This window comes from Amblyomma mixtum, chromosome 1 (assembly GCF_055824585.1).
Source record: "Amblyomma mixtum isolate Tamu chromosome 1, ASM5582458v1, whole genome shotgun sequence".
Taxonomy (NCBI): domain Eukaryota; kingdom Metazoa; phylum Arthropoda; class Arachnida; order Ixodida; family Ixodidae; genus Amblyomma; species Amblyomma mixtum.
In genome coordinates, this window is record NC_143012.1 from 172,201,215 (window position 1) to 172,345,393 (window position 144,179).

General features: G+C 46.6%; 1 long non-coding RNA gene and 3 pseudogenes across 1 annotated transcript; 1 reads left to right on the forward strand and 3 right to left on the reverse strand.

Moving 5' to 3' along the window:
- Window positions 1–4,587: 4,587 nt before the first annotated feature.
- On the reverse strand, window positions 4,588–57,477 carry LOC149369815 (uncharacterized; annotated as a pseudogene).
- LOC149369816 (uncharacterized) lies at window positions 32,347–33,573 on the forward strand (annotated as a pseudogene).
- A 2,425-nt stretch (window positions 57,478–59,902) lies between the features above and the next one.
- Window positions 59,903–71,177, reverse strand: LOC149369817 (uncharacterized). The gene is made up of 3 exons (XR_016290072.1): window positions 70,568–71,177; window positions 69,413–69,486; window positions 59,903–60,027 (listed from the first exon to the last, which is right to left on the reverse strand). It is a non-coding gene; the product is annotated as an uncharacterized LOC149369817 (long non-coding RNA).
- A 64,781-nt stretch (window positions 71,178–135,958) lies between these two features.
- Window positions 135,959–137,490, reverse strand: LOC149369818 (uncharacterized; annotated as a pseudogene).
- Window positions 137,491–144,179: the final 6,689 nt, after the last annotated feature.

Sequence of the window (144,179 nt, forward strand, 5' to 3'; positions counted from 1 at the left end):
ACGCGGCCGGTGATCGCTCGGCAGCGAGAGCTATTGCGACTTCCTCCGCTCGTGTTGAATTTGGGGCCCGAAAAGGTAGCCCATCGACATTCATTCCCTGGTGGACTACGGCAGCCGTGAAGAATCCCGCGGGCGACGGCCCTGTGATGTCCACGTAATAGACGCCCTCTTTATAACCATATTGCCTCTCAAGCGTGCGAACCCGCGCTTGTCGTCTGCCTTCATGTGAAGCCATGTCCATGTTACGCGGGAGCGGAGCGACCAAGAGCATGTGGCGCCACAGCACCGGGATGTTCTCCGTCCCCTCTGGTATGCATGTGTGTTGGATGTGTAAGCGGTTTAGCAGGCGGCGCCCAGGCACCGTCTGCGATAGCCGCGTATATTGGTTCACGAGGTGGGCCTCCCGCAACTCCTGATAGGAGTTTACCACTCCCAACGCCTTCAGTTTGGCGTCGTTGGGAGTCAAGGCATGAGCGAATGTACTTTCGGAGAAAGGTGTACATACCGCGCCAGTAGTGCCGGTGACGAAGTCGCGTGTATGTTTTTAAGAGACCAGCATGAGCGTTCTGGGGCTCGGCATGAAAAGATGCGCAGACTTCAGTGCGTAAGTGGCGAGGCATGACAAGTAACCACCTTCTACCATCTGGCATGTCATACCGGCGATAAAGAAGACCGTCTTGCAAAGTGAAGTAGCGGGCTTGACGACGAAGTGAGCGGGAGGGCGCTGGTGTAGTGCGGCCGGAAAGGAGATGTACGAGAGAGGTTATCCAGGCGTCTTTGCGTTGCTCCAGATGGATGTTTGGACGCCGTAACGAAGAGAGCACGGAGTCACTGCTAGACAGGGTCGCATCGCTGGCAAGTAGCGGTGACCGGGAGAGCGCGTCGGCGTCAGAGTGCTTGCGTCGGGAACGGTAGATGACTCGAATGTCGTACTCCTCAAGTCGCAGTGCCCAACGACCAAGTCGGCCGGATGGATCCGTCAAGGACGACAGCCAGCATAAAGCATGGTGGTCGGTGACTACGTCGAAGGGGCGGCCGTAGAGATATGGTCGAAATTTGGTTATTAAGGCGGAAGCCTTTCATGTCTCATCGTTGTAAGCAGCAGTTGTCGACAGAAAATGTCACGCTTTTCAATTGGTGGAAACGGTCGTGACGTCACAGTGCGCGAATTTCAAACGGGGCCAATTGTACTTTGGCTAGTAACCATGCAACCAATTACAGGGATCGTATAGTGATGCTCCAATTAAGTGGGACTGAGCTTAGTTAATTGCTTAATTACCAAATTAGCCTAATTAGCTTTACTAGTCAGGTCATATAAATAAATAAAACCGATTAAGAAATTGGTCGAGCTCAGGAATCGAACCCCGGTCTTCGGCGTGAGAGACGAGCATGCTATCCACTCCGCCATGCCAGCTCGATGGTTTGGAATGAACAAAGGCACGTCTAGTGAATACGGTGTCTTCACTCACTCTCATCCTCCTCCATTCTCTTCCCGCGAGGTTTAGGTGTCCACCGACAAATGAGAGACACATACATTTCCTTTCCTCAAAAACCAATTTACTGACGAGCGAGGCGTAGAACCGAATGGGCGATGGCGTTCTATGGACTCCTTGGCAGCGTTGCAAGACGCTGTCGCGTTCCACTCTTAGGGGCATCAGTGACCACACTTTAGGTCAAAAAAGTGCCCCCCTGAATTTTGTGAGACAGTTACTGCGTAATTTCCTTTCCTCAAATACAATTTTCATTTTCTTCATTACGGCTCCTCTTTATCTATCTTCTTTCACTCCCACTTCCTCTCTTCCTCTACGGTGCGGTTCAGGTGTCCACCGAGATGACAGAGAATTACTGCGCCATTTCCTTTCCTCAAAAAGCGTTGCGGTCAAAGGGCAAGGCATCGCGCTGAACGGGTGGTGTTCCGTGGACTCCCTGGCAGCGCTACAACGCGCTGTCGCGTTCCACTCCTAAACGCGAAGCTTAAGCGTCATTAATCAGCAGTTAATTAGTATTCAGACATTAATCAGTAATTAACCATTAATTAGTGATTTGTCATCACTTGGTAATTAGTACTCAATTATATGTGACGCCACCGGTGCCACAGAAACAGCGAAGGTGGTGCGGAAAACGCTTCCGCCTCTACCCTCTTTAGACAGTCAAAGTGCCCCCTGAATTTTTGCCCACAGAATGGCCAAACATAAATTTTCGGACACGGCGTAATTGATCTCGGCTTTAGACAGTGTGCGGCTGGCATAGGCGACGACATATTCATGAAAACCGGGCTTCTGTTGTGCAAGCACAGCACCAATGCCAATGCCACTATGCCAGTAGCATCCGTGTGGATCTCGGTTGGAGCGTTTGGGTCGTAATGGCGAAGTATGGGTGGTGAAGTAACGAGCCGGTGCATTGTAGCGAAAGCATCATCACATTTGGAGCACCACGACGACAAGGAATTTTTGGCTTGAAGTCGCGTCAAAGGTGAAATGATGGTAGCGAAATTCCGGATGAAGCGATGAAAATATGAGCATAGGCCGATGAAACTGCGCAGTTCTTTGGGTGTGGACGGCTTCGGAAATTCGGCAACTGCACGAAGTTTTGCGGGATGCGGAAGGATGCCGTGTTTAGAGACGACGTAAACAGAGGATGGCCAGTTGGCGAGCTCCGAAATGGCATTTTTCAAATTTAATTGCTGGCCTGCGGTTGTGAGACAAGTGAGCACTTGGCGCAGATGAGTCTGATGTGTCGAAAAGTCGACCGAAAACACGACGACGTCGTCAAGGAAGCAGAGGCACGTCTTCCAGCGTAGGCCACGCAGGACATTGTCCATCATTCTTTTGAATGTAGCAGGGGCATTGCAAAGCCCAAATGGCATTACGTTAAACTCATATAACCCATCAGGCGTGACGAATGCTGTTTTTGCGCGATCATCTTCGGCCATGGGTATTTGCCAATAACCAGATCTCAGATCGAGTGACGAAAAAAATTCTGCTCCTTCTAGGCAATCGAGGGCGTCATCTATGCGTGGCCGAGGATAAACGTCTTTCCGGGTTACAGTGTTCAGCCGTCGATAATACACGCAAAATCGGATAGAGCCGTCTTTCTTTCGAACGAGAACGACAGGGGAAGACCATGGGCTCTTCGAGGGCTGTATAATCCAGCGCTCTAGCATGTCGTTCACTTGCTCGGTGATGACAAGACGCGCCGGAGCTGACACGCGATATGGTCGCTGGCGCATAGGAGGATGGGTGCCAGTATCGATGATATGAGTGAAAGCGGAAGTACGGCCGAGTGGAGTTTGGCACGCACCAAAAGACGAACGAAATTCGCACAAAAGGGTGAGCAGCTGGTCACGGCCCGCCTAATAAAGGTCTCCATCGATAGCACTGTACAGGATATCAGAGGGTGGTAGGTGACAGGGAGCCGGGGTGAGAGCATCGAGCGACGGTGTAGGATCGGCCTCGACGTCGTCAACGACTTGTAGGAGTTCAGCCGATGCTACGTACCCAATGCATTCACCACGAAGCAAAGTCAAAGGAAGTCATACTGGTGTGGCACCACAGGGACAGGGACAGAGACAGAGCCAACTCGCCCAATTTTCAACCCTTTTGTCAAAGGAAGGTCAGATGATTGCTGATGAGCATGGTTGCTCTTCCGGAGGTCATCGTGAGGACAGCGAAGGGAAGCGGTTGGTTCCTGCGGCGAACGAGCAATTCCGAGGGATTAAAGAGTACAGGTGTGGCGGGTGGGCCGGCTGGAGAGATACAGGACAGGAAGACTACAACGAAAGAGGAAGCAGGAAGTTCGACATCATGGGAAAGGAGAAGTTTCTCCGGATACTCAGCGGTTTCGGCAGTGGAGTCGTCGGGTAGGACAGGGCGTGTGACTTCAGCTCGAGCGCAGTCTATGACAGCAGAGTGTTCCGGCAAAGTCCCACCCAAGAATGACATCATGCGAGCAGGAGGAGAGCACCACCAACTCAATTGCGTAGATGACGGCTTGGATAGCAATTCGTGCAGTGCAAGCGGCGAGCGGCTGAATTTGCTGGGCGTCAGCAATACGCATAAAATACCAGGGAATGCCGTAAGAACTTTCTTGATGCGGCGGCTAAATTTCGCGTCCATAACTGATACGGCTGCTCCGGTGTCAGTCAAGGCGCACGTCGCAACACCGTCTACTACTACATCAACGACATTGGCGGGGGACGTCAGAGGCCTTGTAAAGTTCACCGAAGGCGCAGCTCTTGCCTCAGGAACTGCGCTCACTAGTTTTCCGGTTCACTGGGGCTGACGCGGTGGCCCATCGGGGAGATGGAACGGCGCCGCGGAGAATGGGAGCGGCGCGGCGTAGCGGACTGGTTGTGAACGAAGATGGCGGCGAACTAGGCTGCATGCGGTAGTGCTGCGTGTAAGCTCCGTATGCTGATGGCGTCATGACGTCAGTAGGCGAATAGGTATGATTGCGGCAGTAGCGAGCGTCATGTCCGACAACGCCACAGCCAAAACAAATGGGCCTGCTGTCGCGAGTGCGCCATGGGCGACCGTAGGGAAGGGGGGCCGGCGCCACATGCGGCAATGATGGTGGGGCGGGAACCCGTTAAGACCGAACAGGTCGCGGTGCCAAAGGCGGTGGAGCTGCTGTTGCGCCGGAGAAATTTCCCGCGGGATGTGGAGCCGGACGGGACATGACGGTGGCGTAGGTAAGCGAGGCAGCCACTGCCTGCTGAGGGACGGGTGGCATGGCATCCGCGATCTGCAGGGCGTCTGCGACCTGTGCCTGGATGGTCTGCTGAAAGGCCGGCAGAAGTGCTGGTGACGGAGCTGGAGGCGCATGCACGAGCGCCAGTTGACGTGCAACTTCTTCACGGATAAACCGTTTGACCTCCTGCATAAACTGGGGCTCTCCAGCGACCACGGCATCCGCGGATAGTACCTCGGCCTGTTGCAACAGGCGACGAGCGAGGACGCGTTGCTTGCGGAGCTCCTCGTAGCTCTGGCACAACCTGATGACGGAGGCAACGGTGCCCGGCTGCATGGCAAGAAGCATTTGAAAGGCGTCCTCGGCGATGCCTTTCATAATGTGTCGGATCTTATCGGCGTCAGACATCTCAGAATTCACGCGTTTGCACAGGTCTACGACCACGTAGCTGGTGAACACCTCACTCGGTTGCTGCACCCGCACACGGGAGCGCTGTTCAGCGCGGATTTCGCGCACACGAGGACGGCCAAATACCTCGGCAAAGGTCGTTTTGAAAGCCGACCAGGTGGTTATGTCTGCTTCATGGGTGCGGAACCAGAGGCTGGCGATGTCACCAAGGTAGAAAATAACGTTGTTAAGCTTCATCGTATCGTCCCAGCGGTTGTGCGTGCTTACCCACTCGTTGGACGCCAGCCAATCTTCAACATCACTGTCACCTGTGCCGCTGATGACAGCTGGATCCCGCTGCCGAGGCATGCCAGCGCAGATAACAGGTGCTGGCGGTACCGATGGCTGCGGCGGTGGCGGCGGGGCTGTGTCTCTAAGCATTTGGGTGGTAACGGTGTCGTTTCTCAGCTCCAGGACGGGATCAGAGTCCACCTGCACCACTTGTAATGGGTTTTTCGGGCACAAAGCACAAAGCAGAGCATGGCACAAAGGACACGGCGCGGAACGGCGTTCACCGAACAGGAAGCACGCCCTCGCTGAGAGCAGTTCCGATGATGGTGATAATGTCCTCAGGCTGAATGGCACATACCCACGGCGGGGGATTGGCCAGGGTGCATGCCGCGCGGGCACTTTTTCGTCATCAGAGAATGAATGTTTTTTCTTTTGCACATAGATGTACTTACTCCAGCATGATTATTTGTACAACCATGCTGACCGTACCATGAATTCTGTTTTATTTAATATTATTTTATTTTAAAAAAACTGCGCACACTGATCCGAAACAGGGTGGGCGAGCAAGTCAATCAAACAATAAAAACGCAACACTTCAAACAAACAACACAATATAGCAATAATTGGTCAAAACTCATGGGACAATGGCTTAATTAGCTGATTCCAATCTGCTATTGCGCGTGGAAAGAACGAAAATTTGTAAGCGTCTGTTCTAGCGAATATAGGGGTTACTGAACTGGGATGATCTCGACGAGTTTGTATGGTTGGTGCCGGCGTTATGTATAATGAGGGATCCAAACCAAGGTTGTTATGTAATAAGAGAAATAAATTATAACCAAACTTTCTTCTACGATGTTCAAGTAGTTCAATTTTATTAACCTCTATCAACGTGGTTGGGGAGTCAGTCCGAGCATATTTATTATAAACCTGACAGCCCTTCTCTGTATTCTTTCCAGATTTTTTTACGTCAGATTTAGTATACGGGTCCCACACTATGCATGCATATTCGAGTTTAGGTCTAATTATTGAAGAATAATAGAGTAGCTTGATGTTAGGAGGGGCATTTTTCAGTTTATGTCTTAAGCAACACAATTCTGGAAATGCAGCAGAGCAGATATTTTTTATGTGCAAGTTCCATGATAGGTTGCTACTAATGGCTACTCCTACGCATTTGTAGTTGGATACTTGTTAGGTAGAGAGCCTAATTTGGTTTGGTTTATTCGTTTATTGGGGTTTAACGTCCCAAAGCATCTCAGGCTATGAGGGACGCCGTAGTGAAGGGCTCCGGAAATTTCGACCAACTGGGGTTCTGTAACGTGCACTGACATCGCACAGTACACGGGCCTCTAGAATTTCGGCTTCATCGAAATTCGGCCGCCGCGGCCGGGATTGAACCCTCGTCTTGCGGGTCAGCAGCCGAGCGCCGAAACCACTCAGGCACCGCGGCGGGGAGAGAGCCTAATTTATATCTGTAGCTATGACGTATGGTTTTTCGGGGTATCGGCATATGAACACTTTTATCAGCATTCAAAATCATGCCCCATCGGTCGTACCATTAGAACATGTTGTTCAAAGCAGTGTCCAGGTCCCTTTGATCTTCATTATTTGTAACTTCTCGGTACAGAATGCAATCGTCAGCGAACAATCGAATATGCACTGGTGGGTTAACAACTTGAACAATATCGCTGAAATACGAAAGGAAAAGCAGAAGGCCCAAAACAATTCCTTGGGGAACATCGGATGAAACTGGAAGAGAGCCCGAACGTTGTCTATCCACTTCAACAGACTGTTTGCGGTTGTTTAAGTATGCAGTAATCCAAGATACTATAATATCAGGAATGCCAATTTCTTTCATTTAAAAAAATAGTTCACCATGAGGAACTTCGTCATATCCTCTGCTCAAATCCAAAAACTATTGCACCGATTTGGCCATTATTGTGTATACAGGAAGCAGATGAATTTGCTACTTTAATTAGCTGTGTTACCGTCGAGAATCTTTTTATGAACCCGAACTGGAAGCTAGTTAGCACGATATTTTTTTTTCTAAAATTTCGTTCAAACAGTATGCAGCTAATACCTTACAGCACGGGGACGTCAATGATATGGGACGGTAGTTCTGCAAAAGAAGACGGCCTCCTTTTTTATAAACGGGAACTATTCGGGCTGTCCTTTAGTCATCAGGTATTTTACCTGTTAACATTGAAGCGCGATAAATTACCACAAGGAATTGAGCCACAGTTTCCGCATAGCGTCGCAGAAGTGCTTTTGGAATGTTGGCAGGGCCACAGGACGTTTTGGTTTTCATGTTCAGAAACATGGAAAAGACACCAGGGTAAGTAATAAAATTCATTTCTACGAGATAATACACTCGGCTGTTGTTGGTACGTGTTCTCGGGGCAGAAAATACGCTTTTAAAATAAATATTAAAATGCTGAGCAATAGCCTTTGGATCACACACCGTAGTGTTGTTCACTAAAATTTGTGACTGCTCTTTTTTCACTAATATAATTCCAAAACTTACTTGGCTCGGTTTTTATAAAGTTTTGAAGAGATGTGTTGAAGAAATAATTTTCTGAATCAAGTAAGGCACGTGCTAGATTGTCCAGTAATTCCTCGAGCACATCAGGATCGGCGAGTTTCTTCGTGTGCAGTTTTACCTTCGGCCTCATTTGAATTATATTTCGCGTCATCCATGGGTTTTTTTTTTCTTTCGTTTTTGTGCCTGTTTGGCACAAAGGTATTGATACAATACAAACAGATTTTTTTGAAACTGCGCAGTGTGCGCAGGCATCGGCATCATCGAAATCAACAAGGCAGCTTTCTTGATGTTCAATGACAAATGCGTGATTGGCACGGGAATAGTCTTTAAAGTAACGTGGCGATGAGTGTTTCCTTTTTGTTTACCGTACTAGAGGAAACAAAGTTCTAACCAAGTGGTGGTCAGACAGGCCTAGTTCCACAGAAATAGCAAAAGTCACAATGTCGCGAGGGACAAACAGCAAACCTAACAACGAATTCGTGGAACCGATATTACGGGTTGGTTCTTGAACTATTTGCGTCAGGTTGTGGGTAAGCAATATTTTAAACAAGACATTGGCTTCCTTTGCACGGGTTCAAACACTACTGTAAGCGGTCCTTCGTTCCGAAGAGAAAACTTCAGAGTATAACAGCTGACCAGACAGTCCGGTTTTTTCGGCTGTCTAACTTGCGAGAAGATCGATAAGCGTATTAATTCTCTGTTACTATTAAAGGTCAGAAAACCACAAACCACTTTTTCTTTCAATTTGCTCCACCCAATTATGACTATTTCCACAAAACTTCTTCCTTGAGGAATCAGTAAATTTTCGCACATCAGCCACTGTGACAATTGAAGACAGCTTGTCCGTAAATACAACCTATGTCTATGATTTGGCCACGAGCGAGCAAGCAGTTTGCGCATACAATTTCTTTGGAGGCTCCTACGGACACATGCATACTCGGAACAAGGCGAAACTACGGCAACCGTTGGAGGGCTTCTCTCATGATCCGTATTTGTTTTAGCACTGAAATCGCACAGCTCACGGCCTTGTAGTATTTCGCTTCCGATCGCTGTGGCCGGGATCGAACCAGCCTGCCCCAGGTCTACAGCCGAGTACAATAGCCACTGAGCCACCGCCAATGAAATGAAGTTTTAAGGCGGAAGCTTTTAATGCCTCATCGTTGTAAGCAGGAGCTGTCGACAGAAATGTCACGCTTTTCAGTTGGTCGAAACGGTCGTAACGTCACAGTGCGAGAATTTCAAACGGGGCCAATTGTACTTTGGCTACTAACCATGCAACCAATTAAAGGGATCGATACTCCAAGTAAGTTGGAGTTTGGTTAATTGCATACTTAACCAATTAGTCCAATTAACCTTTCTAGTCAGACCAGACAAATAAATAAAACCGAGTAAGAAATTGCCCGAGCTTGGGAATCGAACCCCGGTCTCCGGAGTGCGAGTCGAGCACGCTACCACTCCGCCATGCCAGCTTTTTTTTTTTCTTTATTGCCTGTCTTTGGCTCATGACATTGCACAACAAAAATACACATAACGCTATATACATACGACACTGTCGTGGTCAGCCAGCACGAGACTGGCTTCGTCAGCTTAAAATTCCCGCAACATACACAACGGCTCTAGTCTTGAGAGCCACTCGGGAGGCTCTGCAGCTGCTTTTTGGATTGCAAGAAACCAGTCCATGCTTTACCGAAAATAAATTCGGGCCGGTCGTGCGTCTTTGTCACAATGGTAGCCTGCCATTCTGGAGCGCCATATACAGTGGAGGCCCAAGAGCATAATGAGATCAAAAGGTGCCCCATCCTCATTACCAGTGCTTAAATAGCGAATTCCGTGCGCGTCAAGTGGTAGCTCTTTCTTTATGGTCCTTTGTAACACGTCCCAAAAATAAACCCCTTCCCAGCAGTGCAAAAAAACATGGTCTATTGTTTCAGGCTGTTTACAAATTAAGCAGTTCGTTCCCAACGGTAAAAAGAAATCCTTTCCCTCTAGAAACTTTTTAACTGGTAACGTCCCGGTGTGTAACTTAAAAAAGAAAGTCTTTACTCCTGGTGGCACCTGCATTTTCTTCACCCTTTTTAAAACATCCCCTCCCGGGCCTCCACCCGTCAAACTTCGCGCGTGGTGACATCACGACAATTTGGACCAATCTGAAACGCGGACAAATACGCCTTGCTCGTCAGTAAATTGGTTTTTGAGGAAAGGAAATGTATCTGTCTCGCATATCTCGGTGCACACCTGAACCTCGCCGTAACGGGAAGGGAGGAAGATGGGAGTGAACGAAGACACCGTATTCACTAGACGCACCTTTGCTCATTCCAAACCATCGAGCTGGCATGGCGCCGGGGCCTCCTCCGCCATGCCAGCTCGATGGTTTGGAATGAGCAAAGGTGCGTCTAGTGAATACGGTGTCTTCGTTCACTCCCATCTTCCTCCCTTCCCGTTACGGCGAGGTTCAGGTGTGCACCGAGATATGCGAGACAGATACATTTCCTTTCCTCAAAAACCAATTTACTGACGAGCAAGGCGTATTTGTCCGCGTTTCAGATTGGTCCAAATTGTCGTGATGTCACCACGCGCGAAGTTTGACGGGTGTCCACCGAAATATGTGAGACAGTTACTGCGCAACTTTCTTTCGTGAAATACAATCTTCGTCTAGTGTCTACTGAGATATGCGAGACAGTTAATGCGCAATTTCCTTTCCTCAAATACAATTTTAATTTTCTTCACTACGGCCCCTCTTTCTTCTTTCACTCCACTTCCTCTATTCCTGTACAGTGGGGCTCAGGTGTCCAGCGAGACGACAGAGAATTAGTGCGCCATTTCCTTTCCTTAAAAAGCGTTGCGTTCAAAGGGCAAGGCATCGCGCCGAACGGGTGGTGGCGTTCAATGGACTCTGTGGCAGCGCTACAACACGCTGTCGCGTTCCACTCCTAAAGGCGAAGCTTAAGCGTCATTAATAGGCAGTTAATTAATGCACCAAAAAAATGTGAAGTGAACAATCGCGTAGCAGAATGCAGCACTCAGGCTTTCGCCTTTCAGCACTTTAGCCGCTAAAGTTCCTCGTAATTTTTTGTTTGTTGGTTTAGTTTATGAGGTTGAATGTCCAAAACAAACTCAGGCTATGAGAGGTGCCGTAGTGAAACTCTCCGGAAATTTCGACCACCTGGGTTTCTTTAACTCTAGGTGTCGAAATTTCTGGGGCCCTTCTTTACGGAAAGGAAGTGGCCATGCATTGTTGGTAACATAAATTAAACCCTGCAATATCTTTTCGTTACGTAATGGTGGCCTGATCGTTGAGCTACTGCTCACAATTGTGGGCAGTGTTGCAGGTGCTTTAGCAGAGCGACAAATTTAAGTGGCCAACCGGCCGGGTAGCAGAGTCGCCTTGTGACGCGCCGCAGGATAAAGCCGCTACTCGCATGCAAGCCCTCGCTGCACAGATAATTACCTTTTTATGATTTTTTTCCGAACAAGTTGCCCGAAAGGTTGAAGGGTTAGACACGTTAGGAAAATAGAAATGCTTGACTGACATCGCGTAGCGCTAAACTTTTCGTCCGACGGGCACTGAAGCTAACGACTTGCACTCACCTGTATTTACGTCGCAGTCATGTTAAAGCGAAAACAAACCTTCGGAGCAAAAAACCAACTACGCATGAAAATGCAGCGCCGGATAGCGGCAGCAGGGGCAATCCACACAAGCCGCGGCCCGCACCAAAACAGGACGCCATGATTGCCCCCTGCGCCACCGGTGTTTGCAGTACTTTACACTAAACTGCAGTAAAAAAAAGCGGCTTTTGTATGATATATTTTCAGGGCTACAAAATTTTTACTTTAATCTCTTTTGCGACGTAGCGATAACGAAATGTCTGGCGCGATGCTCTGACGGTAGTCGCAGAGAAAAACAGAAAGGCGCTTGAATTCAGTGCCCTTACCTTTTTTTTTCTGTGAGCGTGCTTGTACCCCTCCTGTGTAGTGCACGGCACGGAACAATATGTGGGCATCCTGAGGAAGAAGAAACTCGAGTGCTCCCGACGTGCGTACAAATATGCGTGTTACCGTTTCTGAGGCTATCTTACAACATGGCGGATTGCGCGCGATGGCCGCTAGAGGACAGCGCATTTATCATAAGGCCTATAACACACAAAAATGTTTCGCAACAATAATTTTCTGGCTGCTTCTCCATTTCGTCATATTTCCCATTTATTTTTTGGTGATATTTTTCAAACCAGCCTACCACAGCTTCTTTTTCTTTGGCCGAAATATTTCTTTAAAATAATTAGCAGCGGTTCTTCTATTATTTTTGGCTGTTTCTTACCTCTGGCTTGACTTGTAGCTAGCGGCTGATGACCCGGGTGAAATTTTTAGATTGCCATCGTGATGTCCATAGTCAAATTAGCCTCAGCTTCGATTTTGGTCCAAACTGAGAAAGTCAAATTTTGAGGCCAAATTTTGGGACTGACCCGGGTCAAATTTGGAGACTATCATCGCATTAAGGACATTTAAATTAGGCTGAAGATAGATTTTAGTCTAAGTCGAAGATTTAATTTCGAGGGTGGGCCAAAATCGGGAGTGGCCCGGGTCAAATCTGAAGACTACCATCGTATCAAGAACATTCAAACTTGGCTGGAAATAAATTTTGTTCCCAATCGACGAAGCTCAAATTTTGCGAGTGGGGCGGCCAAAGAGACTCAGGGTATCAGAGAAGCCGTAGTGAAGGGCTCCGGAGATTTCGACCACCTGAGGTTTTTTCACGTGCACTGGCATCGCACAGTACGCGGGCCTCTAGAATTTCGCCTCCATAGAAATTGAGCCGTCTCGGCCGGAATCCAACCCGCGTCTTTGGGGTCAGCAAGCGAGCATCATAACCACTGAGCCACCGCGGCGGCCATTGTGCGAATGATACAGGACTTTAAGAGTCCAGAAGCAAGACACGCTTCTGCAGTACTGAAAGCATGGTTATGCTTGCTGCTGTTGGGGCAGACCACACTACAGACGCGTAGGTTAATGAGGAAAATAGCTAATTATGAGTTGTTTTCTGTATGGACGCCGCCACGGTGGCTCAGTGGTTATGGCGCTCGGCTGCTGACCCGAAACACGAGGGTTCGATCCCGGCCGCGGCAGTCGCATTTCGATGCAGGTGAAATGCTAGAGGCCTGTGTATTGTGCGATGTCAGTGCACGTTAAAGAACTCCAGGCAGTCGAAATTTCCGGAACTCTTCACTACGGCGTCCCTAATAGCGTGAGTCGCTTTGAGGCGTTAAAAATCCCTTAAACCAAACCAACTTTTGTGAGCTAACTCAGGCGGGGTGATAACAGAGGCGTAGTGTGATGTCTGTAGCCCTAGTCCACTTACTAACCATGAATTCCACATGTTGATCCCTTAGAAGGGTCAGGATTCAGGCTAGTGGGTAGTCAAGATGAGGATCTCTAGCGCACAAAATTTAAGGGACACAACACAAGCGCTAACTTCCACTGATACAACATGCGAAGTTGGTTAGAAGAGTAGTAGTAAAAACATACCTGTCGAATGCAGTAAATAAGTCATGCACATACATAATGACAACAAGTTTCAGTAATCAGATTGATCGCCTTGAGGAAGCGGGTTAGCCGAGGTACCTCGTAGTAGCAGTAACAGAAAGCATGCACAGACAAAGAAAAAGCACAAGGTTGACAGATAAATAAGGAAGGTCCCAACATAATTGAAGTAATGCCGTTTATTCACAGGCTATCCCACGGGCTCAAAAAGATTGGAGAGAAAATTGGAGTTAGAGTTTGCATGCCAGCCCCAGAAAAGTTATACCGCATGTGTAAGGACATATGTCGCGATGAACAGGAGAGGAACGTCTGCTCTGTACGGCACCAGAAGCCCTTTGTAAATAGCACCGATAACGTTGTTTACAGGATTTCCAATTTCATGTGGCAAGTTGTATATTGGACAGACAGGCCTGTGCCTGAATAAGCGACTCAGCGAGCACTACTGAAACGTTAGAAATGAGGGGCCAGGTAATTTGGCTCGTCACTTCCGCGGTCACAAGTGCGCGCCTAATTTCGGGGAGTGTTCAGTGGAAAGAAAAAAATAGTGATCAAAAAACGAGGGAGATAATTGAATCTGCGGCGATAGAAAAGAGAGGGATTGGAAAATTGCGTTTTGTCCTCCAATCGATACAGAGTGAGGTCGATGTTGCCAATAGGATGAGATTAATTTCTCTGCTGTCTGTCTAATGCCGCAATAATCAACCTTTTCAATGTTGATGTTATGGTTAATGATATCAACGTCTTTTGAGAAGTTCAAAAAAGCCCAAGCATCCTGCTTTAGCGTTCGAAAATCTCCATAATGAATCATTCTTCAGCTAAGAGATCGGGTTGTGTCGACCTGTTCTTGCGAAAGCCATACTGGGCTGAACAAGAGGTTATGCCGGTAAGTAAACGAGGAAAGACGTTTTAGAACTATTTTCTCTAGGCCTTTAGAAACAAAAGGGGGTAGAACTGATATAGGACAATAAATTAACATATTTCTATCGCCTTCCTTGAATATAATCGCCACCTTTGCCGTCTGCACACTACACGAGAAAGTTCCAGCTGACAAAGATAAATTCAAAATACGGGCAATGAAAAGTGCTGTAACATTAATTACGTTGTAATGGCAACGACCGGCATCCGTTCACGCGGTGCGACGAAGAGGTGAACGAAGTGCTGTGCTGGTTCCGGGGTGACTCTGGGTGTGTGCCTGCCGTAACGCGTCTTCGATCAACGGCCTCCGACCTGCGCTTCGAAGACGCACCTGTACAACGTATTGTACAGGATGTCTATGGCATCGGATGCTTTGCTGTTAGTCGCCAAAAACGTTGCAACGACTTCACTTTTCGAAACTGGTTCTAAAGATATGGTTTTCTCATTTCAGACATTCAGTAAAGTTAAATACGGAGCGTCGTCTATAACGCCCCCAAGCGACAGAAAAGAAACTCTTGAAGGTTAAGTTCAGGTTCATAACTGTGCTCCGTCTTGCTTGATATATTTAGTGTTTCTGACTAAGTTGCAGTTAAAGTGATGAATGCTTTCCAAACATTCCCTGTGCGCCTTCTTGTTGAGCCGTACAGGTTAGTATACTGTAGTACTGTTTTTTAAGCACGAAGGCGTTTGGTGACAAAGTTTCTGTACGTCTTCGATGTTTTGAGGGCTTCTGAAGCCTTACTGCGTATGTATGTTTTGTATAATTGGCCTCGTTTTTCTTAGGCTTTAACAACTCTTATCTGTGGTTTTCGACTTCCTGTTCAATGTTCTAAATGTCTTGACAGCTAAGCACGCGTGGTATATGTCAGAAAACGTTCATAGAAATCCGTCGTAGGCTACATCCGGGTCACTTGCCGTGAACGCACCGTTCCAATAGAGTGCGGCTGGACGACTTCTAAATTTGTTAACTGTTAGAAAACTGATAAGTTGGTAAGAAAATTTGAATTGTAGTTGTTTTACTCGGTTAATGAGCTGATTCAACATCATAGGTATTGGCAGGTGGTCACTATCATTATGAAGTAAAGTACCAGCTCTAACTAGGGATAGATCAAATTTGGTTACAAAGAGATCTAAAAGTGTTGTAGATTGTGGAGTGATTCGTATCGATGAAGTTATGAAAATTTGAGAGCAATGACTGTTTGAGAACAATTCTATCCCAAACTTTACTCTCCTATCAACTAGTATATGTTTATCTTGAAGTCACCACCAAGAATTCAATGACATCTCTTGCATTCACAAACTCTAAAAAGAATCAAGAAAAGAAAAAAACTGGGCATTGGTTTGAAGGCGGAGGTAGCATACTGACAATACTGCAATGCCAAGCGTTTTATAAAAGGGAGTAATACAGCAAAATAGTGACAGCAGTTCAGAATCAGCTGAGTTCAAGACGAGCATTGCTACACCACCACCACTTTCACACAACGGTTCGTTTAATATGATACGCGGGATAGGCCAGTTTTTGGATACGACCCCGTTCTAATTCGGAGACACTATCACTTTGGACATTGTCAATGTGTGCTGCGGCATCTGACTTTAGACGGTTTCAGTGAAATTGCTAGATCAGAAAGTGACTTCAACGCCAAACAAGCACAGGGATCGAAAGTCGAGCTTTGCTAGTAGTACAGCTATCGTTCTGAAAAAGTATATTTTCCGATGACGCAACTGCCAGAAAATTTGTTCCACACTTTGTTCTCCTGTGCGCATAACTTATGTGCAGACGCAGATTTCGCCTACCTCTCGCAACGTAATTTTGAAAAAAATATTTAAAGCTTTAATTTCTGATCGCCCTTTATAGTCTTAAACCAAAATCCTCCGTAAATTGCTCACATCTATTAATTTTAAAAAAATATTTACCATAAACTCCACCGAGGATGTCAAGAAGAATGCGTGGCATCTTTTCATCGCCATCTGTCACCCCAAATACTTTGTTACGCAAGCAGCCGTTAAACTGAAGCACAAATGCTGGCGGGACCTGCACAGCTGTGCTATGTTACGAAACCAAGTCTACCAAAAAAATTGCACTCCAAGCACGCTGATCTCATCTGCATTTCTTCCATGCGCAAGAACGAGGTATAATGCCTTAATCGACGGGGCAATCGGGCGATCATAGGTGTTTTGTGTATGTTTATGCTATTATAAATGAAAACTACTACGACGGCTTTTGTATTTTGGATGAGGACGAGTTTGTCGGAATGATACAAGTTGTGCTTGAGTTCGGTCTCACGGTTGTAAAGAAGGAAAGCGTCTCTCTCATTCCAAATACTCTACAATACAAGTATAGCATACAAGTCGTGCAAGAATGCTAGGCCAAATATTTTGTTTGGCGCAAGAGAACGCATTTCTTCTCGCCTATTTTCTATGACAGACCGCTGTTCAAGTCGCGAGGTTGCTGGATACATACGTAGTCTTCATTTCAAAAAAAGATGTCACTCTTTTATTTATCGCTTTTTAGCTTTGTTCAACGGTAATGCAATGCATTTTTATGCGTAATTGGGTCGCTTGTTTCAAAGCCTCTGCGTGCATTTCTGCGTAGGAAATAGGCACTACTAACAAGGTCTCTACGCGCAATGTGAACAGTCGGTTGTCTATCCCCTTGAGGCTTTGGCAGCTGCAATACAGTTTACGTTGTCGCCTGTTTTTGAATAGCTGCTTTTGAAGAATGCGTTGATATTCTGGAGCAAATAAAGCCTTTCATAGGATGATCCCACGCCTATTTCCCTGCAGACTCCCCCGCCAGAGTCGCGGTCGATGTCATAGGCTCCGATGCTGAACTCCAGGGAGATGGCGTTCTTTTTGACGACACAAGTCTGGAAGTAGAACAGGAAAGCAGCGAGATTACAAGGTCAGAAAGAATTGCATAACGATGCCCTCTGAGCTTTAATTTAATTTATTTTTCTGCCCACACTTATCTCTGTATCTCAGGCCCAAGCGGTGCGGCCCGGGCGCTTTGTTTTTATTTGTTTTTATACTTCGCAAACTAATCTCTGTGTCTGAGGCCTGCATCAGGCCAGGCTATTTATTGTTCTTTTTTATGTCCCCCACAGTTCTGCGCTGTTCAAGGAAGAGATCATTTACACAGCTCTAATTCCGACCTACATACGTCTTACCACAGTTAATTGGTACATTATAGACTACTTGTTCATCAGGTTTTACGAACTTGTCCCTGTCGTTCTCCTTCCACCCAAGCTTGTGGTAATGGCCGGGATTTGTCAGTCTGCAGATTTTGCAGAGCTTGTCTGGAGCGGACAAAACATGCTTAACATTCGCTCTTTGCCCAATCCTTTTCAGTCGATGTGACAAGCTGTGAATGTACGGAATGACCGCGATTTTCTGCTGTCTAGCAGAAGAGTGGAAGGCGTCAGGCGGTTTTTTGATGAATTACTTCTTAATATGACTTTACACTCGCTCAGGCATGAGTGGGGCACCCAAAGCAGTCAGCCGGAGGATCTGTTCATTAAAGCCATGCCATCCGCAATGCAAGATTCAGAAGTCGGAATGGCTCCATTCGAGTTGACTGCACAGGAAACCTCTAGCTGTGCAGCTAGCTGCCACATTGGTCCCGTCTACAGCCAGAAGACACCGTCGTGAGTTTTCGATTTTCGTTGACCGAGCAGCCGAGGTTTTGTGGCAGCTTCATTTGAAGCAACTTCGTCGTTGCCTGCCTGAGAAGTATCAAATGTCCAGAAACTCCACCCAACTCCTCGAACAAATCAGCCTACCGCAAGATGTGCCACAGGTGCTGTCTCGAGGACCAATGTTCGCAGTCGAGAAGAGGGGGACTCCTACTGAAGTGCTGGCTCTCATCTGGGAACTTTCTCGGCGTGTCACGGGGGAGGACACTGCCCGATATGTGTCGAAGAACGTGGACGTTTTAAACCATTGCAAGGCTTTAGTACCTAAGGTACCGGGGAAACGCATTGTGACATTTTTCAAAGACAACTAGCCTTGTGTTTCGTCAGGAGTCAAGGGGGGGGGGGGGGCATCGCTGTTATGTCCCACGGCGTGTTCAACAAACGAGGCTTACATACGGTGTTGAATGTTTTTACCCCACGAAACAACGCGCCCGTAACAAGAGCAAAATCTGAAGCAAAAAAAAGAACAAACTGTGCAGTAGGCTGGACCTAGCAGGGGTTCTTAACGGCAGAGAAGCAAATAAGCTGAATTGCCCTGAGGCACATTTTGGCGTCATGATCCACAAAATTGGCGCCACCTTCAACAAAATCTACAGCGGCTGGAAACTCGCCACGAGATCACCGAAGGAAATTAAATGCTCCGCTGCCACGGCATGTCGCATCTAGTGTGTCTCTGTAGATGCTTCTTCAAAAAGTGGCTTCCTTCACACAGAAACAGAGAGCCCAGACCGCCATTAGTAGCTTCAATTATTTCATTTGCTAACCTCGTAATCTCCAGAATTTTAAGCCCGAGGATACCTTAACGACCAGAAAGCTCGATTACTGAGCCGGAGAAGTAGGGTTGAATGCCAGTTGCGGCGGCCGCGAAACAACGCAAAAGGTTCCCGTGTGCTGTGTCATGTCAAGAATGCGATGTGGTCTAAATTTGGAGCCCTTCAATCCGGCATCCATTAATACCCATGTGTCGCTTCCGGAAGTTGAATGGAACAGTTGGCATTATTTGTTCAATTGAGGCCTGAATAGCCATTCAGTGCAACGAACAAATTTATTACTACAAGTATGTCCTTTCTGAGAGATATGATTGCGTATTTGCTCTACATTATGCACAAAACACAATTACAACTTGCTGAGCTACTTTTGTGTAGTCTAGGGGCAAGACTGTGACAGCAATCTTGATCACAGCAACCGTCTATTTGGACGATGCACTGAGTCATGGAACCTTCACCATCTAGGATGAACTCAGCTTGGCATGTTTCTTCTTTTCCTTAGACTGCTTCATCATGATTGAATTCATGGGCTTGCAATGCTGCCTCGTACGGATGCTGACGCAATAGCGGCGAACATGTTCGATTGCTTCTTCGTTGTGATCAGTAAATGGGAAAGTCTGCATATTAAACAAAATCGGCTTTGTTTACTTCAGAAGATAAAATATGTTCAAGTTAGGATGAGTAAGACCTCCTCTGGGCTTCACATTTCTGAGAGCTATTTCAGTAAAAGAGTTATTTTTTGCGCTGAAGGCCGATATGCAAAGAGACAACTGGTTACTTTTCGCATTTTTTTACATAAAAAATCGGTGACATATTAAAAAGTGTAATCCGTAACTTGCCCTCCATCCAATTTAGAACAGAAAACACTACGAAAAAAACCTAAAACGGCATCAAAAGCCGTGCACGCCGCTCAGCCTCGTCGGCCGCTCCTCAAGCGAATGGACTCTGCTACGCAGCGCCCCCGCGCCGCTGCGGTCGGCGCATGTCCTAGAGGGCCAACAAGATCTGTGCGCGCTCTCTACCGCGGCAGGCGGTCAGTGTCAACACCTAAATTAATCTTCCACCCTGTACAGTTCACACGCAGTTTTCTCTGTTTTGCGACTAGAGTTCCTCTAGGCGTATAATATAGAAAATTCGCCCTCAATTTAATGAAGAAGCGACCACAAGAAGTCGGAATTGTGCAAAATTCTTGTTCGCTGTCAAATTGCACGCGAGTGCATGTAGATTACTTCCCAATATTTCTTGACTATAGCTCAGACTATTTTTAATCCTAGCCAATAACACACTATCCTTCGTAAGTACAGGCTTATCGCTGCTAGAAATAACTTACGAAATGCCCTCAGATGACAGCATTAGATTTCATGATATTAGACTTTCATTTTAGGACGCAAAGTTTTACTGGAAGTACGGACCGCGGGCTAAGAAGTCACTGCTTCAGTATGCTTCTGCTCACTCTGCTCATTCCAAAGTTGTTAAAAGGTGCATTGCAAAGTTGTTTTCTAATGCCTTACACAAGTATTTCGCGGAACTAATGGCTGCAATCTTTAATGAATAGATCCTCCAGCTGAATTATGGTGGGTACCCCACTCATGTCTTTGTTAGCGCCTGTAAAGGCATCCTAAGACGAAAGTGATCAGAACAGCTTGACGCCTTCCAGGCTTCAGTTAGAAAGCATAAAATCATGGTTATTCCATACATTCTCAGCTTTTCACATCGACTGAAAAAGACTGGGCAAATGGCGAATGATATAGTTCTTTTTTCCGCTCCAAACAAACTCCTAAAACTCTGCAGGTCGAAAAATCTCTGTGCCGCTCACAAGCTTGCATGGAAGATAGACCAGAGGAAGAAGTTTGTCAAATGTGCTAATTAATCTTCTATTATGTATCGATTTCCTGCGGTATGATATATACAGGTCGGAGTGGGAAGTATGTAAATGACTGCTGGCATGAACACCGCAGAACTGTGGGGTAAAGTTGCGGGGGTTCCTAGATGCGCGCTGCGGGAATTGTGACTGAAATCAAGTTCCAAGTGTAGTACCCAGTTCTTGTCCAATGAAGCCGCCGTGGTGGCTGAGAGGTTATTGCGCTCGGCTGCTGGCTGACATGAAAGACGCGGGTTCGATCTCGGCCGTGATGGTCAAATCGCGATGAAGGGGAAATTTTAGAAGGGGCTGTGCTGTGCGATGTCAGTTCATGAAGAAACCCAGGTGGTCGAAATTTCAGGAGTCCTTCACTACGGCGTCGCTCATACCTGAGTCGCTTTACGACCACCAGAAAACAAACCACTTCTGGCCCAAGAGAATACCCCAGTACGACGTTGAACTGTTCACCAATCTGTCAGTGTCACCGGTCATCACAACCAATTTCCTACTGACACGATAAATCATCGGTACAGAGCTGATTTGCCATTTGAGGGATACCTCTGTGTCCAAGCCGTCTCTCGCTCAGTGTTTGAATGAATTGTAATATTGCGTTGTAACTGATTATTTTTTTTCATGCACGTGCGCGATGTAAGGCCACGACTTACCTACATAATCTGCTCTGCGCTCCGTAATAAATTGTTGGAAGTTATCGCTCGTGTGTATCTGTCCTCCTCCATCGTAATCGTCTGGTTGTGTGCCGAAACTTTCATGTCACCTACATTTCTTCGCTCAAATAAAATCATGCCAATAATATCAAGTGTTCCTCTGGCATAGTTTACAAAGACGGGATTTTTCACCGGGGGATGACACTACCTCTATTTTAGCATGCCTCTAGCTACATGCAGGATACAGGATACCCTTTTACATGAGTCGTAATTCTGTGAAATTATAGCCCAGTACATGAATATACCAGTCGCAGACAAGCAGGCTGTTACGTAGCTGCACTTCAGTAAACGACGTTGCTTTTTCTGCGACAGTAAAAAAATTAGCTGTAGGAGCACTTTTCAAATAGTTCTATTTTAAGGTATGGTAAGCATATGATTTGCGAAGCACTGGCACAACGACATACTATATTTTCATGAGTGTGTTCCATTTCAGATACAGGACACTATCTGTCTGGTCACACGCATGTGGCGTGCCTTGAGCTAGTGTGAGTTGATGCAGTTAGTGAAAAATTCTCCACAGTAATTCCTTTTGCGCACTTGTCGCACGTTAAATTTGTCCTGCTTCACAAGGGAAGGACAGGCCTTATGTTTATTATACCCCTGTACTGGAACCGGACACATTGCTAGAGTTTCTCGACGCTGATATAGTAAGTAGAGCCACACACGTCCGAGGATTTAAAATGCAGCGCAATGGTGTAGCACCTGCTCAGAAGCATGCTGTTAATGAATATTATATTACAGAATTTAATAGTGGAAGCCTAGTTGATGAATCAGCTAGTGAAAAGCAGCAAGCTAGCTTGTCTTTCTGATGCCAAAAAGGGCGTCGCCACTTGTCGCCTTACGTAAGGTGTTTCTTAGGCGGCAACGGGGTGATGAAATAAACACAATATTGCCAGTTCCTTAGCCCTTCGTCCACACTTCTCACGTATGAGGTTTCATATTGCAGTGCATCAGAAACGCAGCAATGATTTAATGATTTCCTATGCATTCGTATTTCTTCCACACGAAGCGCATAGAGAATTGGTTTGGCTCAGTGGGGTTTCACATCCTAAAGCGACAAAGGCTATGAGGGACGCCGTAGTTAAGGGCTACGGAAATTGCGACCACCTGGGGTTCTTTAACAAGCGCTGACACTGCACCGTACACAGGCCTCTAGAATTTCGCCTCCATCAAAATTCCACCGCTCTGGCCGGGGTCAAACCCGGGTACACCTGCTTAGCAGACGAGCGCCTTAACCACTGAGCCATCGCGGCGGGAAGAACTGTCAGGATGAACAGCGTACTCACTGCTTCAAAGCCCAAGAAATGAAGTTTAGCGGCAGTACCTTACGGTACCTAGAATTAAGAAATCAAGTGCAATAAATCTGGAAACAAACCTTGTCTGTCAAAGTGTCATCGTTGTCAAAAGTGGCCGTTTTCCTTGCGTTCTTGTCGTACGATTGGACAGAGAGGAGGCCGCTGTCATAGACGAGCTTCGCTCCCAGACCATACGGGGAGAATCCGCCACAGAGCTGCAGGAAGTGATGACAGGGGCATGTGGCATCCCGGATTGATAAAAATGATTTCAAGAGCCCACAGACTCCGTACTTTGCCCATGGTGCGTTAAGTGGTTATGCGACACTACTGATGTTCTTTAAATATTCTAGCTTCACTTGACTAGAACAGTTAGTCACAAACGACTGCCGATCGCCCAATGGTCTTCGGCTCGTGTGCCCCGACATGCGCCGTGGCTCTTTTAAGAACCTGTAATCAAACCCATTCCTCTTTTTGATGATAGAAGCCTTTTGTTCACACAATCTTGGTCTCAGGTGATGTGGCAAAAGGCAATACACTTTTGCGTGACAAGGCCCTGTCACCCATTACATTGCTCAGCAGGATGACAACAACACATGCTAAATCAACATTTAGAGTCGATACTCTTGACTGCGTTCTTGTGACACTCCGCCCCCTTTATACGACACATATCTCATCCATTTAGGTCTCACGCCATTACGCTGCATTTGGTGTGAGGTGCGGGTATCATTTTGATTCTGGTTGTGAAGCTTCGAAGTCCTGCGTCTGCTGTGGCCGTCGGGCATGTGGTAGTTGTACCACACAGCCCTTTTTTGTCTCTTATTGGGAAACTTCTTGAGGTTGCACTTTCTACGCAGTCTGCTATAGCGGTAATGGTTCGCACCGCCCGTCTGTGCCCAGCCCGCCAGACCAGAACCGACCTCACTGTTAACCCCAGCCCCGTCCCTTGCCCTGACCAGAAGACAGGAGTACGAACTGACGAGACCGCAGCGACCAGGCCCTATGACCTCACCGACCCGAGAAGACATCTAGATGCTGTTCGGTGCGTTCATGTGCCTCGGCCTTCGGATCCAGGGGACGTGTGGCCCAGAAGCTTAGTGAGCCAGCGCTCCTCCAACCATCCTTTAATTCCCCGTGGCGGCAAGCCCCTCACCTTCTTGCTTTCTGCTGTGAAATATTCCTTCACGCCCATTGTCCTGTCGTGCTTAACATCCTCAACGCCCTTCCAGTTCGCGATCGTTACGATCACTCGGTTGCCCTGGATCATATCACAGGCGAGTAGATGACGAAGCGGACAGCGGCGCGGAGAGGTGATTGAAGGTTAGACCACAGCGCATATCCTTACTCATCGCTGGAAATAATCTGCTCTTCTGAATCAGCAGCGAGCAGTGTGCAATATTTTGTGAAAAAAAGCCTAAAGCATTGTCTTTATGCCATCGAACTTGCAGCCTCATGTAGCAATAAGGAACGGATACATATATAACTTGTGCCAAATAAAAAACGGGATAGGTCTTGGGTTCTTAATGAAACGATTCTGTTATTTGTACAATCGCTCTCTTACCGTGTCGTCACAAGCCCATTTGATTAAAGCGACCACTTAATGTGGAAAAACAATTTTGAAAGCTTGAAACTCGGACAGTGATGCTGTCTTGTCAGCGCAATCCGGATACTTATGGAGTCGTTGAGAAAACGTGCGTGTTGGAAGTTCAGGTTATCCCAACAATCCAGCTCGTAAACCTGTAAAGTTGCTCCAACTACTCGTGAAAAAAAGCAAGGTATGTAATGCAAAAGAGCCCTAACCAGTCCATTCAAGACTGACATTGGAAGTAATAGCTGCTCGTTTACGAAACCCGTAGTGTGATCGAGATTTACGCAGGATCTAGATATATAGTCTCCAAGTAGATACATAAAGGAGTGGATCGAGACAATGACGCGGAAATAGGCGCGCACACGCGCGCCGTATAGGAGCTCAGCCGAGTTGGTGGTTGTTCATGCTTAAAACAATACGAAAAGACACAAGGACGCATAAACAGATGCACACGTGGACGCTGTTCCTCTGCCCTTTTCTAGTTTACACAGTTTTCTGTATGTACAGTCAGGAACTCACCCAAGCTTCTCCACATCCAAGCGTACTATGCTGAAAAGGCCTGCGCTGGCATGCGTCCTGGTTATCAGCTCTATGTGTTGCGGATACAGTAGAGTTTCCTTTTATTGTGAGCTTTTTTAGCTGTGCAAGGGACATCTGGCATCTTCTACATGAATATCTACTTAGTTGTTCTCGAAGGAGGGAGAAGTTCCATGAAACATGTGCTAAAACCCACGTGAAAATGCAGACTGCCTGCGTTTCCAACATTCTTTTTAACACCTTGTGTAATCCAGCCATTTATCGAACAATTCATAGTAAGGACGCATTTAACTTCAGTAATTTTCAAAAATGTACGAAATAGAAACTTTAACAACCTTGGAAGCGTATACAAAGAAATATCGCAACTTGATAATTCGCACACTTAACGTCTAGAAAAGCCAAATGTTCGGCCAGATTTTTCTTACATGTTGGAGAGTCACTATCCTTGTTCTGTTGCACGGGCTGAAAAATCCGAATGTGCCGATGTATGGGTTTCCGTCGTCCGGGCGTCTCACCACGTATTCGCGCCCGTGTAGGCTCACCGAGAGCACGAGTGCCGGGTGGCGCGGCAGGCGGCTCATATAAAACAGCAGTTCGATGGCGGATCCCTGCAGGACAGCAGCGCAGTGCAGGTGCACACCCCATGTTACAGTCGCCGCCTTTGTAACTGCTGTCTACTGTTTGGGGTAGTGAGGATGGATTAGAGGAAAAATTTATCTCCCGCTAAGGCACATTCAACACTTCGTACACAGACTTGATAAGGTCTGCCTTGAATTACCACCTAATCTCGAAGACTGTAGTACTAAGCTTTCATTTCCTGCTAACGTCTTAATCACTGGCGACAAAGTTGCTGGCCGGCCTTTCCATGGCACACTACTTTGATCGTGCACTGGATTGAGACAGCTGAAAGGTAACACAACTTCGGAGTCCGTTGATAGTGGTGGGACGTTGTATACACTTGGAGGCCAATAAGAAGGGTTGACAATAAATTGAAAACAATGCACTGCTACAGGGTTATGTCCTCAATCTCTGGTTCTTTATACAGAATGATATCGCTCAGCGGCGATTGTGCATTTCAGCCACTTTTAAGTGCAACCACGCAAGCTAAGACTCGATGACGCGAAATCAGTGTCAGCTTCGAAACGCATAAGTGTTTCTTTCTAAACCAGGTAGCACCAAACAGCTCCTGTGAGCATATACTATACGAATCACTTGCCGCAAGTATAAAGCCTGCATGAACCGCTTCACCGTTTCGTAATCCACGGCTCTATTAGCGCCTCGTATATGCCGCCACGGCCTTTTCTGTGACGCTTAAAGCCGACAATGCTCAGCGCACGTACATTCCGTAACGGAGACCGGAAAGTCAGAGCTGGAAAATATTTGCCGTCAACCATCATCAGCATCATCATCAGCGTGACTACGCGCACTGCAGGGCAAAGGCCACAATAATGTCTCCCCAGTTAACCCTGTCCTTTGCCAGCTGCGGCCTCAGTACCCGCGCAAACGTCTTACTCTCATCCGCCTACCTAATTTTCTTCCGCCCCCGGCTACGCTTTCCTCCTCTTGGAATCCTCTCCGTTACCCTTAAGGACCAGCGCTTATCTTGCCTTCGCATTACATGCACTTGTTGAGCCCATTTCGTTGTCTTGATTTTGACTAGAATATCATAAATCCGCGTTTTTTCCCTCACCCACTCTGCCCTCTTCCGGTCTCTTAAAGTTACACTTATCAGTTTTCGCTCCATAGTTCGCTACGCTGTCTTAACTCAAGCTGGACCTTTTTCATTACACTCAACGTTTCTGACCCATAGGTGAGTGCAGGTAATATACAGCTGTCGTATACTTTCCCCCTTGGTGATATTGGCAAACTGCCATTGATGATCTTAGACAACCTGTCATATGCGCTCCACCCCAATCTCATTATTTAAATTATTTCTCTCCCATGATCGGGACCAGCAGTCACAACTTGCCCTAAGTGGACGTGTTCCCTTACCACTTACAGCTCCTCGCTACCGATTGTAAACTGCTTTTCCGTTGCGAGACTGTTGAACGTTAGTTTGGTTTTCTGCATGTTAATTTTGAGACCTACCGCTCTGCTCTGCCTGTCTAACTCATTCATCATGCTTCGGAGCTCATCGCATGACTGACTTAGCAAGAAAATATCATCAGCGAATCGCAAACTCCTCAGGTATTCTCCTTGACCACTGGTCCCAACTCTTCCCAATCCAGGCCTCGGAAAACCGCCTGTAAACAGGCGGTGAATAGCATTGGCCAGATCGTGTATCCCTGCCCGACCCTCTTCCTTACTGGAATTTTATTCCTGACTTTATGGAGCACTATAGTAGCTGTCAACTGGTTATAGATGTCTTCCAATACATTCGCATAAAACTCTTCGACACCCTGATTCCGCAATGCCTGCATGAGTGCTGAGGATTCTACGGAGTCAAATGCTTATTCGTAATAGGTGACGGCTATATAAAGGTGGTTGTTATATTCTGCGCATTTCTTTGTCCCCTGATCGTCAATAAGGGTATAGTTCACTATCGAGTATCTCATACGAAAACCGTCTAATCATTTCATTGAGTGATTTTTAAGGTTCTCCTAGTACTACTACGATTACTTGATTAAATGCATTTTGGCAATGGACAGTAAGCTGATGCCTTTGTGATGTTTGCAGACGTTGGCGTCTCCTGTCTTATGAACTAAGATAATGTTGGCTTTCTTCCGAGCCTCTGGTAAGCTGGGGGTCATAAGGCAGTGCGTATATAGGGTGGCTAGTTTTTCTAGCACAATTCACCTCCCCGCCCCGTCGTTCAACAGATCTCCTGTTACCTGATTATCACCAGCTGCTTTCCCCTTTGGGTCGCTTCTAAGGCTTTTCTTTGTCTTTCGTTACTGAGCGGATGAAAAATTGCTCTGCGCTACTTCTTCTCTCCCGTTAACATTCTGATTGCAGTGACTACTGTATAGATTTGTGTAGAACGGTTCGGCTACTTTAACTATCTCATTCATAATGCCAATAATATTTGCAACCTCTTTGTCTCATAACGTAGACATCCGTTTTGTAGATATGCCTAGTTTTCTCTTTCCAGCTTTTAGGCTACCTCTGTTCTTTAGAGCATGCCCAATTCTCCCCCCAATAGCTTCCTTATGTCGGCTACCTTGCGCCTATTTATTAACTGTGATGGCTCTACTAGTTCTAATCTGTTTGAATGGTTAGACATTGTCATGCTTTGCCGTTTCTTAATAAGATCTTTTGTCTCCCGAGATAGATTAACGGTATCCTGTCGAACCATCCTGACGCTACTACTCCGCACACCGTAATGATAGCTCTGAGATTATCGTTCATTGTTGCAACATTAAGATCACCTTACTGACTTAAAGGCGAATCTGTTCTGCAGTGATATCTCGAATTCCTATACTTTCCCTCTCATCGCTAACTCCTTAACGGGCTTCTGCTTGAATAGTTTCTTCCGTTCCCTCTTGAAGTATAAGCTAATTCGAGACCTTACCAATCTGTGGTCGCTACAGCGCACATTCCCGGGGCCCTCCATATGTGCACGGTGCTAGGTTTGCCACATATCATGAAGTATATTTCAGTTTTAGTCCCACCACTAGGGCTTTTCCAGGTACGCTTTCTGTTCTTTCGTTTCCGGGAAAAAGTACTCATGGTCAGTTAAATATTTCTCTCTGCGAACTGCACTATTAAGTCGCCTCTGCTATTCCTTGAGTCTACGCCAAAGTCACCTACCGCCAGGTCTCCAGTCTGCCTCTCGCCTATTTTCGCATCACCCAATCTTGCTGGCCCCATAAAGAAGATATGAACCCTGCCACATTAATAAATCGCGTCGTGCCACCAATCCTGCTTGCCGCCCAGTCTGATCCCGGTCGCATGCTTAACGGCGTCGGAGCAGTCCGTGCATCTTACACAGTCGCAAAAGAATATTTTTTGAACATTATACACACTTAGTCAATTTATTTAAAAATCATCTAGAACTTGAATGCATGCTCTATTGGTTTTGAATAATTAGAAAATATACATTTAATTTTTTCAGCGAATATCACAGGAAGATATTCGATTTCCTATACCTAAGATTCGAATACTCGCACATCCATAGCAGTATAGCTGCTTCCCTAGCGCATCACAATCAAAGACGTTGTCTTCAAAGATGATATGTGCACTAAGTTTCGTAATTCTGCCAGGCTCACTGAGTACGCCACATTCCTACCTGCTGATTGCAAGAAACAAAAACTTGACTCTATGATCTCCAGCAAGCGTCTTTGAAGAGCGACATTTACTCACTGCTTTAAACTGGCACTTAAAATACTCGACGCCTTCCTTTTGTCGCCCTGCCTCTTTTATTTAATTTTGATACAGCACCAACGATATAGACAGACAACAGTTGTTCGGCAACCAACAGCTGTCTTACAAACGATTGTGAACTACTAGAATACGGAATGCGTTAAGAGCAAACTGAGAACGCTGCTGTGATTACAGGAGTCAAAGTAATAAGGCGCCGTCGCTTGAGGTCTCGCGATGCCCTTCTTATCTCTCCTCGACACTTCATACTAGGAGAGGGTTGTAGTGCAAGCGGCTTGGCGTGACAACAGGTGCAATTCATTTTGTGGCTAGTGCGGCTGCCCTAAGCGCCTCAGCTTAAAGCCACGTGAACACAATCCGCTCTTAAAAGTACTGCGAACGGCAGGGTGTTAATATATGAGAAACTTACCATGGTGTGGCCATATGTGACATTAAACCTGCTGGGAAATGCGTACACATTCGGGGGGGGTGATGATGCAGTCTGGCCTGAGGTCATCAGAGTAGGAGATATGCCCGATTGCAACGAAGATCTGCGGTGAGAATACTTGTCTGAAATCCAAGATGAGTGGACAGGGAAAAAAGTGAAAAGACTCGCATAGGTGATCTAAGAATACGTAAAGAATGTTACACGGCTTCCGGTAGCAACGTTTAATGTTTCGCTTTTGTGCGTATATGCTGCATCTTCCTGTGCGTGTCAGTATCGCATTACCAGCCGTGTAGTTTCCATTATTTTTTTGGCCATTGCCTATTCTTCAAGTTTGTTGAATTGCCCTTTCAATCCCTTCACCTCGAAACGGGCTTGAAAGGCTGGAATCAGCCGCCTTAGCGCTGTTGGTAGAGCACTGCACCCGACTTAGCGAGCGCCGCGGTTTTGGCAGTCTAGATTGCATACGTAGCATAAGAGGCTTCTCGCAGAGCTGCAGAGCGAGCTGTGTAATGAGGCTGCACGTAGCACTTGCGGTATCAGAAGGTGCCACGTCAGCCGCTATGGTCCCAGGTTGCGCTGGAGAAGACACTCAAAGCTAGGTTACACGGAGCATAAACCAAATCCTGAGTAGAAGGGTGAAAAGGTGCCGCCGTAGATTAGTTGGTGGAGCACCGACCAAAAGATGCAGATGTCGTGGTTTTGGACCACAGAAGCGGCAATCCGCAGTTGTGTTTCGGTTAAAAATGACTGCACAATTAATTCCCGACGATCAAGACAAAAACACAACATTCTCTTACCCTTTACTTGACATGAATCACTGTTGGCTTATTCTATGTCTATCGTTTCGCTAACTTTGTTTGCTCCGTCTCTAGTCTGCTAGTCTGCTAGCTAGCTAGTCTCTCCTCACGCACTAGTACATTGCAGAAAAAGGACGACAACAAGGAGAAAAAATAACGACAACTCACGGTCATTCTTTTATATGTGCGTATTTTTGATTATTTTCCGTGGCTCACGAGATGCACAAGTTTGCCTTCAGATAAACTATTTCTTTTTTTCCCGTATCCAGCAGAAGGGTCACTGATACACAGACCACCTGTCGACTTCGTATGTAGTCTTTGTGCACAGCATTCCACTTGTGGCAAACGTGATATAGGCCACAGCGGGCGATGTATCATTGAACGTTGAACGTCTACAAAAGCATCTCTGGTAGTTGATTCCCCATTTGGTGGAGGTCATTTAACCACTTTCGCCGTTGCTAGCACAAACCAGCATGCCACGTGTTGTTGAAACGAGCAGGGATGCTGTGCAAGTTCAGCACTTAAACGTCACAGAAGTTTTGAAGCCTTCCGCATTCACAATCATAAAGATAAATGTATCAGTTTGGTTTGGTTTATGGGATTTAACGTCCCAAAGCAGCTAAGGCTATGAGAGACGCCGTAGTGAAGGGCTCCGGAAATTTCCTGGGGTTTAAATCTTTAACGTGCTCTTATATCGCACAGTACACGGGCCTCTAGAATTTCTCCTCAAAAAAAAATTCAACCGCTGCGGCCGGGATCGAACCCGCGTCTTCTGGGTCAGCAGCCGAGCACCATAACCACTGAGCCACGGCGGCGGCGGAAATGTATCAGTGATCCTTCTCCTGCACTTGGGAATAAAGAAACAGGTTATATGAAGGAAACTTGTCCATCGCGTCAGCCACGTAAACAGAAGGAAAAATTCGCAGACGTAAAGTAACGAACGTGAGTTGTCGGAAACTCAACTTTTTGTGTTTTCTCTTTGATTATCAACCTTTTTTTCCTGGAAAGTACTGGCGCGCTAGGCATTACTAGCGCCTCGTATTGCGTATAAATGCCATTTTTTGCCCAATAAAATCTTTCAAAAGCCCAGCTTCCGTTGTATGTACTCTCCCCCTGTCCGTGTCTTCTATTTGAGCTGGTGATATCAGTCGCAGTGTTTCAAACTAACTACTCGACCAGCTGTCTACTCTTAAGGCTGCAAGTATGTGCACGATCTAGCGGCCGTGGTATGTCTCCCACGCGGTATGCTGACAGTGGCAATACTAACGAATGGGGCGGTTAGTAACTCAGCTTCAGGAAAAGAAATCGCAGCAAATACCTGAGCAGAAGATATCAACAGCATTGTTAGAGTTAGGAAAAAAAACGAAAGGGAAGGTTTGGTAGGCCAGGGCTAGAAAACTACTCTATTTGGGGGAAAGAGGTGAATGGACTGAAAGAGATAAAGCCAGATTTTGATTGGAAGTTGACCAAAAACTTTGGTTTTCCCGCCAGAACAAAAAAGAATCGGAATGCTCACTCCATGAGGTCGACGAAGGAGCTGTACTGCATGGGGTTGAGTGGAGCCACGCCCAGGGCCATGTAGGTGTGGCGCGTGCGGCTCTGCTTCGACCAAAAGTTGCTATCGATTATCTGAAGAGCGAAAAAGGACAAGAGAAGGGCAAGTGAAGTGCAAACGTTAGTTTTCCTGCAATCACTGTATTTTAACACAGCTGGAATGGCTACCTATACTTAGGCTTCGTCTGATGACGCGTCGCTCCGCGCAACTTCCGGGCTCGCAACATTGAATGCTTGCGCCCTGTGCCTCTTCTGCCGCAGCCGCAGTCTACGCTTGCAACCACCTTGACAGCGACGAAACCAATTATTTCACAAAAAAATGTGAACAACACCGCGCATGTGCAGCTGCCTCAAAAATCTTTCGCAAACTTCGTGCCCGGAGACCTACGTTGCTCATGCGCATGAAGTTAGATTGAAAGACTGTGGGCTCGGTGACTGCACCTCAGCGCAGCCATCTAATCCACGAATCTTTGCGATGCAGACGATCAACCAGCTGTTCTTCAGCCTACTGTTGCCGACCTTGGCAAGCATTCTTTTGGGTGCGTCGTTTGACTGCGCACCACCATGATCCAGTGACGAGCCGGGACGCTACCGCTTACCGCTCGTCAGCTGGCCGTCCCGGATGACTGCTGCCACAACAGAGGAACAGTGGCTGCCGGCGCCGAAGGAATATTGGACGGCCGTACCATCACGGACATCAACAGCTTCGCCCCATATAAAAGCACCCCCGCCACTGGCACCGTTCTGTGGGCTCGGTGACTGCCCCTCAGCGCAGCCATCTAATCCGCTAATCTTTGCGATGCAGGTTAGTAAATCATATGCCTTATTTGCCAAAAGATCAAGCAATTATGTTTTGGTGCAGTTCCCGAGCCCACAGTGCTGTGTTGCCATTGCCGCCGAGTGTGCCACTGTTGTTCATTCTTTGCTATTGTAATCAGGAGATATCGAAACTAACCCTGGTCCTAACGACAACAGTGCAGTACTCACCGAACTCCAGAAACTAACCGCAGGCCAAACCCAACTAATAGTCGAAGTACAAGGACTGAAATCTCAGCTCACTACTACGGATAAAACCATAACCGATTTAAGCAATCGTATGGCCGACCTGGAAACACACTACCAAGCAGTACTTCCCCTTCGAAACGACATTGAAAAGATGCAGGCTGACACAAGCAACATGGCGCGTATAATCCAGGAACTAGAAACCCGCAAAGATGACGCTGAAAACAGGTCACGCCGTAACAGTCTCATCTTCTGTGGTATCCCTGACACTACTGATAGCGAAACGTGGGAAGAATCTAAAAAACTAATCATTGATGTTTGCCGTAATAACCTTCAAATAACTGTGGAACCTCACGAAATAGAAAGAGCTCATCGCCTCGGTCGTCACTCACAAGATAAAAATCGTCCCATAATCGTGAAATTCACAAGTAGCAAAACTAAAGAATCCCTCCTATCAAATGGGCGAAATCTGAAAGACACAGTTTATAGTATTGGAGAGGACTTCTCGCATGCCGTTCGTCACGCGCGAAAACAACTTGTTGCATTTGCTAAAGCCAGGTCTGCCAAATTTTCCTTGCGATTTAAAACACTTCACATCGGCTCGAACCGTTATATTTTTGTCACTTCATCTAACACCGTAAAGCAACTCGCGTAGCAATCGTCCCTTCACCCTACACCAATAAAACGCCGGCGCGCGACACCCTTAAATGTTCCCTCAAATGTTCTCTCGTTTTCCGTGATATTCACTAACATCCGCAGCTTCCTCCCAAAGCGTGAACTCATATCCAACGTAATTTCGTCATCCAGGAGCAATATACTTATACTAACTGAAACTTGGTTAAACAGTAACGTGTTCGACGCTGAAGTTTTAACTGATTTACCCGAATTCAACGTCTACCGAAATGATCGAAAAGACTCACGGGAGGGCGGTGTTCTTGTTGCAATTCACCGAGGTATATCATGCTCTATTGCACACGTCACATCTGATATGGAATCATTATGGCTAATTATTCGCACTCCCCCTGTAACAGTACTTCTTGGCATTTGTTATAGGCCCCCGCAGTCAAATTCAAACTTCTGTCGACATCTGAATGATACTATAAATCATCTTGTTGTTAAATACCCAAATGCGCGCATTCTCCTTTTCGGGGACTTCAATTATCCGGACATTGATTGGCAGTCTTTAGGCACTTCCTCATTAACATGCAATACAGAGGCCAAGAACTTCACTGATGTATGTATAAATTTTACCCTCACACAGTTAGTCTCGGAACCTACTCACGTCACGCATGCAACCGCAAACATCCTTGACCTAATACTAACTAATAGCCCTGAGTACCTATTATCCATTAGTTATGTTGCAGAAATCAGCGACCATAAAATCTTACATGCTCTATTTTCATTTACCCCAGCTCAGAAGCACCCATCCAGAAAAACAATAAATCTTTACGATAAAGGGAATTACGATGCAATAACTGAAGACCTTAACATGTTTTTTTCAGAGTACCAATCCACATTGCACACTCACTCTGTTCACGAAAACTGGTTGGTATTCAAAAATAAGTTAAATACGCTCTCTAATATGTTTATCCCCAGGGTATCTTTCCAAAATAACCGCAATAAGCCATGGTTTACTAAGCATCTAAAACGTCTAGAAAACAAGAAGAAACGCATGTTTCGTACAGCCAAACACACTGATAATCAAGCCACTTGGGAAAAATGCCTTGCATCTGAGAAATCATACTTACTTGCAGTTCGTAGCGCCAGGCGCTCATTTTATCACACTGACTTACCGAAGCTACTAATCAGCAATCCTAGACAATCCTGGCAGGTTTTAAATCCTAAGCACACTCATAATAATACACTCATTAACGACTTGCACTAAGCGGTTACTGACCATGAATGCGCAGAACTATTTAATAACACATTTGCATCTGTTTTAACGAGTGAATTTGACATGCCTTCACAGTTACCATCGCTCAACACAGAAGCCATCATGCCAGCTATCACATTCTTCGCAGATGGTATCGCTTCCATAATTGATAACATGAAACTCTCATCATCAGCTGGTATGGACATGATTAATACAAAAGTGCTCAAAAATGTGAAATCAACATGTGCAGCCTACTTATCTTTGATTTTTTCGCAATCGCTCTCTTCAGGGATCATTCCAGATGACTGGAAAACGAGGACGGTCGTTCCAGTCCACAAATCAGGTAACAGAGATTCCCCCATGAATTATCGCCCCATTTCATTAACTAGCGTACCCTGCAAAATCATGGAACATGTCATCTACTCTCAAATTATAAATTTCTTAGACTCAAATGATTTCTTCCATTCTTCACAACATGGGTTTCGTAAAGGCCTCTCCTCTGAAACCCAATTAGCGTTGTTCCTTCACGACTTGCACACTAATCTTGACCGTAACAAACAGACTGATTCCATATTTCTAGATTTTGCGAAAGCTTTTGATAAAATTCCCCACCGTCGTTTATTAGTAAAACTTGCACAGCTGAACTTACATCCTAACATACTACAGTGGATTGAGAAGTTTCTCACTAATCGTTCTCAATCAGTGTTTGCTAACGGCCACCTGTCTAACAGCCTCCCGGGTACATCAGGCGTTCCGCAAGGATCTGTACTCAGTCCATTACTCTTTTTAATATATATATTAATGATTTACCTGACCACGTTTCCTGCAGTATTCGAATGTTTGCTGACGACTCAGTTATTTACCGCACTATTAATAACTCTCGTGATCAACTTAGTCTTGAAACCGATCTTAACAGCGTACTTAATTGGTGTAACAACTGGCTCATGTCCCTAAATCCTAATAAATGCAAACTCTTATCCTTCTCTCGTCGCCATAGCCCGCATCGTTTCCAATATTCCATTTCTAACACCTCGATTGATTCAGTATCATAAGTATCTAGGAGTCACCTTGTCTTGTGATTTATCTTGGCGCACCCATATTGGCAACATCATTTCAGCATCGAATAACACACTTGGTTCTCTCAAGCGCATCTCCGCCTTGCCCCTCAACACGTAAAATTACTCGCATATAAATCGCTCATCAGACCAAAATTAGAATATGCCTCTGCCATATGGAGCCCACACCAAACTGATTTAATTAATGCATTAGAAGCTGTCCAAAACCGTGCCACTCGATTCATCCACTCTTCATACTCATATGACGTCAGTATTTCTTCATTGAAAGCATTATCAGGACTACCGCCCCTTTTGTTCCGTCGTCGCATTTCGAGTCTCACCCTTTATCACAAAATATTTCATTCTTCCCTCAATCGGTCACCGTATATCACAGCTGCCGCACGCATATCTCACCGCACCAGTCATCCCCTACAAGTTGCCCGGCCACCATCGCATACTGCCACCTTTTCAGCTTCATTTTTCTTTCGAGCAGCAACGGACTGGAACGGCCTACCCCGTGACATCGTCAACATCGCTTCATCCCCTACTTTTCAAGAACATGTAACCGATCACCTTCAGTGCTAAATAATATTCGCTGTTTTGTTTGCTCATTTCATTAAAATACCACCCCTTATGCAATACCCCCTATACAAGGGGGCCTTTAACGTAAATAAACTGAACTGAACTGAAAAAAAAAAAAAGGTTCTGCTGTGAGTGTGCTCATGTGTTTCGGGAGAATGTCAGGCAGGAAACTGAGTTTATTTCATATTTCATGTGATCTATTGGTGCAAGCTGCCCAAATTCGCCTTTCCTGCAGAAGCAGACACGATAGATGCGTACAGGGTAGATTATACAATCACGTGTATGGTCTGCTGCGCATAGCCAAATATATAAACTGTGTAAGCTATCGTCATTTCATTAATTGTCCTTTATTTAACCTGTATCACGCAGATTATGATGTGTCCACCTCGCTTTAAAGTTCAAGTGCGCTCATCACACCGACGCATCTCTCACTGTTCTTAAAACAAAAATCCTAAACGTTAAAAAATCTCCCTTAATCTTTATTATACGAGTGAAGTGCATATTAATGCGAAACAATTACTAGTTTCATTACGAGATAAGCCGGTGGTGCGTGCGTGTGAGTATGTATGTGTACACGCGGAGATTACAGAAAATCCCAGCGATGGAAACAAAAATAGGGTGTTACCATCAAGCCGCCGCATGTTGCACAAGGCAACCCGAGAACCCCCACTTGAGACAATCCTGCGTACATCGTTACTCGGCGTACACTCAACACTGGCCTATCTCTAAGAGGCGCCAGTTTTTCCGACAACATTCATACCTGAACTGTGACGCAACTGTTTGTCGTACAGCATTACGGGTGGTGTCATATGATTTCGATTTCCATATAGCGTGCATGTGCTAGTCAAGTTGGACGCTAGCTTGCCATAAGGATTAGAACCGCCGACATATGTATCTTAAGTTGTATGCCTTCTGAGGCTATTTACCCCTTTTCTGAAGGCGCGGCTCAGGTGTATACCGAGATGTCAGGCAGTCACTGAGCCATTTCGTTTCCACAATACCAGTTTTGGTATCAAAATAGTGATGCAACTGCTCTTTGTACAGCTTTCCGGGTTTTCTCTTGTGCGTGCGAGTGTGTGTGGGTGTTGCGTGAGTGGTTTGGTGGGTCGCGATGCACCCTGGGACAGCAATGCTTTCACATTCCCAAGCATAAGCTGTCTGAAGTGTCGCTGCCAAATTTTTGTTTTCGTTGCTCATACTCTAGAATGTAAGAAAAATTACCCAGAAATCGCTGCCAATTTTTTGTTTTCATTGCTCATACTCTAGAATGTAAGAAAAATTGCCCAGAAATCGCTGCCAAATTTTTGTTTTCGTTGCTCATACTCTAGAATGTCAGAAAAATTACCCAGAAATAAGTTAGCTCCGACATGTCGTCATCCTTTGTTAACACCACACAAACTGAGCCGCCTGCATGGCTGCGAAAACAGCAGATGCATTTCGCTGGCACTCAGGCATTTTGCATGTACCTTCATCACACTCAGCGCCTTCCTGACGTGCGGGGTCGTGGCATAGTGGAGGTACGCGTTGAGGAACCCGAAGTGCGTTATTCCCTGTGCCCAGAGGGAGTCCAGACCCGTGGCGAAAGGCGCCGTCGAGCACTCCCGCTCGATGGTGTTGTCCCTGAAAAGAACAAGAAATTTATATGCACCACTTTAATGACAACGATCCGCTTTGGAATAAGAGCTACTTGAAAACTGGCCGTTTCCAAGCTCAGTATCCATGCCTCTGGTTTTTGTGATTGGCGCTGACGAAAGGCAGTATCGTCATTCAAGTTCGATTTCGTTGCTCCGCTTTAAACGAATTGCTGTGTTAGAAAATACGTTCTTAGTTCTCGTGCGGTATACTCTTCTGTAAGTGCGCCCATTCGTCGTGTCGAACCCAGTGTTTCATGCGATTCTGATATGTATGACACCCACTTTTATTTCATGACAAGTTTATTTCGGGTGAGAGCATGTTGTAATCAGAGAGATAAACAAAATTCCTCAAAAACAGTATTGAAAATTTGGCTTTGATCTATAACGCATGCAAACAAATCTTTTTCTTCATTAAAGGTATCACTTCAATTTCTACATATGGCTCTTCGCTTAGTGGCTTTATTTTTTCCAGAATTAGGAGAGAAAAACTGTGTGATATTTTTCAGTTCAGATTTCGGTAGAAATCGGGTTATTGTGAGAAGATTTCAACAATTCGGATGTTTTGAAGTCGTTCTTTTTTTCTTGCAGCTCAAGACTGTTTACTATGCTCGTTTTTGCGCGGGACACAAAATGCCGCTATTTTTTCCTGGATATTTCACAAACAGCATGGAGATGACTCCAACTACTACAAAGTACATCGCATGCATGCAAAACCGGCCTCTCTTGTACACTGCGAAAGCCGTCATTAAGCATTAGTACGATTTTAATCGGGCAAGTGCTCTGAAGCAGGACGTCATTAGCACGGACTTCGCTTCATACGATGGCGAATAAACGCTTGGTCAGTACCCATCTTCGAGCCTCTGTCCACTAAAAATTACTTTTTTTAGAGGACAGGCGTTTAGCGCCACACGTCACGTGGTTGCAGCCGAACAAACTAAAGGCATTTTTCTGGCCGCTTTACATTTCCGTGAAGGAATAGGAAAATTAGGTGGACTGATTTGACTTGTTATGTTCTTCTTGAAATTTCCCTGACTCTTCGCGTATTTTACGGATTTTATGGTTATATTTAGGTCCTATGCGTTATATACACAAAAAAACGAAGATAATATGATTGCAAAGACGTTCTCTTTTAGAATCCGATAGATGGGCGTAGGCACATGTTTACATTGTCTTCCTTTTCCATACTGCATTGCAGCATATTGAAGACCGAATCGTTTGAGGGTTCTCGCTTCCTGTAGTCGATGTTTGTTTCCCTTATCGTTTAACTGCACAGCGTAGACCGAGGAAACGAAGAAATTCGAGGCGCCTGATAATGCCTACTCGATGGCCTAGAAAAAAACAGAAGTAGAAATGATTTCATCAAACTGTTCATTCATACTCTAGAATGTTCAGAAGCGAAAACACACGGGGCTGTGTTTTGCAATTGCCTTGCCTTACACTGCATTATTATTCCAGCAGTTGCAAGTGCCGTCTCCCAACAGATGCCGTTTCTAGTTATGTGGTACAACTAACGACCTCAAAGGCGCGAATTACTTTTCAGTCATTACGCATCTTAAGTCCCTCGTTATCGCATTATACTTTCACGGCGGTCGCTATAATCATGAAACCAAATTTTATTCCTGTCTTTAGGTTTTCTTCTCTTCAACGCGATGGCTTTAAGGATTCTGCTCAGCGGAGGAACGGCGAGAAAATGCTGGGTGGTGTAAAAGGTAGGAACGCCACACGTGAGGCGGCGGATAATATTGTGAATAGGTCGGCACATGACTGAAATGTCATTATTACATGAAGTACTGTCGCCGTTATCTTTATCAGCCTGCCTGCGCCCTCTGCTCGATAAACGTTTCTCCCATATCTCTCCAAATAACCTTGTCCTTTCCCAGCTGCAGCTTTCCCATCTTAATATCATCCGCTCGCCTTACTTTCTGCCACCCCGGCTACAACTGCCTTCTCTTGGAATGAAGAAATGTAAAGCCAATTAACTACACTGAAGAGAACATTGGGATGGGATGGGATTCGAACCCAGCCTGCTTGGATACCTAGTCGGACACACTAGTGCTAGGCCAGAAAGGCACGTTCATTCGACTTGGAGAAAGGGAGGAATTGTGTGTTTTCTTCGATAGTGCCCATGTCTGCGAAGTGATATGCGAAGGGGACCCCAAGCCACTGAAGGGAGCCATTAAGGATATCGTCTATAATATCGAATACCGGATTTCTTCTTCCGAGTAAAGGCTCACGAATGTGCTTGTATTTTAGCATTTGCAGAAGGTGATGGTTGGTTTAAAGTTTATTGGGTTTGAAGTACAAACGCGACTTAGGCTATCAGAGACGCTGCAAAGGAGGGCTCCTGATAGTTCTGACCCCCGGGAATCTTTAACGTCCACTGACAGTGAACAGTAGACGGCTCTGTAGCATTTTGCCTTCATCCAAAAGGCGACCGCAATGGTCGGGGTAAAACCAGCGGCTTTCGGATGAGCAGCCGGGCATCATAACCACCGGGTTACCGAGGGGGCCAAGGTGATGGTATTTCAAGAACACTTACAGTTGCATTGTTTAAGTTCCCTTAATTTCTGAATCGTTCATTATAGACCAGAGCATTTTTTATGCTTGCGGTTATAAACACTTGCCGTGATGCCTTCATGTACTGTGTTAGCAACACAGCCTGAAGCTGCCTTATGAGTAACAGCATCAATAAATAAAAATAAATAAAGAGGTAGATGTCAGGAGGAAAGGTTGCAACTTGCGGCCATGAGATTTTGGGACTGTGTTTCAAAAGTTATTTTAGCCTTATTTTGAAAATCTCTGCGAAAGCTATTTCCGATCGCATTCTGCTGTAAATGGTGCCGGAAAAGTATATGTTTCGAAAGGAATTTTCAGCGTTTGACAATAAGCATTTGAGGATGACATCGACTCTGACGTGAAGCACAAAGCGCTATGTTTCTTTTCGTGGTGACGGGAAGGGAGGAGGAGGTGAAGTGTCTTGAACGCTTAATGTTCTCCTTTCTTAACCATGGGGTAAGCGAGGTTTGAAATTTTTCGTGTGCTTTTTTTTAGCGCTCGTTTCGCCTGTCCAAGATCGCGATCGGAAGTGCCTTTAAAGCTGCAGACTGGAAATCCATGTGGCGCGCACAGTCTGCTACTAAAGCCGCAGTTGGACAATCGTACATTACTAGTAAATTTCCACTGATGTGCATGCAATCGATGTGCATAGTTCCAGCTAATCAGACCGCCTTGAAAGAGGGAATTCTTGTAACGCAGCATTTTAGATTACGGTGAATAAGTCGTTCATCATGTGGAGATATTTTTAACACTAGTTTTATTAGCTCACGTTGTTGGCCGGCGTTCGCGAAAACACTGCACAGCTCTTGGAGACGAACGCTCCGACGACTTCCTTGTACGAAACGAGTACTAACACGTTACGCCGTGTAAGTGTTCTAGTAAGCACTGCCTTCTTCGAAAGACGCACACTCCGTTTAGACTTTAGGCTGTAACGGTGCCCAAGCTAGAGCACCTCTTTGTGCGGGCTTCTGCGCCTGGAATTTAGGCCGACGTCAAATATGCAGACAACCATTTTCCACATGTGAGTAAAGCTCAAATACCAAGAGTGGCACCGTCCTGCGCTTCGTTTTGTACCTTATCACGTTTTCATTCTGCACCTAACCGGTACCTCGAGAAGTATGAGTAATATACGGCGAAGCGATAAATGACCCATACGCCTACTCGCTCTTCCTACATCTACACCACAAAAGTGGTTCATCACAAACAATTGAAACCAAATGGCCGAATAGTTTAGCACTTAATCGCTCTGTCCATCATATTAAATGTCTAGCCTGCTGTTTGAACCGCTCCGTGTTTTCGAGAAGACCATTACCAAGGCTTCGGGGCGTACGAGTGATTGGCGGAGGAGCAGTGTCATTTTACGGGCGCACTAATTGCGTAACTTCCATTGCGTTGCCAGCTAAGTGTGTAGGAGTATAGGAAGATGCTATTGGCGTCAAATGAAATGCGAACAGTGGTGCACGTGGCCAAAGGTACAGTTTGCGGCGTATATCAATCGTCATCAGAGAGAGGCGCGCTCAACCGGTTTGCCATGGTTTATAGGTTCTGTTTTAATGAATGTTCGTTTTCTCTATTTCCTCTAGAGCGCCACATGCCTTCTTTCCACCGATCACGAATTCCGAAGGGAGTTAGCGCTGGCAGCTGCAGCTGTGGCCCGTGTGAGTGTGGTTAGTGCTCTTTACTCCCTGCTCTGAAGCGCTTTGATTTTGCCCTGAGAATCGCCGTGTGATCAGCGCCTGGTTGTGATGTGAAGAAAGAAAGAATTGATCGGGCTGCGGTCGTTTCTAATGTGGCCTTTCATGAAACGGGTTTTTCTGGCAGTGACAGTGCGTAGCGCACGGCCCGAAGGCAGAGCACGAGTAGTTTTTCATTACTCTCACGATGGGTAGCAGCGTGTCGCTGCAAAGGTTACAGGTCGCCCACATTCTTCATATAACCTAATCTTCCAGGCATTACGTGATGAGGGAAGGCCCGGAATCTTACCGCGCGCACATACAGCGGGCGACAGGCATGGATCAAGTCGCAGCAAACACAGCCAACATTATACGGCTCATAAGATAAAGTACACTTTTCAGTCGTGCGGAAAGACATCTCCTATTCGACGCTGCCTACACGAAGCTACTCTGCGAAGTCGGCTACCGTCGCTGGAGCAGGCGGTCGCAGAAGCAAATAGGAACCCAAGACCTATGTTTGCATGAGACTGCGCATGATGGTCTACGGAGGTCTGGCGCTATGTGATGTTGTCCAACGAGTCAACGTCTTCGACACGTTGGGAGTAGCGTCAGCGAACTTAAACATCCGACAATGCCAGGTGTGTTTTTCCTGCCATGTGCAAATGTCGAGACTGCAATATTGAAGGAAGGGTTAATTTTATTCAATGGCCGTCATATTTAGTATTGCTACGTGAAATAAAGCCCTTCTTTAAGTTCGGTATGATTTCTATAAGCACTCGGCCCATAACTGTTTTTTGTTCACTGTTTTCCCCATTTAACCGTCTGTGGTGCTCGCAAAATTATATTGTATGCCACGAAATTATCGTTTCTTGCGGCTCCCAAGATGCTCTATGGGCCGCTATATACAAGCTAGGTGAGAGAGCCTACGCGCTTCGGACTTTTCTGCCCCACTTTACGACTACATTCCTCGGCCAGTGGCAGCTGTTGTGGCCTCTGGAGGCGATTTCATCAAGTGCTGAAGCAAGATGGCGAGTTGTACATCTGGAGGCCGTCAGGATTACCCTTTCGTTTTGCGATCAGCAAGAGCACTGATGGTTCGCCAAGCACGTGCGCATTTCGACTTCACTGACACCTAGAAAAGGCCTCCCTGAGCGTCAACCAGAAGTGTGGTGCGGAGGTTTTGCAAATCACTGTCGTTACCATGAACAAAATCTTTTTTTTTTAATTCTACATACGGAGAAAGTAACTGGTTCGGCGCACATTTGGTTTCAGGTATAATAATGCAGACGGGAACGCCGTTGTGTTATAGAAAGGCTTTTCTTAATTTATGCAATCAGGTCCCCCTGTCTTCGTTGATATCGCAAACCAGACGCTGGTAACACGCAGATTTTGGAATCAAAATAAAAGCTCTACAGGGCGGGTGGCTAAGAGCGCACGCTTCGTGCACGGGGGCAACTGCCGCTACCTTAAGCGATAGCGCGATGCGCCAGTTGAGGTCGGTGTAATGTGACGCTCCAATGGCAAAGCAAGAAAAGGAACGTCAAATAAAGTAGAAGCGAAACTTTCGCAAACCGAATCCGGGCGCGGGTCTCTTATGGCGACAGCTAGAACGCAAAACTTCACTCAGAGGTACTTTTCGCCATCCGCACCGCTGTTCGCATTTCATTGCATGCCGATAGTATGCAACAGCAAGCAACGATGTTAAGCGTAGTAGCGTTTGTTATGGATTTCGCTTTAACTAAGCACAAGGAGTCGCATCACCCAAGCACAGCGGATCATCCCACACTGCCATCCACGAGCGCGAATCTGTATTGCGCTTCAGATATTTTGAGATTTTTGTGATGTTTGCAATATCGTCACACAAATAAGCTTAGGGTGATGAAATAAGTGTTCAAACCGGAAGTAAATAGTTGCAGGTAAATATATTCATCCAATCTTTTTGTTCTCAAGCCACTACCGCAACTAAGCTCCGTGAACAATGACCTATTCGAAAATATTTTAGGAAATCTACCTTGTGTAGTGTGCCAACTGTGACAGGTTCCGCTACCGCCATGCGCCGACACTGCGCTGCGCCTGACGACGACGAAGTTATGCGCCGACACTACGCTGCGCCTGACGACGACGAAGTTCCCCCGCTCTCTTCTCTCTTGGTGCTGGCTACGCCCGTCGACGCTGTCAGACCCTGCACAGCGGTTCGGTCTCTTGAGGACGCCTAATAAACGCACCCCTACAATTGGTGCAGGTGCTGGGTTCGTCCCCTACCAACCTGGAACTCCGGAGCCGTACGCTGCCGCCTGTGTCAACCATGCCAAATGAGACTGCCCCAACACCGGCGGCCAGTTCAACCACCGTCATTTGTTCTGGCGCCATCCGGCAGCGTGACCCTGCCCTCTTCAGTGGCACTGCCGACCAAGATGTTGACGACTGGTTGTCATCGTATGAGCGAGTGAGCAGCTACAACAAATGGGATGACACTATCAAGCTGAGTAACGTCATCTTTTATCTCACGGACGTGGCGAACCTCTGGTTTCGAAACCATGAGGCGGACCTACCCACTTGGCCCGTATTTAAGAAGAGTTTTGCGGAAGTATTCGGCCGCCCTGCGGTGCGCAAGCTCCGTGCCGAACAGCGCTTACGGGACCGCGCTCAACACACCGACGAGACCTTCACAAGTTACATTGAGGACATCGTTGACCTCTGCAAACGTGTCAACGCCGCCATGCCAGAAGCGGACAAGATCCACCACATCCTCAAAGGCATCGCTGACGACGCATTTCAGACGCTCCTCGCGAAAAATCCTACCACCGTCAGTGAGGTTATTAAGCTTTGCCAGAGCTACGACGAGCTCCGCAAGCAGCGCGCTTCCACACGGCGTGCCGGTGTCTGCGACGAGGCCCTCTCTACACTGGCCCTGGGCGGTACTTCTCCTGAAGACTCCCCTCTTCTCAACCAAATCAAAGCCTTCGTTCGTGAAGAGGTCGCTCGCCAGCTGTCCCTCATATCACATTTTCAAGACCCCGCCCGCCAAGTTCCTGACTCGACCCCGTCTTTGGCTCCTACCATTCGCCGTGTCGTGCAAGACCAAGTCGCTGACCTGCTACCGTCAAGCCCTGTGCTCCCGCCTGTGACAGCCCCTCTGACCTACGCCCAAGCAGTGGCCAGGCCACGACATACGCCGGCACCCGATTCCTACCAGGCCGCCCCTTCTTTCCGTCCGCCGCCGCCGTCTGAGCCCCCGTCTCAAGCTCCGTTCTCAAGAGTTCGCCCACATCCTACGAATCCCTGGCGTACTGCGGACAACCGACCCATCTGTTACGCCTGTGGTCGGCCCGGCCATGTCGCGCGGCTTTGCCGCCAGCGCCTTCCGCGTTCTCGACCTGATCTGCGCTCCTACCCGTACGATGCCGAACTATCCTCGCCGAGAAGTCCACCTGGTCCCCCCTTTGTTTCCCCTGATCGCCAAATTTACACCACTCGCCGATCGCCTTCCCCTCGACGCCGTTCCCCTTCTCCGATGCTGCGACGTTCTAGCTCCGCACTTGAGGGAAACTAACAGCCGCAGTTCCGGTGGCAAGAACTGCGCTTGTTTCGAACTCCTCAAGTCCTCCGTGTCGTCCCGCTAATGTAATCGTAGTGTTCGTGGAAGGTGCCAAGGTTCTCGCCCTCGTCGACACGGGCGCTGCAGTATCTGTTATAAGTGAAGCTCTATGCCGCCGACTCCGCAAAGTGACTACCCCACTTTCTGACTTTTCGCTTCGCACCGCCTCATCACAGCGCACTCATCCCTCAGCCGCATGTACGGCCCGTGTCCTCATTCAAGATGTTTTGTACACCATCGAGTTTATTGTGCTGTCTCACTGCTCACACGACATCATCCTGGGATGTGACTTCCTTTCGACCCATCGTGCCGTTATTGACTGCGCTCGAGCTGAAATCGCCTTTTCTCCGCTGTGTGACGCTCCCTTTTGCGACGTACCTACGCAGTCTGCCAAACTTGTGGTCGCGACTGATACCGACATTCCTCCGTTTTCTGCTGCCCACGTACCCCTCTCCTGTGCCGGCGTCACTCATTCAACTGTTTTCTTCACGCCTTCCGAAACCGCTTCCCGCCATCCCTGCCTCCTGCTTCCCTTTGCTGTTCGGACGATCGACCATGGACAAAGTGCAATTTACGTCTCGAACCCATCTTCGTGCCCGTCAGCAGTGCTTCGAGGTGAATGCCTCGGGCGTATTGAAGAACTTGATTCCTGCCTTCCCTACCCTATACTTGATACCACCGCTTCCTTCGATGTCGATGTGCTCAGCTCCTGTGATGTTAAGAATGATCCACCGCCCTCCGACGTCTTCCACCGTGCCATTGACGCTGACCTTCCACCCGCGCTACGTTATCAACTCGTCGCCCTCCTCCAGCGCTTCAGGTCTTCTTTCGATCTTCCTCAGACTGCCTTGGGCCGTACGTCTGTCGTTGCGCACACCATCGACACCGGTACACACGCCCCTCTTCGCCAGCGCCCCTATCGTGTCTCGGCTTCTGAGCGCCGCGTCATTTCTGATCACGTGGACGACATGCTCCGTCGGGGTGTCATACAGCCCTCTCACAGTCCCTGGGCGTCTCCTGTTGTGTTGGTAAAAAAGAAAGATGGTTCCATCAGGTTCTGTGTTGATTACCGCCGGCTCAACAACATCACACGCAAGGACGTCTATCCCCTGCCACGAATCGATGACGCCCTGGACTGCTTGCAAGGAGCTCAGTATTTCTCCTCGCTGGATTTGAGGTCAGGTTACTGGCAGGTGCCTATGGCTGACACTGATCGCTCAAAAACTGCCTTCATAACACCTGACGGCTTATATGAGTTCAACGTCATGCCGTTTGGCCTTTGCAACGCCCCGGCAACTTTCGAACGCCTGATGGACACCATCCTTAGTGGACTCAAGTGGGAGAGTTGTCTTTGCTATCTCGATGACATCGTCGTCTTTTCTGCGGACTTTTCTTCTCATCTCATCCGCCTGGAGCGCGTTCTGACTTGTCTTACTGACGCTGGGCTCCAGATGAATTTGAAAAAGTGCCGCTTTGCTGCCCGACAACTCACCATTTTAGGACATGTAGTCTCTAAAGACGGCATTCTTCCGGACCCCGCCAAACTTCGTGCAGTTGCCGAATTTCCGAAGCCCACCTCACTGAAGCAGCTCCGTAGCTTCGTTGGCCTTTGCTCGTACTTCCGTCGCTTCATCTTAAATTTCGCCTCGATCATCGCTCCTCTGACCCAGCTACTCGCAGGCAGCTCCAACCTCTCCGCTTGGACGCCTGCTTGCGATGACGCCTTCGACACCTTGTGCCACCTTTTGGTTTCGCCTCCTATCCTGCGCCACTTTGACCCGACTGCGCCTACTGAGATCCACACTGACGCCAGCGGTATTGGACTGGGTGCCGTTCTCACCCAACGCAAACCTGGCTTCCGTGAATGTGTGGTCGCCCACGCCAGTCGGACCTTGAGCAAAGCGGAGGCCAACTATTCTGTTACCGAACGAGAATGTTTGGCCATCATTTGGGCCATTGGAAAATTTCGTCCCTATGTCTACGGTCGCCCGTTCTGTATAGTAACCGACCACCATGCCCTGTGCTGGCTGGCCTCTCTCAAAGACCCGTCAGGCCGCCTAGCTCGCTGGGCTCTGCGACTGCAGGAGTATGACATTCATGTCATTTACCGCTCCGGCCTCTAGCATAATGACGCGGACGCTCTTTCCCGCTCGCCGCTACCTAGTGCTTCATCGCCTGCTCCTGTGTCTGCTTACGACTTGTCCTCGCTTGCCACTGCCGACATGTCAACCGAGCAGAAGAAAGACCCTTGGATCGCCAGTCTTATTAACTTCCTTTCGAGTCCTACGAATGATAATTCGTCCCGTTCTCTCTCACGTCAAGCCCGTCACTTTTCTATTCGGGACGGTCTCCTCTACCGTCGCAATTACCTGTTCGACGGACGCAAATGGCTCCTAGTGATCCCCCGCCATCTACGCACCGACATTTGCGCCGCTTTTCATGCGGACCCACAGTGTGCCCACGCCGGCTTGTTGAAAACCTACACGCGTCTGCGTCTTCGATTCTACTGGCGTGGCATGTACCGCTTTGTTCGCCACTTTGTGCGATCTTGCCCATCCTGTCAACGGCGTAAATGTCCGCCTCACACCTCGCCTGCTCCACTGCAGCCGTTACCCTGCCCTGCCCGCCCCGTTTGACCGCGTTGGCATAGACCTCTACGGCCCCCTCCCTCCCACTCCCGCTGGTCACCGCTGGATTATCGTGGCCGTGGATCATCTCACACGTTATGCTGAAACGTGTCCATTACCATCTGCCTCCGCCCGCGACGTGGCTTCCTTTCTTCTAAAGAACCTGATTCTTCGCCATGGTGCTCCTCAAGAACTGCTCAGCGACCGTGGACGCGTATTCCTGTCTGACGCTCTTGAGGCCCTCCTCAAGGAATGCCGCATTATACATCGAACCGCTTCGTCTTACCACCCTCAGACCAACGGCCTGACCGAGCGTTTCAACCGAACCCTCAGTGACATGCTGTCTATGTACGTCGACGCCAACCACTCCAACTGGGACCAAGTTCTTCCCTTGGTCACCTACGCATATAACACTGCGACACAAACCACCACTGGATTCTCTCCCTTCTTTCTTTTGTACGGCCGCGAGCCCCCCTGCACAATGGATACTCTTCTTCGCTACCGACCCGACATTTCCGAGTCCACGCCACTGTCCGACGCTGCCAGGTACGCCGAAGAATGCCGCCAGCTTGCTCGCTCGTTTACCACGCAGACCCAGTGGCAGCAAAAACATAACCGCGACACTTCCGCGGCCTCTACCTCCTACCCTGCCGACTCCCTTGTGTGGCTCTGGGTGCCTCCCACAACTCCCGGCCTTTCGCGGAAACTGCTGCATCGGTATCATGGTCCCTACCGGGTTCTCAAGCAAACATCTCCGGTCAATTATATTGTTGAGCCTGTTGCACCCGCTGCGGACTTGCGCCGCCGTGGCCGCGAAACCGTCCACGTCGACCGACTGAAGCCGTACTACGACCCCTCTGTTCTTCCTTCCCCTTAAGACGCCAGGATGGCTCCTTTTCACCCGGGGGAAACTGTAGTGTGCCAACTGTGACAGGTTCCGCTACCGCCATGCGCCGACACTGCGCTGCGCCTGACGACGACGAAGTTATGCGCCGACACTACGCTGCGCCTGACGACGACGAAGTTCCCCCGCTCTCTTCTCTCTTGGTGCTGGCTACGCCCGTCGACGCTGCCAGACCCTGCACAGCGGTTCGGTCTCTTGAGGACGCCTAATAAACGCACCCCTACACTAGAAAGAAATGAAGCCTTGTCGTACAAAGCCAGCTTCTTTATCTATCCACTACTAGGGATCCCTTTCCTTGATCATAATTCTGTCACTCTTGATTTCTTATGGGGTTTTCCTAGCTACACACTCTACGCGAAAACGAAAACAGAGTAAACCAGTTTTCGATGGGATGCGTCACCTTTTGTGGTATAGAATGCAGCGACAGCTTACAGATAAAAGAATACCATTACCCTCTCTTCAACTAAGCACGTTCGGATCATTACTTTCTTAGCCCTAAATGAATGATCGGAAATCGGCTTTCTAAAAAAACGAATATTTTTTCGCCGCAAATGTTAAACGAAATGGCGTAAGACACGAAGGCTGGGCTTAAAGGCAACCATTGCTAAATACTGGGCCAGACAAGCTTCCAAAAGACGCGCTGTTCAAAGTGCCTTGTTATGATTTACTCTTTGCAAACTGACTACCCTCTGCTGTTCTATACAGTTAGTCCATACTGCGTATATAGGAAAGCGAAACTGTCATTCCTCATCACGAGACGCTCACTCGATGGCAAAGGACACGCCGAACTCGGTGATACCGCCAGCGCTCGCCCAGTTCAGGAAGGCTCTGGCGTTGGCCTCCAAGCTGCCGGCCCCCCATGTGAGCCGGTTGCTGCCTTCCGCGTAGAGTGAGTCGAAGAAAACAATCGTGCACACACCGTCGGTGGGCAGCCGAGTGTTGAAATCGAGCGACAATCCGACAGTGCACACCAGTGGGTGCACCGGTAAAGGACGCTCCGCTGTGAAAAAAAACAATGTGGCGTTCAGTGCGACAAGAACTTAGAGCTTACTCAGCAATATGTATAACCTCTCAGGCTCTACTCGCCGCTCCTCTCGAAGTTCTGTTGCCTAATGAAAGATAGAGATGCACCTAGCTGGCATCAAACAGTTTAGATTATCGACAGGCTGAACTGAGACGTGACTGATGGGCAAAGGGCGCACGACAGTAGGAGCACCAATAAATGCGCAGTAGCTGTATTCCATCGCGGAAGACTATTTTCCCGTCCTCAGGTGAACGGGCCAAGTGTTGTTTCCCTACAACGACACCATAGTGGCGCAGAAATTCAGCTTTACCAGCCAATTCATTCTATCCTATATGTACGAGCAATTTCCGATTGCACAGTGTCAAACACACATTAAGCTCAGGGACCCGCACTACCGATAAGGACAATATGTTCACAATTTCTTTTGCATTATTTCTCTGACCTTTCGTTGTGCAACATTTGTCACTCACTTAACTGTTCACAGGAAAAAAATCTCACGGCCTTGCTTACTTGGCTTCGCCGCAGCCAGCCACGTTTTTCTTCGTTCTACCTTTCCGATGCCTTTATTTTTACTGTCTAGTGCAGGCACATGCACAATATTGTATATGCTGCGTGCAATACGAGAGTATCTTCTACAGGGTTGTCTAGCCACGTGCCGCAGGTGGTATAGAAACAGTTGCTGACGAATTCCAGGCCGAGTAATCGTTTCTATGTCCCTTTGTGGCATATGTCGACTCTAAAAGAACCTAGCAGCGTTGAGGAAATATCAGCTTATGTTTGCAAACATTGGCGGGCAAATATTGGCTGAGCATTAGACACAAACTAAGCCGCACTTCTGCAACAGAAACTGTGCTGTTTACAAGCGCCCTGAAAATGTACATTTATGATCGACACAAGTGATCACAGGATAAGAAAACAGCTTGGTCACCAGACGAAAGAAGAAGCTACATAAAACGGGCCGCTCTTTCGCCTATCTTAATCTTGTGCTTACAAAATATTTTCTAATCGTAATCTCTGCCTAGCACCAAAATAACCTGCCTACATTCTGTAGAAAAGCGCAGGTTAGTACTGTATGTGAAATATTTTCGATATAGAGATAAATGCAGTGGTGCGTAGGATTTGTGTCTTCTGCAGGTAACGAAAAAGGCACGTAACAAAAAACAAGAGTGCCAAAGATACGTATCAGTACCGAAAGAAGCTCTGGGATTTAACAGAACGTTGACGAAACCCAGAAAGCCCAAAAGTTAGCAGAATGCAAGAGGTGAAAAAATGTAAAAGCTTAGGCATACAGAATAAACATTGAAACACCGTGATAAGCAGTTGAAATAATTAACAGAACCGATAAATAAAACCGACAAACAGAAGATGTAAGGTTAAAATGTTAGCAGAAAAACATGTCACTAAAAAGTTTTAAAAATTCGGGAAATATCATTATGATCACTTCAATCGCAATACCAAAGTGCCTCCGGTTTTAGCCAACAGTCGTTCTAGGTATGAATTATACGGTGAAAAGAGAAGTGGGGAAGGCAGCGGGTTTCACTTGAAAAGGGTGATCTCTACGGAGAATATTGCAGTGGGTGATGGAAAGAACCGTCTTGAAGGGAATAGATGTTGAAATATTATGAGATTTGTAAATCGAGCATGTTTTGTGACGATGGGAAATGTTATCTCATTCAGCGCGAACATCTTACGCCATGACGCTTGTTGAACGCAATTAATCTTAAAAAATGAAGCGAACATCGTGGTTTGGGCATCAGGAGTATGATGGCTTCCATAATGTAAGGTTGACACGGGTGCCAAATGGCTGAAATGTCGTTAATCTTGGGAAACATTAGCTTGACGTAAGACACTTTCGGAAGCTGCTCAGCGCGATTTCAAGATTTGCTTTAGGATGCCTGGAGTGTGGTTATAAGATGTTCCAGGTGAAGTCACATTGAACAGAAACACCCAAGCACTTGTAAATAGTACTTGTCTCTGCTTTTTTGTGTATAAGGAAGTAGTTGGCTCGGGCGCGGCAGCTTTCTTTTAGAGTTGATTAACGCCTTAGTCAAGATGAACACAAAGTGTTAATTGAATCGAAACCATTTTTAAAGTTTGACGGCCGGAGTCGCATTAATATTGCACATAGCTCAATCTGGGACGAAATGTAATTGAGTACATCAATAAATATTAGAAACAGCACGGAACCAAGTGCAGTGCTTTGTGGTTTACGTGTGCGATGAAAGAGTTAGTATCATTGACAGAGAACTGCATGCCGAATGACAGGATGTCTTATGCCCTTTACAAGGCGCACCCTGTATGCATGGCTCGCATGCACAGAATTGGCAAAGTTACTCTCATATTGACTGTAGAAACTGAGTTACAGCACTTTTCATCCGTTTCGGTCAGTGGTTTTACTGAAAAAGAGGTGCTATTTTGTACCAGTGACTTCGTGAAGACCTCAGATCAAATGCGTATTAGTACCTCAGTCTTATCGACATATAAGGAAACTTCCCATAAAATTAAAAATTACTTTACGCAGTACTGTGTAGTAGTTCACACAAGGAAAAGGCTAAAAGCGAAGGAATTTTTAAAACCAAAATTTTCGGCAAGAATTGGTCCCATCACCTTACCCCGCGCTTGTAACACACTGAAACAGCAAGAAGGCGTATGAGCTAAATACGAAAACTCGCTAATTATTAAGGCGGAAGCCTTTAATCCCTCATCGTTGTAAGCAGGCGTTGCGACAAAAATGTCATGCTTTTCAATTGGTCAAAACGGTCGTGACCTCAGAGTGCGCGAATTTCAAATGGGGCCAATTGTACTTTGGCTAGTAACCACCCAACCAATTAAAGGGATCGTATAGTGATGCTCCAAGTTAGCGGGACTGAGTTAATTGGTTACTTGAACAATTAGCCTAATTAACCTTTCTAGTCAGACCAGATAAATAAATAAAACCGAGTAGGAAATTGGCCGAGCTCGGGAATCGAACCCCGGTCTCGGGAATGCGAGACGAGCACGCTACCACTCCGCCATGCCAGCTCAATGGTTTGGAATGAATAAAGGCTCGTCTAGTGATTACGGTGTCTTCGTTCATTCCCATCTTCCTCCCATCCCGTTACGACGAGGTTTAGGTGTCCACCAAGATATGAGAGAAAGATACATTTCCTTTCCTAAAAAATCAATTTACCGACGAGCAAGGCATAGAGCCGAACGGGTGATGGCGTTCAATGGACTCCCTGGCAGCGTTGCAAGACGGTGTAGCGTTTAGCTCTTAGAGGCGAAGCTTAACACCTTAACCACACATCAGTGACACAAGCAGCAACGCCACGCTTAAGGCTTTCGCCTCACCGCATTTTAGGTCAACAAAGTGCCCCCTGATTTTTGATCGGTAGCATTCAGCAAAAAACATTTAGAACGTTGTGCACCGTTGTCCATCTGGCAGCTTATGCAGCTGGGACAACGTGAGTATCGCTATCCTGAAATGGGCTTACTGATGCTAGAATGTCGGGGTAGATACTCAGGTGCGTTAAGTTAGGGAGAAGCCTGTGGTGAGGAAACTGTTGAAAAGTTTTGAAAAATTAAAGAAACAAAACGTGAGCGCGCAGTGCATCGTCTATGGAAGTTAGTATATCGTTAGTAAACACAAAGTTGTGGTTGTCACATAAGAATCTTTTGCAGAAACTATGGTGATACTGAAAAATATTGTCTATTCTTAGAGGTAGTAACTCCAGTTTCTATTGCGTGCTCATAGAGCCCAGAGATAGTGCAATGATCGAAATAGATCAGTAGTTGAGGGGATCGCATCTTACGCCAGATTTGACTGTGAGCATTACTCTGGCGACAGGCCGTTACGAGGAATTAAACCAGATCGTAAGCATTGTGGAAAGCGTGGATAATACTTCAGAAATATTCCGAGCGTTTTTTTTTCAGTAACTTGTTAGAAAAGCAAATGTGATCCAAGCTGGTCGTAACAAAAAGGTTAGCGAAGAAAAATCGCAGCTCCACTAAAGAATACTCGCGGCATAGAAAAATCATGAATAGAATGGCGACAAAAAAGCGTCATTTAGGAATTTGATAGGAATCATGAAGCTTGGCATCATTACCAGCTGTTAGGGTTGTATCACAACTTAAATGCGAATAAAGTAAGCGCCGGAATCAGCGTGGGTTATTGTTTGCATCGTTCGGAAGACGACGGTATGATATGAACAACGAGTTATTGGAAGCATTCGTTGGCATTTTTATGACTGTTATGCACTCTTGCCATGGAGTTGCAAGGTTGATAGCAACTGCCTACCAATACAAACGTTTTTGCTTGTAGTTAGTTCTTAACCGAGGTCGTTGAGCCAAAGTGCGCTTTTACTGCACTTTATTGTGACTGCAGGTGTGAATCAAGATGTAAGAGCATTTAGAAAAGCTACAAATGCTTTTCAAATCTCTTCAACGGTGCGAAGAAACAACCAGCTAAACAATACTCACAGTAAGTGGTTAATTTGGACTAAATTAGCGCTGTCACGACAACTTACCTATTTAGAACCATTCAGCAGACAAGAGAAGAAAACAGAGGAGGTCGTCGTGACAGACTTGAAGGAAGCGGAAAGTTACCGAGACCAAGGAGCACAGGGAATTTTTTTACAATTTGTGGTGTTGATCGATGGGATATAATTTTGATATTATTTTATGGTTTGGTTTGGTTTATGGGGTTTAACCTCCCAAAGCGACTCACAAAAAATAACCACATGCCACCGATGAGATCCGAACCCACGACCTCCGAACCTCGCGTGTGTGCGGATCGCATTTGAGGCACGAGGTTGTTTTTTCTCCTGCTTTCTAATCAGTTACCGTTAAGAGATAAATTAATTCCACAATTAACCTCCCGCTGATCGACATCACAAATTTTAAAAAAATTCTTGGTTTCGGTCAATGTAGGTTGTATTATACACTGTAGAGGCAGTTTTTCTGTTGTTTAAAAATTGATTAGGGTGTTTAGTATTGATGTCAGGTGCACAAAGACTATGTCAATGATTTCAGAGGAAGAATCAGGGACATTCATTAACATCTAACCCAGAATGTCAGCAGCATTAGCCTAGGATTATGTGGTTGTAACGAGCCGAATAAGGGGAAATCTAGACAAGCCTGTAGGAAGACATGCGTATCTTTTTCACATCCTTAGACAGACAGAGCGTCTTATTTGATAAGGGGAAAGTGAAAATCACCAGAGGCAGTGCAAATTGAGGCAAAGTTGTGAAACCTAGCACACACATCAGCAAGCATGCTAAAAATTGGGCTGTAAACCCATTAAACATGAAACGGAACGATATACCGCAAAGTTAATTATATTTGTTTAATTACGTTTCAGTGAAATGAATGCACAGTGAGCAAACCAGCGAATAACAATGGCTACCTTAATCAGTGCGTTCTTTACTGCAGTTAGAATGATCTCCTTCAGCTGCTCGTTCTTTCACGAAAAAATCTCTGCCTCTCCCGTAAACGAGAGTAGAGTAAGCATGAAATGTTTACGGGTCTAATGTCATCTCGGTGGACACCCGAACCGCACCGTACAGGAAGGGAGGAACGCCACCACCCGTTCAGCGCGATGCCTTGCTATTTGAACGCAAGGTTTTTTGAGGAAAGGAAATGGCGCAGTAATTCTCTGCCATCTCGGTGGACACCCGAGCCGCACCGTAAAGGAAGAGAGGAACGCCACCACCCGTTCGGCGCGATGCCTTGCCCTTTGAACGCAGCGCTTCTCCCCCGGATCACGTATGACAACGAAGTGTAACGTGGCATTTATGTGCTTTTTGCACGCCTTATTAGAAATCGGAAATTATAATTCCGTGCATTATCAAACCCACGGCTCCACTGATATCTTGATAAACATTGAGAAGGCACTGGCAGCAGTTATTTTTTGTCTCGTTTGGAGACCAACCGGCGCTTGCATGCCGGTCGCGTAGGAGGGCTTACAGAGTCTCGTTAAATCTCGCTAAGTCTCGTACGGTGCCCGGATGTTCTCGTTTCAGAGCCCGGATGACTGGAATTCAGTGCCCGGATGACTGGATTTCAGTGCCCGGATGACTGGATTTCAGTGCCCGGATGACTGGATTTCAGTGCCCGGATGAGTGGATTTCAGTGCCCGGATGAGTGGATTTCAGTGCCCGGATGACTGGATTTCAGTGCCCGGATGAGTGGATTTCAGTGCCCGGATGATGGCTCTCGGTCTCGGCGTGACGTCACCACACTGCTGACAACGGGGGCTAAAAGCATTTCATGCTTAAAAATTTGAAACAGAATACACATGCGCGAAAAATGTCGTCAGAGACAGAGTCGTTGATCATGTTTGAATTAAAGCATATAATGCGGCTGCAGATGAGTCGGTCGGTTAGAAAAGTGTGACAAATTTCGTAGTAACACCTGTTACGTTAGGGTCTTGACCTCGACGCTGCACCAGCGTTGGAAGAAATCAGAACTCGGATGGTTCTCGGTAGACTGGATACATTCGATAGACTGGATACATGTGCAGCATAGCTGGCATTACCGATAGACCAAGAAGTAGATGTCATTGCACACATGAAGCTTAATAAAAATTAACAGTGCTTTAGCTTGGGTAAACCGAGTGATAAGCGGTAGCAGCAGGATTTTTTAGCGTGACAAATTCTTGTTATGCTGTTTGTTGACCGTTTGTTTAGTAATATTCAGGCGAAACCATCGTGAAGCTCTCGCTTCTCACTCGGTTTAACCAAAGCTAAAGTACCGTTAATTTTATTCCTAGACGCGCCGGCGCTCCTTCCATAATACTCGGTTAAAGACGTCGTGACGTCACGCCCTCTGACGTAAACCCCGCTTTGAGCGGCGAGCCCAAAGTCGGTGAACTGACCAAACTTTGGTTCACCTTGATCTCACCTTCACGTCGTCGGCTTGACCCTGACTTGACCTTGAAACGACCTTGACCCTTGACCTTTCCGATTGCCTGACCATTGGTATGACCATTGACCGTCCACCGGTTCTCCAAATTTATAAACTGAAGGTTTGACCTCAGCTGAGCCTTGAAAGTCATCGGCAACGCACGGCGATCTTAGCCCGAGACCTCTAGTAGTGAAGTTATCGCTTCAAAAGGAGGCGAACGCGGTCCCCATACTTGCTTTTCAGTCTAGAAAACTTCAATAGCTTGGAGACTTCAGCACGAAGTGCTTTTTAGTAACCACATTTTACAGTTAGGTTGGCGCTATTTTGTTAGTAGCCATGAATAAACAAAAATTCTACGTATTTTCTGTTTTACATTATTGCGACGATAGGTCGTTTCCTTTCAGACGAATACGACCCAGTAGCTAGATCTGTTGACAGAACTAATAGTGAAGCGAAGATGTTTTATGCAGAATTTAAGTGCATGTCACTCTAAAGCTTTCAAATACCAACACGCATAACACTTTGGGATGCATTAAACGAAGTTTGACCCTGTACAGCTGTTGTCCAGGTCGTCAATTTTGCCCTTGACCCTGTACACCCTTTTTCTGAGTCAGCAATTTTGCCCTTAATTTGGAGAAGCCATTTTCACCCCTTATCAAGGGTACATTTCAAGATAGTGCTTCGATTTGAGATTGCAATTTATGAACATTTCTAGCCCGATCTTCAAAGTCATTTTGAGGGTTATGCTGATGTGCAAGGCCTTATTTTCTGATCCATGAGTACTTGTGTTATTACCGAAGGGAGGCTGAACGGCACAGGGAACAGTGCCAAGGCCATCTTGTTGCGCTTTAGCCATAGGCATAAGGCTTCCTCCACATCGGTGACAAGAAAGAAAAATTGCCAAAGGTACAGGAGAGCCACGCGAAAATTCTTCGTATAATCCAGTAGAGTGGGTGACCACGACACCGCAAAGAGACAAGCATTATCATTCCGGTAACAGCCAGTTTAAACCTAACGAACGTCTCAAGTCCTGACCAATAGGACAGGAAAAAACAAATTCTAAGAAATTGCCAATTTCTGTGATTTCTGGATTAAATTCGAGAAGTATTGTTGGTTATTACTCGCCAGGCGGAAAGCCAGATCCAGGAATCAGAAAGGACAATGCTTGGCAGACGTAAATATGGAGTAATCAATAAATGAATTCTCAGGCTTTGATCGCCTACATGTTTCTGACGACTGGACAAAAATCGATCGCGAATGAAGATGCAGCGACGAAATGCAGCGATTGCAGCCCTAGAAGAGATCGCGCACTATTCAAGCACAGCGGTGAAGTGACGTGGTCCCAGGTTTTTCCGACAAAAATGCAGACACCTCGAGTTGCTGTCTACTGCGGCAGGGGTCATACGACGGGACGTCGATGATGACGGCACTAAAGGGGTGATTTAGGCCACTTACAGCTAGCTGCCTACAATTAGTATTAACACAGCTACAGTATTGTTCAACACGCTGCCAGAGGAAAACAGATTGCTGTAGGCAGTGAAGAGTTGTATCTTTTACAGGGAAAGAGAGAGAGAATTTAATAATACAGGAAATGTGTCTTGGCATGCTACTCCAGTGGAGGGTGAAGGCAGAGGGCAAAACAGAGGGCGAAAAGAAGTACAGATGTTGAAGCTGAAATCAAGGCCACTTTCACTCACAAACACAAAAGGTCATTGAAGGGTGTCAACCTAATCGCGTCTCTAAGAAAAACTAATAAGGCTTTTCTCCCACGCGCAGCCGAAGCCGCATCACTCAAGGGTACAAGGAACATGCTCCAGGCAAAGGCCGCCGTCCTGCTGGAGCCTTAAAGTACTTAGCAATGCCTTGCGGTTTGTACAGGGTACACACTGAGGCGAGGTAGTGACCGCAGATGGTGACTAAGAAAATGAATCACCTAAGGCAATGAGAATCGGCTGGAGTGCATTTGGCAGGTATTCTGAGGTGCTGAGTAGAAGCCTACCAGGATTCGTCAAGAAGAATGTATAGAATAGCGGTACCTGCCTTTTCTCGGCTACGGGTTTTAAGCTTAGAAGCTGAGGAAATGCTTTGGACTTCAACCGAGCCCAGGTACCAGGGCTATAAAATATCGACTGAGAGGAGCAATGTGAAATGACAGGAAGAGAACGTAGGGGATCATGAACACGCTTGCCGAAACCAAGAAGAAATGGGACGGGCATGCAAAGTAAAAGAACGATAACTGACTCGCTCGTAATGCGAATGAGTGGACTACAAAACGAAGCAAATGTAGAAGGGGCAGGCAGCAAGTCAAGTAGGCGGTGGAAATTAGGAATTTTATGCTGGCTCTAACTGGCGGGGGACAGGCTTAAAAAAAAGGCAATGATGTAAATGTTGGAAACCAACATTGGAAACCGTGGTGGATTATGGTAATGGAAAATGCGTTGGAATGACTGGGCATGTTGGAATGACTGGGCATGTTGGAATGACTGGGAGATGTTGGGGCAGGGGCCATGGGGCAATGTTATGTCTGTCGCAATGAGACAGCAAATTTCAAAATAGATGAAGCTCCTACAGCCAGTTTTATTTTGTGTTCATGCTCCTCTTGCTCTTCTTTAGCCACTTGCCAATGCAGCTGGGCCCCATGAAACAGCCTTGTTGATGTACCACCGGTGCATGAGGGCTTGGGAAAACTGGGTGATGCACTCTGCAGAAAAGATTGAAATGAAAGAATTAGGATCCACAAGTTTTTATTCTTGCCAGTATTGGAGTGCTAAAAAAGTAAACTCTGTATTGTGGCCACAGGAATAAAGTGAGCCTAAATCAAGAACCACTGAAGCTATTCGCACTCAAAAAGAAAAATAATTTGAGGTTCTTATTCAATATATCATATGCTCGTCATTAAGTACCATCATCAGCAGCATAACTAGCACCACTGCAAGACAAAGGCCTCTCCTATATCCCTAAACATAAGCCTGACGTGTGCCATAATGAGCAAAATAAAAAAGCCATCGTTTTTTGTCCTCTGAAGGCTTTTAGTGGGGTATTAATAAGAGGGACAATATAAAGGTAACATCAGAAGGGTGACTGCAGTAGGACAGCTGAGATGTCGCAGACGATACACTACGAAAAGAGGCATACAATCCATTGATACATCAGTTGCAAAAAATAAAAACAGCAGCAAAGAAAAGGTAAAACAAACCAGTGTCAATGCTTCAAGCGATATCACTTATTTCCATAATTTTGAGGAACCACATGCAATGAAAATGTGGTGAGGTAGAGTCACAAGCGAAGGCCATTCTGTTCTCGATTTAATTATTACTAACTCTATGCAGCTGAATGCTTTTTCTGGTGTTTTATCTTGTTGTGTTAGTGACCATCTTCCTGTGTTTGCTTGCATTGAGAACGCTAGTACAATAGGAAGTAAGTCCACATCAATCACATACCAAGCTATTACAGAATCATCATTGAAATCCTTTAGGGATGCGCTCATGAAAGTATATTGGAGTAAGATAGCTGAACTTCATGATGCAAATGTTGCCTATAATACGTTTGTCGATTGCTTTAAACAGATATATCACGACTGCTTTCCTCTTGTAACACGTGTGAAAAGTCGCAGAATCCGCAAGCCATGGGTAACGCCAGAGCTTCGCGGAGAAATACAAATGAAAGACAAGCTGTACAGAAAATTTTTGAGCAGCCGGAAGGTTGAGGACCTTGCGGTATTTAAGAAATATAGGAACAAATTGACTAAAAAACTGCGGTCTGCACGAACAGCCTATCACGTGTCACTTCTAGATGTTAAGAATGCTCGAAATGGTGTACTATGGTCGAGATTAAATACACTTCTGCAGCGGGACAGTTCACGCACTGCATTAACAAAATTAAATATTGATGGAAAGGAAGTTTCTGGCGTCGAACTGGCTAATGTATTCAATACTTTTTTAACGAGCTTGGCTACCCGTGCTATAACACGTGTTGCCGGATCTGACGCTTGTTCGAATTCAGAAAATATGTTCGAATTCAGAATGATGAAACAATTTTTGTGCACCCAGTCACGGTAGACGAAGTAGTGTCGGTGATAACAAATCTTAACAATAGCAGTAGCTGTGACATTGATGATATCCAAATACGGCCAGTCAAGCATGTAGTTGACATAATTGCTCCCATACTTGCTCACATCTTTAACATCTGTTTAGAAACTGCAGTTTTTACGGAAAAAATGCAATTACCAAAAGTTGTTGTTCTTTACAAAAAAGGAGATCGCAACGCCGTCGCCAACTACAGACCAATCTCTATTTTGCCAGTGTTTTCGAAAGCATTTGAGAAAATGCTGCATCTAAGAATGTCAAATTTCATCCATAAATTTAACTTGCTAACACCATTTCAGTTTGCCTTCTGCAAAAGCAAATCCACTGAACTTGCATTACTCCAACAAAAGGAATATATAATAAAGCAACTTGAAAACAAATCTATTATTATTGGTGTATTTGTGGACTTCTCAAAGGCTTTTGACCTGGTAAATCATAAAATCTTACTAAATAAATTACACTACTATGGTATCCGAGGAAAAGCGCTCTCATTGTTAAGTTCTTATTTGTCGTTTAGACAGCAAGTGGTGTACATAAATGGTATACAGTCTGAACCGAAGCCGCTCTTCTACGGTGTCCCCCAAGGCAGTACGCTAGGGCCTCTACTCTTCAATATTTACCTAAACGATATTGTCAACATTAGCGAGTTTTTCATCTATGCAGACGATACGAGCGTCTTTTTTTCGGGTGAAAATGTTCATGAACTTATCAAACAATGTAATGCCACAATGAAAGCTCTTGAGGTCTGGTCTGCAGTTAACCTGATGCAAATAAATGAGAGTAAGACCAAAGCTGTCATATTTAGGCCGAAAAATAAAGTTATCCCACTGCACGATAATATTATATTAAACTCGCGGGCTGTAGAAATTGTTGAGCAGTTTAAATGCCTTGGGGTCATATTTTCTGCCAGTATGTCATGGGATTATCATGTCAATTATATCTTGAAAAAAATAGCTCAAATCACTGGTGTTATAGGCCGTCTAAAATACATACTTCCCACAAAAACTAAGATGCTGGTATACAATTCAATATTCAACTCGCATTTAAACTATTGCCAGTTGGTGTGGGGCACTACAACATTCACTAACCTTGAACGTATTCATTTAATGCAAAAAAGATATCTCCGAAATTCATATAATTTACCGTTCCGACATCCCAGTGCAGCTTTCTTTTGTCATTACAGAGTTATTAAAGCACATAATCTTTATAAATATCGCCTCAGTGTTACTTTTAAAACAGAAATCAAGAAGAATGTAACAAATCTTAAAAATTTTGCAGAACTAAGGAAAAAAGAATCAGTCTATCCAACAAGACGTGGCGAAGAATGGACAGTGCCAACACCTCGACTAAATCTTGGTAGGGAATGCCTTCAGTACACACTTCCATCTCTTCTAAATAGGTATATCCACATTAACCTCGATTTGTTTTCTTTTTCACGTCATGAACTACATAATTTGTTTTTGCATAACATTGTTTAAGTTTCATTATGTATACATATTGCTGTTTCGTGTATTCTCCGGTGCTTCCTTGATGTGCTTGTTTTTTAAAATTGTATAAACTCTTGTGTTGCCTCCCTGTCAATAATTAGGATTGTAGACTCGTCAAGCTGCCCAAGGGCAGCTTTTTTCTACGATTCCTCCATCTGTAGTGCTAGATGGGAAATAAACTTTGATTTGATTTATTCTTCAATGGGAACAGGAAAAATTTCTTGATTTAGTTGTGATGGCATCCTGGTCTGAAGCGGGGCAGCAACATTTAACATTAAGTTGTGGAAAAGTATTGTAGAGTATATGGAACACACCTAAACGAGCGATTTCCCCTTTTATGCAGTGATGTCTGGTGGTCAAATGAGATGACTGATACACATATGCTGTACCAAGTGTCGCTGTTGGATTAAAGGGAGTTGGTGGCGTAGCATCAAACAGTTTGGTGCAAAATTGAAAGAGCTAGGGAATACTTCAGTTTGGAATCAATAAAATTTTTATGCATAAACTGCGCAGCATGGCAAGAGCACACAGATCATGACATCTGATAAACCCGAGTGCCCTTGTGGTGCCAGCAGCATGTATCGTGACATGCTCCAAGTATGTGGGGCTGCATCTGGTTAAGGTTTCTCCATACCATTAACCCTAGAGGTGAGAAAGGAGGTCAATACGTTGTGACAAAACAATGCAGACAAGACAAGGACAACGAAGGAATAAATATGATGGCATGAGTGCTGACTATCGCCAATGTGTATTGGAAACCACGTCAAAATATATACACTGTGGCCTAAAGAAACAACGAACAAAGGGCACCTTGTGTCAACCACATTGCATGAGTGTAAAAAAAAACAAAAACTGACAAAGAAGCATTTAAGAGCATGAACTCTTCCTTAGGAAGCGATAAAGAAGGTGTGCTAACACAGTGATTGCGGTTTTTTTTTAAATTTCAGTGGCCTCGATTATCTCACGCACAAACTTTTCTGTGTCTGTCAGGCAAAATGCAGAACATTAATTCCGGTTCACAGCGTTTAGGATCTGGCAAACAATTGCAATTTCGACAGTGAATCATCAAAGTTCTCCAGCAAGCTTTGTTCACATCATCGTGGTGGTCTTTTAAACCTCTCAGTGACACACTTGCCTGTTTTCCCAATGTAAACATAGCCGCATTTCAAGGCGTTCGAACACATTATGTCTTCTGTGCAGTGCACGAAGAGACTCTGATGGATAATCTCGGTTGACTACAGGTACTGAAACTTCATAGGGTTAGAAAAACAATATCGACGCCAACTCGACTGCCTATTTAACCGGTGCGACCAATTGTGGATGTAGGGAAAGGTACGTACAAACTTCCTTTTGGGAGTTACAGTCTCGACGGGGGCACAAAAGGAATGTTTCAACTTCTGCTTAAAGCAATCGGCTAAAGACACTGACAAAGGTTCTGAATATCCAGTAAAGGACAAACGGCATATGAGCTGGGCAAAACTGGATGTCATGGCAATCAAACAGGATTTCATTAAGGAATTTTTGAAGCAAAGGTTAGTGACACCTCTTGACCAGCTTAGACTGAACCGAAGAAAATGGTAAAAGTAGCTTGTTTTCCCTTGGCTCGTAAGCCCAACAAGTGTAACCACCCAAGATTGAGATCCAATAAATGTGATGGCATATTATCCTCTATAATTTCAGTGGTGATTCAAAGTGGACTGAGGCTTTGACTGAACTCCTCTCTCACCTTAGACAATGCTTTGTCAGGATTGGAGATCCTTCAATAAGCCACGTAACAGCGGCGCTAATAGTTTTTTTTTGCAAAAACAAGCTATTCTGAAATGTAATAAAGGTGGACTGAAGGTATGAGCTTAAAAGTGCGACAAAATTATTCACCAAAACGCCTGAGACGTTTGGAATGCCACTGCTCCATTTAGGTTAATGAATTCTTCAACACATTATTGATCCTGATTGAGGGATGGCGTAATATAAATCCTTGATGTCAACATAGCACCCCATGAAACTGGTGCGAGAGTTATTGTGTAGAAACTGCGTTACTTTCTCTGCAGATCTTACACGAGAGGAGTCATCAATGCTCAGCAACTTAATTTTATGTCGCAAAGAGAAGGCGATTTGTTTTTGACAGGTTCCATTCTCTTAAACTACAACCCTCAAGGAGCAGTCACCTTTATGGGTCTTTGCGGTAAAGAAGATAGCTGGACAATTTTTCTTACTGAAGTTGATGGCATTAGCCTGATGGTTAAACTCTAGATTTTTAATGTTTCTTGGCACTGGACTTTGCTTTTAACAAATCAGATAGTAAGTGGCACTCAAATTCAGAATACACTGCATCTGTGGCCTTGGACTGAAAGGCGCCTTTCGATACGACCACAAAACCACCGTTTATCAGCAGTTGAAAGCAAGAGGGCCCACCCTCTTAAATACGACACAGTTCGGCCTGTGGGCAAGTTCCTAAAGAGGGTTCAAACCGTGACACTGCATCAAAACATCCCGAAACACACCTGTCACACTCAGGTCTGTGCGTGGAAAAGGCAACTCGTCAAACCATGGCAAGCATCTCCACAATAGTTCTCTTCGGAGGAACGGAAAATTTTGGTTCATAAGCACTTCAAGGACCAGACGAGGCAGCGACTCCAAGCTGAAGGTGTGCACCTTGTTGTCAAACTCTTGTGCCTGAAAACAAGCCAGGGAGTGGCTGGTTGACGGTGTCACGCACCGTTGACCAGGTGAAAGCCATCTGGAATGCCACTTTGCAGCCATTTTGCGCTCACTAGCCCGGAGCAGAGAAGCCAAGGCACGAGTGTCTGAAAACAAGGTGCACAATGTCGACACTGAGTTGCTGCCTCGTCTGCTGCTTGAAGCATATACGGGCCAAAATTTGCCATTGTTCCTTCGAAGAGGACTATTCTGGAGCTGTTTGCCATACTTTGACGTCTTGCCTTCCTGTGCCTGGACCTGAGCGTGACAGGTGTGTTTCAGGGGGCGTTGGTTGATGGGGTGTCGTGGTTTGAACCATGCCAGGAACTTGCCCGCAGGCTGAACTGTAACGGGTTTAAGACGGTGGGCCCTATCGCATTCAACTGCTGATAAAGAAGGTGGTTTTGTGGTCATGTCTAAAGGCGTCTTTCTGTCCAAGGCAACGGAGGCAGTTAATTCTGAGTTCAAGCGTCACACAACAGCTGATTTGTTAATAGCAATGTCCAGAGCCAAGAAACTATGTAAGAATCTAAAGTTGAACCATCTGGCTAATCTATCAACTTCAGCAAGAAACTAGCAGAGGTGCCAATGAGAGGTCAAAAGACCACCGTTACGATGTGAACAAAGCTAGCAGGGGGAATCTGATGTTTCATTGTCGCGACTGCGGTCGTTTGCCACATCCTTTATGCTGTGAGGCGTAATTTCTTGTGCTGCATTGTGCTAGACAGACACAGAAAAGTTTGTGCATGAGATGATCGAGGCCACTGAAATTGTAGAAAAAAACGCAATCAATGTGTTAACACACCTTCTTTATCGCTCCCTAAGAAAGAGTTCATGCTCTTAAAAGCTTCATATTCAACTTTCGTTTTGTTTTTGACAGATCCAAAGTGAATGTTACAAGGCGCCCTTTCTTCATTCTTTTTTTAGGCCACAGTGTATATATTTTGATGTGCTTTCCAATAAACCTTCTTGAAAGTCAGCACTCGCACCGTCGCATTCCTTCCTCATCTTTCTCTTCTTTGCGCTGTTTTGACACGATGAATTACAAACAAGACCATTCATCCGTCTTGCAAAAGTCAATACAGTCAGAGTAGCTGAGATAGTTGGGGCATCCTTCTGAATAATGCAGTCATAAAGACAAGGTTGGGACATAAAGACAAAGACTGTTATTGAATGGCTAATATTAATGTACTTTAGTAATGTGCTTGGTTTTGTTTATGGGGGTTTAACATCCCAAAGTGACTCAGGATGAGGGACGCCTTATGATTTTGCATATTGATATGCTGGGCTTCATAAGAGAAGTACAATAGTTTCTTAAGGCCAGCCGTAGAACAGGAAGCAATGAATCTACACTAATATCAAAGAATGAAGGCTCAAGCATGAGAGTGTAGCTAAAAGGTTATAATGACAAACATGAAAAGCTTTGGAGAAATTCAAGTCGATGACACTTGCCTAAAATAAAGAATCTAAATTTGGGTGAAAATCTGTTGTGAATTCAAAAAGTTGGATTGCACATTAGTAAAGAACATTAGTAAAGAGAATGGGAGCCTTGATGACTGGTATAGAAATATTAGTTTGAATTATGGTGGCAATTAATATGCGGACTCATTTCGTGCTCTAACAGTTCATGCAAAATGCACATCAATAAAATAGGAGAACAGTTTGGGGATCCGAACGGTTTCCAGCCTTAATTATTGACAGGTCAGCTTCAGGTTGTCAGGGATAGAACCAAGAGGTTTGGATTGGCTAACAATTATTGGTAAAATCTGTCTTCAGATATCCTCAGTAGTTTAAAGTATGTCAGAAGGCTTCTCACACAGCCCTCGGGTACTCGAAAGCTTGTGCTTATCAATGACTTTCGAGACGTGATGAGAAGCAATGGTTAATGCAGTGAAATGGGTAACAAATAACTGATTTTTCTCAAGAAAGTGCCCATGGAATATGCTGTCAAACAAATTCCCAAGGATCCTTCAATTAAGCCCAAAATGACAGTTTATGGGTAGCCACTTTGTTATAACCATCACATACAAAAAAAGAGACACCAGAAGCCCTCCTTATTCACTGAAAACAAGGGAGAATTATGAGACATCATTCCGGCACACAAAATCACACGGATGAAGAGAGTAGACTCCATGGACACCATATTTCAACTGAGGTTTATTCCACAACACAGGCTTTTTATGTGCAAAGGGGTACTAGTGATCCCTGGGGCTGAAAAGTATTTCCGCCACCAGATAACAATTATTCAGGACGGCAAAAACCAAAACACAAAAAAACATAGGGGTAAAGGTATCTTGCCACTCACATTAAACACATCGGCACGCCTATGCATCACCTACCTGGCTGACCCAACAAACATATTTGCCTCCAGATAATATATTTCTTTTTCTGGAGCGCTGCAGAAGGGCTGCTGACGTAATTCTCTTTTTCAGCAGAGATACAAAAGGCTTAAAAAATTTCCCAGCCCTTTCAAGTGCTAAACTTGCACAAGGCATGTGTTTCTTTCAAAAACGCCTTGCATGCTCGCTTGTGCGAGCAAAGGCGAATGTGCTCAGCTAAATGACCTCTGCCACTTAATGAATCAGCTGTCCTGCAATGTTCAAGCAAGCGTTCATTGATGCAAGCCTCGTCTGTCTAATGTAATGTTTGCCACAGGCAAGGAGGATGCTGTACACCATGTCAACCTCATGTTTAACGAGGGGTTTGGTGTGCTTAGTTTTGTAGGCAGGCTTTTTCGTAACGTCATTTATCAGGTGGCACATGCATCCCAGCTTTCCCAAGCTGAAAATACGACATGTACATCGTGTTTGTCACTGGCCTTCTTGAGGCGGTGTGACACCTGATGGCAATAGGGCACAATGACAGGTCACTGTTGCGAATGTGCGTTGTCTTCCGGCTTGCGCTGCCCAGCACACTTCATCTCTCGAACCTGGCTTTCTACCACTAAGGCTACAATTTCTCCTGTGAAAACTGCCTGCTCCAGTCTCCTTACTTGCGCATTGATGCTGTCACAGAGTCGTGACAGCGTCAATGCCGAAGTAAGGCGACTGGAGCAGGCAGGCAGAAAAAGAAATAGATTATCTCAACGCAAATGTGTGTTGGGTCAGACAGGTAGGCAATGTTTAGTCACGCCAATGCATTCAACTTGAGTGACAAGCTAACCTTACGCCTATGTTTTTGTTTTTGCAACCTTGAATAATTGTTACCTGGTCGAGGAAACACTTTTCAGCCACAGGGGTCACTAGTACCACTTTGCATGTAAAAAGCTCATGTTGTGGAATCAACCTCAGTTGAAGTATGGGGTCTATGGAGTCTACTTTCTTCGTTCATGTGTTTTTGCACACTGGAATGATGTCTCATAATTCTACCCAGAACCAATTAGCTCAGCTCTCCATGCTTAGCAAAAACAAGGCAGCAGTAATGAAACCAGTTCTCATGTGTGCACTTTTTCTTTTACATCTGTGACCTGTGATGAGTGGCATAAAAACACATATTTAAGTTAACACACATGCATCATAATGTTAATATTCGTAGTCAAATAGTATCACATAATGCAGCCAAAAACATGCAGACATTTCGCACTTCATGCATAGAATGCAACGGTTAAAAGACGAGCAATATTGAATGTAAAACTTCAAATGGCCTGCAACCGGCCCATTCTGACAGCCAACTAATATTACTCATATAAACATGTAAACATATCAGGCCAGAGCTATCCAAACTGCTCCAAGCAGTAGCATTAAGGAAAAGAGCAATGAAAGTAAGAGAACATTTCATGGCAACCACAAGAACAAAGCACAATGCAGTAACAACTTACAACACAGCTTTTGACTTCATCTGGTGGCCACAAAATCCATGCCATTGACTCGGACTGGAAGACAGATGTGCCACCTGCGGATACCAATTTCCCATTATCACTATGACAGGAGTACAAAAACAAGCATGCGAACTCGGTCCAACAGTGAATATCACATGAATGTAAAAAGATCAGGAAAAATATACTTGCCCAAGTATACGCCTCAATACAAAGGAAAACTACCCTGTTTAAAATGCATCAGTTCCCCTAGCACTAGTAAAGGAATCTTGCTATGAGCAAAACAAATCTGCGTTCGAAAGCGTAGATAAACATTGTAATAACTGAGACAATTATTGCGTCACTTGTTTTCCTCAGAAACCAATTTTCAAACAGCAGAGTGATCGAAATGCAAGATCCTATACTCTGGGTAGCCAGAAACGCTATCGGTATCATAAAAAAAAATCTTCACATACTCATTTAAAAATTAGATCCTGACGGCCGGAAATTAACTTTCGTTGGTAACTGCAACCTGAGACAGTGCTTTCTTTATAGTGGGGTTTGAATTCAGATGCGGAAAATGGGCACTGATCGTATTGGAGGGTTCCGGATTAATTTACACCACCTAGAATTTCTTAACGTGAGCTGACATCGCACAGCACAGGGGCATTCTTTTTTTCATTTCACCTAAATCGAAATGCGGCTACTGCCATCAGGATCGACCACACGACCTAAAGTTCAACAGTCTAGGGCCAAGCAAAAACCGCGGCGAATAAAAAGTGTTTCAATCCCCCTCAAAGTGCTAACGCTATCTTGAAATACAATCATACATTTTACGCACAGCCAAAGTGCCGGTCCTTGAAACGTGCGCGGTGGTGTGAACAAGCATGGGCAGAAACGCGTAGAACGAGGCATATACGAGGACAAATCTGTGCTCAACAAGAAACAAAACGCGCAAACATGCGCATACCAAAATCATGCAAAGCTAGCGCACGCACGGTCGCATCCCCTTTGCCAAAACAAGTACCGACAGCGACAATTCTTGGCAGAGCAACTCACCGCGGCGACAACAAAAGCGCCTTAAACGCTTTTTATAGCATTGAACACGAATACTGCAGCAGTACGACAGGTCACCGTTCCAGCATTATATGCTTCGGATAATGCACGAGTACTGCTTACCTTTTCAGATGATTGCGTAGTCGTGCAGAACGCTGTTTGCCTTCGTGTCACGGGCACTACACCAACCAGTGAGAGTTCAGCACGAGTGCTACGTAGCCGGCACTCTCTACCACGTAGTCACACAGAAGGAAATATTCCGGGCCTTATTTGGAACATTTCCACCGCGACACTGCCCGCGCGTCTTTGTGCCTGGACACCCATCCTGGACTACACAAAGAAGCGCACAGACTGAAAAGTTAGAGAGACCAGAAAAATGACACTTTGCCTCGAATAGGCTACGTCGGCAGCACTGCGCGATTGTGCACCCTTGAGCAAGAAGAAACACACGCAAACCACAACACAGTTCACGACGGCTCACAATCCAAGTAGCGAATTGTAGCAAGCGCCGAAGCGCGATGCACGCGACGCAGCACCCGAACCGCCATGAGGGTTATACAGAAAAACAGCTACCGGCAGCCACCTGGCGGTGACAACCAGTTTTTGTTTCGGTTTCGTTGTGAAAAAGCTTGTATCCTACTTTTTATTTTATTTTTGGTATTTTTATTGGGTATTCAGCCGTATCGGCATCCACAGAAATTGCAGCGATTGCGAGCAATTACCACTGGTAGAAACGCGCGAATTAACGACCTGTTGCTTGCGCTGCGGTTCAAAAATGCCTGAGTTCTCACGGTAGTATGGCTTGCTGCTTTGCTCATTCACGAAATTGCATGCCAATTTCTGTTTGTATGGGGAAGTTTTTTTTTTATATTGATGGGAGATCAGCAAGGCTAACAAAATACCCAACGTAGCAGTCGTAGAGAGTAGGTTGTCGTAAAAACATGGTGACGCTGTTTGATCGGCAGCACGACGTGAGAGGCGGCAGCGTTGAAACGCGCGTCGAGAGAACAACCTCCATGGTATATGCTTTCTTGAGACTACAGTGAAGGTGTGCATTTTTTATAGTGGAGTTCTCTCATCCAACGTGAAAACCAAATCAATTCTTAGTATGAAATATGCTGTGTAATTTATATCCTGATGTTGTGTTTATATATATCTGCATTTCTATTTTGAAAAACAGTGTTGTACTGGTAATTGTGTACCAAGGTGCATGTATAAGAGTGCAGCCTTGTCGAAATATTCTGTGTATATATTTGTATTCGTAACCCTTCTACAAAGAAGCTGTGTGGCCAGCTATGTGGTTAACAATTTGTTAATTGAATTAGTATGTCTTGAAATGCACGCTCAATAAAATTTTCTGAATGAAATTGAGTGTTCGGATTCAGGCATGCAGGGCTCTGCAAACCTGCAATTTATTATTTTGTGAACAATGAAGTTAAACTTTTTCTCAAATATTTTGCTAATGATAATATAAGTCGTTACTTTTTAAAAAAATTTTCTGAAACTGTCAAGGCAACAAATGCACGTGTAAAAAAGAGAAATTTGTCTTGCAGTTTTTATTCTAACAGCATAAAGTGCCAAATGTACAGTCTTTGTCAAAAGTAACCAGGCTGCATGGTTTGCTTCTAGCTTGTATAGTGGAGCCCTTGTGTTATTCCTAAGGATCAAAACGTGTTGGAAGGTAATAAGACCCTCAGTCCTTACCTTTAGCTACCATTCCAGCTTTAGGGAAGCTGTGAGGGATCCACTGTACGAGCTAGAAGCAAACCATGCAGCCTGGTTACTTATGACAAAGACTGTACGTTTGATGGATTTGACCCACTGGGATTGTTAGTGCATTGATGAGTTTCATTTTGTCAACCATATAGGCACATGCATGCAGTATCTGCTGCCCAGCATCGGCCATTCAAATACAGCCATGGTTTGTGCCATGCCAAACAAGTAGGTACAGTCGTGGGTAAAAAAGATTAGCACACATGACGGAACACCAGAGCGCCGGAATGACAACGCCTGGCACTGCGGGTGGCGGAGAGGCTGATAACGGGAGTGCCGGGCCGTTCCCATTCTACAGTATTAAGGGGGTCTGCCACGGACAGTAAAGTTACTGCGGACTGCCACGGACAGCAAATTAGCGGACTGCCACGGACAGCAAAACTGCTGACTAAAAGCAGCGCTATCATCTATTGTTCCCGCGAGTTCCTTTTGACAAACCATCGCGGACATAAAAAAACAGTAATAAAAAGAAGCCATCTGTGCTCATGATAACCGAGCCAAAATAAATTCCGCAAGCACAGTCACGTAGGGCCGGCACTTCAACGCTCGGGCGGTGCACGCTTGATAAAGCTTACTTCCTGCCGTCCCCCCCCTCCTAGGCTACAAACATGGAAACGGCCCGTTAGGCAGTTCTGCCTACCGCAGCGCCGCGTGGTGAGATATACGAATTCTGATCGCCAGTGATCTGTGCTAATATTTTTTGCTCGCGACTGTACACATCCATAGGCTCCCACCGTGGTTTCCACATAGTCCAGTGTTGCCTGCCAGGCCCACCGAGATAATCACGATGGATACCACCAAGCCCATCCCGTCCCAACATGTTCACTGAAGTGTCCAGCGTGGTTTCCATTCAGCCCAATATTGTTTACTGAAAGTGCCAGTGCAGCCACCACAATTTCCACTCAATCCAGGGTGGCCCAAAGTCGCCATTAGTGCATCCAGCATCTCTCCCATTCGCTCCACCAGCACCCAGCGTGGAAACCAACACTTCCAATCAGCCCACCGTTTTCTCCAACATGGAAACCAACACTTCCATTCGGCCCACCGGTTTCTCCAACGTGACTTTTGCTGGAATTTTCAACAGGGGAACGTTAATTACAGAGGCCTTTTTCCTAGAGTCGAAGTGGTTAGGCTTGTGGTGGAAATGGCTATTCGCGCAGAGCTGGCGCAGTTGATTCCCAAAATGCATGATCCGGGCATTGCACGGGGAAACAGAGGACACGTAGAAGTTTCGTTAATAGACAGCACGCGGACAACCATAACAAACCTCCGAAGGGGAGTCGCCAAAACGGGCAGATGGGTTTCGTTAACTTTGGCATTGAGGACAGCAGCAGTTATTGGGCTAGTATGGCGTAACGACAAGTATATTTTTTCCCGAGGTATTGTTACACTATTCTGAATAAAAGACAAATGTTATCCCTATTAGAGACTTAGCATCCGCACGGAAAAAAATCGCGTTTATTGTCCACAAGCCCAACCCATTTTGAATGCATGACAAACTGCTCGACACACGCGTTCGATTTACTAAAATCAACATCGGGGGTGCAGCCTCAACTTACTTGTAGTGGTCGGCGTTTCTGTGGTCGTCGTATCGCCTCCGAAAGGATCCTTTCTCTCAGGTGGGAACACCTGTCCAACGTCGCTATCATCAACGGAGCTCGGACCACTGAAGTCAAACAGCGGGCTGGTTGCCAGTTCGTCGTTGGTCACTGCCATCAGGAGAGAGAGAGAGTTCATAAGCAAGCAAAGAGGCGAATGGCAAGAAACATGCCTCCAAGCTCAAAGTTTGCGTCAGAACTAGTGAAGTGCTCCTTTTTATGTGTAGGATTGATGCTAAAAAGATAGTGACGAATTATTCAGCAGTTCCAGGTGGGTGCCAGTTATCGTAATTATTCTGAAGATGAGCTTCTAGTTGAAGGTTGTCAATTAAGGTATGTGCATGTACAGTCAGGCCGGAATGAAACGCGAACAGAGCATGTCAAGAAAACCAAATATTTGACCTGCCTATTTTCAGCTGAAATGTACAACTAGCCTGATTCATGTGTCTGGGTAAAGGGCCTACTGAAATGCATAATCGAAAATAGACCGGTTGTAACGGAATATCTCGCTGCAAAGCAGAAATGTATGACATATGCGTGTTCGCGTTTCATTCCGGCCTGGCTGTACCTAGAGTTTTAATGACGAGATGATGAGTAATAAGTCGCACTTAGTTATCACATGAGTTCAGCAAAAATTGCTTACGTGAAAAAAAAATATATATTATGACTTTCATACAGAATTCATTCTAAACTTTAGCAAGCTTCTTTTTCGTACGCAGTTTTACAGGGAAAAACTATATTGTATTGTGATGCTTAAAGAGATGCTGAACAAGATTCTGAAAACATTGAGAAAGCACATTTTCATTCCGAAGGTACGATTACGCAAGTGTACAGTGTCATTCCGATTATTTTTGAGCTGATAACTCTATTTTAATGTTTCTTGTGCGGGCGCCGGCCCAAACACACCGAGCTTCTTTGGCGACGAGCTGGCGGCGATGACGACAACCCTACGTTCAGTAGCGCTACAGGCCTGTTAGCTGGCAATGCGCAGTTGAGTATTCCCCACTTCGTGTAATGTTTACGAGCGTATATGTTAAACCGTGCGTGAACGCGCGGTGACTCGGGAAGATCAAATAGTGGTTCAGGTGCCGTTTAATACGTGAAAAGCAGATCACGATCATCCTTACAAAGTTAAACGCATTAACTTCCAGTCATCCCATTATGCTTGTTCTTTTTTACCGCCCACAATAACCGAATGGCACGCTTTACCATCAGACATTGCCACAGAATCTGACCTAAATAAGTTCCAACACCTTATTCACTCATGTTTCAACCACTAAAAAGTTTGTTCTTTTCAGCGTTCTTTATTCCGCCTTGTCTTCTTTTTATTTTATATTTTTGATTTGTATTTCAGCGCACCTTTTCCGTGTCGTGCTTTTCTTGCGGTGCTGTTATTTATTTCTCAAATTTTGGTTCTATGAGCATTGTCCCGACGGTTTTTGTGCATGCGTATTTTTGAATAATGTTTTGTGATTTGTATTTTATTTTAGTCCAATACTTTAACCTTGCACTTACGCTTTGTACTTGCTCCCCCCCACGTAATACCCTCAAATGAGGGCCTTTGGGGCATTTTGAATAAATAAATAAATAAATTAGGGCTGTGCGGGTCACGATAAAAGTCGCAAGCTCGCTCCTACCAAGAATTAGTAGCGGTCGTTCCTCCGGCTGGTACGAGACGGCGCTACTGTTAATTCTTCGAAATTCTGTTTTAGAGCGCAGTTCCTAAGGCCGACCGATATGCGGCGGTTTTCGTGCGACCACCTGGCGAACGGCCGCCAGGCGGCATCCGTTCACTGATCGGCGGCTGTTCGCCGTTGATCAAACCGGGCTAGGTATCTTCGCCGGGCGGACAGCCGCTGTCCGGAAGCGGCCAAGGCTGGTTGTCAGCGCGGAAAAATCAGGGCGGGACCGCGTCTGACTTCCACCTGCCTCTAAGTGCCGCTTCACATTCCGGCAACATGGCGGCGCCCGCCGTAGCGGGGCCTCCCGCTTCCCCACCAAGTGTTGTGTGCTGCTACACTGTGCCTCACGTTCACTGCAAACGAAAGGCCCATGAAGCTTTTCGTGTTGCGTGAAGACAGTCCTCCACAAGCTTTTAGTGGTAAAACGCAAAAAAATGTTTGGATTTCTGCGAGATTTTTAGAGCCGCCAGTCTTAGTCAGTAGACGTTGTATGACGTCTAAAAGCGCGGGAGGCAGAAAGAGGTTAACAAATTTTGTCCGAAAGACTAATTAGTTCTCCTTGTCGCCACTGAATAAATAATAGCTTAATAGCAAATGCAAAGAAGTTCTTTGCAGCATTTTAGTTAGCATATATAGTGTAAACATAAATAAGCCAGGATAGGAGTATAAGTGGCTGCAGGTTCTATCAGCCACTTACATGCATGCAAGTTTTCATTTCGCGAGTGCAAGGAGACGTCTTTTATTGGCATGCTCAGATTTCAATGATTAATTTCGAGCTGGTGTCTGGGAAGCATAAGGAACCTTCTGACAACGTAAAAAATGGTCTCTTTGCCCCTTTCAGGGCAACAAAGACGCGAAAGGCAGGGCGAATGCGCAAAGCAATGCTTCATAGTAAAAAGGTCCCGATCGACTTTACTTTTTATTGGATATTACATGAACTATTACTAAAGCGGCTCTCTACAACTTCCACTACCGTCGGAACCGTATGAAGCCGGTATCAGCCGACTGGGTACAGAAATGTACAAGCTGGTAGATTAGTAGTAAATAGTGATAAGTACAGATATGCAATTCTGGCTAATCTTTTAACATGAAAAAGGTTTAAATTTCAATGATCCCTAGATCTTTGCAAAATATGCTCCGAATGTCTTGCCTGAACGTGACTCAAACTAAACTCGAAGGACCTTGTTGCGGCTCAGGTAGCATGGTCGGGTCGGAGAGGGGATGAGGTAGGTCGGAGACAAGATTACAGGAAAGACATGAAGAAGAACTTTACACAGGTAAATTTACATTATATACAAACAACAACTGAGAGAACGTCTCAGGGAGAGTGTCTCGAAAACAAGGAGCTTGATGACAGGAAGCTGCAGTCCTCGCTGGCGAGTTTTATAGCGTTCCTTTTCCCTGGGCTCCCTAGATGGGGACCGGGCTTGTCGAGGGAGGAGTGTCCTGAAAAGTCCACTGTGGCACCCATCACACACCCTTTCATTAGGGAACACGCCCCCGACACGTGTGGGGACAGAGCGAAGGATGCCATCTGCGTCGCGCAGACGCTGGAATGTTCCCGAGCAGCGTTCCCGCGCTTTTCATGTGGTCGCACGTGCGTGGTCCAGGCTACGTGCAAGTCCGCGCGGTGTAGGGGAAACGGTCGCTGACCACTTCTTCCTGGAAGACGGATGCTGCTGTCAAACTTGATGACTGGACCCGGCTGACACCCGGGCCCCTTGGAATGTCAAGTACTGCCGACCGTGGCAGCTAACTTCTTTCTGTATTGGAGGGTGCACTGCAGAGCTGGCTGGCTAGTTGCGGGGTGGATGGCTGACGCCGCTTCCGTGGCTAATTCAGGCGTTGACCCCGCGTGCCTTTCGTGACTCATCGGCATTCCGCTGCAACCGCGCCGATTTTTCCTCACGAAGAAGGCGAAACGTAACAACCTGATATACTTGAAACTTGAAGGTGCAGTTGTTTTCATATATTTATTTTTTCTAACCGTTCATTCAGAAGGAGTCTCCATTGGCGTCGTTCCTTGTAACGACAGACAGCAAGACATGCCTCTGTGTCGAAGGCGCTCCTCTTATTTAGTACAGAGGCCAAGGCATTGGTTCTCTTAACCAAGGTCAGCTGCCACATAGCTGGATCGAATCCTTTTATATCCATTTATATCCATTTATATCCATTTATCCTTTTATATCCTTTTATAACACTAATTTCAGTAAAGTGGCTGTTTTCATTAAATGTCATTAAATTTCATTCATGCTTCACCCGAGCCAATTTACTTGTGCGTTGTTTCTTTGTAGGCTTGTAGCAGAGTGGACAGTTCTGGGCTGACTCATGGTGTGAGGCCACGGGTTTCCCTTTTTCTTCCATCCTTTGTGTAGTGCTGCCGACTTTTTTCTGTCTCGGGTTTTAGAAAGCATGTTTACGGCCGTTACTAAACACCACAGTAAAATTTTGGGGACGATACAGAAGGAATGTTCCGACCACCGCTGAAGAAAGGAAAAAATTCGGCAGTGACACCTAAAACTGCTTGCGTGCGAGTATGCGAAAGCATTATATGTAGAACTGCGCAATATAGATCAACAGATTTGCGTTCCGCATGCTTGCAATGCTGCCATGCTCAGTGCCTGCTTCGGATTAATGCTCTCTCTACAAATTAACACGAGGGTCTCAGATCGCTTGTTAATGCTGGGAGGAGGGGGGGGGTGTCTGAGACCCCTTGAGACTTCCATTACTTTAAGGCCTGAATATCGGCACCCGTGAGTGCTGAGCTCAAGGTTTAACGCCTGCGCAAGGACTAAAAATCAGGAAAAACAAAGAGGGTGACTATACGATACGCTTCGGAACGAGCGAGGCACTCTCTGAAGTTTTCAGAGGTTAAGAGGTGGCGGTCACCCAGTTTATTTTATTTATTCATTTATACAAATACCTCACAGGTTCCACACTTGGAACATTGTGTGAAGGGAGGGGTTACAATATTTAGCAGACAAAAGATGGCACAAAGTGGAAAGAACAAAAGTAAACATGTTAAATGCATTGGACTGCAAACAATTATTACACCGTACTTGAAGGAAACCGTAATATATTGACAAAGAGGAAAAAACAGCAAACAAATAGCGGCACTGCATGGATTTGAATACACATACGAACACAATTTTTGTACAATATCATGGATGCATGAAGGTGGTCAATTCGTTTTTGAACATTAAGTTCCAGTAAATTAATACACTCCATAATGTTTAGTAATCTCTGAGAAGGTTTAAAAGGTTCCTTTGCTAAGATTTCGGCTTTGGCTGTACACGTGAATCTGGAAACTTCAGGCTCCAGCTCAGGCCGCATCGAAACTGACGTAGCGAAAGGCTGCTATGCCTCATATGCGTTCGAGGAACTTCAGCAATTTACAAGGCATGCGCTTTATTTCAACGAAACTTCAGTCATTAAAACAAAGAAAGACGTACCGCCTTCATCGAGACTTAAGAGACACAAATCACAAAGACACTCGTCGAAGCTTTCCGAAAATCTCCACGCGCCACACTCCACACATACATCGTATGCAAACTATGACCAAACTATTCAGCGTTCACTGTTAGTAAAGGGCCTGTATAGGCCCCGAAATGTCTTTCACCTTCACATATTGTCACTTAGGTGAGTAGCCTTGCGAACGAATCAATAACGAAGCCCGAAGACTTGAGCAACGCAGCCGTAAGGAAGAGGTCCCCTCGATTTGGCTGGATTTTCTGCGCGAGTTTACAAAAGTGCCATGCCAGTGCAGTGCCAGTTCTTGCGGCGCGAGTGTAGTCTGACACTAGTGCACTCAGTGCAGCGGGCAAATTGAGTGAAAACTGCCGAAACGTTCGTCTGCTGCGGCCGTGCGTAGGTGTCTGTCGCGTGGTTTGACATATGCGCGGGATTGTGCTACCTATACTGAACGCTGTGCATTCGTTCAAAGTGGCGCATATCGAGTGGAGTGGCTATGAATTTCGTTAATTCCAAAAGTAGGGAAGAATTTCACAGCGTCCTTTCTGTTGCGTTATGCAAAGTGGCGCAAGCCGGTCAATCGACCGCCTGTAATCGATTCAACGGGTACGTTGAAGAGAAAACAAACCATGAATTTGAGAGCTTATTCATACTTCCGCTCGAGACAACCTTGGACAGTGGAAACGCGTGATTCAGGCTGTTACAGTTCTATCGAAAAGTTACTGCGGTTGTCCGCTAGTTACCGAAGGAAACATGGCTGCCTGATTCACAACTCGCGTTCACTGTAGGCGGACGGTGACGTTGGAGTGACTATCAGAAACTAACTGGCAGGCGCAAGTGTAGGCTGACGGCGACCTAAAGGCCAGTCGCTGCTGTATGCGGAGGTGCGTATGATGCCGTAGCGAGTTATCAGAAACGTGCGATCACCCGCGTATTAAAAAAACATCTAACCATCTGCCTCTTACGGAAGCTCTTCATTATGCTGAGTGAATTAATAATATTTTCTTATTAAGTGAAATGGTGTACAGAAACGTGCGAGGCAGGACAGAAAAGTGAGTGCGCCATGCCAGCCAGCTGCTAACGTTCGTACACAGACACAGACACGCACACATATACGCGCGCATGCGCACATGCACGCGCCCTGCCTGCATTACAGCTGTCAGGTGAGGGCACGGCGCAGATAGCGCGTCTAGCACGGGTATGCGGCCGTCTCAACCACGGTCTCAACACCATTCACTAAAACAAGCATGGCCGGGGAGCCATCTGCTGCACAGCGCGCCACGCACCTTGCACTACTTGCACGAGAAGAGTACTCACATGGAGGCTAGTGCAGAAGTGCGCAAGAACTCGTGCTGCACGAAGCCAAATAGAGTGCCGAAGTTCAGGTGGCGCTAGCTGCACTGTCAAATCGGGTGCGAGAGTGCTGCGCTTCCTGATCTGGTGCAGAAAGTGCAGGCAATCGAGGAGACCTGAGAACGGCCGAGGAGTGAGAGAACAGACAGCACACTTCTTCCTTCGCTTCCTCTTCCTCGAAAAGTCTCCTGCACCGCTGGTGGCATTAGCCCCCCCCCCCCCCCCCCCCGTTCGGGAGGCCTTGACCCGATGCTTCCCACACATGCACGCACTCGACACGACATACATGACATACAGGACAAAAGGTCAGTGCGTCCTAGCGTGGTAAGATTCGAGGTGGACCGCGTGGAGACCTCCGAACGCGTGCTTAGTTGGGGTTCTGGCTTTTCGTGAGGAGCTAGTAGTTGAGCTCGCCGACGCGACCGAGGACTCTATAGGGACCGAATAACGGCGCAGGAGTTTTTCGCTCAGTCGACTTCGTTGGATCGGGTACCAAACCCGGACAAGGTCGCCTGTCAGAAATTCGACACCTAATCGGCGCAGGTTGTAGCGGCGTGCATCCCGGTCTTGCTGTCCTTGGATACGCCCCCGGCGAGCTGGCGAGCATCTTCGACGCGTTGGAGAAAAGTGGTAACGTCGTCACTTATGGGGTCGTCTAAATGGGGAAGCTTGGCATCCAGCGTTGTAGTTAACGTGCGTCCGTAAACTACTGAGAATGGTGTCATGTTGGTGGTCTCCTGGACAGTGGTATTGCACGAGAATGTGACATAAGGTAAGACGTCGTCCCATGTTCTATGCTCTACGTCCACGTACATCGTCAGCATGTCAGCATGTCAGCAGGTCAGCAAGTGTCTTGTTGAGACGTTCCGTTAGTCCGTTTGTTTGGGGGTGGTAGGCGGTCGTCCTGCGGTACTGAGTGGAACTCAGAACTAGAATGTGCTGCATTAACCCAGCCGAGAAGGCAGGCCCTCGGTCTGTAATCAAAACCTCTGGTGCGCCATGCCGCTAGACAATTTGATGAATGAAGAATTTTGCTATATCAATGGCAGTGCCACTGGGGAGAGCTGCCGTTTACGTGTAGCGTGTCAGGTAGACAGTAGCTACTATGATTAGTTTGTTTCCAGAAGTGGATGCAGGGAACGGTCCAAGCAGGTCCATAGCAATTTGTTGGAATGAACTGGACGGGGGAGGAATGGGCTTGAGAAAACCAGCACACTTGCGAGGTGGAACCTTCCGTCGCTGGCAGTCCCGGCAAGTTAGCACGTAATGCGGCGGGGGTCACGGCGGTGGATAGACCAGGCTAGAGGTATGTTTTCTGAATTCTGGTGGGGGTTCGAGTGATGCCGAGGTGGCCTGAAAAGGGTTCGTCGTGAGAAGCCTTCAAAATTTTTACGTACGCTTGCTGGCACAAGTAAGTACTGGTGACTGTTCGGGGCAAAATTCTTCGTGACAACAACGCCGTCGCGGAGGCAGAGTGGAGACAAAGCGCGGCTGAAGGCCTTAGGGAGCGCGGCGCATGTACCTTGAAGGAAGTTAAGTACGGCTCACATTTCCGGGTCAGTGCGCTGTTGGTCGGCGAAGTCGGTAGGACTGAGGGCGTTCACAAAGGTGTCGTCGTCAATAGGGGCTTCCGGAGCTGGATGCATGGGAACATGGGAAAGGCAACTGGCGTTTACGGTCGGACTTGTACGTCACAGTAATATCATATTCATGAAGGCGTAGGTTCCATCTTGCGACGCGCGCTGAGGGATCTCGGAGGCTGGCTAGCCAACAAAGCGCGTGGTGATCGGTGACGACTTTGAAAGGCCTCCCGTAGTGATACCCCAGTAGCACAAGGTGGTGGGCTCATGCAGGTCCGACATGGGCAATGAAGGCAGGTGGCTGCCTTCAGTAAACCTACATGGGTCCCTCGTCGGTGCAGTGCTGGTACCGCTTGGGCTGCCTATTTCATGCCTCAGTGGGACACTCCTCGGCAGTGCATGGGCTGAAATAGACTGGACAGCCCACCTAGGTCCTACCACAGATACATAAGGTCTAGGATGCGGGCTCTATTATGGAGAAGTCCGGGTAACCTCAAAAGGGGCTGCCCGTACATCACCATGAGGGAGCCGTGGTGGCTTTATCTGGAAAAGCGCTGGTATTCCCGCCTTCAACCTACATGGGTCCTGCGTAGAAAATATAGGGGCTAAACATTGGGCTTCACAGTGGCGAAGCGTAGGCATGCAGTTTTGGCTGCCTGAGCAACACCGGCGACGGTCCCGCATGGGCTCGGCATGGGCACGCTTCCATTTCCACATGCCATATGCAGTTCGTGTGCATAAAGTTGGCTACAGGATGGTTAAGTGCGGGCACCCCCTTTAGAGGCTGCCCGTGCAGCACCCTGTTAAGCAAATTAGGCTCCGCGTGCGCTAACGCCAGTATTGCCGCCTGTAGTCTACATGGGTCCTGCGTAGGTAATACTTAGGCTTGGCATGCGCACGTTTGCCATTCCCACATCTTCCCCCCCTGTATGCTCCCTGCCTAGTAGTAAAGGGCTAAGCGTGGGCTGCTCAGTGGCGAAGCATGCAGTGCGTGCATGAAAGATGCGGGCTACAGGACGGTCAATTGCGGGCAACCGCAATAGGAAATTCGCGTGCAACACCCTGATAAAGCCAAGGCGGCTGTGTGTGGGCAAACAGCTAGTACATCTCCGCCTGCAGCCTTCGTAAGTCTTGCGCAGATTACTCTGGGTTCACAATGCAGAAACTTCCCTTCATGCACCATAAGCTAGTTGCCGGGAAATACCTAACGACAGTGCCACGCACGTTAGTTGCTCACGGGAGAGTTGACATTCTCACATTTAGCCTGCCTGCATATCCAACATTGGACGTAAAAGGGCTAAGTGTGCCCAAATAGCTAGACCTTGCATGCATGTTTCCCTCTTGTGATGAGCTGCAGCTTGAAAGTCATAGTGACAATACCAACAAAAGCTCGCCTCTTTACCTCGGATTTTTTCGTGCTTTTTTTGCGCATATCGCATTGCATTTTTTCTGGAGTACTACGGTCGCCGCGGAGAAAGCTACCAATATGTTTATTGCTTGTTTCAATACACTTCACTTATAACGGCACTACAAGCGCTTTCATCGTCTCCATGGAACATGTGGCGCATGGCCTTCAAAACTAGCCGCCGCGGTGGCTCGGTGGTTATTGCTTTCGGCTGCTGACCCTAAAGACGCAGGCTCTATCCGGCAGGTTCTACTCGGGCTAGAGAAGATATACAGTGCTCAAGCGAACAAAACATAGCAAAAAACACGCGCAGAAACCTCACACGAGTGGAACGCTTTTGCGAAAATTGTTTTCAATCTTTTTCTTTCGCCGCACCACCACCCCACCTTTCTGCCTGGGTCGGCTCGGAACAAAAAAACCTGCTTCTCATCGGTTTTTGTGCCGGCCTTTGTTCCTTCCTCCAGGGCTCCTCCCTGTCTCTGCCCTGTCCCTCCCAGCGCCTTTCCCCGAAATGGCGAGGGGGTGCTCACTCTACAACCCGCTACCGAACATTTGAAGCTGCGCTCCCGCCTACCCTCCCACGGGATGCTTCCAAGAAGTAGCGAGGAGGATTTGATCTACTACTTGTTCACTGTGCCCGGTCAATGCGCATTGACATCATACATAGGTACTCCCACACCTTTTCCGCCTTGGTTTGGGACAGGTTTTTCTTCTGTCCTGCGGTTCGGTTGTGGCGCGCAGCGACGAAGGCAGCCGCGAAAACACACCCTGACACTCGCTCGTCTTCGTTCATTTTGTGTCATACAGTGCTTTGCGCATTTCACCCTGCTTCCTTATTCAATCCACGATCGAAGATGACAACGCCATCCCCTGCTTACGTCGATTGCAAAGATGGTGGAACCCTATCGTCACTATGTCAGTGATGAAGGATGTCACTCTGAAAGACGTGGGTGGTTTGCTGACGTTTGTGCGGTGAAGATTACGATGGGGCAAACGGATTTTATGACGGCGATTTGATGGTACTAGAACGTAAGTAGGAACTTAAAATCACTCTACTGTCTAACTGCTAGCTTCACCTCGGTTATGTGCCACGCCGCGGTGGCTCAGAGGTTACGGCGCTCGGCTGCTGACCCGAAAGACGCGGGCTCGATCGCGGCCGCGGCGGCTGAATTTCGATGCGGGCGAAATTAAAGAGGCCCGTGTGCTGTGCGATATCAGTGCACATTAAAGAACCCCAGGTGGTCGAAATTTCCGGAGCCCTTCACTACGGCGTCTCTCATAGCCTCAGTCGCTTTGGGACAGTTAAACCCCAATAAACCAATAAACCAATCACCTCGGTTATATGCTCGACGTGAACAGAAATTTTCGACCACTTTAGCGCCTTTTTTTAAGCAGCCAATTGTAATTGTACAGCGTGGAGGGACAAAATACCGCAATTTTTTTTCATTTCTTTACCGAACTTTCTTCCCTTTCATAGTAACATGACTGGAATTAGTTTTATGGTTTGTATTCTTTCTTTACAGAGGCATATGGTGTATACGTGCGAGAGCAATCAGCGCGAAGCGTCCCCTGGGAAAGCGGCTCAAGGCACTGAACAAACAATTCGCTTCGATGCTGCGGATGTGCCGTAAATAAAGGAGGACGAGCCCGCAAGCATCAGAATCGTCCGAGTCAAAATTAACAGCAGCAACCGCTTTACACACCACTGTTGGAACACCGCTATGATGCAGATTTGCAAAAAAATTAGGAGTCACTTTGGCGACTAAAGTGGTGCAAGGCGAAAGCCTTAGTACAGCATTCTGTCACGAATGTGGTTGTGAATGATGATTCAAGTGCTGCCAGCGAATGACGCGTCCATTGGCTGTCTGCGTGTGTTACTGATGTGTGGTTAACATGTTAAGCTTCGCCTGTAAGAGTGGAACGCGACAGCGTCTTGCAACGCTGCCAGGGAGTCCACAGAACGCCATCGCCAATTCGGCTGTACGCCTTGCTGGACGGTAAATTTATTTTTTGAGGAAAGGAAATGTATCTCTCTCGCATATCTGGGTGGACACCTGCACCTCGCCGTAAGGGAAAGGGGGAAGATGGGAGTGAACGAAGACGCCGTATTAGCTAGACGCGCCTTTGTTCATTCCAAACCATTCAGCTGGCATTACGGAGTGGCTAGCGTGCTCGTATCGCACTCCGGAGACCCTGGTTCGATTCCCCAACTCGACCAATTTCGTTCTCGGTTTTATTGATTTATGCGGTCTAACTAGAAAGGTTAATTAGGCTATTTCATATTTATATTATTGTATTTCTATCCATCGTGTTCTGTCATTCACCTGCCAATTGTTGGAACTGTCTAGGATGTTCGACACAACGTATATGAAACGAGCAACGTCGAACTTAGTGGGGAAGTGCGTGGTGGTGGAGCGAACGCGGCTTCACTCTGTTCCTCGATGGCCGGGAAAGTACCGCGTTTGATGTTCGCCGTGGCGTCCGTCAAGGTTGTCCGCTCTCCCCCCTTTTGTTTGTCTTAGCATTACAGCCTTTCCTCTTGGCAGTGAATCGCCACTCCCTTATTAGAGGTCTGGCTTTGCCAGGGAGCGAAGCGGTACGCGTCACTGCTTATGCAGATGACATCACTCTGTACTTAGCTGATGAACGCAGCTTGCTTGAAACTCTAAATATTTTTCGTGAGTACGCCTCCTTGTCTGGAGCTGCTCTTAATTACTCGAAGAGTTGTTACTTTTTTGTGGGGTCTACCCAGACTGGTATTTCATCTGCAATACCTTTGCAGTGGTGCGCGCAGATGCGCATTTTAGGTGTGACCTACGACTGTGCTGGAATATGGGATGGTGTGTGGTCTTCGGTCGTCAACGACATTACAGCTCGTGTGCGAAGGGCGCAGACATTCGACCTGCCTCTGCTTGAGAGGCGCTACCTGGTTCAGTCAGTCATTCTCGGTGCCTTCTGGTACCTTTGCTATACTGTTAAACCACCCCTCCTGTCATAAGGCGGGTGCAGACTACAGTTTTTTCTTTTTTTTGGTCAGGCGGTACCGAGCTTGTGGCTCGTGCTGTTCTTGGACAACCACGGGAGAGAGGAGGTTTTGCCTTTCCAAATTTGTCTGTTACGTCCTCGCTGTTAGCTTTAAAGGGTATTTTGCGTATCCTGCTAGGAAACGCGTCTCCGGCGCGAACCCTGACTCGGTACTTTTTGGGCCCTTCTTTGCGCTTTTTGGATCCCGCGGCCCCTGTTAATCATGGACCTCAGTCAGAGCAACCTTCCGCTTTCTATGCCTCGTCAGTGGCCTTTTACAGGCATGTAACAGCAGTAGCACCTGATGTCAACATCGTCGCAGACCGTGTGGTGGACATTATGGGCTCGCTATTGTTGCCTGTTGTGCCGGCGGCTCGCCGCTCACTTATGCGCCGCGTTCAGTGGGCGCGCTTAGCGTCGACACCTCTCCCAGACCATCTACGCGACTTTGTCTGGAAACTTGGCTGGGCAGTGCTCCCTACTTGTGATCGGTTAGAGCGATGGGGTGTTTTACGCTCCAGTACCTGTCCGAATTGCCCGCTCCCGGAATCTAATCGCCACGCTACAGTCACCTGTGTTGTAGCGCGTGTCTTTTGGCGCGCGGTTCATGCGGGATTTCGTGGGCTGGGCATTTCGTGCTTCGTCTCCCGCGGCCGCTTCCCCAGCGGCCGTTTTGCTCGCCTGTTAATAGTTGCAGGTCTTTTTAGTTTATGGCGCAGTCGATGCGCCGCGGTCGCTAGTGGCTTTCGACGCCGCGCTGTGTGGCCAATTCTCGGCCGTCTCCGACGGGAGCTAATCAGTTTTTTGTCCGAGGAACTCTTTTTCTTGGGTGAGGAAGAGTTTCTCCGACAATGGTCATGCCAATTTATTTCTGTTAATAACGGTCGTCTTGTCTTGGTTTTTAGGCCAAACTGGCGCTAAGGTCAACTTTTCAATGTTTCAATGTCTAATTATCGACTTTTCGCTCTTCTGTCAATCGGTATATATGCATTCCTATTTTACATTGCCCATTCCTGTTAGTTACTTAGAAATGTTTATGGTACCTCTTTAATTGGCTTACCTTACATACTTAATGTCATGTGTTTTTGTAAATGTGAATGTATCTTGTAACCTTGGCATGTGTACATATGTAAATAAATTTTTTCTAATCGTACTTATCTGTTTTTTTCAGCAGCGTCTTCTTCCGCGGACGCTGTTGTCGTTGCGGCGCGCGTCTTTCTTTTCTTTTCCTCTTTCCACTTTCTTCTGACCTCTTCATTCTCCTCTATCTTAATTAGGCTAATTGATTAATTAAGCAATTAACTAAACTCGGTCCAACTTAGTTGGAGCATCACTATACGATCCCTTTGATTGGTTGCATGGTTACTAGCCAAAGTACAATTGGCCCCATTTGAAATTCGCGCACTGTGACGTCACGAGCATTTCGACCAATTGAAAAGCGTGACATTTTCTGTCGACAACTCCTGCTTACAACGATGAGGCATTAAAGGCTTCCGCCTTAATATTATTGATTCAAGTACGAAAGGGGAGAGATACGTTCACAATACTAAGCATTGCCCCTACACAGGGCCAGGCGTGATGTGACGCCTGGCTTGTCCATGTCTTCTCGTTCGCCCTGTCTTCTGTGCGCATTCTCTTTTTTTAAGTCATGTGACGTACAACTTTCTTATTTCTTAGCGATTACCAACCCACAGTCACATCATCGATCACGACCGCCCATTATAATCACAATTAACGATTACCAATCGTCAATCACTATCTAGGTTACAGTGCACGGCATACTACGGCACTTCATTCACATCGTACAATTTGTTTCTGTACAACGAAGCACCATAACACCACCTTTTCATTCTGAGCTATTTCTGACGCGTAATTAGCATATTAACGTTTTTTTCTATTACTGCAAGATCAGCCCCCATCCCAAACACACGTTCTAAGTCTTATAGCTCACAACGCATTCACTGGGTGCTCCTCAATCACATCTGAACCGACGACCCTTCGTGGCCTACGGGCAGTAAAGCACAAGAAAACATCTTCGTGGCATATGCTTTGCGTGCCCATCTGACGCAGTGGGGCTGAGTTCGAACCCAAATGTTCGCTATTCCCTTTTTTTATTTCCTGGTTAGAAGATTTATGAGATTTTTTCCGACTGACGACGGGCGACGCCAGGATTTAAGCAGAACGAGCTCCTTACGCGGCCACTTAATACCTGCAACTGTCCAGTAGACCTCTCCCCGCCTGCATCAGAGCTCCGTGTTTCTGGTGCGATGGACAAAAGATAGTGTGCACGGAGCGGGCTATTATCGGGAGAAGAATGAATGCGACGCGTAGGAATTGGCCTCTCTAATAGAGAAAAGAAATGGTGGCCGGAAGCGATCGTCCCACGCAAAACCGGTTGCAAAGCGAAAGAGGGTGCTTTTGCCTCAGGGCCTGGCACGGCTTAGCCAATGTGGGCCTGGCAAGGGAAGCCCATATGGGCCTTGCTTGGTCTATCCCACGTATGCCTGGCGTGCGCTAGCCCACGTTGGCCTGGCATGGGTTGGTCCTTGTGGCTCCCTGCTGCACTGCCACCTTAGCCCTCCTGCAGATCCCCTTGGAGAAGCCCATTACTGCCCATTACAGAGGTACGGACCAAATTTCGAAATTGCCCATACGATGGCGAGACACTCTTTTTCGGCGGCAGGGTAGCTGGCCGCCATCTTGGACAAAGCCCGACTTGCGTAGGCGATCCCACGTTGTTGGCCCTTCTGCACCTGAACTACGAGGGTAATCCCAAAAGTAAGGTCTCCAAAGGGTTGCGGCAGCAGGGAAACTATTTGCGTGGCTGCTCGCCATACTGCTGTGTTCATTGTTCCCCGTCTTCCAAACAAGCCATGACTCAGCACGAAAGGGACTGTCAGTCTTGGCACGGCAGCCATTTGAAATGGTGCTACAGTTCGTCAATACCGCCAGGCGCGAAGTTCACGCAGTTATTCGATTTTTGAACGCAAAAGTCGTTACACCAATCGAAAATCACCGCCAGCTGACGGAAGTGTATGGAGAGTCGTGCACGGAAGTTAAATACGTCCGCAAGTGGTGTAAAGAGTTCGCAGTTGGCCGTACTGAAATTTACGAGGAAGAAAGAAGCGGGAGACAGTCAATTTCTGAAGAGACAGTCGTGGAGATCGAAGAAATATGCGGCAAAACCGGAGGATCCCACTCAACGAACTCTGAATTTTGGCTCCTTGCGTTTCTGGAAGCACTATTCATAGGATTTTGACAGCAAAGTTGAAATATCGGAAGGCGTGCGCCAGATGGGCTCCGCGAATGCTCACAGACAAGCATCAATGGCAACGCGTTGACTCCTCCCGCTAATTTCTTCGGCCTTATGAAGATGAAAAGGAGACCTTTTTGGATTCCATTGCTACGGATGACGAAACCTGGGCATTCCACTTCATACCTGAGACCAAACTACAATCACGTGAGTAGCGGCACTCGTCTTCGCCCAAGCCGCGAAAATTCAAGCGAACACACTCTGCCGGCAAAGTCAGTCTGCCGGTCAAACGCTTCCTCAATGGCATGGCGGCGAGCTGGTATGATATGGGCACACAAAAATTGCCCCAGCGTCTGCAAAAATGCATATACCGCAACGGCGATTATGTGGAAGAGTAGAAGAATGGTCTGCCTTTTAAGTGATTTGTAAATGGCTTAAAATAAACATTTCTTTCGATTTATAAAAGAACTGGAGACCTTAATTTTGGGATTACCCTCGTAGTATAGCGCCCAAACAAACACTGCTCGCATCAGTGTGCACCTCTGTGTCCGCATTTTCGTCAAAATGGCACAGTACGGGTGGTGTCTGAAGGCGACGTTGGAGTTCCTGAAAAGTATGCTCCTGTGGGATGCCCCAGGTGAACAGCACATAAGCCTTGGTCACGCCTGTACGAGGGGCAGCAATTGTCTAGAAGTTTTTGAAGAACTTGTGATAACGTACAGATAAGCCGAGGAAGCGGCGATTTTCTTTTAGGTCACGCGGCGTCGGGAAATTCGCAGTGACAACGGTTTTCTCTGGATCCGGAAGGATACCGTCTCGGTTGACTGCGTGGCCTAAGAACTTCGGCTCCTCGTGAACAAAATGACATTTTTCAGCTTGTGTAAGACCAAAGGACTTTATAGCCGGCAGGACAGCGTCGAGGCGACGAATATGCTTCATGAAATTTTGGGCTGACTGTCACGTCGTCCAGATACACAAGTCCAGTGTGCCAATTCAGATCGGCAAGAACGGTGTCTGTGAGGCTTTGAAAGTGGCTGGCGCGGAGCAAAGACCGAAAGGCATAACCCGCATGTCGTATAATCCATCTGGAGTGACGATAGCCGTCTTCTCGCGGTCGCTCTCGTCGACCTCGATTTGCCAGTGCCCCGGCTGCAGGTCGTCGATTCCTGCGTCGTCAATTCTTGGGAGAGGATAAACATATTTTTTCATGACGTTGTTCAGGCGACGGCAGTCGATGCAAAAACGCAATGTCCCATCTTTTTTCTTGACCAGGGCTACAATGGCTTCTTTAGGGGCTGCCCTTGGGCTCCCAGATTGGCGGTTTACGTCGGTATCCAGTATTTCCTGAACTTGAGCCCTGGTAGCGGTGCGTTCTTTACAGGAAGCGCGATAGGGTGACTGGCGAAGGGCACGGACAGTGTCATCTGTAATAATGCGGTGCTTGACAAGATGTGTGCGTCCGACGCGTGCCGTCGACGAAAAAGAGCTGCGGTTCAGATGAGCAGAGTGCGGAGGTCTTGATGGTGGTGAGGCAGGTCCGGATACACCCCGTAGTTCAGGTCGGTAGGGGCGTGGAATGCAGTTGGCGGCGCAATGGTTAAACAATGGGGCCACGTAGTTTCTTTGATGGCTTCAAGGTGCACCCGTGTTCCCCCCTCCCCTTCCTCCCTTCAGGTGGTGGAGCTCATTTCTGAAGATGGCAAGCAAGATAGGAACCTTGCCATCGGAACTGTCCCGGAAGCACGGAATAGTCGGCGCCAGAAACTACATAAGCGGTAACGTCGGTTCCGCCGACTGCAACACGGAGGTCCGCAGTGGGTGGCGTCGGGCTTCGACAATGTCGAGGTGTTCGGTCGCGGGTTTGGTGCGGCGAATGATGCCGCTACGTGGGCGATTGGCGTCGGGGTGTGTCGTGGCCCCTGGTCGAGCGGTTACTGAGGCGTCTAGAGCTCCGTGGTGCGCGGCAGGAGCGAAGTGTCTTGCGGCGTTAGAGGATTTTTTAGTTTTTGTCGCAGAACAGCCGCACCTCCAGAGGCTGCAGCATCTAGTTTCCCCTACAGGGACTTTGGGATTGGTTCCGCTGCCTAGGATAACTGTATTAGCGAGGCGAGGGGGATCGAGAAAAGCGGCTTGGGCCGGGATCCGCCTGCGCAATGTTATCCGCGATCTCGTGCGGCCTCTCACCAGGTAGTGGACGGCGTGCATCGAAACGGTGCCCTCGGAGACCCAGTTCCTTGTAGGGTCAGCGGCGACAAATGTGCCCAGCTTCGCCATAATGGTAGCAGAGCGGCCGGCAGTCAGCAGTTCGCCAGACATCAGTGCGTCGATGACCTGCGCGCTGCCCGACGTTAGGCCTGAAAGGTGTAACAGTAACGGCTTGTGGGGGTGGCTCGTAGCTCGGTGTTCACGGTGGCACGTAACAGCTTGCGACGGCGGCATAACTTAAGGCCTGAGGAGACTGAGTGGCTGGGACGAGTAGCAGAACGCCCAACGCCGCCGCGGTGGCTCAGTGGCTATGGTGCTCGGCTGCTGACCCAAAAGACGCGGGTTCGATCCCGGCCGCGGCGGTTGAATTTCTTTGGAGGAGAAATTCTAGAGGCCCGTATCCTGTGCGATGTCAGTGCACGTTAAAGAACCCCAGGTGGTCGAAATTTCCGGAGCCCTCCACTACGGCGTCTCTCATAGCCTTTGTCGCTTTGGGACATTAAACCCCATAAACCAAACCAAACCAAACCAGCCTGCTGCACTTCATTACGACACCAGGAGACTTGGAGACCTGTGGCTGCGCAGTGGTCGGCAGGCGCTTTGCTACCTCTTTCTATACTATGGCCCAGATCACCTCGCACAGTGATTCTGCGTAAGGGATCACAGTTCCCTCAGCACTGGCGGCAATCATTGATGCAGTGGTACGCTGGTACTGCTGGGCGTGCATGTCAAGGGTCTTTTCTATTGTTGCCGTCTAACTGGCGATGTCTACTACGGTAGCCGGAAACTTCGCACTAGGGCAGCGAACAGCTCTTCTTTGACATAAAGAAATCCACTTTCTTACTTTGCACTTTTTAAACAAACTTAAATGTTTAAATGCACTTTTTATACCAACTAGCCCAAGAAAAGACGATTCTTTCTTACTTTACGATATGCTCGGGTCCGCGCGACGGAAAAGCCTTTTCATCTCTTCAACATACACGGTCACACTCCCGTTTGGATGCTGGATGCGGTTCTGGAGAAGTAGGTCGCCCTTGTCCTTGCGAAATGTACTTGAGAAAGTGCGCAGTATTTCCACCTTGAATGTGGCCCATGGGCGGAGGCCGGATTTACGATTCGCAAACCATGTCCTCGCAGGGTCTTCGAGCGCGAAGTACACATTTCGCAGCTCAGTGTCAGTGTAACACGCATTGAAAAGGCCACTCGGTCGAACTGCTCCAGAGAGTCCACGACATCTTCATGTGGAAAGCCGTGAAAACGAGGTGGGTTCCATGGGTGGTGGAGGAGAACTGGCGCTGCGGATGTTGGCGGATTCATTGTGTCAACGTCGACGTTTCTTGTTATCTTGCGGTCAGGGGGAAGTCCGAATTCGGGAGGAAGGCCTTTCATTCGGCGACTGGACTGGTGAACTGGTGTGTCCACCGATGGTGTGCGTCCTGGGCTTGATTCCCGGCTCATAGGGGGCATCCGGTTATTGGAAGGCATACCCCGCGCCCTCTACCAGATGTCACGTAGGTAAGTAGCCTTGTGAACGGATCAATAACGAAGCCCGAAGACTTAGAACGGCCGAGGAGAGAGAGAGCACGAGCCGCGCACTTTTTCCTGTGATATCCTCCTCTTCCTCGAAAAGTCCTCTTTAGCGCTGGTGGCAGTATCACATCTGATGAGTGTACGGTTATTATTTGCATGATACTGGTCCTTCGCTAAACGATACACATCGAATCCTAGAATGAATAAGTTCATGAACCATGAACATCACCTTCCGTAAATGTAAAACTAGAACATGAGTAAGGAGCCAGAATGGGAAGTCTAAAGTGGAAATGGAAATGGACTGTATAACAAGCGCCATTTTCTGAATGGTCTAGGGTACGAAGGAGCTAGGCAAGGTGAGATATAGAGAACACAGAATAATTACATCCAAGCTTGGCCTTGATTCAAGTGGGAGAAGGGAGAGCCTGTGATGAAGGGGCGCATGAATTAGTAAGCGCTGAGTTCCAAATAAACGTTGCGATCTTGCTGTAGGATAGGCATTTTTCTCTAACCGAGAGGAGAAACCTTAATGTTCGGGCGGTGAGTGAGAACACTGCTAGTGGAATTCCTGAGCGTGGAATAACAGTAGAGGTCTATGTAGCTAGCCTTGCAATTCGTCGTATCTGAATCAGAAATATGGAAACATGAAGTTCCCAAAATGCTTAGAGAGAAAACACCTCGCAGAACTTTTAAATTTTTATAGACACGTGTAAGGGATGCAAAAGAAGCGTGTACAACACCGTAGCAATCGAGCATGCTCTAGAGAACCAGGAACGCAAGAAGCGGCCAAGATTAGATTACCTCGAAAAAACGAACGCACTAGCCTCGTGTTGTTCTGATCTTGTACATTTGTCCTTCGTCTTCGGTTGCGCAAGTTTTTTCGAGAGTAATGCACCAACAGGACCAGGAAGGCAGGTTAAGTCTGTATAATATGCAGGTAAGAAAATCTTATGAACGCACAAAGAGGCGAGGGGGCCAATTACGATGCTAGTGTGCATAAGATGCCGAAGTAGCTAAGCAGTTCAACACGCGTAGGTACCTTACACGAAAAATGATGACGCCAGCGATGATACAAGTGGTACTGATGAAATGGATCACCGGCTGGCTATGAGGGCTGAAGGAGCGAAACGCTCACAAAAAAATGCACAGAAGAAAACGGTCAAAGAGAATTAACTGCCGAGCTCATACAGCGCGAAAGAAATTTTCAGTACAGGCAGTACAGAAGCGCATTTAACGGCGCCACTGAAGAAAGCACGCAGCACTTAGCAACATCATCTACATGAAAGAGATTTACTCACAATTTACACGCCGGACGAGGTCAAACTGGCTTCGTAAGACCTTAAATATTTCTCTACGTGCTCTGGCGATACTGGGGAGTTTTTTCTTTCTTATTGGCTTTTACATATTCTTCATGGCACAATTCTTCAAGCCTTCATTCTGAGTTCTCACTAGGCTGAAACGACTAATGCATGTGATGATGTAACTGCATGCAGTGTACATTTAAGTGGTAATACGAAATTTTTCACCTCCTAGAGCAGGAAGATTGCCTCACTTGGCCACAGAAGTTTAAGAAGCGGGATAGCAGTTCTCTTTCTAAAGAATTTATCGTATTCATCATCAGCCATACACCCACCTATGTTTCTGCTGAAATCTCTAACGCTTGCCTTCTCCCAAAATCCACTCTGTTACCTTATCGACCAGCGGTTATCTTGCCTTCTCATTACATGCCCCGCGAAACCCATTTCTTTCTCATGATTTCGACTGAGATATGATAAACCCGCCTTTGTTTCCACAACCACTCCGCCCGCTTCGGATCTCTTTACGTTACACCTATCATTTTTCTTTCATGGCTCGCTGCGTTGTCCGTAACTTAAGCTGAATCCTTATTGTTAACCTCCGCGTTTCTGCCCCATAGGTGAGTACCGGTAAGATACAGGTGTTTCATACTTTTCTCCTGGGGGATATTGATAAACTGCCATTCATGATCTGACAGTATCTGTCATATGTGCTCAACCCCATTCTTATTCTTCTAGTTATTTCCCTCATATGATCCGGGTCAGCGGTCACTACCTGCCCTATGTAGACATATTCCCTGACTACTTCCACACCTCGCTACCAATTGCGAACTGCAGTTGCTTTGCTAGACTTTTAAACATTACTCCGGTTTTCGTTTTCTGCTTGTTAATTTGTAGACCGATCGTTCTGCTCTACCTGTCTAATTCATTGATCATGTTTCACAGTCCATCTCTTGAGTGACTTAGCAAGGCAATGCCATTAGCGAATGGCAGATTACTTCGGTATTCTCCATTAGCTCCTACCCCCAACTGTTCTCACTGGAGGCCTCGGAATAGCACCTGTAAACAAGTGGTGAACATTGGCGACATCGTGTGTCGCTGCCTGATACCCTTCCTTATTGGAACTTTATTGCTGACTTTGTGGGATACTATGGTAGCTGTCCAGTCGCTATAAATATCTTCCAGTATTTTCACATAAGGCTCTTCTGCACCCTGATTCCGCATTTTGTGCATGACTGCTGAGGTTCCCACTCAGTCACATTCTTCTCGTAAGTGATAAACGTTATATTTAGGGTTTTCCACCTTAATTTTTACGTAAATTTTTAAATCAGGCTGTTTGAGTGAGAGGGGCGCTTTTTGCTGCAAAGCATTGTAAGCGGTGCAATACATCAGAACACCGCTGAGACTTGGTTAACCAGTCGAATGGTTAACTAATATTTAATACTGAAATTTTTAACTGTCACTGTTAGGCTCCTTAATTTCTCAGAAGCGTGTAGCCCACCGCAGGTAACAACCTTAAAAGTTTGCGTGGTGGTTCAAAAAATTTTGGCGATTTGATCGAATAACGTGCACTTGAGAGGTTGCTTTGCCGGCGAGCTTGTCGAAAGCGCATGTATTTTGCCGCGAAATTGCCAGAATTTGTGGGGCCACAGGGCCGAGAGTCACCACATTTTAGAATTTCTAAAAACTGATATGGATAATAATTACGGTGGGCTGCACGCCTCTAAATAACTAAGGAGCACAAAGGAGATAGTTAAAAAGATATACATTTAATATTCGTTAATCAATAGGCTAGTTAGCACGTCTTAGCTGTATTCTCATGTGCTAAACCGCTGAAAATTATGTGCCGCAATAAACGCTCTTCTAACTTAAAACGCCTGTTTTTTAAAAATTCTTAGAATCTTAGGAGAAAGCCATGTATAGGGGTTGATTATATTCTGCGAATTTTTCTATCACGTTACTGTAGCGTGATTATGGTCTATTATCGAGTATCCTTTACGAAAGCCTGTTTGATCATTTGGTTGATTGAAGTCTAAGGTTGTCCTCACTGTATCAGCGGTTACCGCATTAAATACCTTGTAGTCTACGGACAGTAAGCTGATCGCCTGTAATTTTTCAAGTCCTTCACGTGTCCTTACCTATGAATTAAGGTGATGTTATAGCGTTCCTCCATGGTACTGGTACGCTCGAGGTCTCAAGGCATTGCGTATACAGGGTGGCTAGTTTTTCTAGCGCAGTCTCACCTCCTGTTACCTGATCCTCTCCAGCTGCTTGGCCCCTTTGCATTGCTCTCAAGGCTTTCTTCCTGCTTCGCTACTGGCGACATGTAGTATTCCTATGCGCTACTGTCTCATTAACAGTATATCGATCAGGTCAGGTATTATGATCCACACTGTCAATAGCCGCCGCAATGGCTAAGTTTTTATGGTGGCTTGGTGATGACCCGAAACACGCGGGTCCAATTCCGGCCGTTGCGGTCGCATTTAGATAGAGACGAAATGCTACGGACCCACTTACTGAGCGACATCAGTGCACTTTAGGGATTGAAGAACCCCAGGTGGTCGATATTATCGAGAACCCGCTGCTAAAGCATCCCTCATAGCCTGAGTCGCTTTGGGGTGTTAAACATCAGAAAACCATAAAACAAAAACATAGGCAAGTTTACCAGAACGAAGGCTCAACCAATCTCCTTCTGTGTTGAGTGCTAGTCCGGCTTTCGCATGCCTTCTAGCGATGCAAACCTCACCTGCATGCAGGTACAGCATGGCCAGGGAGATGGCGACGAGACACAGCAGGATGCAGAAGGCGCAGAGGATGAGGGTGGCGAACTTCTCTTCTATGCGGCCTTTAGCTATCCTGCAGAAGACGAGGTAACCAAGGCCCATTAAGTGAACGTAGTGCAATGGCCCGATAACGCGTGTTGGATTCGCTCCTCTTAAGTTACTTGCGAGTTTTGAGATACGGCGTAGTGGAGGGCTCGAATATCAACAACATGGCGTTCTCTAATTCACAATGGAATCACTCCGCTCGACGCCATCGAAACGTGGCCTGTCACCTTCAGATGCTCCGCCGGACGTCATTGTTATTGCGTCACATATTCGGCTTCAGAGCAGTTAGAGCGCTTGATATTTGATAGCAAGAATACCATGCTGCCTTTAATAAAGAACGCAGGTTAAATGTGAAGGCAAAGGTGAATTGATTCCACGTGGTCCGGAAGGGGTTGCAAAAAGCAGAAATATCACGAGCTCTAAAGAAAATAGTGTCAGTTTCTAAAGCGGTGAAAACTTTGTTGAGATCAGTGAATAAGCTTCTTACACTTTGCACGATATAGGGTCGACACTTTGAGGGCCAGAGGTCAACGCAAATGTAATAGGCAATATTCGTTTTCAAGGTAGAAAACATTGAAGTATCACAAAAACGTACTCTACATGCAACATCGCAGGAAAGTTCAAAGGCTGAATTTCCAACCTGGGGAAGGTTTCTTTTTTGGGTTAGAATCTAACACTGCATGGTTACGAGAAAGGTAATTCTGAACATGCTTTGAGTCTCTTGGAGGTACTGTTTAACAATAATGCCTTCTAACGTGCGGTTTGAAGAGCGAGCGCCACACTCTGTAGGAGAAATGACATGTAAAATTGGCGCCGTGAAGGTCTAAGCGGACACGTAGGCTAGAAAAAGATTTATATACGGATACTTTCACGGCACATAAAATAATTACCGGCATTTGCCGTCAACTCGGGGCCACTGCGATCAGAAGCAACTTCAGTTGACAGAATGCGTACAAAACCAGTCGAACTGTTCCCGGGCAGCTTAACGCGCATCAGCGTGCGAAATTCTGCAATAGCTTTGATGCAGACACGCCCTCCAAAGCTGTCCTTCGAAATCAAGAATGCAATATCTTTTCACGAAATAGCTATTCCTTCAATTCATTTCTCAGATCGTCGTCCCAGCTATGTTCTAGAGAACCCGAACAGCTTCAGTGGCTTCCACACTTCGAGCGCATAAGCTCTCTGTAAGGCCCGCATAATTGGCAAGCTCACATCCACCGTTGTACTCCGAGGCGAAGACATGAGAGGGACGTGAGACCTTCGCACCTTGCGAGAACTCCCACCACTGGATAGCTTGGATGCTATTCACTCGCACGTGAAGTGAAAATTTCAGCTGGTTAAAATTCTGCGTCAACGTGAATTATCCAACAGAAAAAGCATATTTTCACGCCTCACTCCAAGGAATGAACAATACTATCCACCAGCCTATTGGGTAAGAGCCACTGATGTGTTTGAACCAGAACGCTCTACCGGCAGTGCCGACTACCTGTCGTTCCTGGATGTCTTCGAACACAGAGCGCATCCTGACAGCTCACACTTTTTCGACCAAATAGGCTTTATGATGAAAATATCTAAAACGTAGCTAATTAGTTCAGAGTTATAGGTTTCGCAACCGGTCTTAAAAAGGCCGGAAACCGAGAAACGAAGCGCGAAGCTAAACGACTGAAAGTTTACGGAAGGCGAATATAATTATACACGTAGAACGGACAGATCGATAAATCAGAAAACAAAAAATAAACTTAACAACGACGCCACCTGGTGGTATTGACGTGCACAGCTCGTTCTTACGCGAATATGCCTTCTCCATATCTGCGAGTCCCATAAAAGGGTCCTTGACGCACTGATTTCAGATGTCTTGTATGGCGTGTGCTTTCAAGATATCGCACGTGAGCTGGTCCTTGATTCTGGCTAGAATCATAGTGTTGTAAAATGCCGTTCTGCTTCGAGCATAACCGTATTGTCGGCAAGGCTACGGAACTTCGAACAAAGACTTTTTCTCAAATTTCGCGTAATTTTTTCCTTCCTCTTTGACGTATCTCCTCTGCCTGCGTGACCTATTTCGAATTACATTCTTAAAAGTAATAGCACACTGACCGATGCTCGCCCGCCGTGAAATGCGTCTGGTCTTTTATGTGTGCTGTTGTCTTTGCATCCCTTTGTTCACTTTCATGCATATGGAGCAAGCAGTTATGTGGGGCAGAAAAACCTCTACACGCCTAGCATAGCCTCTATCTACTTCAAGATGTGGGATAGCCCATGTATGTACGGCTTACGAGCCTCGCGTATGTAGGGGTTGTCAATAGTTTTGTTCTCGGCTCCTGCTGTATTAACGAAGCTTCTTTTTATTTCCTGAAGGCAGCTATCGTAGATCACGATCAGCCGAGTGGACTCATTGGCCGCATCTTTTAGCCTGCCAGTCGCCCATCGAAGCTGTGCCCCATGTTACGGCAACAGCAGCTTAAGATGGCATTTCGGATACTGGAGATGACAGTGTACGTTTTACATTTTCCGAATAGCCATACACCGAGAAAAAAACTGGGTATTCGAGTTGCTGTTGAACTTTCAGTACCCGTCGTCATCTCCAAAAATCACGAGGAGTTCAATGAACACGCTTTTTTGCTGGGGCAATTCAGGTTAGCTCACGCAAAAAGCTGGCCGACCGGCTGCTTGCACTGCATTGCTCACTGCCATAACTTAATTATTGAGACGACAAGTCGCTCACACACCGGCACACGGCTAGCACATCCGTTTCATCAAGAAAGACGTTTTGTGCCTTCCTGGCAAAGTCTGCCAGCAAAAGATCATAGCTAAGGCGCCACTCGAAAACAAGAGCGGACAGCACCTTTCATGCAAAGAATATTCCTTCTCATGAAGTGCCATCTTTGCAGAAAAGTGGACGCCCTACAGTTCCACAGAGATGTTTGCGCACATTCCGATCGAGTTTTCGAGGCAAAACATTTTTTTTTTGCCAACTTCCAACCGAAGAGGATGTTGCAAGGCCACCACCTGGAATAGCATAGTGCATGCCCTCTGAGTGTCAATACACTCCCAGCATTTAGCGACCTCATAACTTCGCAAAATCTGTGAGTGATCCGTTGTTTTAAATCTCTTAAGTTCCGTTACATTACTCCATATCGTTTAAAAGATATTTGCCTGCCACAAACGTCTTGTAGAGCTACAGTGTAGTCTCACATGAAATTATATGTAAAACTAAGAAGGAACACGCACTATTCAAACACTGGTGCGCTTTTATTACCTTGAACAATGTGTTCAGTGAGGTGCAGAGGTGGTTTCACGAAATAGGGCCTAAGGAATACAGCTTCCACTAAAGGTTTTCGGGCGTAACCCTGCGCACTAAAGGGACCTCTATAATCAAATGACGAAAGCATGCCCTCGCGATGCGTTTTCGCGTGCTATTAGCAGTCAATGATGTGATGTGCTCGATACAAGACACGCAATCAGGTTCATCTCACAAAATAGCAGCCGCAATCACTACAGGCATTTCCACTGTTGTGACCACGCTGTCTAGTTAGCAAGCACTGCATCATAATCATCAGCGCCGTCTAGCGATATCCCAGGAAGTTAAAAAAATTAGTGGCATGGTTCTAAAGCAGCCACGAAAGCCTGCGAAGAAAAAGCCAATCTCATGAACAGGTTCCTGACGACTGGCACTTTCAGGACCATGTGCGTGCCGGTGATAAAGGCCACAGCTATGCCAGCTTATTTCGTGGGCGATGCATGTAGTTAATTCTTATAATAGAACGCAGAGTAAAATACTCACAGTCTATCCGTGCTTTCTGCGAAGTGGGAAGAAATACAGTAAAGCTGTTAGAGACAACACAGACAGGGAACACCTGAAGAGATAACGATAATATCTAATATTTAATGTACTTACCAACCTGCGACTGGTCAGGTTCAACTATATTAGAAGCAATACGTTGAAAAAAAAACGCATTATTACACGAAATAACAAATACTATAGACAGAATCACAAAACTTACGCAGCGAAAATCTGGTTAAAGTGGCCGTAAGACTGCGAGAAGGACCACTCTTGTAGATGTCTATGTAAACAATCCACTAATGACAAGGTTATGAGAGTGACAAAAGCCAACAGCCACAGAAACCAAGGGGCACAGGGGATTTTTTTATTTATTTATTTATTTTGTGGTGTTGATCAATTCAGAATATTACTGAATATGTTATCGGTTAAAGCAATTTGATTAGAAAAGCAGCAGAAAAAACAACCGCCTACCACCGGTGGGATCCGGACCCACGACCTCCGAATTACGCGTCCGGTGCTCTACCTCTGAGCTACGGCGACGGCTGTCAAATCTTCTGCTTTCGGGGGTATTTATATTTACAAGTAACCTAACCTTGAGAGTGTTCATCAGCGCCACCCACGTTCATAAGCGGCGGACGTAGAACGTCCTGAGTTACCGCAGAGTGGCAGAGGAGAAAAAAAAATCTTGGTAGAGAAATTTCCAGTCCGGTTTAATGGAAGGTTTACAAAAATTGTCGCCTTCAAAGAAAGCCACGCGAAAACTTATGCTTTGCTAGTTTCGTGCAGTGGAAAAATATTCCTTTATCGCAACTTCGCCCTGCAAAGATATGTGTGATCGTGAAACAGCATAAGTTATTCACATAATTGAAGCAACCAGGGATGTGCAATTTATACAACCATCTTAAATTAATGTTTATCGAAGGAAAATGAAGTGTGCTTTTTTGTGGCCTGTACCTTGCCCGAGGAAGAATATAGTTTTTACTTCAGCCAACCCCAAGCTGCTTGTCAAGCAAAGCTGTAATTGGCGGAGAAAAGTGAATCTGTGGCCATAGTGCGCCATGGCACAATTGTTTTATCCTATACTAAAGGTGGGTTCAAAGACCTATTTTCACAGTGTTTCAGCCAAGAGAAGTCGAGCAACAGGTCAGGTGAAAGCTTGTACCCATGTATCTCCAGTGGGTACCCCGCAGCACTGAGGATCGAAACCCACATCTCCCACAAGCGAAGCGACGCGTGAAGAAATTCCCATAAAGGTCGTCAGGGCATATAATGCCCTGTTGCTTTTGCGGTGCCTTTTCATAAGTGTGCTCTAACTAGCCCAGTTCAGCACCGTAGTCGAGCCTACTTATAAAGGCCGCAGATATAACGAGCGCTCGCATATTACGCTACCTTTAGAATACACGTTCAGGCAATGGAAATTCGTAGCAGCTAAAACGAACTGCGACCGCACCACTAGGTTACAGCGAATGAGGAGTCGCCGAATACTGGACCTCGAAATTGAAAAACTCCTCCTTCCAGCGGGCGCGGAAAACTAAGAGCGACTCACTGCTCCCGCGACACTGCGCCCAAAATACCTTGTGGCCACACAAAAGTAATAAACTTTACGGCGTTGAAACTTTAAGCAACCACCGGCCAAGCGCGCGCCGATGGCCTGCAAGGCCAGTTCTTGCCTCCTTGTGCGTCGGATGGCTACGTGCAAGCAGAAGCGCAGCGTGACCGAAACAGTGGCAGCGCCGAAAGAGAAGCTACCGTCCATGGTCATGAATTAACTAAGTGCAATGATTGCAGAAGTTTGCATGCCTTGCTGGACACGGTAGTCACGTGTTATGCTACGCCTGCCCAGTCGCCTCAGCCTTTTGTGCTGCTACTACGAGCAGGTAGCGCCAGGTAGCAGGCAGTGCAGCTAATGCATTCTCTGCGCATTCCGTGGTGTCGTAACTGCCTGAGTATACTGCTCAAAAGCAGACCCTGTGGCCTGGCAAATTTTGACAGTCCCTGTACCTCCTGCCTACAGTAAGCGATATCATGCGGCTTGAGAATTTTGAGGAATTTTGAAACGTCGCCGACTTTTTCAAGCTGGATTCGACTTCCCAGTCTCGACCTCTCCAAACTTGCTATCCAGCATCTGGCAACGGGCATCCAGTGCTGCCGCCTGCTCACAAGGCCACGGAGAGCACACTGTCAACACAACCCCCACAGGATGGGCTCCGGCTGAAAGCATCCGGACCACAGGCATTTGGGCTGGACGAATCAAGGTGGCATCAACTACATCAATGTCTCGATCAGGAAAGTGAACCATGATCTGGTAACCGGGAGAATTTATAACAGAGAAAGGAGCAACCTATGAAAGTGACACCGATAACATGCCCGCCGTGTCTGCCTAGTGGCTTTTGGGTTCCATTACTGATGCCGAGGATCCGGGTGTGATCAGGGCACGGAGGCCGTATTTTGATGAAGACGAAATAAAAAATGAAAGCGCCCAAGTGCTACACGATGTCAGCGAACGTTAAGGAACCCCAGGTGGTCTCATCATCATCATCAGCTGACTACGCCCACTTCAGGGCAAAGGCCTCTCCCATGTCGCTTCAATTAGCCGTCTCCTTTGCCAGTTGCAGCCACTCTATCCCCGCAAAGTTTATAATGTCATCCGCCGACCTAACTTTCTGCCGCCCTCTGTTACGCTTGCCGTCTCTTCGAATCCACTCCACTACCCATGTGGTTTAGATTAGTCCAATGCACTCACCCTCAGCGGAAAAAAGCTTTGGCAAAAATTCATTTCGAATTTATTTTACTTATTTCGTAACTGTATTTTTTGTTCACATACTTAAGTACTAAAAGGAATGCTTTCTCAGTGTGCTTGGAGTAGTATTTGGAATATTTTTACAAATATTTCAAAATACACTTCTGCCCGCTAAGTATATTTATTGTACATTAAATGTAGGCAAAAATATCCATTAAATTCATTACGTTACAATAAACATGCATTTAAAATACTGGCAGTTTTACCTCAGACTTTACAAAATTTAAAAAATAGGCTTTTACATTTAGTATAGCACTTTTTTCGGCATAGCGTTGTCAGCAGTGTAGTACGTCGGAATACAGCTAAGACGTGCCAGCAGCAGATTGTTTAACGAATACTGAATAGTTAAGTTTTTAGCTATTACTGTTACGCTCCTCAACTATTGAGAGGCATGTAGCCAACCGTAAGTAATATCCATGTCAGTTTTTCGAATTTCGAAAACGCATCAACCCTCGGCGCTGTGGCCCAACAAATATTGGCAACATCGCGCCAAGAAACTCGAGCTTTCGAGAAGCTTGGAGGCTAAGCAACCTCTCTATTGCAAGTAACTCGCCGAAATAGCCAAAATTTGCTCGGCCACAGCACCGAGGGTAACCGTGTTTTCGAAAGTATGCAAAACTGATATACAAATTAATCATAGTGGGCTACACGCCTCTCAATAATTAAGCAGTGGAACAGTACACCAGCCTGCTAGTCAGCACGTCGTAGCTGTCCTTTTATGTACTGCAACACTGACAATGCTATGACGAGGAACGCGCTACTCTAAATCAAAAAGCCTATTTTTAAAACCTGCCTAAAGTCTTAGGGGAAATATCCTGCGTACTAAGTTAGGCCTAATAAAGAGGCTACTATTGGCCGGTATTGGACGAGACTGATGAAATTTGTCATCGACCCCCTCGACTGACCCACCACCACAATCTTTGACCCACCAACAGAACTGTTTGGTGGATGATCCCTTTAATGCGCAAGCAAAATGAGCAACATAACTGACAAAACGTGGTGTTGTAACCAATCAAGAGGTCGACGACGTTGCAAAATCACGTGATGTCATTCCAACAAGAAAGATGTCGCCACAGTGGAAATGTGAACTGAAAGGAGTGTCACCAAACTCGAAGTGTTATGACAAGGGCAATACTCGGCTTCCCCTGTATGACCCCCCTCCCCCCCCCCCCTCCCCCTCCCGAGAAACGACACATTATCTAGCCTGATCAGGCATTTTTAGCTCAAAGACTGTGGGCCTCCAAATTGCTGCACAAGTGCGGGACAGGTGGTATTCGAATCGGGGGGTGATCTATTACCTAACTGCTAGTCGTAACTTGCGTAAGGCATGAATCAGAAGTCGAACTCTCAATCAACAAATACATGGCCGTCTATGGTAACCGGTAGGCCTTGCGAGCCAAAGGACATGTCTGGCCCGGAGGTGCCCAAGATGCACTTGCTGGTCTAATGTTATCATGTTATCCGCACGTAATGCAACTAAGTGGTGGCTGCATTCCTGCTAAAAGTTACGACAAATGAAAGGACGACAGAAAACGAAGAGTTTCGGCTGTTCTCCTAAAAGAAATTTCTAGTACTAGACTCTCCCACGGCAACTGGAAGTGTGCTGCAAATATAGTTAGAGGAATACTGCTTATTTGTTAGTTTTAACAAAGACTGTACATGAGCAGAAAGCCTCCACATAACGTTCGTTGTACGTCGCGAAGTGTACACAGTACTCCCAATATGATGAAATACAACGTCTGCGCGGTGCTCATGGAGCGTGCTGTTGCGAGGAGATTGGCTCATCTTTCTACTTTTAATCATCGCACCACAGTGCACCGCGTTGCCTGACTAACGTTCAGTTGACCTTTATGGTACAGTCTTTGTTAAAATTATATAGGCCGAGGCGTCTGCTTCTGGGCCCTGCAGCGCGATCCTCTTGCATACTCAGGGACCCTAATCTCACGAAGGCGTGAGGCGCTGAAGTTCTCAACCCTCCCGAGCTTAGGACTGCTAAATGAGCTTAAGGGCCTCCCTACACAGCTTGGAAGCAAACCCCTCGGGCTGTATATTTTTGACGATGACTGTGCGTTGGTGCTTATTTCCGCCCGGTCTGCTACCATTGCTGAGCTGGGATATTCGCGAATACGTGGCTGTACCAACTCATGGAATATTCATCAGCTTCGGAATTTCAGTAGCTAAATAGTTATCATAGAACAGCTCACATTCACACAGTTCCTTGATATGTGCAAGATCATTTCGGGAGGGAAAATGTTTGGGCGCGTTCGTTCACCATCACACCTAAAGCTTAGAGCAGTCACCAGAGAGGACGAAGTGAGGACAGGACAGCGCTTGTCCTCTCTTTGCCTCATCCTCTGTATTTACTGCGCTACCCTTTCTCTGTGACAAGTTGGTTTATTTCTTTAAATACGTACTTGTGCGATAAAGACAAAGGCAAACCAGGAACACATATGTCAAGTGCGCAGACCACATTTTGTATGTGTTCTTCGTTGGTGGTCCTGCAACTCATCAGCTCATCAGTACACTCATCAGCGAAAGACACAACCGGCAATCAAAAAGAGCACTTTAAAGTGTTTTAGGGCGTCTTCAATGAAGATATCGGGCTTGTTAAACACCTTGGCAACTTTTTCAAGCCGGTTAACTACGACAGTATCTCGCTGAATAGAGCCATGAACCTGCGTATTACGTTTATACGGCTTGACTTCCAACAAGGCGTATCAGCTATGGTCGAGCTCCTATTAGCTATCGTTTGTTAGTTTGAAGAGAAATTTATCACTGCAGCTTATCACTGCACTAGAGATTTTCGAAAAAATAAATATTCACGAAGTCTTTACTCTCTCGATAATCACCTGGCAGCCCCTAGCCCTTCATTCCGTTCAAACTATTCTCCTTCGGAAAGCGACGCTTCGGACTGAATACAATTGTGCGGATAAAATACACTTTTGGGGAAATGTTTCAGTGTGTTGAATTACATTCATGCCGCATAAAAGTAGATTATCTTGAATAACCGGCAGAAAACAGACGCGCTCAGTGCAAGAAAAAAATGTTTTCACTGAAGACAGTACACGGACAAGGCATGTCGGCCTCCTCGTGTTAGTGCGCTAGCTGTAGAGCCCGCACTTGCCGGCTTCTCTGTTGTATGATTGTCTGGTCTGACCGTGGCAGTCGACATACATTAGGTTGGTGCGACATAAAAAGAATTAAAAATAGTAAGCGTCTGCCTGCGCCACATACGTACGAGAGGTTTAATGTAATTTTTGCGATAAAATAAAAGGCCCGAGAGCAATGATAATTTTACCACACGTAGGTGGGAAAAAAATGAAAAAAAAATGAAGGAGGGGGCGGAGGAAAGTTACTGTAGCGACCCACAGTCGGCCCAGCGGGCCAGGGGAGATTCCCCTGACCTCCCCTGGGAAGTAGCGGAAAGGATGGGCGATATGGATAGTCTGAATGGTTGTCAGGAAATGGGTTAGGGGAGTTAGGGCGGGCATGGGGACAGCGAGTTGGTTGATCTGATCCTTCATTTATCTCCATTGGTCGCGAGAGGATGCTCACAAAGGGCAAAAGCACAGAAGAACCAATTTCACATATATGGGCTTTAGCCCACGAACTCTTTCGCGTCATAGCATTAAAGGCCTACTTGACCGAAAGTTTACTTCGGATAATTTAGCGCTCGATATAGTGTGCAAGGTATAAGTAATGTTTATTTCTAATGTCATCGTTGTGAAGCATCTAGTATTTTATTTAGAAGCATTCACAAACTGCAGCAGACGACGCAGTCCCCTAGAGGTGTGTCGGACAACTAACAAGCCAGACCGGAAATGACGAACCATTATACGCCGGCATCGCCGGCTCGCCAGTTTCAGGCATTTTCAAGTGAGACTAGACAGCTCCCCTTGTAAGCCCTTTTTCTCGAGCGTTCCTGGCTGTTTTCGCCGCGAAGCTCGATGGTCTCCGAGAAAAATTAACTGCTGGCGTCATGTCGGCGCAGTGCGCGGTTGCGTAAAGAAATGCGGAAAGCATCACTGTACCCTTTCGGCTAGTACCCTCTACACCCGATCTCAAAAGCTGGTGCCAAGTGTCTGGAGAACAAGTTTCAACATGAATTCTCCTCTCTTTTTCAAAGACAATAACAATGGTGGGCAGCTTACGTTTCTCCCTCGCGCTAACCCCTTTTGTGGGCGGGGCTTTGTCAATAGACCTCTGCCGGTCAACATCATCAGCGCACGTACGTGTGTCTGGTCCGATCAGCAAAAGAAGCGGCCCACTATGGGGGCAATAATTCTGAGCAGGAAGGTTGCTAGGCGTCTCTAATCGGGAGAATGAAGTCGACGGGCGAGTGGTGGTCTCAAGATAGCTTAGCCGGTTCACGAGCTAAAGTGCACGGATTCGCTCATCGAGCAAAGAAAGCCCTTTAGCGTCGCGTTGTTTGCACTCTCAGAGGGCTACGCAGGGGTCTGCTTTGTCTGAAAAGAAATAAAGATGCAGGCGGACTTCCTTAAAGCCTTAAGAATCCTGGAATGCCAGACGTGCGCAAGTTGCTGAAAATGCCGAATTTCTTACTGCCTTACGCCGTTCATACTTAAGGCCGACTCCTGGAAGCTTCAGCGTTACCATCCTGCGAGTTTAAACGACCACAGAAACCCGAACGCATAAGTTTTGTGAATGATAATATTTTCAAGCAAAGACAACTCGTAATTTCGACTATATGCTCTGCATTATTACTCAGCCTATACAGATACACTGCATACCGGCGATTTGCGTGGTTTGCGTGTGGTAGACGGGTCCGGCAACCCCGTTGTTCTGCCCAAGTGCATGGTTGAAGCGATCAGAAAAACTTTTCCGTCCCTGCAGTACACGGGCTATAAGTGGTTCGAGGTAAATACAGTAATGAATGCAGCGCATAAGCCTTTGTTCATTGGTAACTCCTATGTATTTTTAAACGCGCAGTGGCTTGCCCGGCCGACGCGCGCAAGGTCAACAAGCTAACCATCGGCACCGCATTGATTCCATGGTCCTTGAAGAAGACAATTTATATATTTATTTTGTAACAAGAATTTTTTTCTGGTATGGTCTTTCGCATTACACTGCGCTTAATTTTCTAGTGCTCCCTTTTTGAGATCCAGCTGTTTCTACTTGATTTACTTGATACTGCACTTGCTTCAGATTCCTATTCACAGGTAGGAATACCTTTCCAAGAAGAAAAGAAATGAAAATAAAAGGAGAAGGCAAGTCATTTTTTTTTATCAAGACAATAACAATAATGCACGAACAGCACAGCGTGCATATGCTGTCGGTACACGTGCCTGTTCAAAAATACCGATTTGATAACACAAGGACTGTTTTTACTTTGCCTCTATTTGAATATGCCTCCTTCCTTTGCGTTGTTCGAACTTTGCACAAGCTGTAATCGAATACTGCCAGGCAAACAACGCTCAGTAGCATCGCGGCGCGATCACCTTCACTGAGGTTACACTAGTTGTTTTAATGCGAAAGCATTTCGAGGCTATGTCAGCGAGGTTATGTAGGATGATTAGTTAATTAGTTACAACTAAAAATGCCGAAAAGACGCCGAAGTAGCGCGGACGTCGATAAAGTGAGTGGACGCGAAAGCAGCAGTGTACGCTAAACTAGTGGCAAAATAGGCAGAACAGTGAAAATAAAGTTTTAAATCAATTGAAATGTATTTGAGGAGAAATAATCAGTCGAACAAAAAGTTTCATTGTCATAATTAATTACTTCATTAATTGTCAACAAAAATCATTGGACGATTGAAAGGACTGCACGGGAATATATAGTAAGTTGACGGCAAAGCAACCACGGCGCCAAGTTTCAAAAATCAAAATGGTCATTTGAGATAAACGAAGGTATGATCCGACTAAATAAATCGTAAAGTAAACAAACCGAGTAAGTAATTAAAGATTAAGACAATTACACTAATTCCGTGCTTAAATTAACAAACAAAAATAATTGCATAAAGATAGCCGACGAGTGCCGAGGAGTTGTCAATGTTTTCGCATTCTCCCCATGGGGCTCGCCACATAAACCTCTTAATTTTTCTAGAAGTAGAACCCGCTTAAAACTTTTTCTGGGGCGTTTCATCCCATTTAAGATGGGTGTTATGTGATTTAGTATATGTTTTTCGTATATACCCTGTATCTATTGACCAGTGTTTCACGCGATAGCGGTACCAGCTCTAATGCACAAGTCGTATCGAGCAGACGCTCTGAACTTCTCCTGGGTCCTGTCTTAAACATACGTCACTACCGGCAGGCGGTAATGGCGCCTGTTTTTCTAGTATCGGTATTGCAACGGGTTTTTGCGTAACGTTGGGACCTTAACTGCTTGAAATTGGAACGCAATGCTTCGTGGTTAATATAATCCGGGGGTGTACTATGAAAAAACAACCTTTTTACTGTTTGAAAAACTTCATTTAAGCAGGCCGTTAAAGTGGACTTTAGGTCCCACTTCACCGATATTAGTCTGAAGCCTGCCTGAACTTGAAAACCGAGCCTCGAACGGAAATCGAAGCGCTAGCGCAACTAATTCGCATTTCGCCTTACCACGCAATATCACCCGCAATTTCACTTCGGGCCTGTGTAGTTTGGCAAACTGTAACCTTCAATGGTTCTATACTGATTGATCTCCTTTTCAAAAATGTGCGCCCCTCTGAAACGATTCAACTGCCCGCAGGCGCCTACATGCGCTGCGATGACAACGTGGCCAACACTCTGGATGAGCTTCCTCTACGCCTTATGCTAAATCGTGAATGAGGAGCGGTAGTGATGGCAGACAAGAAATACTTACGAAGTTGCGTGCCAAAGGCATTGAATTCCGCTAAAACAAGAAAAAGAGAAAAAGACTGAGTTTTGCCGAAAAGAGCACGTGTACGTTGCTCGGTAGAGATGGAAAGAAAAGGACGTGCTAGTGACACCAATCGATGAAACAGAATAATGACGCGAATTGTTCGGAGGAAAAGAGATTACTTGTGGTGGTTCTAATTACATATGTCTGATTCTCTTGTCTGTATGCGTGTGTAGAAAAGAGTCAATTTTTGATAAGGAGGACGTAATAATACGTACTATGCCAGCGGAGCAAGATGGGCCTATATGTTAAAAAATCAGTAATTAGCCAAACATCATTGGGGTCATAAGGAAAGGTGGCTCCATACTGTGTGGTCGAATGGCACTTCATTGCAGGCCTTGTATCTGAGCCTACGTCTTGTTCGGTCATTTTGCCTCACCACTGATAGTGCGCTTAAGGAGCCATAGAGGGATATAGGAAATGGCGTGACGTTGCAGCGTAATCTCTAATAGCGGGCCAGCATCTGAAAGCGAAAGAATTTTGCATGGTGGGGCACCACCGTTCTCAGTTTCTTACCTTACGTAATTGCAAATAGCTGTACCACCACCTTTTTAAAGGCGAAACACCCCAACCGATCTTGATGGGCAGTCCGCCAACTCGCAAAAGTCTAAATTTCTGAGCAGAGGACACGCATGCATATGATGAGATATGTCTACATGCGCTGAGAATAAGACGTTTATTAGAGGTTCGCACCAGTGGTCTGCCACATTTATACCACAGAACCTATTACCACAGTCATCGCGTCTAATTCCTGGAAAATAAGCGCTGGTTCTCACGCCTTCGAGCGCTATGCCAAAACTGGACCAGAGTGCTTACCCATGATGAGCTGAAGAGTAAGCGTTGTCTGGGTAGTCTTCGTGGGCTTAGCACACAAGCTGTGAGACTTAATCTTCTTCTTCTTCTCCACACTAAGCATGGCAACGCTTCTTTTTCTTTCACAACCCCTCCTCGAGCACATCTCGCGGGGTGGTGACGTTGGCAATGGAACCGGCTGCAACTACCGGCGAACGCGTTATAGAAAATAAATAACCAATTTAAACTGCTGACCTTAATCTTAAACTGGTTATTAAATCGGTTAAATCGGACGCTTATCCACCTACTAGATCGTCTTCCTCCCTTGAGATGAAGTTGAGCATTTGAAATCGTATTTTTAATCGTAGTTGTATTTTTTGCTATCATTGCCACAAAGAAGGCCATATGCAAAACACCCTTCCTTATCCTGCTGCTGTGGTCGACATGAATGAACGAACAGTTGCTTGTGCCGTACGCAAATTGCCGGACCATGACATTTGCTATCACGCTTGTCTAAAGAAGAAGCGAGCGAAGAAGTTGCACAAGCCATCTGTAAAAAAGGATATTCCAACAAGTAATCGATTTGCTGGTCTCGCATGTGACGACAACGACTTCCCTAAACTTCCTTTAACTGAGCCCGCTGCTCACTAGCCGCCTTCTCAGCACCCGTATTCTCGGCAGCGTTCATACGCACAAGCGGCTCACCTTCGTAGATAAAATGGTACACCAACACGGCTAGTGCAAACCTCACAAGTGGATTCCACAGATGAAGACCCAGCTTTAGAAAATCCCATCGCAGAGGCTCGCCGTCTGTAGACGAACTCACCCAGCGCCGGGAACTGCGTCGTTCTCACTCCTCTAGAACAACACCAATCGCTCGAGAGCAATGTTCACTGGAATCACCTCCAATAAGCACTGGGCCACAATCAGGTACCGACCTCCTGTTAACCGTAACTACTCCGACACTGGATAAAATATTGGCGCTCATGAAGAAGTTCACCTCCCTCGTCATAGAAGCTCTTCGGCCTCACCATGGATAGCGCATTATCTATTGTGGTGCCGTGGAACAATCGAGGTTTTGCTAATAAGGCCTCTTAGGTGAACATCCGCCTTCGCGACGGAAAGCTGAATGCATTGGCGTTTCTGTTTGCAAGAGCAAAATCCACTTCCACGCCTTTCTGGATTCTGCGCATGCCATTCGTCCTCTATCCGTGATCGCCGTTGTATCGACTCCTCCGTCAGCCCAGGTAAATATGGAATTTATATTTACAGCTCAATTCCCCATATTCCGCTAGACCTTTCACGGTGCTGCAACATACGTCAATAGGTCGTCGCTCTTCTTGTTAAACGAGCACGCACTACGCTTATTCTAGTTTCTTTTATGGCCGTCCTGACTCCGCAACTCCCAATCTTGGATGGGTACGTTTTCTCCGTTCTACCAACCCGGGTATCCCTATTCTACTTGGCGGAGTCTTCAACGGCGCACACACTTCATGGGGTTACCCATCAGATTCCTCAAGGGGTGCACACATCCAAGCCAGCTTTTCAGATAGTTCGCTTCAACTTTTAAACCACTCGAATACCTCTACCCGTCCACGAGGTGGCCCATATTTACCTGACTTGACTTGGTGGTTAGGCCCCGGTAAGCCTCGTTTGGATGTTGAATCAGATACTTGGGGTAGTGATCACGACCCTATATTTATCTCCCTCCCTCCTTCGCGTCTACGGAAAGTACGCCGTAGCGTACGCATAACATGATGGGACTGTACGCGCTGACAATCGTTTATCTACATTCGGCCCGTCTTCCGCACTGTCTACTCCCTCTGCTGTTCGCGCAACTCATACTATTACCACTACTGTAAATTAAGGCGACTCAAGCCCGGACATGCACCTCCTGAATCTGTGGGCTCCTCAGCACTGTCTACTCTGTCTGCTGTTCTCGCAACTCATACTATTACCACTACTGTAAATGAAGGCGACCCAAACCCGGACATACACCTTCTGAATCCGGGGGCTCTACATCGCCAGGCCGATAATTATGCTTCTCGCCACCCCGAGGACCCCTCGGGTCTTCCCTCTCTTCACCGAGCTACTGCACGTGCGCGGCGTTATGCAAAGCGACTAGGCAGGCAACGCTGGGCTGCATGGTGTGCCCACCTGTCCTCTACGCAGGGCAATCGACATCTTTGGAGAGTATTTCACGTGATGGAGCGCCCTTCTCACGTTACTGATTACACTGAAAGCATTCGCCTCGCGCTGAATGTGGATGAGGATACATTTGCACAACAAACGGCCCGCAAGTTTTTTCCACATCATTACTCTAGCTCTAGATCTCCTCCTGACTTACTGATTACAAAGCCCTCCGATGAGATTACTTTTGACCTAAATATGGCAGAATTACTGGCCTTCACTCAAAATCGTAGCTTTTTGGGCTTGTTGGTGCATGATCATGGCGAAAGAATATAGCGCAGGGTAGGACAGGACACAAGAAGACACGAACCACACGAGCGCTACACGAACTACACGAGCGCTCGTGTTGTTTGCGTCTTGTTGTGTCCTGTCCTACTCTGTTGTATATTCTTTAGCTTCATTCAACACTTCAAAACTACCACTTCTCCCGGGCACGGCGGCATACCTAACACTTTATTCCGTAACTTGGAAGAGTTCCCTCTGCAAACCCTACTTGATACTTTCAACCAAGTGTGGCATTCTGGCATCATGCCTGGAGAGTGAAAGCATTCTATTGTGGGCCCAATACCCAAGTCAGTTCAGCCTCCAGTATATCACTCGGCCCTTCGTCCAATTTCTCTCACGCCTACCATCTGCAAGCTTTTTGAAAGCATTCTCGCCGCACGCTTGTCGTGGTGGCTGGAATCCCACGATTGTTACCCAAATTCCTAAATAGGTTTCCGTCCAGAAATTGGAACGGAGGATGGTCTTGCTACTCTTGCTGCTGGCGCGTTTCACCACTCTCGGCAGAGTCGCCTTGTTCGAACCGTGATCGCTACACACTTAACAAAGGCATATGATAACGTCTTTCACTCTGCCATTTTTGCCTCCCTTCAAACTCCTGGTCTCCCTCACCGGTTGCCCCTCTCCATTCACACCTTGTTAACAAATCGAACCTTCAGTGTACGTGCCCACTGAAAGCCCATTGGTGTCTTTACTTCGAAAAGAGGAGTGCCTCAAGGCTCTGTTCTCGCTCCCACAATATTTAATGTGGCATTTATTGCTCTTGTTCGAGCCCTAGACACGATCCCTTCTGTCCGTATGGTTGCGTACACTGATGACATAACCTTGTGAGGCTGTTACCGAGATGCGTCTATCAATCAGTCGGTCCTCTAGCACGCGCTGGATGTCTGGACATCTCGTCTCCCACCTCTGGGTATAACCCTCTCGCCTACTAAATGTTTCATTCGCAATGGAAACAAATCCATCTTACGGAAAGCCCCCCCCCCCCCCCCTTTAAATTTTACAATAGATAGTTCTCCGATTGCTGAGGTAGAAACTGTTCCCATTCTTGGCGTCCTCCTTCATACCTCCGGGACTGGCACCCCATGGTTGACAGCCACCCGTAAATCGGCTCACGCTACTATAGGTCTGATTCGTCGCATAGCTATGCGATCTGGCGGTGCGCGTACTCATACCGCCAGCCAGCTTGTGCGCTCGAGCCTTCAGCCACGGATAATATATCAGGCACAGTTTGAACGTCTCACCCGCAGACAGCGGGACTCCCTTCAAGCTATCAATCGTGAGGCTATGCGCGCCATAAGCTGCTTGCCCCGTTTATCACCCATACTCGTCCTTCAGGAGTTCTCTACAACTTCATCGTTTAAAACCTCTCCCTCCGTGGTCGTACTGTCAGCTCGCAGACAATCGCCTCACTGTTTCGCCGTCGGTATCAGCCGCGTATCTCCTTGAAGGGTGCATATTGTGCACCATTGCATCACATACTGCAGAACGGGGTGTTACTGCTGTATATAGTCGGTCCCATCCGCATCTCGTGCGACATACACAGAGGGTACATGCACCTGGCACTGGAACTTCAAGCCATTTACAGTGTCATTGCTTCCCTTCCACTCGTTCCTACATTCAATGTAGTTGATCTTTCCACCTACTCCTTCGCCGCCCTTAAACAGCTTAAGGCTGTTCGACGCACATTCCAGATTACACAACCAACTCATCTGCTCTGCGCAAAATACCCATGTCTTTTACGCATGCACTGGATTCGCGGCCGTCCTCACGATCCAGACAACATTCAAGCAGATGCTATGACTCACACTGACACATCAGACGACCCACCACCTACCCCTCTCCCCCCAGATCATTTCTAGTTCTATGTCTTCGATTCACAAGCTCTGCACCAGCGAACCCGCGCTGTAATTCCTACGTCTTCACATCTTTTCCCCTTAAGTCTTACTCGGCAGGAGGAGGTATCATTCGATAGGTTGGGGCAACCAAAAGGAAATAAAAATAACACTAGGAGGCTTTTCCAACCTGCCGGCTACTCGCCATCGAGTGCTTTTCGCGGTTTTTCAGACTCCGGAAGTATGTGTGAGAGTCCCGGCCAGTAGAGGCCCAGATCGTCAACGGCCTCGCGGCCTCGGAACTGACACCTCCGTGGGGACCCATCTGTGCTTCCTACCATCCATCCATGCACTTATTTCCTCCCCTAGCTTGCTCTTCTCCTACTGAGGAGAAAGTGGTCAAGGCCGGGCTACCGGGCCACTAACCAAGAACGTGGCTTAGGGTGAGATGACCCGGGCCTACTCCACCGGTACTCCACAACATCGACCGTTTTTGCCAGACTCTTCCGAGGTCGTACTAGGCCCCCATCCCCCGGCGTCCCGCAAGGCGGTTAAGCCTGCGGCTGGCCGTGAGGCCGCTTCCCCGAGGCGCCGTGTCCTCAGAGCCTGGCCACTATGAACCCCCGCGCGGACCTGGTTTCTCCCTAACCAGAAACCGACGCGTCGGTAGCCAGACTTGCACGCCCCCGCGTGCGGAGAAAGGTAGCATGCATTTGAAAACCTTTTGATCTTTGGGCATGCCTTCCGGGCTGGATTTCGTGGGTCCAACCTGAGTATAAACCCAGGCCTGCCTCCGCTCAGGCTTCGGACCTCACGCGCGCAACTGGCCCTCATAGTCGCCTGGGAGTCGCTGCCACTCCCATGGGGTTTTGCATCCCCAGAGGATGGGTCCCGGCCATCCCATCCTCACCGCTGGCGTTGCACCGAAAGAAAACCTAGCAGCTGAAACCGCACCGGTCCGTATTCGGTGGCGGGGGGGGGGCACGGGCAGGCCGCAGAATCAGATTCCCCCCCCCCCAGGAGGAAGTATCAGTGCGCCGAATTCGGGCAGGGACGACTCTGACCTCATCTGTCCGTCATCGGTGGCGTGGTAAAGACCTGCCAGCAACTGACAGGTGCCCTCACAACGGTGGTGCACCGGAAATTTGTGATGTGCAGCAGCTGATGTGGACTTGCCCAGCGCCGGACCCCATTAGAAAACGGCCCCTCAGGGAGGTGGGCCTGAGGTAGAACCGCGAAGGAGACTATGTGATGTTGTCAGGGTGAAACCAGCGGAACACAGACGCAGGACAAGAAAAAAGGAGGAACACACAGCACAGCGCTGGGCTTGCAACTGATTTATTGCCAAGAAAACCGCCACATTTAAATGCTGCCTTGCGCAAGCGCACACACTGGACGATGGGATCGCCTGCATTAAGATAAAAGAACATTATGAACCAACTAGCCCAGCAATTTATGCTCTGGAGACTATGTGAAGTGGACCGTGAGTAGTAGTAGTAAATGACCTTTATTCGACCATAATTTACAGGCCGAGCATGGTGACCGCCTGGGCGACCAGACGTCGCTGTTTTTCCTCCCCTTGAGCGCCAAGCCAGTCGAGGCAGGTGGTGCTGGACAGACAACGTGGGGGTAGGAATCCGACTGCTGAGCAGCAGGGCAATAGAAGAGGCAATGGGCCAGGTCCGCATAGCTACCGGGGCAGTTGGGACAGGAAGGGTCCGATCGATAGCGATAGAGAAATAGGCGGGACGGGCTGATGACTGCATTCATTTGGATGTGCCGAAGAAGGCGAGCCTCCGGCACCGTGAGTAATGGATAAGGGGGAGGGTTAAGGCGTTTGTCGAGGTGGAGCTCGAGGTAGACCTCTTTGTGGTGCGGTGAAGGGTGAGTCTTCAACTGTCCTCCGAGGGCTTGGGCCAGGGGATCAACGGTGCTCGGAAAAGTGTGTCGCGGGCGAGCTGATGAGGCCAGCTCATTGCCGTCAATCCCTGAATGCCCAGGGACCCAGCAGAGTGTATTTCTGTATGTGGTGTATAGCGACTTGTGAGTCTGAATAGACTGTATACTCTTTGAGAGAGAGAAGGAGGGCAGATGACTGGAGGGCATGCGCAATGGCGAGGACCTTGAGGGACAATGTATGTGGAGGGTGTAGGTACGGCCCGCTGGTGTGGGTTTCAGGAGCAGGGAGGTGTGGATGACACAGGGCGTAGCCGCAGGAACCACGAAGAGCCACGAAGGAGGCATCCGTGTAGGCTACTACGAGCAGTCAGTTCACCAGCAGCCTACGCGACTACTTCACCGAAACTAGTCTCCACTCCTTCTTTTCACTTTATATATCCTAGATTCCCCTCCACCTTTCTCAACTTATGCTTCATAACAGACTTCCCGGATAAAAAAAAAACTGGCGCTCATATTTCCGCTTACTTCAGCGGTAAATTACAGCCTAAAAAAGGAACTGAGGAAATCAATTACTATTGCGTTATTTTCCTTGTATATTTTAGTTTACCAAGAAAATGCACCGACAATGAACGAAACAAAGCCCAAGCTGACTAATTATGACACTCCATGAGAAGCGCTTCGGCATGTCGTGTCCGCGCTTTTTATTCAGCGCTTCTGAAACTCTAGAAAGGCAGGGGAAAAGTCGCGCATTTCTTTGGATGAGAGTAAGTTGTGCAGGGTTAATTTCAATGACTTTCTGAATTTCACAAGTCTGGATAGAATGAATTTCAAAGAAGGCAGGACCCCAAGCTAAGGGTATTAATGCCGGTGGACTTGCCGTCAGTTTTTTCTTTGTAACCCAGCATATATCTGAAAGACGATCTCTTACTTCTTGAATGCAATACCAGCACTAAAAATTTAATCACCAACACCTTCTCCTGCATGAGTGAGTTTGGTTTCTTTTCTTGTTAGCAGCCTGCCTAAGGGAAGAAATTAGTCGACAGACCCGTCCTGCACTCCTGCACTCCTGCCCAAACTTGCTCATTTAAGCGTATGAATCCGCCCCAAGCACCGGAGCAGTAGTTATTCTCGACCTATAGGAGTACCATAAGTACACGGTGCGCAACATGCTCTAAAAAACTTTTACAATGCGTGAAGACAGTAGGAGAGGAGGAACCCCTCCCAATCATCCACCAACCCACTACACCTTCGTAGGGAGACAGCTCCTTCCCCTTCATCCGGGCTCCCCAGCTCCAGTCGGTCTGCCGGGCGTGAAACATCGCGGCCTGCCTTGGACATCTGAACAAAGAGGAGCACCCTCAGCGTTGCCTGTCTTCATAAAACGGAGGTGCGATTCTGTGCCCCGTGTTTGTTGAGTTTAAAGTGCAATCTCTTTTTTTTATTCACATTGAGATGAAAGGAGATGTTGGTGCCCTAACTATGGCGCCGGCTACTCCTTTCAACACAACAAAGAAAAATACTAGAACAGGCGACATAACAATAAAAAACCAAGCAACAACACGCAATCCACAAGACAAATAATAAAATGGACACGCCAGAAATGCTAACAGAAATTTAAAAAAACTGTAATTAATGACATCACATAATGAGATAAAATGAGGATATACTATAAGCCAGAGTATGTATTAAACACAGTAAACGGCATAAAAGTCACAACTTCAAGAAATTAAAAAGTAACAATGAGATGCAACAATAACGATATCATACAGCTGCAACAATAGCGACCACATATATGAGACATAATAGAAACAACTATAAACACATATAAATGGTTTCCAGGACATTGGAGAGCGGCAGCAGTAACGATAGCACATACGTCGAATTCACAATAGAAGTACATATGGTTGCCAGGACAGTGGCAGCACATGCCGAGGCGAACGTTCACAGAATTTACGCAAGGATTATCTAGTACTTCGCGGGGATGCCGCTACCCTCGAGGAAAAACTGCAGAGAATGTTTACTACATTCGAATCGGAGTGAAAGCACGGATTTGTGCTACGTAGAAGACGACAGTGAGCAGGCAGTGCCGACGAACAGAGCAGATGGAAGCTGATGAAGACGACGTTCTCCTATGCCCAGCGCGAGAGTGTGCAGTTTAATCCGAGGCGTCTTGGTAGCGGCGATGGCAGAGTGATCTCGCTGAGCGGTCCTTAACGGAGATCTGTAGGCGCAGCCGCGGGTCTGACTCCCAGTCATGCATACTGATTAATTTTTTTCTGTGTTTCATGTATGTACATCGAACTCGCATCTCACGCAATCCAGGTTCATCCCTGATTTCGGAACATTAGTCGTAGCGGCACGTCGCAGGTGGAGGTTGATGAAGACGACGCTCTCCAATGTTCAGCGCGAGCATGTGGTGCAGTTTAACACGAAGTATGTTGGCGAAAAAAAATAGCCTAGTGGTCTCGCTGAGCGGCCCACTGAGAGAGCGCTGCGGTGGGTTGGACTCCCAGACATAAATAGTGATTCAATTTCTTCTCTTTTTCATGGTTTGACCTCTAACTCAGCTGAAGGTCAAAACTAGGCATCCGGCGATCGAAGCACGAGGGCCCATATTGAAGCTTTCGCTTGAATATTTCAGTGCTTTGATCACCCGTATTTTAACGCACGCATTGCAAAAACGCACTTTCAAGCTCTGGGCAACCCAGCAGCAGATGAGGTATACATCCTCATCCTCGTGCCCACAAGCACATCGTTAACTGTATGCTCGCCCAATTATATATAGAAAATGATTCGTGTAAACCGTTCCCAATCGTAAGCGGTGAATTAATTGGGTACTACTGACAGGAAAACTATAAGCAACACGTACGTAAGCAGGGTAAAATGTTTATGCCTTGCAACCTGGCATCGCAGAGCAAGGTCACTCTATCGCTAGACATATTCCTACTAAAGTTTCTATAAGGCAAGCCCATAATTCCATATATCTCCATATGGATTATACAGAGTCAGTAGGCAGTGTATGGAGTCGGTATGGAGTTACTGTGAAACGGGTATGGATATGGAAAACGGGTATGGGTGGGGCAGAGCAGAACGGTGGGGATAAAGATTAACACGCAGAAAACCAAAGTAATATTCAACAGTCTCGCAAGGAAGCAGCAGTTCGCATTTGGTAGCAAGGTACTTGTAGTAAGAAAATAAGTCTACTTAGGGCTGGTAGTGACCGCTGATCCGGATCATGAGAGGGAAATGACTGAAGAATAAGAACGCGGTGGTGCGCCCAGGGCAGGTTTTCTCCGATCATGAATGGCAGTTTACCAATTTCCCTCTAGAGAAAAGTATAGAGCAGCTGTATCTTACCGGTACCAACCTATGGGGCAGAAATGTGGGGGCTAACGAGAAGGTTTGGGCATAAGTTAAGAACAACGCAGCGATTTACGGAAAGAAAAATGAGAGCTGTAACTTTAAGAGATCGGAAGTCGGTGGAGTGGGTCGGGGAACAAACGCGGGTTAATGGCATCGTAGTCTAAATCAAGAGGAAGGAATGTTCTTGGGCAGGACATGTAATGCGAAGGCAAGATGATCGCTGGTCCTTAAGGTTAACGGTGGGGATCCCAAGAGAAGGCAACCGTAGCACGGGGCGGCAGAAATTAAACTGAGGAAGGAGCGCGCTCGTAGAGGGCTACCTTGTGCTGTGATAATGGCGGGGGGCAACCGACTCTGACTGTATTAATCTTTTGTACTTTTCATGACAGGTTCAAGGCTGTCGCCGGACGCTCCCTCCTCAGATTTTTTCCTTCATGTGGGCTTGTAGGCATGCTCCAAAACGGAAGGCGCTGACGAGCAGAGGACGCGTCGCCCTGGCTACGCCCACCCTTCGCCCGTCAGTCAGAACGACGCACCAATGGAATGCCTTTCGCGAAAGCTTACCTTATGACGTCAAACGAACCGGAGTAGAGGAGGAGGAAGTTTGCTTGTGGAAGGAAAGAACAAGCGGGCGTTGATTTGAATTTTTACAGCTTTTTGGGGTGCGCATGGCTCTAGTATTTTGCAGAGGTTATCTTCAATGCCTCATCTATGCAGTGGGCTTGTATTTCAAAAATGTCCTGACCTTACTCAGTTGCCCTTCAAGAGTACAATGCGTATAGCGTCGAAGCTCGCCTAGGTTCTGCCTGCAAGTTCATATGTGGGGAACTGGTCATTCTCTACATTCATAGACCGCAAGGAGTACTTCACACCACTCCGGACGAAGTGACGTGGCGGTTAAGCAATGCGCCACTCCTCTGGCAGGCGGCTGTTTCAATGAAAACCACCTGTGGGCCTTGTGAAACCCACAATCCTCTTTCCATGCAACCTTCCGCCAGCAGTCATCAACATCGGCTGCCGTGTTGGGCACGTTATGATGTCATCATAAATTTCGCATGTACCATGAGTGACGTGTGACGGTGGTCGCCATGTCCACTTCTCAGGCCCTTGTATTGCTGATGCATTAATAGATGGAAAATGGCTCTGGCATCTAATGAAGTAGGCGAGTGAGCGGTGATGTGTCCCGTCGTCCACGTGCAAGCAGTATGTGCCGAGGTTTTCTTTGACGAAAGACCGACTGTTGTCATTTTTCAGGTTGTCCTCGGCTTCAGGGCGAAGCAAGCCGACAGCAGGTGGTGTATACCGGCGTCAGTATTCCGAGACTTGCAGACTGGGCACTAGGGTCTGGGTAATGTCTGGAAATTAGGGCCACCTTCGGGTTACGACGAGAAATACGGCAACCGTGACCCAGATCATTCGCAGCCCAATCTCGCTTGCACGGTTTAGACTGCTAGAGTGTATTACCGCACACGGAAGGAGGACAGTACGAGTGCGGCGCCGGAGGTGCTTCTTTCTTGGTAAAGGAAGGTGAAATCTTCCAGACTAAGGAGCATGTTTTGCAAAATTTCTGGGCTGCGACCAACGCGAAGCAGCCGAATTGCGCCGTTAACCCTTCGACGTTTCCTAGATATGCGTGCTATAACCTGCACGTGCAGTCAGATGCCTGCCTCCCCACACTGAATTCATTCGTCGTGCTCGTGTGGTGTTGAGAAAAAGTTTATTTACACATGCACAATTGGAACGGCAACCCTATACATAGGCAATCAGCCTGAACATTCACATGGACATTCACACTAGACTTGAGCAAGCTGTCAAAGAAAAAAAAAAGCTCCTCAGACAGCTTACAATTTCTCGGCGTAGACGAACGAGTATTGACCTCACGGCACGGCTCTGAATATCACCAGCCACCGCCGCGCAACGACTTCGCAATAAACTGAACAGGCCATCCACATTTCAGAGGCGTGCGAGGTGGCCACCGGCAGATCAGCCCTATGTAGCCTATGTAGAAAAGATCCCGGCAATAGGAAGGGGTGTGGAAAAAGCTTCACGGAGAAGCTTGAAATACCTGGAAACACCGATAACATATGCAACATTGGCAAACCGACATATGGTACTCGTGAGCAGTGACTTATAAGCAACACAAACTATGCGCAGACTGGACCATCCATTTTTTAACAACAGAAAACGCACTGAAGTGCATAGGCGACAATATACAATGGAAATAACGAAACACCTCTTTAACACCTGTATTAAAGTGTCTCTCCCTCTCTCTCTATACAAAAAAGAATCCAGACAGCCATCTGTCGTAAACCCGTACACCAGATACAGACGGGAAAATATTAACAGGAAATGATTCTTTTAACTTGCTTTAATGATAATCGCGATACGTCAACATGTTGTGCGTCGTTCGTTGAGAAGGCACGGTAATTTATTTGATGTGCTTTGTAAACCAAAGTTTGTTCTTTACGTCGGAACATTCATTCTATTCCATTCTTTCCATTCCATCAAACTATAGCCCAATTTCGGTATTAAGTGTCATCAATACAACATTCGAAAAGGGGCTCTGCAAGCGAATACAGAGCTTTTTAACTAAGTACGATGTCCTGTGTCCGAGTCAGCATGGTTTCCGACCCCGAAGATGAACTTCCTCGGCAGTTCTGGTCCTTGCACAGCTGATAAACACCGCATTACATAGCAACAAACTGACCGTAGTTGTTTACTTAGACATATCAAAATCCTTCGGCACGGTTGACCATTCGATAATACTACTGAAAATAGAAACGTATGGTTTAAGGGGGAAAATTTATGATCTAATGAAGAGTTGCTTTTCTGGTCGAGAGCAATGTGTTGTTATCCGAAAATATAATATTTCCGCTTCTCAAAAAATTACTCTAGGCATGCCGCAAGGCTCTGTACTCGGGCGCCTCTTTTTCTGTCTATACATCAATGACTTTCCATTTTTTCTGATCTATTCTGGAGCTGTTATACACGCTAATTACACTGCAATATTTTTTACAGGAGATACATGCGAGGATCTGGGGGGCATTATTAACAAGCAACTTAGTAAAATTTCGCAGTGGTTCGTAAACAATCGGCTCCCGCTTAACACCGAGATAAGAAAGGATACTTTGTTTCACTCAAGGAAAAAGAATATTAGCGGTGATAATTTATTTCTAACCTTAAAGGGTACATATTTGCTTAATGCCTCCCACACCAGGTACTTGGCTGTAGTCTTTGAATCGGACATGTATTGGAAGCAACAAATTAAAAATGTTTGCTTTAAATTAGCTTATGGCTGTCATATTTTATTAAGGGCGAGGGAATATTTTCGTGCACCGATTTTACGCATGTAGTAATTTGCGTTTGTCCATAGCAACTTATGTTACTGCCTAGAGACATGGGGCGCTACCTATAAACGTATTTAGAATCAATTTTACGCTTGCAAGAACATGCTGTCCGTACCGTAACCTTCGCAAAGGCAACCGACCCTAGGCGACCACTCTTTCAAGAACTGCGAATATGACCGGTACAGTTCCATACAATCTAAAGATAGCTCAACTAATAAACAGAGGAATAAGAACTAGTGATTCATTTCCTCTTAAACTGCTCAGATCGCCGCAGAGACAAACAAGAGCCGCCACTAATAACAGATTTAACCTAACGCCTTGTCCTAACACTTACGGTCAAAGGCTATTAGACTGCAACGGTGCTCAGATATAGAATAATATTCTCGATGACATCAAACTCAAACATAATTTTTCGGCCTTATTGAAAACATTTTTCTTCTCTGTCCAGAGCTGTGGGACTAAGTACGTTTGTGTTTGATTTTGTACATTTCCGAATATATTTATTTTTCAGAAAATGTATGCGGTTTGCATAGTTGCCATACCGCGATTGTAGTACCTCACGTCTTTTTGTGCGTGTAGTTTGAATGCCTGCCATTTCTTTTGCGAATATCTGTTATCTGGAGCTTTCACTAGCCGAGCTGGCTATGGGTCCAATCAAGTTTTGATGTATTGGTTTCACAAAATAAAATGATGATGATGATGATGATGATGTTTCGAGAGCTGAGGTTTTCGACTTCGGTAGATTGGCACATTGCGTGTGAGATTAGCAAACCCGCATAGGCTATCAAGATTTTTGGGGCATTCTTTGCATACCTTACCATTAGTTTCTCCTGGTGTAATTGAAAAATTCTCATCATGCATTTTTCGAAATGAGCCTTGTGAGCCCTAAAATCAAGTCGGAAATGGCTCGTAATGCACATTTTTGTAGTGAAAAAATACGTTGTTTATTTGCTGTAGTGGTTGCTCCTCAGACCAATTGGGCATATTTTCAATAACACATATTTAGTGATGTATACAACAGTGATTTAACTTTAGTACGCATCGAGCAACGATGCCTATTCATAGCGCCTACAGCTTTTCATTGCCCAGTTATTGCAGCGTTTACACTAGTAAGATGGAAAGTTGGGCGAGTTGAATCTTATTCACGATGAAGTTAGCGCCAAAAACGAGGACCAAAGTAGGAGAGAAGACACAACGCGAGCGCTTTTTCGCAACTAAAACTTTAATAGAAGAACACATGATACATATACGCATCTCGTGAAGTAAATAAAAAAAAACATACATGATAACGTCAAGATAAACCTTAGAGGGCGCTCCACCTGAAGAGTGCTCGGTAACATAAATGGTGCAAGAACAGGAAACTTCATGGTCCCAATCACGAAGAGAAAACCCAAATATCCAAAAGAAACAAAAACAAAAACTCTGAAAAATTGGTAGATGTGTTGTTGAAGTGCAATCCTGGTAGCAGCAAAGCTTTCAGCATTGATGTCAGCGACCCTCTTTTATTTTTTGCCTCACTCAGCCCTTATGCATAGCGTGAAGAACTGTAATTGCGAATCAAATGATCAGTTAGTATTGAGAAATAGTGCAGGAATCCCGGTGGAGCCTTTTCTTGAATTGCTATCGTTTTACCTCAAGTCTAAATATACCACCTGGGAAGGCAGAACGCACATACAGAAGTCAGGTGTATGTATTGGTTCATGTTTGGCGCCCGTTCTCTCCGACATCTTCCTCAGCAGCGTGGACAGATGTCTTGGAAGCCGTCTAAACGGCATGTGTTCTCGTGTGTTTAGGTATGTGGACGACTACCTGGTATTTGTGGGGAGTGCATGCTTCACTGAGAACGTTCTGAGTATTTTGAAGGTTTTCCGGGAATGTGGGCATGGTCTCGTTTTCACATTCGAATTACCAGCCGGAGATAAATTACAGTTTCTTGATGTGCTGCTATCTTTCAACCAGACCCATATTTGTTGGCGCTATCATCCGCGATCAGTCAAACCCCTACTGCATAGCCCCTCAGGTCACTCGAAAGTTGTAAAAAATGGCATTGTACTTTCATGCCTACGTTCAGTCCTGGTAAAGTCCTGCACGCACGACATGGCTAAAAGTTTTGATGAACAAGCAAATAGAATAAAGTCATCCGGCCACGCCGCGAACCGCCCTCAAAACGACGTCGCCATCTAGAAAAGATTGGAGCACACGACCCACGAGTCACATACCCTGGGAAGCCGTGACCCTACGCCGAGGAGGACGTGCAACTCTAGAACCAGGAAATCCGACCTATTAGTGATTATTGACGGCCGGAAAATTACCATTCTAGTCGACACTGAAACCGATTATTCGGTGAATATTGGGACATTCGCTGCGCATCTGAGGAAAGTAACGACCGCTAGGGGTGGCCCACACACTGGAACCGCAGGGGGCCACCTTATTACGCCATCAGGACGATGCACAGCGCGAGTTAAGTAATGTCGCGTTCAGACTACAGATCGCTACGCACAGATCGTTAGTAAGGACAGTAAGTGTAAACGTAAAAAAATGAAATGGGTCCGTTCAGACGAGTGTTGCATTGAGCGTAAAGTAGGCAAAGTCTGCTGTCAGTGTGGACGTAAATGTCGGTGAACCCGCGACTTTTACGACAAGCAAAGACGAAACTGTTACTGTTCGGCCAATGTGCGCATCTGTTTCGGTTTTGATTTTCCGGCCACGGGGCTTTTCCCAAACTTCGCGCGCAAACCGACGCTCCGTCCGACGCTCCGACCAGCCCTGCTCCGGCACCGCCACATTGTCTCGGCTCACTCGTGTTGTGTCGCTGAGAGTCACCGTGGTCTGCCCGCAGGTTCATCATGATCAATGCGGAAGGCCCTTCTATATTATCTGATGACCTACTCATGGAAGAAGTGCGGCAGAGGCCGGTTCTGTATGACCAGCGACTCAAAACATACAGAGAAAAGCAGCTCCAAAATGAATCCTGTCTTGAAATCGCGAGTGCACTGAATCACAGCGGTACGTCCTTTTCTTTTTTTTCCATGTGCGGACAAACTCGCAACGGTCAAATACTTTCCCTCGTTTAGAAAAGTGCGATTATGGCGCTGGGCGCGCGTTGACAATATTGACGCTGGTCCGCTGCCCGTTTCGTTCCTGTGCCCACTTGTAGCTCGTAAAGCCTGCCTACCATCAGGCGACGTCTGCAACGGTGCTTTTATGCGACAGGATAAGGAGCCCGTCGAGGCATTTTCCCGGGGTTGTTCCGCTGTCACACTCGGTAAAGCGGCGATTTCTAAGGCAACGAATGTGGGCCCCGGAATTAGCGCACACGTGGGTGGCTGATCGCGTTGAAATCTGCGTGAGCTGTGGCACAGAATTGCTAGTCGAAACTTGCGCTAGCTGTCACTTGGGAGTCGAACTGTTAACCAACACGGGCAAAGGTGTCTATGGGAGTGGACCACACTATGGGACTTTAAGGCACGAGTGTCCATAGGGACAGGCTATGCTCTCGATTTGTCTTAAATCAGTGATGAAGTGACCCCCTTTGATTTTGATGCTACCCGGCCGAACTCGAGTTGGTAGGCTGAAATAAACGTTCATAGCTCACTTCTATGGCAGTGGGCAGAAATTTTCATAAACATAATGTTGGGCTGTTCTTAAAAATGAGATCTGCATAATATGGCAGCAGTGAGGTTTTTTTAGACGAAGGATTTTTTTCAGAAAAAAATATGTGCATTGTTTCGTATGTAATAAGTAAACATGTTCTTTTCCTATGTTCAATGCAGTGCCAATGCTACAACATAGGTGGGGCTACCAGAGGCAAAGTTTTCTCCGCCTCCTGAAAGGATACACTTAGACCGGCAGTGTCGCAGCGGACGTGGAGAAAGGTTGGACACTAATGCCAGATCTTGAGTTCCTGGTCGCCGCAATACGCCGTCGAAGGTAAAAGCAAATTGTTAGCTTGTTTGCTACTTAGTGGCTGTGGCGTTTTGCTGCTAAGCATGGTTTGATTATTTTGGCTGCAGCCGCCGTATTTCGATGAAAAAAGAAATAAAACTACGCTCGTGTACCTACTTTTTGCGTACACCAACTCGCCCGCTGGTGAAAAAAAAACAACAACCCGTAGCCCACAGTGCGACATTCTTTGTGCTCCCAATTTCGGCATTGGTAGTTTAAAGGCGATTTGTTTTAATAACAGGTTTGATATGTACGAAGTAGTTCATTTTCTCTTCCTAAAGTGGGAACAATCAGTGGGACACAACTGCCAGCATGGCGCGCCTAAAATGAACTACCACAACACAACGGTCTTTCTTAGGGAATCAGTTATATATTTGGACAACAAATAGGCCCCTTCATCTCGGTTAGGGCATGTTTGTAATATTTTACTCTCCTGTAGTCTACATTCGAATTTCAATTCAAGTAATAAAAACCGGAGCCGCATTTACGTGTAGTGCTGGTTAAGATTATTTTTTTCACCGCCACCTAATTCATTCCATAGCACTTGGCTAGAATTTCTGCTCTATCCTACTGTGACAAAAGGCCACCAAGAGCACAAAAATATTTAGAAGCCAAAACCAGCAGATAGAATGGCGCATCATTGACTTGTCGCGTTGTTAACAGGAAGTTTATAAACAGCTTCCTGTGACACAACTCTGCATGCGCTATTCTCTTTGTGTTGTTAATTCTGCTTGAGTTTGTGTATACATTTAAGCGTCTAATATGTTTTTTTCCCATATCATCCACAGCTTGGCAAGAAGAGAGGAGGCTGCAGTTCAACATCCACAGTCACTTGATTCAGTCACTGACTCAGCTGCTTGTGTTGAGGGCATATGCCGCTCACTTTATATTGACAGTACTGAGGAGGATCCTGCACTGCCTGATGACATGGGAGGGTTGTCCGCTTCGGCACCGACGGAGCACAGTAAGGAGTCAGACTTTCAGCTTGCCCCAAGTGGGCAGCCTGCTTCAAGCCAAATGTCTCCACCAGGCAAGAACTTTAGCAAGCGCGTGACAAGAAAGACGACGGACATAGACGAATTAATGATGTCAACTCTAGAAGCAAATCGGCAGAGGCTCAGTGACTTGACGACGGCTACCATGTCAGTAGATGATGACGAGCATTTCCTTTTGAGCCTAAATCACCTTCTCGAGAAAGTGGATGGTCGCAGAAAAAAGCAGCTTAAGCTGCAAATTCACACTTTTTTAGTTGATGAAGCTTAATTACCTTCATAATGACGGGTGAAAGATTTATGAAATTGTTTCTCATGTCATTTTAATTTCAGCTTCAATGGCTGAATCATCCACTGTAAAGTCAGATAAGTTTTCAGGTCATGTGAAACATGCAAAAACTGCAATGAGGGACTAATTACTCATTGGAATCCACCCATGTGCATCCCCACGGCTACAGAACAAAAATATACAGCTTCCACAGAAACTTCGCAGTTAAAGAAACCTACGTCCTAGTTCGGCATTCCAACCCGGGACCACCGCTTCACCGGAGCAGCCGCTCTACCAACTGCGCCAACAGGGGCGGCAAGCTTATGGTAGGGCGAGAGCGAATTGATCAATAACTAGAAGTGGGAGCAATGTTGGTCAAATATTTAGGGGAATCTCCAAAGGTTAAGTAGATTTTCAATAAGGTAGTTATTACTCATTGGCATCCACCCAAGCGCTCCCTACGTCTCCAATATAATACGGCGATTTAATTGCTGCTGGTTCATTTTTTTTAAATTCCAAGTCTTGGGGAGGCTTGCGTTTGAGTAGGTGTTAATTAAAATGAAGAAAGCAGCGACACTACCACATTTCTTCTATGCCTGACGTGCATCCTTGATGTCACAGCCAGCGTTCTGCTGTTGAAACCATAACCGAAACAGCCTGATAAAAAACTTAATTACTAAAATTTTCCGCCTGTTTCTCATTCCTTCGCTCTATTCATTTTCGCTTCTTGCTCTATTTGTTTTGCTCTTGCTTCTTTGTATTGTATTTTGCTTTTCGTTGCCATTGACGTGTTGGGCCAGAAACGCGGCGCTGAAGCCATAGGCCATCGACATTCATTGTGTTCACTGGCGTTGGCGTCGAGAACGTTTTGCACTCCGATTATTTTAAGGAAAACAGGTGCGCATAACTGGCTCCCTGGGTCAGTGGACGCCTGAATCGCGCTTATAGGTATGTTGGTGATGAGAGAGATAAGTGATCTGCATGCGTTAGCGCTGACAACAGTGTGCGAACTCTCGCGATCGGCTATTAATTCTACCTGGCAGGGCGGCAGGGTGGGTGGGGACTTTAATGTAGATATAAAAACAAACAGGAATTTGTTACCACTTTCGCTGGAGAACATCCCGTTCCTCCTGTTCGTCAAGCCCGTTGTGCTCTAAGCGGTGCTGGCCGGGCGCAATTATTTTTCTTTCCTTTTTACGCGCCCACCCCAATTTTGTTCGTAACGCCTCCCACGGCTGTGACAACCCCGCGAAATACTTGCATAGACCTCGTCTTTGGGAACCAGGCATTGGTGCAGCAAGTCGAGCATATATCCATCTGTTTCTCCGACAAGCTTCCTTCATGACAATGAACGGTTAGTGGAGTGTTTCTTGAAGAAGGAATATGTGTAAAAAAAAAAAAAAACAAGTTGCCTGTAATTGTACATGCATGTCTTGCTCGAATTCTTTGCCTCAATCTATCTAAAAGCTTAAACATCTGATGAGCGGCGTTCAAATTTCGCATTCGGAAGTAACGTAATCATCGGCAATTTTTTTACTCATTAATGCAGCTGATTCAACACATCTAAGGTTGCTTTGGTAGGGGCCATTTTATGTAATAAGGGAGTAATTACTCATTGGCATCCACCCGAGCGCAGCCATACGGCTACAAAGGAAAACTATACAGCTTTCTCAGAAACTTCGTAGTTAAAGAAAAATTCGTCCTGGTCCGGGGTTCGAACCCAGGACCACCGCTACACCGGAGCAGTCGCTCTACCAATTGAGGTAGCCAGGACGGCAAGCTTATGGTAGGGCGAGATCGAATTGATCAATAACTCGAAATGGGAACAGTGTTGGTCAAATGTTTTGGGGGAATCCCCCAAGGTGGAGTAGATTTGTAATAAGGGAGTAATTACTCATTGGCATCCACCCGAGCGCAGCCATACGGCTACAAAGGAAAGCTATACAGTTTTCTCAGAAACTTCGTAGTTAAAGAAAAATTCGTCCTGGTCCGGGGTTCGAACCCAGGACCACCGCTACACCGGAGCAGTCGCTCTACCAATTGAGCTAACCAGGACGGCAAGCTTATGGTAGGGCGAGATCGAATTGATCAATAACTCGAAGTGGGAACAGTGTTGGTCAAATGTTTTAGGGGAATCCCCCAAGGTGGAGTAGGTTTGTAATAAGGGAGTAATTACTCATTGGCATCCACCTGAGCGCAGCCATACTGCTACAAAGGAAAGCTATACAGCTTTCTCAGAAACTTCGTAGTTAAACAAAAAAAAAGAAAAAAAAATTGGCCTGGTCGGGGGTTCGAACCCAGGACCACCGCTACACCGGAGCAGTCGCTCTACCAATTGAGCTAATCAGGACTTTTTTTTCTTTATTTTCGAGATTGACATGAAAACAATAAGACCACTTAAGCTACACTTGAGCTGATACGGGTGAAGTTAAAACTTTTTAAGTTTCACTAGATCATCTAGTAGTGTTACCCACTGGGGTGGGTCACGCTGCGCCTGGAAACATTCCCGCTGATAAACAGCACTTTCAACAAAGTTCTCACGTGTACTACGAGTGTTTATATCAGCATGCCTTACTTGCATTCGCGTTTTACACAAGCGGCGGAGGCCAAGAAGCATTAATAAGTCATAGGGTACCTCTTTGCGATCAACTGGTTTGGTTTGGTTTATGGGGTTTAACGTCCCAAAGCGACTAAGGCTATGAGAGACGCCGTAGTGGAGGGCTCCGGAAATTTCGACCACCTGGGGTTCTTTAACGTGCACTGACATCGCACAGTACACGGGCCTCAAGAATTTCTCCTCCAAAGAAATTCTAGCCGCCGCGGCCGGGATCGAACCCGCGTCTTTTGGGTCAGCAGCCGAGCACCATAGCCACTGAGCCACCGCGGCGGCGCGATCAACTGGTAGAAATCTGACACCATAAGGGTGCAGTGGTAGTTCTTTCTTGATGGTTCTCTGCAGGACATCCCAGAAAAGTATGGCGTCCCAGCAGTCTAGGAAAACATGTTCAATTGTCTCCGGCTGCTTACATAACAGGCAATTTGTTGTCCATGGGACAAAGATTCCTTTTTCATGGAGCCAGGTTTTAACGGGTAGTGTATTAGAGTGCAATTTGAAAAAGAATGTTTTCGCTGTCGGCCGGACCGGCATCATTTTCACCCGTTTTAAAATATCCTGCCCTGGGCCTCCACCGTAAGGCGCACGATACAAAGGTGGCGGCAGCATAATATCAACCAGATCCTTATACAGCTTCTTTTTGGGAACGTTATACAGGTATTCTAGTGAAAAACGCACTTCCAACAACCTGAAGGAAAGGACAACCTCACGCAAATATCCGTTTACAGCACCACACATGTTTTCACACGATGACACTATGATTCCGGGGAGCAGCCTTTGCAACCGCATTTGCATAACAGTTCTCAAAAATATGTCATTTTGATCACGAAGGAAAATAAAGCGCGACACCACTTGACGCAAAAACAGATGAACCAGTCCAACGCCACCGCTTTTGACTGAAATAAACAAGTTTGTTCGCCTGGTTTTCTCCTAGGTCGACGCCCAAAGAAAAACTGCAAACACTCGATGGATTTTTTGAATATTGCTGCGCGACGCACAGAGCACATTCATCACGTACCATATCTTAGAAATCAAGAAAACATTGCACACAAAGGCACGTGAAAAGATTGACAGCTGCCTTCCTTGCCACGCGTCCGCTTTCTCTCTTGCCTTTAACGTCTCCTCGTTCCAGTGTGTGCTGGGATCGCGATAACTTTTTAGGGGCACCCCAAGGTACCGCGTCGGTAAGTCAGTCCATTGCAGTCGAGAAAAAAAATCTGGTGAAATATCCCATTCCCCATGCCAATATCCTGAGCTTTTTCCCCAGTTTATCTGACATCCAGTTTGGTCGCAGAACTTTTCGACCACATTCGTAGCTTCACGAATGCTGTCTCTGTTTGTGCAAAATACCGCTATGTCGTCCGCGTATGCAAGGATTTTCACTTCGGCTGCCTCAAGCTTGAATCCAGAAATGCAGTCACTGTTAAGAATGGCCAAGCACAACGGCTCGAGATATACTGCAAAAAGCAGCGGAGAGAGCGGGCATCCTTGTCTCACCGACGAGCGTACTATGAGGCTGTTGGTAAGTTCGCCGTTAACTATAATTCTCGTCGTACAATTTGCGTAAGCCATTTTTACCCCCTCTACTATTACGTTACCCAGGTTGGCATGCTCTAGAATGGAGAAAAGAATGTCATGGGAAACACGGTTGAAAGCTTTTGCTAAATCTAGCTGCATCATAGCTACTTGACTGCCAAGCGCGTCAACGCATTCTAATACGCTTCGTGCAACATGTATATTTGTGGCAATGCTGCGACATTTGATGCCACAGGTTTGATGCGGCCCAACTAACTTGGTGATTACACTTTGCAATCTGCTGGCTAAAATCTTCATGAACACCTTGTAATCCACATTTGTGAGGCTGCTTGGTCTATAGGACCCCACCAACATACGTTTGTCCGTGTCATCAGTCTTGGGAATTAAAACAGTGTGGGAGGTAGTAAAAGACAATGGAACTTGATTATTTTCATAAGCTTCTGTTAATACTTTGAGCATCAGTTGAGCGACGTAGTGTTTCAATGTTTTGAAGAATATAGCACTCAGCCCATCTGGCCCAGGGGCTTTCCCAGATGGTAAGTCGTCTATTGCTTTTTCTATCTCCTGCAAGGTAATTGGCAGCTCTAGGCGCTGCTTGATTTCATCGTCAAGTGTTGGCATCAATTGTAAGAAGTTTACAAGAAAACCTTCTACAGTCTGGCGCTTGTTACTGAAAAGTTCTGTGAAGTGGTCCACAAAGGCGTTCTGAATATCTCCTGGATCGCTGGTAATTGCTTCTCCGTATCTTATCTTTCTGATTTCTTTCTGGCAAGCGTACCGTTTTTCGTCCGCGAGCGCTCGCTTTGTAGGCGTTTCGCCTGCCCCCAATTTTTCGGACCTTGCACGTACGACAGCAGCTTTATATTTTTCTGTGTCATTGCGTTCCAGTTCGCATTTCACATCTCTGATTTCTTTTGTGAACATTCCAGGAGCTGTGCTTTCCATGTTCAACAAGCATTCCAGTTCAGCGTGCAGGGTTCTTTCTTTTTCTTTCTCTTTATACCTAATCACACTGCTCCTTTCTATTGCTTTAATCTTCACCTGCTCTTTGAATTTTTCCCATGTCATTGCAAAAGAATCTGGTTGGGCAATAAGAATGTTCTCAAAATCAGCCTTAATTTTCATCACGAACTCTTCATCCTCCAAAAGTTTGGCATTCAGTTTCCACAAGTGCCAGTTAAAGCGTGCTTTCCTGCTCTTTTTTTCCAAAAGTGGCACTCACGAGACAATGATCACTGAAAGTCACTGGTTGTACATGATAACTAGAGCATACGGGAACAAGATCAACTGACACATATACTCTGTCCAATCGCGCATGACTATCGCGCTGAAAGTGCGTGTATTCCGGACAGCTCCCAGTGGAGAACACACTGCCAATATCCTCTAAGCTGTAGTCACTAACAAATGCGGTCAGCATTTCAGCACTCTTATCTCGAAATTTTCTGCACTTAGCTCTGTCAACAGCCATGCACACGCAATTGAAGTCCCCAAGAACAACCAAAATATTGCCACACTTGAACCATGACTCCAAGGATTCAAAAAAATTCTGACGCTCTCTTTCCACATTCGGAGCATATACACAAATAACACGCCAACATAATTTCGAAAAGGTGAAATCAACAACCAAAAGACGGCCACTTTCGCAAGAAAAAATCGGCTCCACGCCTATACCCAAAGTGTTGCGTATAAATAAGAGGCATCCACCAGATGCACCTACAGAATGGCAAACGCACACATGAAAATTTGCCTCAAAAGGAACCACTATGCGGCCGGCATGTTCCTCTGACTCTATCTTAGACTCTTGGACTGCTATCAGGTCTAGATCATTGTCTAAAAGGAGGCGGTGAAGCTGATACTACCGCCTTCTTGCTCCAAGCCCTCTGACATTCAGTGTGGCTACACGAAGTGGTGTGTCCAGCTTAAATACCATGTGTTATAGAGAGAGAAAACACGCTTCTGGCCGTCGCGTTCCTACCTCCGTGTTCGGTGTGGCTTACGTCGGTGGACGGTCCGCATCGTCCCCATGACCATGCGGCTTCCCAAAGAAACGTCCGGAGGCGATTGGAAGCACGTCGGAGGAGCAACCCCGATTTTTTTTTTTCGAACACAGACACATCGCCGCTGCCGAATCATCTTGAAGATGATCGACGAAGAGTTGACATTCACACCAACACGGTCTCACTAGAGCTACGGAGGCGGTTTACCCGCCTGCCGCGTGTCGGCCGAAAAGTTCAGCCGTGGCCGTAGCGTCGAGCGTCTCACTCCCGATGTCTTCGGCGGCGGTTCATCATTGCCCCCATCAGGCGGCATCTTCTCGCCTACGCTCTCGTCATGCGACCGCTTCGCAGCTGTCATAGCGGCCTTTTCCTTGCTTGTGTCCATGGCGACGTTGTCATCACTCTCCACGCTGCTCGGGGTGTCGAACGCGACTTCCGTCGCGTGCGTCTCCTAGCCACTGTCGTCTTGTTGAGAGCCATGCTCCACTGATGCTGCAGCTGCTTCTTGACTGGTCGTCGTCGTCACCTTTTTTTGAAGAGGCGTCAACGTAGGCCCATCCTGCACAACTGGTTGCCCAGTTGTTTTGGCTGCCTCTTCCGCGTCCGCCTCATCCATCAGATGCTCGGTCGCATCTCTTTTAAACACTCAACATTTCATGCATAACTGCTGCACAAACTGCCATGTAAAGGGGGTGGGGACCCAGTCAAGCTTGCCTCAGAGCAGCTTTTTGTCCCCACTCCCTGCATTTTTATTTGTACTAAAAATGCAAAATAAAGATTGATTGTTTGATTGATTGATCTTCACTGGTCCCAGGTCCTGCGATGTTCGCGTAAGTGCGAGAACACTGGCCTTCTTCATGGCCAAAACGCCGACAGGTTCCGCAACGCGGGACTCGGCACTCCCGACGAATGTGGCCCGTACTTCGGCAGCGAAGACACAAAGGGGGTCTTCCGGGTACCACAACGAGTGCCAACTCACCTCCGACGTTCAGCTGGTGAGGCAAATCGTCAAGTTTAACACCGGCCTTCAACTTCAGGGTGACAAGCCTTGTGGTCGAGCCCTTCTCTGAGACGCCTTTCACGCGCCAGCGTTCCCGGGCCACTTCTGCGACCTTCCCATACGGCGCAAGGGCGACACGCACGTCCTCGTCGGGCACGTTATGGAGCAGCCAATGGAGCTTGAGGCGCACGTCCTAGTTCGTCGGGTCGATCACTAAGCAGCGGCGTTCCTTCACCAGCAGCTCACCGACGCCTGCAATTTTCCGCGCTGCATCGGCATCCTTCATTGTGATAGCCCAGACGTGGCTCATGCGATACGCCCCCAGGGCGATAACGTCAGGGGGGAGCGCATGCTGGGCTAACGCGTCTCGGAAATCTTCCACCCGGTAAGGACGGGCCGTAATGTCGGCGTGAAAAAAAACGGTATTTAAAACAAAACGCCCTGTAGGCAGACCTGGCAGAACAACCTGGTAGGAGCTTTCCTGTGCGGTAACCCTGTTTCCGCGGCCAGACAAGGCCGCTGAAGCCGCTCCTACGGAGCCCATGATCGCACGTCCGAACACTGCGGTGGCCGGAAGTGAAGACCTGAGCTAACCAGGACGGCAAGCTTATGGTAGGGCGAGATCGAATTGATCAATAACTCGAAGTGGGAACAGTGTTGGTCAAATGTTTTAGGGGAATCCCCCAAGGTGGAGTAGATTTGTAATTAGGGAGTAATTACTCATCGGCATCCACCCGAGCGCAGCCCTACGGCTACAAAGGAAAGCTATACAGCTTTCTGAGAAACTTCGTAGTTAAAGAAAAATTCGTCCTGGTCCGGGGTTCGAACCCATTCCCATCGAACCCATTCGATTCCCCTAAAACATTTGACCAACACTGTTCCCACTTCGAGTTATTGATCAATTCGATCTCGCCCTACCATAAGCTTGCCCTCCTGGTTAGCTCAATTGGTAGAGCGACTGCTCCGGTGTAGCGGTGGTCCTGGGTTCGAACCCCGGACCAGGACGAATTTTTCTTTAACTACGAAGTTTCTGAAAAAGCTGTATAGCTTTCCTTTGTAGCCGTATGGCTGCGCTCGGGTGGATGCCAATGAGTAATTACTCCCTTATTACAAATCTACTCCACCTTGGGGGATTCCCCTAAAACATTTGACCAGGCCATTTTATGCTAAAAAGACTATTTATTTTGCAAGCTCGGCACAAGTCGGCATTGTTCTGTTCTCTTTAGAATAAGTTTAGGCGGTAGTGGTAGAAGCAGGAAGTTAGGCAAGCACTTTACTCTAGCGAACACAATAACGATACACCAACCTGAATAAAGGAGTTGAAGGGAGTTAGTGTCTGCATGCACCGCTTCCCGCGAACATTGCTACAAAATGAAGAGAAGCGATGCCCGATGCGACCTCTTACTGGATTCGATTTCTTTTAGTTTTTACAAACACAGATATTAAATCTTATGCATCACACAAAGGACACCGCTATACTTCAACTAACGTTTACTCAACGCATGCATGATGTATGGAGCTTTCATTCAGCACACGCAAGTGCTTCTTCATTCACACCAGGTCTTATTTCCACCGTGCTCCTCCCGAGCGACATGCGATTGCGCAGATAATGCGATTCCCTGGCGTTGGCAGTGAACGAAATCGATTTCCTGCGCAGGCGCAAGCTACGCGGAGGGAGGTAGCGGTTGGACCTGATGTGAATGACAGGGCACCCGCGTGTGCTCAATGAAAGCAACATGCGTCCAGTAAAGTTTGGTTGAAATCTAGCGGGTTAACTTTGTGTGATATCTTAGGTTTAGTGTTTTTGTAAAAAATCGGCAAGAAAATGAATCCAGTAAGCCATTACCACCCGGACAAAGTTAGTGGGTTAACCATGTTATAGTGGCTTTACCCTGCTTTACCCGGCAGTTGCCACGTGCAATACGCCGGTCCCTATCACGTGGAAGGCAACTCATATGCATATTCAAAGGTCAGTTAACATAGGCCGCGAATCCAGGCCTTGATATAGGTCTAGAATCAATTGCCGAGACATGAACTGGGGTTTGTAACTGACGCCCCTAAATTGTTTAAGCGGTCGGCACGAATAAGAGAAAAATAACTTGTTACTTATCTTTGGTCTTTTTACCATTTCAGACACTACTGGTTGTTATAAATGTTTTGGTTGGGTGTATTTAGTTGGAACGTAGAAAGCATTTAAAAAAAAAAAAGAAGTTATATCTGTCCGCGTCACTTCACAGCAGCGGGCAGCAGCTCTAATCCATCCACCTTGATTATTCTGCTGCCTGTTTGCCGCCATGGAGTTTGTAAATATTACCTAGAGGGAAAACTGGTGCCATTCTTCTTTACGAACACTTCATCCATCGCGGCAATTGTTTGGCTTGGCTATGCCGAAAATGTGGATTGTAGCTCGGAACTGGTAGCTGCGCCGCGAAGCTCTCCTCTGTGTGCAGGTGAAGTTATTTCAATACCGCGTTTGTCAATTCTTCAATAGGCTTAACGCAAATGAAAGTACGGTATTACAGCGGTATAGCAACTTTCGCAGCATTTTCCCGAGGCTTGACGAAGGAGGAGTCGTAATTTTATGACTGAATCCAGGTGGTATGACCTTCAAAAGCCAGGCCAAATAAGAAACCTCTCCTTCCCGGTATTCCTGCGCCTCTACATGGTGGGATGAAGTGTACCGCTACCAGCTGTTTTTCTAGTTATATTAAAAACTCTACGCTTGCCGCTAGCTGTCGTCACTGGCCGGCGTATCTCATCACCTCGTGACTTCGCTGCGCGCCTCTGTTCGCCTATTATCATAGTTAATTCCAACTGTTTGGTAACTTTTGTCCTCGTGCTAGTATCTCTTCGGCTACGTATGCCTGTTTCTTTTTTGTCATACGAAAAACAGTTTCAGTCGTACGAATTTGACTCTGCTGCCTTCGGAAAGACGACGTGGTTCGAGACGAAGAGCATAGGGTGTCACAGTGAGAACTACTCAGCTCCCGCCACATTCAACCGGTAGGATGCTACCGTGACCTTGGTACTGTGCTATGCCGTTCCCACTGAGTGCCTGCTCGAGCAGAAAGGTGTCTTATAACGTCTGTGTGCGAGCTGTGACATCTGACTTTTGTATGATCGCTTGGTAGTTTCCAAGAAAGCACAGTCTGCATACTGAATTCTATTAACTCCCTGGAACTTTCAGTTGCACTTCATGTTTGTGCTTTGTTTTGACTGTACTCAGTGTAATATTACATGTGAATTATTTGTGTTCATTGTGATTAAACGCTGCGATCAACGTGCGCTTGGCAGTGATTTGACGACCTTCTAGCCTGCAGAAAGTCAGGATAGGAAATAGAAAGGCACGAAGACACTGAAATTCAAATTTTCACTACACATAACCCACCGTCTAGAAAGCGCGTTAAAAAATTCAGGCTTTAATATATTCGTGAGGGAAAGTGCTTTAACATCCAAGGCATGTCGCGACTTTTTTAGAGCGCCTTTTAGAGCACCTTTAAAATATTGAAATCATGGTATCTGAAACTGAGAATTGAATTTGAAAATAAATGCGCGGCTCTAAATTTTTATTTGTTTTTTTTTCTTTTCACTCTATAAATATACACCTAACTGAGAAGTAAATCTGTTGCAGAATTCATATAATTTTAATTGTTGACCATTAAAAAAAATTCGAAGAATTTTCGTCATGATAGAGTTACTGTGAACTAAACATTACTAGTAAAGGGCCGGCCCCTGCAGCGAAGTGGATTAATTTTATGGGCAAACCAGGGAGCACGAATGGCCCGTGAACGGCTTTTGTTGGAAAATGAGCTGTTCGGCTAAAATGACTTGCAGAAGTTGTCAACTGCGAGAAGGGAAGGCATCATAGATTATATCAATAGAGCCGTAGCCTAGTTTCGGCATCTTTTCATCCGTGCAAACTCAGACAATATATGTTCCGCTCACACTTGTGGCGTGAGGTTAGAAATGTTGGGAAGCCTGCTAATATGTTAAGGGAGAAAATGTTAACCGTTTCTTTAAAACTTTGAAAGTTTTCGTATGGTAATTACCACATTTCAATGTATTAACTCAGGTGTACAGGTAAACTTTGTGAAAACAGGTCACCAATGCTCCAGGACAGTTAATTATGTCAAGGATCTAATACACAGAGACATTGAGTGTCTCACTTAAAACAAACGTCACGAGGAAGACATTCAGCAGTTGTCTTTAAACAGACATGACACAGATCGCAAACTAGAGAGCTTCATTTTCTTGAACAGAGTAGAGTGTCCTCCGCTTTATTCGAGGAGAGGGCGAAAAAATTTCTAATATTGAATAAAGTCGGTGGCCCACCAGAAGGTTTCTTCCCTTAAGTTCTATCCGTATGATAAAACAGCTTTCCGGGAAAAGGCTATGAAATCCATGAAATCATCGATAGGAAAGGATGTGAGGTTCGCGTCTCTAAAACAACGCTGAAAGAGAAAAGTACGACACCCGTTAACAGTCGCGTGAACAGTACATTTGGCATTATGAAAGCTTGAGAGTTGTTTACAATGAAGGAACCCTATTCCATGACCTGGGGAATATTCTAATCTTTGTGCAATATTTTTTGTGATGGATAGGCATAGGAATATTGCAAGATGAAACTTTTAAGGACAGATAAAGGCATTTACCTGCCTGTTGCATTTAAAAGCAGTCACAGCACATAAAACATTTCGCTTTCTCCACAGCTGTTGCTTTTACTGTACGCATGAAAATAATATACAGTTTTTGAATATAATAAAAATTTAGGCAGCGGTTTTTAAAGTTCGACTTGTTGAAAGAACCTCTCGCGTTAGTATGCAGTTTATCACATCGCCATAGCTGGTGTCGCTGTACTACTGGTGCGCGACTTGAAATTTATCGCGGTTATAGACAGGAAACGTACTGAACATGTACAGGTATTCCAGAAACGGCAAAACTAAAAGTTTTTTTCACAATCGAGGTTTCTTCTGCATGGTGTCCCAGTGCTGGTCTGGGTGATATATTTAAATTTTCTTCCCCAATGCGTCCTTCCTTCCCAAGGTGTTTCATTTTAAGCGCATTATCATGTAATACAAAACTTTACGCATGATGTTTGCTGATAGAGTTCATGTAAACACTGATGTTCAAAGAGAAAACATGAAGCGAGATTAATATACTCTAAATGAGGCTTTTGAGATACCCTAAAATAGGAAAGGATAGGATAACTTTATTCGGCTCTAGCACAAGGTTTTTTTATGTGGTCAGATGAGTCCATCCGCAACGGTCGATTGCCCCTATTCCAGGGCTACGCTGGATGCTGCCGTCAGCTGAGCTCGCCGTATCAAACCGATCTGGTCATCGCGGCAGTCGCTGGAGAGCAGACCCTCCCATTGCTCCACACTTGGGTTTTGTATAACTGGGACGATGTCGACTTTTTGACATGCCCATGTGATGTGATACAGTGTAGGTTTTTCATGGCACCACGGACAATTGTGTGCGTAAAGTGTGGGGTGAATTTTACTTAGTGTGTTTAGATTTGGATATGACCCCGTTTGAAGTTGTCTCCATGTGACAGCCTCTTCTTTGTTTAAAGATTTGTGCGGTGGTGGGTACCGCATCCTGCTGCCTTTGTAGTTGTTGAGTATGGCCGAGTATTCCTGAGGTACTGGCAGGGATTCCTCAAGGTCGTTGACGTTGGATGCTCGGTAGTTAGTATATCCTCGAGCTATCCTGTCTGCCTCTTGGTTTCCTGCCACCCCCGTGTGCCCCGATACCCAGATGATCTTATGTTTGATCGGCTTGTGTGGTTTTGCATGTGTTTGTTGCGTCTTGCAGTCTACAGAGCGGAGTATGCGGAGCGCTCTGTGACCGACTCTGCCGCAAAGATAGTTGCGGCAGGCTGCTTGTGAATCAGTAAGAATTGTCAGTGACCGCCCAGTCCGATAGCCCTCCGCTGCCGCTAGAGCGACGGCCGCTTCTTCAGCCTCAGCTATCGTGCAGTCTTGCAGGGAGGCGCTGGTAATCTCGTGTAATTCCGAGTTGACTACAGTTGCCACTGCGTTGTTGGTGCCTTGTCCCCTAGTCATGGCATATGTGGCAGCCTCGACATACACTGTTGTATCCTGGGATGCGTGTGTTTTCTGTAAGCGGTCGGCCCTTGCCTCTCTTCGGTCTTTGTGGAGGTTCGGGTCCATGTTTCTTGGTATTGGTGCCACCCTGAGCGTGCTGCGGTACTCATCGGGGATCGTTTTAGTTCTCAATATTTCTCGAATTTGTTCGGTGTAGCCCAGTTTCTTTAAAAGAACTTTGCCTGTGGGGGTCTGCTGTAGTCTGCCCATTTGGGCAACATGCTGCGCTTTCCGTAATTCCTCGAACGTGTTGTGCAGTCCCAAGGCTAAGAGCTTTTCAGTTGAGGTGTTATGGGGTAGTCGAAGCGCGGTTTTATACGCTTTGCGTAAAATCGCGTCCGCCTGTTGTATTTCACTTTTGATATGATTGTAGTACGGGAGACTGTATGTCGCCCGGCTGACCACTAGGCTCCTGACCAGCTTGAGTGTGTCTTCTTCTCGCATGCCATGACGTCTGTGTGAGATGCACGTAATCATGAGGGCCACTTGGAGTGTAGATGCCTTTAATAGCGCAAGGGTGTGAGTAAAGCGTTGATTTGACTGTGTCCACATCCCTAGTACCCGTATGAGTGTCTTCTCTGGTATTGGTTCTCCTTCGAGGTAAACTTGTAGTCGAAGTTCTTTACTGGTAGGGACTGTTCGGTTCCGGTTTCCTCATCAAACCCGTAAGAGCTCAGATTTTTCGGTCGAGCATGCTAGCCCTCTTGCTTTGACATAGTTTTCAACGCAGGTGGCCGCTTCTTGTAGCCTATCTTCTTTCTCGCCGAGTGAGCCAGTGTTAGTCCATATTGTGATGTCGTCGGCATAAATGGCATGGTGGATGTGGTCAATTTCTTTTAGTTGCTTCGCCAGTCCAATCATGCCCACGTTGAATAGCGTGGGTGAAATGACCGACCCTTGAGGTGTTCCCTTGTTAGGCGTTCGAAACTTCTCGGACCGAAGTTCTCCTATACCGATGGTTGCAGTTCTGTTGGATAGAAATGCTTTGACGAAGCTGTGAATCCTGCGCCCGCAGTTCAGGTTGTCCAGGCCCGTAAGGATTGCTTCGTGGCTCACATTGTCAAAAGCCCCTTTGATGTCTAGGGCCATTATCACGTTTTCTCCGTCCCGAGGAACGTTCCGA